General features: G+C 50.5%; 4 protein-coding genes and 1 non-coding gene across 15 annotated transcripts; 3 read left to right on the forward strand and 2 right to left on the reverse strand.

Moving 5' to 3' along the window:
• Positions 1 to 3,860: 3,860 nt before the first annotated feature.
• Positions 3,861 to 16,062, forward strand: HPD (4-hydroxyphenylpyruvate dioxygenase). 2 transcript variants are annotated; one of them, XR_005722941.1, is made up of 14 exons: positions 3,861 to 3,937; positions 4,290 to 4,316; positions 4,845 to 4,907; positions 5,243 to 5,347; positions 6,102 to 6,144; positions 6,337 to 6,419; positions 7,793 to 7,882; positions 9,664 to 9,767; positions 10,393 to 10,470; positions 11,690 to 11,852; positions 11,983 to 12,406; positions 13,429 to 13,551; positions 15,497 to 15,613; positions 15,689 to 16,062. XR_005722941.1 is itself a non-coding variant. In XM_040250701.1 (14 exons), exons 1-14 carry the CDS (start codon positions 3,935 to 3,937, stop codon positions 15,797 to 15,799), a joined length of 1,182 nt encoding a protein of 393 aa, XP_040106635.1. In that variant the 5' UTR covers positions 3,863 to 3,934; the 3' UTR covers positions 15,800 to 16,062. The 2 variants fall into 2 exon arrangements, 1 of the variants encoding a protein (XP_040106635.1); XM_040250701.1 differs by having other exon boundaries at positions 3,863 to 3,937; positions 11,983 to 12,054.
• Positions 16,063 to 19,408: 3,346 nt separating this feature from the next.
• On the reverse strand, positions 19,409 to 42,766 carry SETD1B (SET domain containing 1B, histone lysine methyltransferase). Its single transcript, XM_040250609.1, has 17 exons — positions 42,666 to 42,766; positions 41,986 to 42,173; positions 41,650 to 41,748; positions 40,726 to 40,996; positions 38,584 to 38,696; positions 36,372 to 37,610; positions 31,923 to 32,750; positions 31,197 to 31,458; positions 30,779 to 31,113; positions 30,582 to 30,687; positions 29,439 to 29,927; positions 26,961 to 28,217; positions 25,960 to 26,126; positions 24,349 to 24,480; positions 24,144 to 24,263; positions 23,901 to 24,038; positions 19,409 to 22,060 (listed from the first exon to the last, which is right to left on the reverse strand). The coding sequence occupies exons 2-17, from the start codon at positions 42,157 to 42,159 to the stop codon at positions 21,887 to 21,889; spliced, it is 5,904 nt and encodes a 1,967-aa protein (XP_040106543.1). The 5' UTR covers positions 42,160 to 42,173; positions 42,666 to 42,766; the 3' UTR covers positions 19,409 to 21,886.
• Positions 42,767 to 43,842: 1,076 nt separating this feature from the next.
• Positions 43,843 to 67,330, forward strand: RHOF (ras homolog family member F, filopodia associated). 10 transcript variants are annotated; one of them, XM_040250761.1, is made up of 10 exons: positions 43,843 to 44,053; positions 45,118 to 45,222; positions 45,332 to 45,367; positions 47,121 to 47,220; positions 50,894 to 50,943; positions 51,419 to 53,680; positions 53,989 to 54,076; positions 64,168 to 64,277; positions 64,383 to 64,517; positions 65,794 to 67,330. In XM_040250761.1, the coding sequence occupies exons 6-10, from the start codon at positions 53,537 to 53,539 to the stop codon at positions 65,956 to 65,958; spliced, it is 642 nt and encodes a 213-aa protein (XP_040106695.1). In that variant the 5' UTR covers positions 43,843 to 44,053; positions 45,118 to 45,222; positions 45,332 to 45,367; positions 47,121 to 47,220; positions 50,894 to 50,943; positions 51,419 to 53,536; the 3' UTR covers positions 65,959 to 67,330. The 10 variants fall into 10 exon arrangements, with proteins under 10 accessions (XP_040106695.1, XP_040106694.1, XP_040106696.1 ...); XM_040250760.1 differs by lacking the exon at positions 45,332 to 45,367 and having other exon boundaries at positions 43,843 to 44,301; XM_040250762.1 differs by lacking the exon at positions 45,332 to 45,367.
• TMEM120B (transmembrane protein 120B) lies at positions 65,362 to 108,698 on the reverse strand. Its single transcript, XM_040250713.1, has 12 exons — positions 108,490 to 108,698; positions 89,993 to 90,111; positions 87,897 to 88,013; positions 84,752 to 84,811; positions 84,075 to 84,170; positions 80,935 to 81,024; positions 72,496 to 72,561; positions 71,941 to 72,002; positions 70,748 to 70,840; positions 69,888 to 69,952; positions 69,478 to 69,546; positions 65,362 to 68,971 (listed from the first exon to the last, which is right to left on the reverse strand). Exons 1-12 carry the CDS (start codon positions 108,556 to 108,558, stop codon positions 68,858 to 68,860), a joined length of 1,020 nt encoding a protein of 339 aa, XP_040106647.1. The 5' UTR covers positions 108,559 to 108,698; the 3' UTR covers positions 65,362 to 68,857.
• Positions 78,407 to 78,479, forward strand: TRNAG-UCC. Its single transcript has one exon. It is a non-coding gene; the product is annotated as a tRNA-Gly (tRNA).
• Positions 108,699 to 128,342: the final 19,644 nt, after the last annotated feature.

Below are 128,342 nucleotides of genomic sequence, written 5' to 3' on the forward strand. Positions count from 1 at the left end.
ACAGTGTCAGACTTTATTTTGGGGGGCTCCAAAAATCACTGCAGATGGTGACTGCAGCCATGAAATGAAAAGACGCTTACTCCTTGGAAGAAAAGTTATGACCAACCTAGATAGTATATTCAAAAGCAGAGACATTACTTTACTGACTAAGGTCCGTCTAGTCAAGGCTATGGTTTTTCCTGTAGCCATGTATGGATGTGAGAGTTGGACTGTGAAGAAGGCTGAGCGCCGAAGAACTGATGCATCTGAACTGTGGTGTTGGAGAAGACTCTTGAGGGTCCCTTGGACTGCAAGGAGATCCAACCAGTCCATTCTGAAGGAGATCAACCCTGGGATTTCTTTGGAAGGAATGATGCTAAAGCTGAAGCTCCAGTACTTTGGCCACCTCATGTGAAGAGTTGACTCATTGGAAAAGACTCTGATGCTGGGAGAGATTGGGGGCAGGAGGAGAAGGGGACGACCCAGGATGAGATGGCTGGATGGCATCACTGACTCGATGGACGTGAGTCTGAGTGAACTCCGGGAGATGGTGATGGACAGGGAGGCCTGGCGTGCTGCGATTCGTGGGGTCGCAAAGAGTCGGACACGACTGAGCGACTGAACTGAACTGAACTGAACATCTGTGACCGGTGATTTGCTATGTAAGTGATACTTCTAGGTCTCCGGTCAATAATGTTCAGATAACAAAAGATGTATTAATACACCTCTGGTCAATAATGTGTTAAAAAAACAAAACAGAGAAAAACAAACAAAGAAAGCAAAACACACCGTACACCAGGTTCACAGAGACCTGCCTGTGACTCTCAGAGGTGGGGTGGGGGATGGGGCCGGGAGTGGGAGACATTAGTGAGCTCTTCTTTTAATTTAAATAAATTGGAAAAAACTGTGAATGATTTGCCACTGGGGCAAAATAAACATTACTTTCAAAAGACAACAACAAAGGCTAATGCAGGACATTTGGAGAGCCAAAATGCAAGACAGTGGGTGAGGGGTATAGTCACAAGCTGAGACTGCCAGTATCAGGGACTGGAAATAACTTTTTTTCAGGCAATGAGGATAGCTGATGAAGTCAGTTCCCTAGGAAGACAGCTCAGCAATGGGGTTTCTGGGGACCGAGGTGGAGTTAGAGGAGGGTTGGGGGGCTGTCCCGGAGCCCTCAGGTAAAAGCCACAGCTGGCCAGCAGTCACCACACCATGTTCCAGGAAACTGAGCCTTGACGATTCAGGTGTGGGGGGATTCTGGGAAAGAACCCAGGCCTTCCTCCCCCCAGGGCGATAGCTCCCACATCCCACCCACTCCGGGCCAGGGTAGGGCCACAACCTCTTCCGCAATACCCAAGCTGGGACTTCTCTGTTGGTCCAGTGCAAGGGACACAGGTTCAATCCCTGGTGCAGAAAGATTCCACATGCTGAAGAGCAATGAAAGCCCATGAGCAGCAACTACTGAGCCCCAGTGCTGCAACCACTGCAGCCCGTGTGCCTAGAGCCTGTGCTCTGCGGCAGGAGAAGCCACTGCCGTGGGAAGCCCGCGCACCGCAACTAGAGAGGGCCCACGCGCAGTGACAAAGACCCAGTGCAACCAAAAATGAGTAAATAAATAAACTGAGTTAAGAAAAAGGAGAGAGAAGCCAAGCACCACAACCAGGAGTAGCCCCTGCTTGCCACAACTACAGAAAAGCCCATGCAGCAATGAAAACCTAGTGCAGCCAATAAATAAATAAACATTAATAAATAATACTTTAAAAAAAACAGGCTGGGGCAACATCGGTTCAGTTCAGTCACTCATTCGTGTCCGACTCTTTGCGACCCCATGAATCGCAGCACGCCAGGCCTCCCTGTTCATCACCAACTCCCGGAGTTTACCCAAATTCATGTCCATCGAGTCAGTGATGCCATCCAGCCATCTCATCCTCGGTCGTCCCCTTCTCCCCCTGCCCCCAATCCCTCCCAGCATCAGAGTCTTTTCCAATGAGTCAGCTCTTCGCATGAGGTGGCCAAAGTACTAGAGTTTTGGCTTCAGCATCAGTCCTTCCAATGAACACCCAGGACTGATCTCCTTTAGGATGGACTGCCTGGATCTCCTTGCAGTCCAAGGGACTCTCAAGAGACTTTCCAACACCACAATGCAAAAGCATCAATTCTTCAGCGCTCAGCTTTCTTCACAGCCCAACTCTCACATCCATACATTACCACAGGAAAAACTATAGCCTTGACTAGATGGACCTTTGTTGGCAAAGTAATGTCTATGCTTTTTAATATGCTATCTAGGTTGGTCATAACTTTCCTTCTAAGGAGTAAGCATTTTTTTAATTTCATGGCTGCAATCACAATCTGCAGTGATTTTGGAGTTCAAAAAAATAAACTGTTTCCACTGTTTCCCCATCTATTTTCCCATGAAGTGATGGGACCAGATGCCATGATCTTAGTTTTTTGAATGTTGAGCTTTAAGCCAACTTTTTCACTCTCCTCTTTCACTTTCATCAAGAGGCTTTTTAGTTTCTCTTCACTTTCTGCCATAAGGGTGGTGTCATCTGCATATCTGAGGTTATTGATATTTCTCCCGGCAATCTTGATTCCAGCTTGTGCTTCTTCCAGCCCAGCGTTTCTCATGATGTACTCTGCATAGAAGTTAAATAAGCAGAGTGATAATATACAGCCTTGACGTACTCCTTTTCCTATTTGGAATCAGTCTGTTGTTCCATGTCCAGTTCTAACTGTTGCTTCCTGACTTGCATATAGGTCTCAAGAGGCAGGTCAGGGGGTCTGGTATTCCCATCTCTTTCAGAATCTTCCACAGTTTATTGTGATCCATGCAGTCAAAGGCTTTGGCATAGTCAATAAAGCAGAAATAGATGTTTTTCTGGAACTCTCTTGCTTTTTCGATGATCCAGCGGATGTGGGCAATTTGATCTCTGGTTCCTCTGCCTTTTCTAAAACCAGCTTGAACATCAGGGAGTTCACAGTTCACGTATTGCTGAAGCCTGGCTTGGAGAATTTTGAGCATTACTTTACTAGCGTGTGAGATGAGTGCAATTGTGTGGTAGTTTGAGCATTCTTCGGCATTGCTTTTCTTTGGGATTGGAATGAAAACTGACCTTTTCCAGTCCTGTGGCCACTGCTGAGTTTTCCAAACTTGCTGGAATATTGAGTGCAGCACTTTCACAGCATCATCTTTCAGGATTTGAAATAGCTCAACTGGAATTCCAACATCAAGGTCCCCTTATTCTCCATTAGTTCCTCCAACCCCAGAGAAACATAACCAATTATAACCATCATTAACAGAGATCTTACTGTGTGTTATGTTTATCTCATTTAATGCCCTGCCACACTACCATTGCTCTCATCTTCAGATGGAGAGAATGAGGCTTAGAGGAGTTTGGTAACTTCCCCAGTCACATAGTATATACTAACAGCAGCTCCAGGATTCAAACCTCCATACCCATGCCTCTAACCACTATGGAATGCAACCTTTTTACCTAAATATAAAATGCACACTTGCTATACAAACAGGGCTTCAGGACCAGTCCCTAATGCCCCTCAAATTCCCCTTAATTATGAATTCTGGAGTCACTTCTGCATGCAAGCTGGCCTTGGCTTCTGGGCTTTGAATTCTGGAGGGCAAAAATCGAAATCCCAGCGCAGGGTCCTGGAAAGAACGTCATGCTGTTGGCATCTGGGCCTGGCTCTGTGTCCCACTGGCTAGTGGCCTTGGGCGTGTCACTTCCCCTTTCCAGGCCTCGCAGCGTCACCCTGTCCAATGAGGCTGTGGCTGGATTAGAGGTCTCCAGGCCCAGGAGCCTCCAGGATCAGCTCCCACCCCCAGGAAGGCCAGGAGGCCAGGGGCGGGGCAAGCTACATGTTAAATATTTCTGTCCAGTACTCCACTGGCCTCTAGTCCCAGTCTTCTCAGCAGGAAGTGTGACCACGATCAGTCATGGTAAGAGCCTGCCTGGGGTGACAACCTAGAGGGGTGGAACGGGGTGGGAGGTGAGAGGTGGGAGGGAGGCTCAAGAGGGGGGGGACATATGTGTACCTATGGCTGATCCATGGCGATGTATGGCAGAAACCAACACAAGATTGTAATTATCCTTCGATTAAAAATACATGAATCAAAAAAAAAAAATACATGAATCAAGAAAGAAAAACAAAAAGCCTAAGCTTAAAAAAAAAAAAAAGAGCCTGTCTGGGGCCATGGCGGTCTTACCTGATGGTAGGGATCTGTGGCGAGATTTCCATAAGCACATTGTGTCCGAGTGTCTGTGTCTTACTGTTCTTTTCTTTCTTCCTAGACGACTTACAGCGACAAAGGAGAGAAGGTAAGCAGGAGGGGAAATGTGGGGTCAGGGCCCTGGGAGCCTGGGATGTCAGCAAAGAGCAGAAGAGGAATAGCTTCAGTGGGTACGTGACATTCTGGATACAGGCTGAGGTTCATCTCTGCACTCCCCTGACCTCATCGCAACTGAACTCACCTCAACCTTGCCTTCCTAAGAAAAACTTTTACCTCTTTTTAAATTCCTGCCAATCGCTTAATCGTGCCTGGAAGTTTTCTAAGGTCTAATTGAAATCCTTGCTGCTGTAACATAAGACTGTTCACCCGGTGAAACCTGGGCAGGCCTCCTCAGTGGGTGGGGCATACCAATCCTAAGCCCACAGGAACTCAGTTTCTACATGAGCACCCTCTTTCGAGGCTTGGCAAGGCTTCAGGGCAGAGGGGTGGGGTGAGGCGACTTGTCCTCACTTCTGGGATTGAGGGTGGCACAAGGGAGGGGGTTAGGGGACCCCTCTCCACTGACACTTTTCTAGACCCACTTCTAGGGACTCAGTCTCGCCCCTTCTCCCTGCAGCCTGAAAGAGGCCGATTCCTCCACTTTCACTCTGTGACCTTCTGGGTTGGCAATGCCAAGCAGGTAGAAGCTGGGGCGAGGTGTTGGGATTGGGCAGAGGGCAGGCAAGGGAGCCTCAGGACAGGGGCAGGCCTCTGGCCGGGTCTGTGATTGGCCCCTGGGAGGGAGGATCCTGGCCAGTGTCGAGAGTGTCCTGGAAGGACAGTCACTCTTTGGATCCTAATTACACAATCCAGGCTGCAGACCCCAGTGGGGAACTTAAGGGAGATCAGCATGGGCCAGGGAGCCAGGCTTTTTTCCCAGGAGGAACAGTACCTGGGGCAACGGGGCAGACACGTTGTGGGGGTGCGGGCCAGCGCCTCACCCCTCACAGGCCTGCCTGCAACTCTGTGATTCAGGCTGCATCGTATTACTGCAGTAAGCTGGGCTTTGAGCCCCTAGCCTACAAGGGCCTGGAGACCGGTTCCCGGGAAGTGGTGAGCCATGTGGTCAAGCAAGGGCAGGTGAGTCTCCGCTCCGGGCCCCCACTGCTCCAGGAGGCCCGTCTCTCCCCCTGCTTGTCTCTGAGCTCCCTTGTGGCTCTGGCACCTCTGGGTGCAGCAGACCATGAAGCCCTTCCTCCAGGCGGCTGGGTGCTGTTCCAGGCTGCCTGGTGTGGTTAGCAGAGCCTGTGCTGAGGTCAGCCCCCATGGGCACCTTTGTACAACGTGCAACAGGGACCTTTTTGGTTTGGTCTCCTTCTCAGCCTGGCCCAATGCTGGTTTATTGGATGTTCAGGAAAAGTGGGCAAAGGCCTCCAGCATCAGAGCTTTAACTCTGAGCCGTGCCCTGGTCTGTAGGTCCCTGGAGCTCTCCCCATAGGCAGGCCTGACCACCAGCTCATCCCGGGACCCCAGGCGGCTCTGACATGGGGGAAGCCCCCATCCCTCAGGACCAGAGGGGAAACTAAGGCAGAGAAGGGGCAGGAACCCAGGATCAAGAGTCCTTGGGAATTCCCTGGCAGTCCAGTGGTTAAGATTCTGTGCTTCCATTGCAGAGGGCATGGGTTAGAACCCTGGTCAGGGTACTAAGATCCCATATGCTGCATGGTATAGCCAAAAAAAAAAAAAAAAAAAAGAGTCCTGCCTGGCAGGGAGGAGGTGGTCCTAATGCCCCACCAGGGGTATCTTGCTGGTGGGCAGGGAGAGGGGCTGGGGGTACACCTCCACAAGTTCACCTGACCCACCAGCCACATCCCCCTTCTCTTCTACATCTTAGATCGTGTTCGTCTTCTCCTCTGCCCTCAACCCCTGGAACAAAGGTGAGGGGGCCTTAGAGGGTTCAAGGTGCCAAGGAGTGGAGACATGGTATTGTGGGTGGGGGCCAGGGACACAGAAGCGGGTTAGGGTTGAGGGAGGGGGCCTGAGCCCAGAAGGAGATGGAGCCCAGAAGGCTGAGAGCACGGGGGAGGGGCTGTGACTCCAGCGTCACCTGCCTCCCCTGCTGACCACAGAGATGGGCGATCACCTGGTGAAACATGGCGATGGCGTGAAGGACATTGCATTCGAGGTGGAGGATTGTGACTACATTGTGCAGGTGAGACGGCACCTGGGCTGGCGTGGAGACAAAGCAGGGAGCCTCAGCCTGCCCTCTGTCTGCCAGAGGGACCTCCCATCGGTCAGGGCTGGAGGGCACTGCCACACTGGAGTGATGTGCCCAGATGATGGCTGACACATTACCTGAGTTCCAGTGACATCTGCCCCTTGATAGCCAAGCAATCTCTCTCCAGGCCTCAGTTTCTGCAACTGTAAAATGGGAATAATCTCCCATCTCACTGAGTTGTTACAAAGAGGAAATGAGATCATAATTATCATTTCATGAGCATGATTCTGTACCAAGCACTGTGTTCAAGAGGCAGTTTAGGGACTTCCCTGGTGTTCCAGTGGCTAAGATTCTGAGCTCCCAACGCAGGGGGCCTGGGTTCGATCCCTGGTCAAGGAACTAGCTCCCATATGCCACAAGTAAGACCCAGTGTAGTCAAAGTAATTAATTCTTTTTTTAAAAGAGGCAGTTTAGAGGTTTAAAGTGTGTAGATTCCAGAGGCAGACTACTGCGTCTGAATCTTAATTGCTGTGTGACTTTAGGTGAATGACTTACTTTCTTTGTGTTTCAGTGTCCTCATCTTTTGGTGAATGACTCCATTCATAAAAGAGACAATAATAGTGCCTTTCATGTAATGCTGCTGTGAGGATTTAAGAGGTTAATACTTACAACAATGCCTGACATGTGATAAGCATAGACATCCAGTAATGAGGTTTTGCTAAATAAATATACGAATCATGCATGTAAGGCAAATGGCAGAGGGTCTGACACATAGTAGGTGCTCAATAAGTGCCAGCATGGGGACTTCCTTGGTGGTACAGGGGTTAAGAATCTGCCTTCTAATGCAGCAGACATGGGTTCAATCCCTGGTCTGGAAACTCAGATCCCACATGTTATGGGGCAACCTATATGCTCCAGAACCCGCCTATTACAAAGAAGAGCCTGTATATTGCAACTAAGACCCAATGCAGCCAAATAAATAAATGTTTTTACAAATAAATAAATAAATGCCAGCTGGTATTCAACTTATCCAACCATCCTTTTTCACTAATGAAGAAACTGAGGACTAGAGCAGGGGCAGGGCCACAGAGTGAGTGAGCACAGGACAGGCAGGACAGACCTCCACTCTTGCCTGGTTTCTCCCCCACAGCCCCGGGCCTCAGTTTTCCAATCTGCCAAATGGGCATGAGGCATGAGTGTCAAGGGCAACAGCTAAAGTTGGTTGGAGTTCCTGCCTGGGGCTGGAAACACTGGAAGAGGCCATGAGGACCACAGAGAGGACCACACAGATAGGATTCAGCAGGGACAGCCAAAGGGCAACCTGAGGATCCAGCACTGACCGCCTCCCCACCCCGTCTCCTCTGCAGAAAGCCCAGGAACGAGGCGCCAAGATTGTGCGGGAGCCCTGGGTAGAGCAAGACAAGCTTGGGAAGGTGAAGTTTGCTGTGCTACAGACGGTGAGTTAACTTTGGAGCCTCTACCTCGCCTGCACCCACAGAGATGCCAGGACCCTCCTTTCCTAACCCCTGACTCCATCACACCATCCCACTCTTGTGCCTCAAAGCACAAACATTCTCCCTTGACCCAGATCTCCTGTATTCTTGGCTGGTGTCCAGAGGGTGAGGAGGGCTCCCAGTCACCCCTCTCTGGGCTTCCCTTCCTCCCCAGTCAGGGTGAGAGCATGGGACTACAACAGCAGGCAGGGGCTCCGAAGGAAGGAGATAGGTGGGTGTGGGGAAGGAGATGGGATGGAAGCCCCTCCCCACGCAAGCTGTGTGGCTTTGGACAAATCACTTCACCTCTCTGCGAGTCAATTTAAATGAGCAAGGACCACCTGTGTGACCTGCCAAACACTACTTAACAGTTCTGGGCCTGTTCCTTTAGCTGTGATCCCTCCCTCCGGTCATTTTAAGGATCAAATGAGATGATTCATACATAGTACTTAGAACAATAGCACTGACATACCATAGATAACAACAAAGCCTGTTTAGCACCTGAGACCATCATAGGTCCTTCCTCCTCATGATTTATATTTAAAAAAAAAAAAAAGGTTTTTTTTGATGTGGAACATTGTTTAAGTCTATCGAATTTGTTACAATATTGCTTCTGTTTTATATTTTGGCTTTTGGCTGCAAGGTATAGGGGATCTTAGCTCCCCAACCAGGGATCCAACCCACACCCCCTGCATTGGAAGGTGAAGTCTTAATCACTGGACCACCAGGGAAGTCCCCCTCCTCAAGATTTACTACAACTTGGAGAAGGCAATGGCACCCTACTCCAGTACTCCTGCTTGGAAAATCCCATGGGCAGAGGAGCCTGATAGGCTGCGGTCCCTGGGGTCGCTAAGAGTCAAATATGACTGAGCAACTTCACTTTCACTTTCAAGGATTGTTAGGCCGGTGTTGGTGAGCGGAGGTCAGAGGTCAGCAGGAAGTCGATACGTGCCCGCCGCCTGTCCCCGCCGAGGAGGCGCAGCAGGCGGAGATAGCGGCGGTGTTAAGCGCAGAGCGACTCGAGGTCTCTGTTGACGGTCTCACGCTAAGCCCGGACCCGGAGGAACGACCCGGCGCGGAGGGCGCCCCGCTGCTGCCGCCGCCGCTGCCGCCGCCCTCGCCTCCGGGGTCCGGCAAAAAAGTTTAAAAAAAAAAAAAAAAAAGGATTGTTAGGGTCTTCCCAGGTGGTGCTAGTGGTAAAGAATCTGCCTGCCAATGCAGGAGATTTAAGTGATGCAGGTTTGATCCCTGGATGGGGAAGATTCCCTGGAGGACGGCATGGCAACCCACTCCAGTATTCTTGCCTGGAGAATCCCATGGACAGAAGAGCCTGGGAGGCTACAGTCCATAGGGTCGTGAAGAGTCGGACACAACTAAAGCGACGCAGGACACACACACATGCAAAGATTGTTAGAGTGATTGAAAGGATCCTTCCATATAATTAGATCCAATGCCCTCATCATTCTTCATGCAGACAACATATTTGTATTGAGCACCTATGATGAACTAGGACAGTATCATGAGCAAGACGCCATCCCAACCCCCACAGAGCTTCTGGTCCTGTGGGGAGACTGTCAAATTCCCAAATGTCAAATTGCAGTTCATTTTGGAAGGGGAAGTGACTTGCTCAAGATCACACTTGGAGTTAGGGCCAGGACTGGGCTGGAACCCAGGGCTGTGTTGGCGCCATGCAGTGTGGCCTGGGTTCAGCAGGGATGGGACCTCAGGCTGTTTGCCACCCACAGTATGGGGACACGACACATACCCTGGTGGAGAAGATGAACTATACTGGCCGGTTCCTGCCTGGATTCGAGGCACCAGCATTCATGGACCCCCAACTTTCCAAGCTGTGAGTGCCCCTTGGAACAGGGGAGGGTGGAAAGCAAGGCCCTTTCGTCCATGCAGGGCAGGCAGAGCATCTCGGGACCTGCTGGGGGAGCCCCTGAAGGTCCCCCAGGATTGGCTTGAAGAGGCAGCATAGAGGCGAAGAGCATAGGCTCTAAGGCAGGAACACAAGTGCCTTAGTTCAAATCTCAGCTCTGTTACTTCCCAGCTATTTAACCTTGGCAAGTCACTTTTCTCTTTTTGGCTGTGCTGGGTCTTCCCTGCAGCACGTGGGCCTCTCTAGTTGTGGCTCGCAGGCTCCAGAGCACACAGGCTCAGTAGATGTGGCACACAGGCTTAGCTGCCCGGCTGCATGTGGGATCGTAGTTCCCCAACAGGGATCAAATCGGCATCCCTTTCATTGGCAGGCGAATTCTTAACCACTGGACCACCAGGAGTCCCAACAAGTTATTTTTCTAAGCCTCAGTCTCTTTATCTGTAAAATGGGGCTAGTAATAGTATGTGAGTGGTTGCAAATAAAGTGTCTATAGTAAGTGCTATGGATTGGTGAGCAGTTATTGTTATGGAGGGGTAGGGAGAAGGAGATTTAGGGAGTAGCCTTCTCCTCACCCCACTGTTTCCCTCTCCAGGCCCAATTGCAGTCTCGAGATAATCGATCACATTGTGGGAAACCAGCCTGATCAAGAGATGGAGTCTGCCTCTGAATGGTGAGCTCCTGGCCCAAGCCCTTCCCACGCCTGTGACAGGACCACTCCCCAGTCTTATCAGGAAATAGAGCACAAGGCTGGGGAGGTTAGCCTGAGGTCACCAGTTCATCTGTTCTCTGTAAAACTGTCACCATGGAGATCTGATGATTTAAGGCCCAAACTGACCCACCAACCCTCCCTCCAGGAACCCTTGGAGAATCAGCACTGTGGGTGTCACAGCTCAGGGAGGCTTGAAGGAAGGTTTTGTTGTTGCTCAGTCACCAAGTCGTGTCCAACTCTTCCCAACCCCATGGACTGCAGCACACCAGGCTTCTCTGTCCCTTACCATCCCCTGAAGCTTGCACAATTTCATGTCCAATGAATCCGTGATGCCATCCAAACATCTCATCCTTTGTTGCCCTCTTCTCCATCTGCCTTCAATCTTTCCCAGCATTAGCGTCTTTTCCAATAAGTCAGTGGAGGAAGGCTACCACTACCCAAAGAGCTCGTGGGTGCAAATCAGAAGCAAGCAGCCCTTCTCAAAAGCACCTCCAGGGACTTCCCTGGTGGTTCAGTGCTTAAGATTCCACGCTTCCACTGCACAAGTGGGCACAGGTTTGACAGACAGGAAACTAAGGGGCTTCCCTAATGGCTCAGCAGTAAAGAATCCACCTGTAAGGCAGGAGCTACAGGAGATAGGGGCTTGATCCCTAGGTCAGGAAGATCCCCTGAAGGAGGGCATGGCAACTCACTCCAGTATTCTTGCCTGGGAAATCCCATGGACAGAGGAGCCTGGCGGGCTACAGTCCACACGGTCACAAAGAGTCAGACACAACTGAAGCAACTGAGCACACACACACGCGCAGAGAACTAAGATCCCACATGTGCACAAAGTAGCCTAAAAAATAAGAATTATTTTTAAAAATTAAAATTATTTAAAAAATCATTTTCTAAAAATAAAAATCATTTCTTTTTAAAACATAAAAATTATTTTTTAAATAAATAGATGATGCTTAAAAAAAAAAAAGTTTCTCCATCTGTTGGTGTGTCATCATGTATACAGGTCTTGTTACCAGATACTTTACTTCCACTGTCCTAAAATCCATGATGTGTGTGATGTGAAAGGCAGTTCCCTTTTTGATGTCTGCTCAGGGAGAAAATTCTGGAAGGTGGAGTAGGGGCAGAGGGCCAGTCCTAGGCTGGCACTCAGAGCCGGCGGGCCCTTCCGGCAACCCTGTAGGTACCTGAAGAACTTGCAGTTCCACCGTTTCTGGTCTGTGGACGACACGCAGGTGCACACAGAGTACAGCTCTCTGCGGTCCATCGTGGTGGCCAATTATGAGGAATCCATCAAGATGCCCATTAATGAGCCAGCACCAGGCAAGAAGAAGTCCCAGATCCAGGTAAGTTCTGTCTCCCGCCCCGGGGACCCTGGCTGGGAAAGAGGGAAGCGGGGAAGAGGCGTGAGGGCTCTCGCAGCTGAGGCTCTCAGCTGGAGCCACTGACAATGGTTTCCTTGCTTCACTCCTGCAGGAATATGTGGACTATAATGGAGGTGCTGGGGTCCAGCACATTGCTCTCAAGACCAAAGACATCATCACAGCAGTGAGAAGCCCATTCCTGGTCCTAATTCAACTCCCATTCAGCTCCAGAGCTCTGCAAACTGAGTCAGGGGCCAGGGGGTGGGGGTGGCAAGTGGCAGTCCTGGGTCCCCTTCACCAGCGCAGACAGCTGATGAGGTTCCCTTGCAGGATCTTGCCACTCATGTGTAGGCACACTGCCACCCCCAGAGAGTTCTGTCTCTCTGCTACAGAAGAAGCAAGGGCCAGAGTAACAGGAAGCCTGGATCTAGACCCGGTTCTACTTGTGACTTGCTGTGTGTCTCCAGGGATTCAGCTTCCTCTCTGGGCTTCAGTTGTCTCAACTTGAAAATGAGGATATTAAGTCACAGAATCCAGTAGGTCCTTTCAGTCAAATTAAGTGTCCTGAGTCCATGGCTCCAGCCTCTGGGGAGGTTGGGTGACCAAGTGGACAAGAGCCTGGCCTGTACCATTCAGTCCCAGCGCGACCAAGAATTCACTGCATGACCATGGCAACTTCATTTCATTCATTTTTTCATTTGCTCAATAGATGCTTATTGAGGGAACTCCCTAGTGATCCAGTGGTTAAGACTCTGCTGCCAACACAGAGGGCATGGGTTCGATTCTAAGATCCCACATGCCATTTGGTGTGACATAAAGATTAAAAAGAAAAAAGGAACAGCTGGCACAGAATGAACAAAGGAGAGAGGGGTCAGGAATGAGGTCACAAGGTAGGAGTCAGGGCAGATGGTGAGAACTTTGAATTTGACTCTGAGACACCATGGTGGGGTAAGAATACGAGTGACATAATTTGACTAGTATTTTAATAACCCCCCCTGGCTACTATGTTGAGAATAGATACTTAATCTTTCAAGGCCTCAGTTTTCCCAGCTATGAAATGGGGAGAATAATCAGCCAAATGTCTCAGAAGATCACTGCATCAGCGTAAGGAGACAGTACATAGAAAGTGCTTGAGACAGGCACATGCATGTGTGTGTGCGCAGTCGCTTTAGTCATGTCTGACTCTTTGTGACCCATGGGCTTTAGCCCACAAGGCTCCTCTGTCCACGGGATTCTCCAGGCAAGAATACTGGAGTGGGTTGCTGTGCCCTCCTCCAGGGTATCTTCCCAACCCAGGGATCAAATCCAGGTCTCCTGCATTGCAGGCGGATTCCGTGTCACTGAGCCACCGGGGAAGCCGAGACAGGCACATCGTGAGGTTCCATTAAGTGTTAGTGATTCTCATGAGACGCACAAGGCCCAGAGGTAGAAGGGGATGAGGTCACATTGCATCGTAGCAGTTGATGGGGCTGAGAAAGGGACCCCGACTCAGCACTTCTACCTGACTGGGGGTGTTGAGCATGGAGAGAGGACTGACCTTGACCCTGCTCTGAGACAGATTCGTCACTTGAGAGAGAGAGGTGTGGAGTTTTTGGCTGTTCCATCCACATACTACAAACAACTGCGGGAGAAGCTCAAGTCGGCCAAGATCCAGGTGAAGGAGAATATTGATATCCTAGAGGTAAGGTTTGTTCTTCCCTGGAAAATCCCAGGGATGGCAGAGCCTGGTGGGCTGCCATCTGTGGGGTCGCACAGAGTCAGACACGACTGAAGCGACTTAGCAGTAGCAGCAGCAGAGGTGAGGTTTAGAGCCCGATCCTGGGTCAGCCAAGGAGAACAAGCCCTGAGTTCCATCTTACCTCACAAATGTCGTCTAACCCTGGCACTAGGCTCTGCGATGTGGGGGAGAGGGAGGAGAGCAGACCAGGGCCCTGCCATCATGAACTTGCATTCTAGTGAGGAGACAGACAACAAACAAAGAAGTAATGCAAACACCATTAGAAAGAGAGAGAGTTGGTGCTTAAACTGACTATGACAGAGAGTGACCTGGGGCTACTACATAGGAGGCAGTCAGGGAAGGCCTCTCTGAGGAGGTGACATTTCAGTGAAATCTAATTCAATGGCCCCCAACCTTTTTGGCACCAGAGACTAGTTTCATGGAAGACAATCATTCCACAGAGCAGGGATGGGAGGAGATGATTTGGGAATGATTCAAGCACATCATATTTATTGTGCACTTTTTTTCTATTATCATTATATCACCTCCATCTCAGATCATCAGGCATAGATCCCAGTGGTTGGGGAATACTGATCTAGATGATGAGAGGCAGTTGGCTGCATGAAGGTCTAAAGAAAGAACAATCCTGGCAGAGGAGATAGCAAGTGCAAAGGCCCTGAGGCAGCAGCAAGCTCTGAGTATCTAAGAACAGAAAGAGGGCCAGAGTGGATGAAAGGAAATGTTTGAGGAGTGGCCCAGGTCACAGAGGTAGACAGGAGCCAATTCCTCTGGTAGGCTATTTAGGAGTCTGGATTTTTTTCTTCTGTGGTCAGAAACCACTGGAGGTTTGGGTTTGTTTTTTTTTTTTTTTTTTCTTTTTTTTTGGAGGTTTTCTTGGCTTTATTTTTAACAACTTTACTGATATATAAGTCACAGAACATGTCATTTTAAAAAAAAACACAATTCAGTGGGTTTTGGCTATTCACTATATTATACAACAATCATCAAAATCAGTTTTGGAACATTTTCATCACTTTCAAAAGAGACCTCAGACTTCTTAGCCACCACCTCCCAATCTCTCCATCTACCTTCTCCTCACCCCTAGCCCTAGGCAATCACTGACTTCTGTCTCTATAGAGTTGCTTTCTTCTAAACATGTATATAAATAGAGTCATATACTATGTAACCTTTTGTGACTGACTTCTTTCACACAACACAAAGTTTTCAAGGTTCATCCATGACACCTGTGTCAGTACTGTGTTCCTTTTTATAAAACTGAATAATATTCCATTGGATGAAGAGACCACATTTTGCTTATCCATTCATCCACTGACAGATGTTTGTTTCTACTTTTTGGCTCTTAGGAATAATGTTGCTATGATCCTTTGGGTATGAGTTTTTGTGTGGACAAGTTTTAATTCTCTTGGGTAGATACCCAGGAGTCAAATTGCTGGGTCATATGGTAACTCGACTATTAACTTTCCGAAGAACTCTCAGACTGTTTTCCACAGCAGCTGTACCATTTTACATTCCCAGCAGCCACATAGGAGAGTTCTAGTTTCCATTGCCAAATGGAAACAGGGAATGACATGATGTGATTTCTAAAACATTTCTGTCTGTGTGGAAGATGGATTGTAAGGAGACAAAAGCAGAAGCACTGGAGAACTGTGTGGGTGGTTCTTGGGTGGTCCACACCAGCCTTAGGTGGCTGACACAGGGGCTGAAGTGGGGAGGTGCTAAGAGGACAATTGGGGGATCTATTTGGAAGTGTCTGGAACTGCTGCAGAAAATGGTCTTTTCTTGGCTTTGGGGGTGCAGGAACCCCCATGGCCTTTCTAAGAATCCCACCATTTCAGGCTGGGGGGGCGGGCCAGACTGCCCCTTACCTAGTCCCCTGCCTCCTACCTAGGAGCTGAAGATCCTGGTGGACTACGACGAGAAAGGCTACCTCCTGCAGATTTTCACCAAACCCATGCAGGACCGGCCCACGCTCTTCCTGGAAGTCATTCAGCGCCACAATCACCAGGTACCACTAAGGACCGCCTGTCCTCGGCGGGTGGCTTTCTGGACCCCGCAGCTCATCTCCTTTCTCCCTCCCCAGGGTTTTGGAGCCGGCAACTTCAACTCACTGTTCAAGGCCTTCGAGGAGGAGCAGGACCTGCGAGGCAACCTCACCGACATGGAGCCCAACGGAGTTGTGTCCAGCATGTAGGCGCCGCAGGTCCCGCAAGAGCCACTGAGGCCCCGCCCACCTTCGGGAGCAGGGCGCAGGGGACCACGCCCCCTCGCCCTGTGACCCGCCCACTCCACTGGAGCTGAAGGGAGCCCTCCTTAGAGACCACGCCCTTTTAGGCCCCGCCCACTACCCGACTCCTGGACCCCTCCCACACACGCTAAAGGTTCCGCCCACTACTTACCATGCCCCATCTTTGGGGCCTCTGCCTCTCCTGTCCTCGGGTATAAAGCAGAGTCCAAGGCAGCCTCCACGCGTTTGTGTCGGGCTGGAGCAGTGACGTCCTTCGGCCGCCAGGGGGAGCTCAAGGCGGCAGCGCTGTAGGAGCGTCCGCTTCTCGGGTTCGGAGGTTGGGGAAGCTTCGGAGGCGCCTGGTGCAACCCTGTGCTAAGTAGGACCAAGTAGATTGGAGGAGAGTTATGGAACCAAAGAGTGAAGAGGGCTTACACTCTAAAGGAAAACACAGACAATATCTTTTTGTGGTAAATGCTATTAAGAAAATAAAGCGAGTGATGAGCTTGTGTAGAGGTAAGGGTCGGAGGGAAGGCCAATTTCGATCGAGGGAAGGGCTCTCTGGGAGGTGATATTTGGGAAGCAGCCATGGGAAAATCTGGGGAGAGCATCGTAGGAGAAAGGTACGGCAAGGGTAAAGACCTTAAGGTTCGACATCGCTTGGCAGCATCCTGTCCGATGGCGTTATGATCTCTAAGAATGAACTGTCTTCAAATTTGCTGCCCTAAACCCAAACTTCTAGACAGAGAGGACCTGGGGGCATCATACTTGCTCAACCACGGGACTTGGCTCCTCATGTGAGAGCCAGTAGGAGGGATCTGAGCCCTTCAGCTTCTGCCCTCTACCCTCAGTGATAAAGAATCCACCTGCTGATGCAAGAGACGAGGGTTTGATCCCTGGGTCAGGAGGATCCCCTGGAGGAGGAAATGGCAACCCACTCCAGTTTTCTTGCCAGGAAAATCCCATGGACAGAGAAGCTTGGCCGACTACAGTCCATGGGATCTCAAAGAGTCAGACACAACACAGCAACTGAGCACACACTCAGAAAGGCAGACCCTAGTGCCCCCAACCCCACTCCCAAATGCAGCCCCATTCCCCCGAGCCCTGCTCCTAGTGTGCATTCCATTTGGAAAGAGGCTGGTTCATACTCAGGTGTGAATGAATGGCCCTTGCAAAATAATAATACATTTGGGAAAGGAGCTACTGGTCCTAAAACACTTGGAAGGAAATTTTTCTTCAAAACCAGAGAAGAGGAGATGGGGGCAAATAGGATCTCTTCTGCTTCTGATGCTTGACAGCCCCCCTGAGGAGGAGTCAGATCAAAACTATAAGCCGGTGTAAGAAAAAACATTGGAGTTGATATAATGAAGGAGTTGGGATGACTTTTTTTGGGGGGGGGTAGGTTATAGAAAATCGGGCTTCTAGGATTATGAATTCAGAAATGAAAAGAACGGCAGTGAGAAACCCGAGGAACAATGGCAGCCCCCAGGCCCGTGCTGCTGGTTAAAAATACACTCCCTGTTTCCCCGTGGTTTATGCAAAGAAGGAAAATTCTGTGACACAGGAGGTTGCCAACTGGTGGCTCATGGGCCAAAGCTGGCTCACAGATGTATTTTATATCATCTGCCTGGTTTCAACAAATTCAAGTCAACATTTATCCAGATCGGGATATTTCACATACAAATTCTAAGATTCTGGTTCTACTTGGACAACCAGGCGGGTTTTTTCTTTTTGGCTGTACTGGGTCTTTGTTACTTTGTGAGGGTCTTCTCTAGTTGCAGCGAGCAGGGGCGACTCTTCATTGCAGCGGGTGGGCTTCTCACTTCGGTGGCTTCTCTTGTTGCGGAGCCCAGGCTGTAGGTGTGCTCGGCTTTCAGTAGTTGCAGCACTTGGACTCAGTAATGCGGTGCACGAGCTTAATTGCTCTGAGGTGGTTAGATTCTTGAACCAGGGATGGAACCCACGTGCCCTACATTGGCAGGCAGGTTTTTTTTTTTTTTTTAATACAGTTGTATTTATCCATTTGAAAAAATCCAATTAAGTTGAAATTTTTAAAACTTTTTATTTTGTATTGGGGTAAGGCCAGTTAACAAATAATGTGATAGTTTCAGGTGGGTAGGCGGATTCTTATTCACTGCACCATCAGTGAAGTCCAGTCAGGCAGTTCTGAACTTGCCTTCTTATGCAGCAACAATCAGCTGGTCCAAAGCAGTTGTTGCCTCTTTAGATGGGATGTGGGCAGAGCAGACCCACAGGAACGAGCATAGACTAGGGGAGCCTGACTACCTGGGTTCATATCTACATCAGCTGCTTGCTAGCTGTGTGACCTTGGGCAAGCTACTTGGTCCCTCAGTGCCTCAGTTTCCCTCACTTGTTAAATGGGGATAATACCTCCTAGCGCTTGCACTACTGTGAGTTTAATGTCAAAGATGTTTCACACTGTGGCTGGCACAACATCAGTGCTATGTGCTTGCTCTTTTTATTTTTAGAGAGGGGTGAGGGGCTCTCGCCTGAGTCTACCTGGCACTTCCTCCCCTCTAGCACAGCCCCACGTGCCCTGTGCATGCAGATGTATGGAGGTGAGCCTCCATTTTCAGCCTCCACAGCAAATGAAGTGAAGAGAGGACTCTGCCTGTGGGACTAAGGGGCAGAGGGAGGGGTGGGTGAATTTGAAGAAGACAGTAGAAGGAGAGCCATCAGCCTTGGGAGCTGAGGGAAAAGAAGTCTAGGATTTCCAGCCTTTGAGCTTAGGTAACCAGCGGCAGCAGTGGTGGGTGGGTGGAGGCATGGAATAGAAGTGCCGTTGATCAAGGTGGAAAATATAGCAGCAGGCTGAAGAGGGAACATGAAGGAAAATGAGATTTGGAAGTGTCTTTTGTTGAGCCTTGAACTGGACACCCTGGCACGTTCCTGTGCTGCCCTGCAAGGCCTTACAGCATCTGCCTCCCCCATGAGATACCTTTCAGACCTCATTTCCTTGCCTCACCCTTCCTGTCACTCAGCTGCAGCTATGCAAGCCTCCTTGCTGATGCTCAAACATACCAGGCAGGCTCCTGCCGCAGGACCTTTGCACTCACTGTTCCTTCTGCCTCAAACAACTTTCCCCGAGATCTCCACAGGGCTGACTCCCTAATCTCCTTTGTGCTTTGTTCACATGTCAGGTAAGGGGGCTTCCCTGACCATCCTATTTAAAAGTTAATTCCCTTCCCCCTGACACCCCCTTCTGCTAGCTATTTTTTATCATAACATTTATTCTTTTATTAAGGAAGTTGTTTTGGGGGGGTATGCTTAGGAAGATCCCCTGGAGAAGGGAAAGGCTACCCACTCCAGTATTCTGGACTGGAGAATTCCATGGACCCTGGGGTCACAGAGTTGGACATGACTGAGCGACTTTCTTGCTGGGTGTTAGTTTTGGCACGTGGACTCTTAGCTGTAACGTGCAAACTTTGGTTCCCCGGACCAGGGATCAAACCCCAAACCCCTAGCCCCTAAGCACCCACTCCTTGTGAGCATGGTATGCCCCTACAGAGAGAGAGGAGGAAGAGAGACAGACAGGAGAGCAAGAGAGACGGCGTATCTGTAAGAAACGTCAGTATATTTATGGTTTGCTTTATAAAAGTTACTATAATACAATGGTACATAGTATTGAATTCACAAAAATATGAACAAATATTTACAGCAAGACACACCCACAACGGAAACACTTCTCTTCAAAACAAGTTACATACGATGAGAGTCTATATGCACAAACATCCCTAAAACTTATGGATTCTCTTCTTGGCTGGAGGAAGGAGGGAGGGAGGGACAAGAAAAAGAAAAAACAGAAACCCCCAACTCTTGAAAAGCAAGTTTGTTCAGTGAAAATGAAGGCATTGAAAGAAAAATGACTTGACACATTTCTGGCTATCGCAAGCCATGTCAGGGGTGGGACAGGGGTTCCTGCGGACAGGGAGGGCCCAGGCCCTTACTTGCCCTTAGGGAAGGCTGGTTGGGCAAGGTGAGGCCAGGGTGAGGGGTGAGGCAGGACCCCGGACCCTGGTTTCCTCACATCCCCCACCTCCACTTCTTTTATGGGAGGAGGGGATAGACTGAAGCCAGCCCCTTGGGGACTGCAGAAGTAACTTAAATCAGCCATCTCTACAAACTACACATTTCCTTATGTGAAAAATAAATATTTCCTCAGTTGCACAATGAGGCAGAAAACCGCAAAAGGAAGAGAAGGTTGCCGCTGTACCCAGGTCCCTCTCTGTGTCTTCATGCCACCGATTTCATCAACCTTGAAACCAGTGGGCATAGTCTCAGAGAGGGGTTGGGGTGAAGAAATTAAAAAAAAAAAAAAACAACACACAACAAAACCACCAACGACAAAAAAAAAAAAAAAAGAGAGAGAGAGAGAGAAAAATAACAATTCTTTGTACAGAATTTACATGATAACAAGCTTGACACAAGCTGAGATACCAGAGGCTCCGGGCCTGCATCCGCAGGGTGGCGCGGCCCCACCGGGAGCGCTCCCGTCTTGCTGAGGATGACTCTTGGTCACAGCAGTCACTTTCCATAAATTATTTACACGCCTGCTTTGCTTTCTGGGGTGCGGGGGACTTGTTTTGTGTGTGTGTGTGTGTGGTTTTTTTTGGAAGTACAAAGAAATAAGCAAAAAAGTCTTCCCACGTGTTTCTACAAGAAACAATGTTCCCGAGAAAAAGTCCTTTATGGCAGCCTATGTACAGAAGTCGGTTCTGAACTTCAAAAACCTATTTTTTTTCCCCTTCGTTTTGATTTTATACACGCACACAAAAAAAAAAAAAAATCCATGGAAAGGAACTTGGAAGAGGATGATGTAAAGGGTTAAAAAAAAAAAACAAACCTGTCAGACTTAGTTGTGAGTTTTTAAATCTTTTCCAAGATTTTCCTTTCTCTGGGAGAAATACATCTTCTCACTCTGAAAATAAATATGCTCTTGACTTCCTGGGGTGAGGGCTTGCTGGCAGGGTGAGTCAGGCTCTATGGGCTGGGGGCAAGCAGGTGAAGCTTATAAGCAAATTAAAAAAAAATGCCACACGCATTCGGTCAGACACCCGTAGTGGTGGGACTGGGGGACCCGCCTTCCCTGGGAGGTGTATCTCTCCCCCTGGGTGAAGGTGAGGGCCGGAGAGAGTGAATAACCCCCTTCCAGTGGCCCCTGCCCACACTGGGGCCTCCTGGAGGCTCCCTCGTTGCTGGCATTCGAATGAGAAAGTAAACATTGAACCCAAAATTTTGGGGATGGCGGGTGTGGGGTAGCACGGAGAGCCCTGGAGGGGAAACTCCTGCCTGGGGCCAGCTTGGCTCCACCAGGGTCTGCTGGAGGGCGTGTGTGGCAGGGGGAAGGCACCCCCAGGCTGCTGGGGAAGGAACAGACTGAGGAGGGGCTGGGAAAGAGGGGGGGTCTTCTCACTGAGTCCGCCAGCAGAGAGGGGGTCTTCCGTAGTGTTCTGAGGTCAGAGCCGCCTGGCCTGACCCCCTCCTCTGCAGCACCTGGCCTGGCGCCCAGGCCTGGAGGGTTCCAGTACATGGGCCTGGGCCTGATGCACAATCAAACGAGGCCTCTGCAGCCCCCACCGGGGGTCCCCACTCTCTGATTCTGCTTTCACATTTCAACGGTTAAAACGTCTTTTCTCATGAAGAGGAAGAAAAGGAAAGGAGAAGACAGAACAACGTAGCAGCATTCATGGGAAGAGGCTGACGGGGCAGGACAGGACGAGAAAACACAGAGGGAAAGAGGTGGATGAAGGGGAGAAGGTGGGGGAAGACATTTACACCGGAGCTAAACCAAAGTCCCAAAAGGAGCATTTAAAAAAAAATGAAGGAGACATGGGCTGAGACAGAGAAGCCCTTTCCCACTGAGGGGCCGGAGCTGCGGTGGGACCTGGGGGGTAGTGTTGGGGGCGCCAGGCCCTGGCACGGCCACTGGGTAGAGGGACAGCACCTGAAATGGGGGTGGGAGGTGGGACCCGGCCCCAGAGAGCCAGGGTCCACGCTTGGGAGCCGGGGTGGCTGACAACCCCGGGTGCCGGCCTAGTTGAGGGTCCCCCGGCAGTTCTCAGAGCCACAGAGGCAGGGGATCTTGACGTCCTCGATGGGGAACTTGTAGTCATAGGTGATCTCCTCATTGACGTTGATGTGCTGCTTGGAATAGATGACGATCTTTTTCTGCGACTCCACCGTGATCACCTTGGCGTAGCAGTTGGGCTGTGGGTGGGATGGGAGTGGGGGAGGGTGAGCTGACCTACCTGGGCCCCCAACCAGGCCCTCACGGACTGGATTCACTCAACTGAACCCCGTGCTCAAGGCCTGACGCCCTGGCCCCACAACCCCAGTGCCCACTGGTCACCTGCTCTCAGCCTCGGCTCTTGCATCGGGCAGAGAAAGGCCCCTAGCTTCTGATGTTAAGTGAGAATGATGATTGTAATAATAACAAATTATTTCCTAGGGAAATATTCAATTTTCTTTTACACCGTAGATGACCCCAAATTTATATTTCTAGCCCAGGCCCTACTTCACAGCTCTAGAGAAGGGATCAGCAAAACTCCGCCCCCCAGCTGGCTGCTCTTGCAAATAAAGTTTTATTGGCACACAGTTACCCTCATTTATTATACACTGCCTGTGGCTGCCTTTGTTACAATGATAGTTTAGCAGCTGTGAGATGGTCTGGGTCATAAAGCCAAAAACATTTACTACCTGGCTCTTTACAAAAAGGTTGGCCTGTGCTCCAGACCCCCAGATCCAACTACCTGCTTGATAACCTACCTTTGGCAGCTCAAGGAGACATCTTTGGCTCAGTGAACTCAAACTGAGGGAGTAACCATTCCACTCACCCAGTGGCCCAAGCATCCCTCCCCTGCCTCGCCTCCGTTCCAGCAGCGCTGGATCTGGCCTACCACACTCAGCAGGTTCCATCTACAGGGCCTCTCACTTCTGCCACCATGGGCCTGGACTCCAGTGAGTCCCCGCTGCCTGTCTCTGCTCTGAATAACTCCACTCCTGCCCCAACTGCCAGGGAAGTCTTTCCAAAGGGACAGCAAATCCTGTCACCCCCGATCAGTAGCCTGCCTCAGCTTTTCGAGAAAGTTCTCAGCTCTGCCTATAAGGTTGAGTGACCCAGCCACCAGCCACCCTGCCAACCTCCCTTTCTCTGCCCCTCGGAGAGGTGTTCTCCCTCCCTCCCTGCCCCAGGCTTCACTTCACTCACTCCTGCACCCAGGAAATTCCCTCTCATCCCTCCGGCTTTCACAGGAGACTCTCAGCGAAGTCCCCACCGGCCCCAGGGAATGACCAAGTCACCATGCTGTGAGCTGGCATGTACCGAGAGCCCACTGTGTCTGCACAGGCCTGTGCTCAGTAACCCGCTTGGTCCTCCCAACAACCTATAAGAAGGGACTGTGATCATCCCGGTTTTATAGCTTGGGAAACTGAAGTAGCAAGACATTAAGTAACCTGTCTATGGTCACTAAGTAGCAATGCCAAGACTTGACCCATAATCAGCAGTACCTGACCTCCCATCTGAAGCTCCCTGTGCTTGTCTCCATGAAAGGACCAGCACTGATATCAACGTCCACGCCAACACCCCAGACTCATGCCATGTCAGCTGTTACTAGCCCTGTGTGTCTCTTTAAGTTAATTTAAGACTCAGTTTCTCAGCCACACTGGCCACATTTCTAGTGCTCAGTACCACACGTGCACAGGAGGGGACAGCAAAGATGCAGAGTACTTCGTTCACAGTAGAAACTCCTACTGGCCAACACTAACCCCAGAGGCATAGGAAAAACCCAGCAGGGAGAAGAACTCTGCAATTATCAACAGTATGGACCATGTCAGGAACACCTCTGGTCTCATTAGGGTCATTTGACAGACGGGAAAACTGAAGGTCAGAGAAGGGCTCCTCAGACAAGGCATCACACCGCCTCCTCCCTGATGAGCCCTGAGTCGTGGGCCCCACGCTTGGAAAGGAGGCCACGCTGGCTCCTGCGCCAGCGGCTTCCAGGTCCTCCCGGCACGTCCCCAGGGGCGTGGCCCCCAGCCGCGCACTCACGTTGCAGCTGTGGTTGATGAAACGCGCGAAGTTGCCACACTTGGTGGCGTCGATGATGGTGTCGTGGTCCACCCGGAACATGTAGCTGCTACCGATGCCCTCGTCCTCGTAACGTTTCTCCCGCATGTCCGCGATCACCTGGCCAGGAAGAGGCCTCAGTCCGGTCAGAGCGGGGGTGGGGGGGCGGGGGGGGGGGCTAGCCGCAGCCCCACCCCCACACCTGTCCTGACCAGCAGTGCTTACCTGGCGGATGTTTTGGCCCACGTACTCGATGACCATCTCGTCGGCCGCGATGGGCTCCATGGCGAACAGGCCCCAGTCGTGAATGTGACTCTTGCAGAATTTGAGCTTTTTCTTCCGGAACTAGGGGAGGACGGAGATGGGGGTGAGAGTCATGGCCTCCGGTCCCAGGGCTACCCTGGCCGCCCCAGGTGGGGTCCAGCCTCACCTTGAGCTGGTTGAACTTGAGCAGGTCACTGTCACAACTGCCAGTGAAGGAGGACAACAGGCGCCGCTGCTCAGATCGCCGCTCTGAGCCTGCCCGTGTGGAGGCGTGCGGCTGCGCCGGAATGCTCATGCCCTGGGAGGGTGGGGCAGCGGGTGACGGATCAGAGAGGAGTGCGGCCGTCTGGGGGACCTGGCCTCACAGACCACAGTACCTGTGTCCCGTTGTCCTTGGCGACCCTACTCTAAGCTCTGTGGCCCCAGCTTCCTTGCTCTGGGCGCACCTATGCCTGTCCTGTCCTAATAGCCACCTCTCCTCCACCTGGGTCCTCCCTGTCACAATCTGAACGTACTCAAGTTCCTCTAATCTTAAATGTAACGAAACAGTATCCGCTTCACTCCTGTCATCTTTTCTCTTCTCAATTAGAGATTTGAAGCATCTCTGCTTCTTGGACAGACGATGGCGATCAGGGACTTCCCTGGTGGCTCAGTGGTAAAGACTTCCCCTGCCAATGCAGGGGACACAACTGCCAGTGAAGGAGGACAACAGGCGCCGCTGCTCAGATGCCATGGAGCATCTAAGCCCTTGTGGCACAGCTGCTGAGCCTGAGCCAAGGATCCGCAACTACTGAGCTCACGTGCCAGTTACTGAAGCCCACATGCCCTAGAGCCTGTGCTCTGCAACGAGCTGCCACCGCAATAAGAAGCCTGAGCATACAACTAGAGCGCTCACCATGCTCACAACTACAGAAAAGCCTTCACAGCAACAAAGCCCAGCACAAACATCACGAATAAATAAATAATTTTTTTAAAAGTAAAGATGTTGAGTATTTACCTACCCTAACAACCCGTGGCTTTCATTTGAAATCACAGCTCCTCCCAACACCCTTGCATCCCTTCCCTCTCTTGGCTTTTCTGGTCCTGTCCCCGCCATTAATACCTGGACTTTCATTCCCCTCCAGGCACTCTCCCTGGGTCAGCTCATCCCTGCTGCAGGCTTTGGTTAACGCTTCCATCCTGATGATGCCTAAATTTAAATCCTCGGACCAGAAGTCACCCTCCCAGGCTCTATACTGTACCCATACATCTAACTGTCTATCGGACCTCACTACCTGGATGTTCCACAAACCCCAGAACTGAAGCTGTCCCAACACAACAGTCCCGCTTTCCCTCTCTCCTCTGTGCTTGGCATCCAGTTACTCAGTGCCCCAGGCCGGACCCAGCAGCGTCATGCCATCCTGCCTCCAGTCAGCCCCCAGTGCCATCCATTAGACTTTCTAATGATCCTGCTAAGTCTTTCAAAGGCATCCACTTTTCCCCACACAGCCCCCCACGCCCAACCTACCCAATTTATTTGCTGAATTTAAAAAAAGATGAAGGTAACTTCTGGAGATGCAATTCAACACTGTTTGCATCCCTGACAAAGACCCTTCAGTCTCTTCCCTTCCCACCGCTCACCTCACCTCTCACACCTGAGCACCCAATGGAGTGGCACCGTGAGCCAGCCCCTCTGGTTCCACAACTGCTTTGGCTGCCTGGCACCCTTTCCAGGAGGGCCCCTACCCATTGCCCAGCCTGGGAGGCTCCTGGGTGGGTGGGCACCTGATGGCCCTACCTGGGTGTCTGTGGGGGGCTCGTCGGTGCTGGCACGACTGCTGTTGAGGTATCTGAGCTTGTCCTTCTTGTCGATGGTATAGAAGCCCTCACTGCGGGCACAGCCTGTCATGTGCTCCCGGATGCCGTCGTCCCGTTTCTTCTTCTTAGCTGAAGAGAGGCTGGTGGGTGGGTGTGGGTCAAGGGCCACATGGACATTCTTGGAGAGCCCCATCTTCCCAGGGCTGGCCTTATCCTCAGACCCATCTCCAGGACACTGATGACACCCAGCTCTACCACCCACACCTAGGCCACCTCCCTGAAGCTGCCCACTGCCCAACTCCTCTGTGGTCAGAACTCTGTCAGGTACCTAGCTGCACGGTCCTGAGTGTGTTTCTTATCCACCTTCTGCCTCAGTTTCCCCATATGCAAATCGGGATAATTATGATGCCCCCTGGAATGATTACAGATGCTTAGTAGAGCTCCTGACACAGAATAAATGTTCAGTGTATTAGTTTGGTACAGCAGGGATAAAGATAGCACCAACTTCATTGGGTTGTGCTAACAACTGACTATGGGGGCATTGTGATTAATAGCCCAGATTCTGGAGCCAGATTTACCTGGGTTCAAATCTCCACTCAGTTACTTTATAGCTGCATGACTTTGGGCAGGTAACTTAACCTCTCTGAATTTCAGTTTCTTCATATGTAAAATACGAGTAATAATAGCCCCCACCTCCCTAGGCTGTTGGAAAGATTAAATTAGCTGATGAGGGGGAGCCAGGAAGAGTGAGCCCTCTGTCAGCCCCCGCTTCTGTTATGTTGTACAATCACGTTGTTACGTTTGGCCCCAAGACCTCTTAATTCTGGCACACAAAGCAGAGATGACTTCATACAGAGCCAGCACACAGACACCATCCACAAGTGGTGGTGACATGTGCCCTCGTAGGAGATGCCGCCCAGAGAGGTGGGGCGGACCCCTGTGTCCTGGGAGGTGTGGCCCCCACCCCACCTGGCAGGATATAGGGATGGTAGACCCAGAGTGTGTCGTTGAGCCAGTCCATGCCGTTGTCCTGCTGCAGCAGCCGCTCGTAGGTAACACACAGGAAGCGGATGTCCTCCTCGTCGATGCCACCATTCCAGATGTCATAGAGGATGGTCATCTCCTCAAACTCTGAGCGGGGCCGGAAGAGAGGCTGCGGTGGTGAGAGCTCGGGCGAGGCTGAGACCACCAGGTCCTCATGGCGCTTCTTCGGTGGCCGGCGCCAGGACCCCCGCACCTTGGCCATGAACTCATCGGAGATCTCGTCACGCCCACGGGGACCCGGAGGTATGGCCTCGGAAGGCCACTGGTTCTCTAGCTCCTTAAAGGGCAGCTTGGTGGGCTCAACAGGTGGTGGAGGTGGGGGTGGAGGGGGCTGAGGGGGCAAGGGTGGTGGGGGGGCTGGGATCCCCGCGTTCCGGAAGTCCAGGGTCACGGTCCGGGGATCATGGGTGCTGGGGAAGACAGGGGTCTGTGGCTGGCCGGGAAGAAGCAGGAGGTCCCTGCCCAGGGCAGCCCCTCCTGGCGGTCGGACCAAAGGCCCATCCAAGGTGAGCACAGCTGGCGGGGATCGCCGGGGCCGGCCCGGCTTCCTCTTGATGGGGGGTGGGCAGGGGGCCAGTGGAGCAGGCAGCAGAGGTGGCAGCTGGGTGGGGGCCCGCGACTGGGCCCGCAGGACGGGTACAGGCAACGCCAGGGGCAGGGGCAAGGGCAAAGGCAAAGGAAGCGGCAGGCCTGTCTCCAGGAGCACCGGGGAGGCCAGGGGGCCAGACCGATCGTCACGCCGGCCAGCTGGGAGGGGGCAGACAGGCAGAAGTAGGGGACCCCCAGGCTCAGGGAAGGTGGGTGTGAAGCTGAAGTCCCGGCCAGGTGTCCTTGGGAGGCCCCCGCTGCTCAAGCTGGGGGATGGAGATGGGTAGGAGAAGGGGCTACCGGGCAGCTGCGGGGAGCTCAGGGCCAGGCCGCCACTGCCCGCCGTCGGCAAGGGCTCCCCGCTCGGCGTGGCCGGCACCGCCTCGGCGCTCTGGGACTTGCCCAGGCTGCCACAGAGGCTCGGAGTACGTGGGGGCTGCTCCTCATGGGGGGGAGGCTCCAGAGGGACGGATGGGACGGGGGGGTCTGGGGTCTCGGGCTCTGGTGGTGGGCTGGGTGGCCGAGGCGGTCGAGGCGGCGGCAATGGTGGCTGCAGTGGTAAAGAGAGCAGCGCCGGGGGCTCAGGCTCCGCTTCCAAGTTGTCCTCTGCAGAGCGGTAGGCAGAAAGCAGACCTTAGTTATTGACTCAAACAGCCCTTGGTGCCCTCCTCATGCTACCCTGCTGTGCCCTGGACATCTCTCTGGGTATCCACTCGCATCCTCTGGATTCCCAGATACACAGTAGGATTTGAGAAATGTTGGTGGGAGTCGATCAAAGATGCAGGAGACACAGCTGGTGCCCTTGACACTGTCTTTAGTAATGGTGTTCAGTGAGCATGGACCAAGAAAATGAGCTCTGCTATTGAATAAAATTAAACAAGTCCCTTTTCTGCATGACTTGTCAGAGCCTTTAAGGTTTTCTCCTAGCATTTCTCTCCACTGTCACCTAATATGTTTTCTAAATTATCAGCTGTCATCTATCAACCTGCCCTGAGCATAAGCTCCAGGAAGGATGATATTTTTGCCCATTTTGGTCTACTATTGTTATTATCAGTTCCTAAAACCATAAAGGAGATACAAATAGGAGAGTAAAGATCTGTGTTTCTTGGTTCTAGAGCCAAATAAAAAACTTAAACAAAATACAACGGGTTGCTCTCCTTAAGGACTATTAGAGGTACAAACTAACCACACGCGGCTATAGTAGTTTATGTTAACTTAATTAATCAACATTACAAATTCTGTCCCACAGCAGCACTCTCCCCCTTTCTCAAGCTCTTAGCGATGCTGTGTTTAGTGGCTATAGGGCTGGACAGGGCAGAGAAAACATGCTGATCACTGTACAAAGTTCTCTTGGACGGCACTGCCAGAGCCTTTCACGTGCTTTGTGCAGCTCCACCAAGATGGTGGAGGGGCAGTGCCCACAGCCCCTTTTAACCCACTCAGCACCCTTCTGGTGATAGGTGCCCAGGGCCTAGAGGCATTCTCTGCCTGCCTATCACTAAAAGACCATGCACATCCACACCTCTTTTGGGAGGATCTCATGGGACTAGCGGTCCAGGGACCAGACCCCAGGGACACACAGTGTGGAACAGTAACAGCAGCAGACCTCCCTTTGGAGTCTAGCAGGCGCCCAGCGTCATACCAGCAAGTCATCTCTCTCTATCCTCCCCTGTGACCTTACGAGTGAAGCACCACCCACTGATCCCATTTTACAGATAAGTTACTTGGTAAGTTTAAGTGATGGCACAATGGAGCCCTGGTTCATTCTGATAGTTAAAGACATCTTGTTTCTATTCCCACCGCCTTCCCATGGGCTGCAAGGGTTACCTGGGGTGGGCTCTGGGGATGGCAGGGGCCGGGCCTCCTTCTCTCCTGCAGGGGGTTCTGGAGACAGCAACCTGGCCCCTTCTTGGTTCAGGCCTGGTTCCCTGGGGGGCTCCTTGCAGCCAGCCAGCTCCTCAACACTCACAGGCAAGGGGGGCTCTTCCAGCATCGGGGTCCGCTCCTTAGGGGCCTCGTCCTCAGCCTCAATGTCTACCTCCTCTTCTGGGCCCTGTGACTCCATTGTGGGTGCTCCTGTGACCACTTCATTCTCAAAGTCCTCGTCAGGAGCAGCGGGAGCCGTGCTCTCGTCTGCAGCTGCCTCCCCTTCCTCCTCCTCCTCCTCCTCTTCCTCCTCCCCAGCTGGCAGCTCTTCTTCATCTTCCGAGGATGATGATGAAGAGGACTCGGAGCTTGATGCGAAGTCAGATGACTCAGAACTCTCACTGGAGGACTCAGCTTCAGGCTTGGAGGTGGTGATGCTCACCGTCTCCTCTGCACAGGGGACATGGGCAGGGGCCCTGTTATTATCTGCTGTGCCCCAGCCAGAGGAGTCACCAAAGGGCTCAAAACAGGAGGCACTGGGGTGAACGTGGCCCTCGGGTAGGTGGAGGGGTGTGTGTGTGTGTGTGTGTGTCCCTAACCATCTTAGGGTAGATGACACAGTGCTATTTAGCACCCTCACAATGTGGACAACTGACATTTCTATCTTGTCCCAAAAGATTTTCACAAGCTCAAGAAGCAGCCCGTTCCTTTCAGCTATCACCCCTCTATCCCCACCACTTGACCTCAGCAACCACTAGTCTACTCTTTGTCTCCATTGTTGTTCAGCCGCTCAGTCGTGTCTGCTCTTTGCGACCCCATGGACTGGAGCACACCAGGCATCCCCGTCCTTCACCATCTCCTGGAGTTTGCTCAAACTCATGTCCATTGAGTCGGTGATGTCACCCAACCATCTCATTCTCTATCCCTGTGGACTCACCTATCCTGGACATCTGATAAAAAGGAAATTACACGACAGGCTGTGTTTGTGTTTTAATGACCTCACACTTCATAGTCAAGAAATCCTAGCCCTTCGGTATTGCTGACTGTTGTGCAGGCTCTGCTTTCTGCAGAGGGACCCTGGGCTGGGCCAGAAGCCACACTCACCTCCATCTGAGTCCCCTTCTTCCTTCTCACTCGCCTCTGACAGGGCTGTGTCCTCGTCGTCATTCTCAGACTCATCCCGGTCGTCGCTGTCTTCATCATCATCATCCTAGGGGAGAGGGATGCTGGACAGGTGAGCCGAAGGGCTGCCTCGCCTGGCCCAGCTCCCCAGGCCTCCCCAAGCCTGCACAATACCATACCTTATCTGACATGGATGAGGTTGAGGAGGAGGAGATCTGGCTCCTGGGGTCCTCCTCCCCCTCGTCCTCGCCCTCCCCTTCCTCTTCCTCCTCCGTGCTTTCTCGCTCCTCCTTGTCAGAGGCGGAGGACGAGGGCGAGGTGGTCGAGGAGCCGGAGGACGAGGATGCTGATGAGGACGACGACACTGACAGCGACTCCTTCTCATCCTCCTCCCCGCCGCTGTCCAGCTCCAGGGGCCGGGCCGGCCGCCGCCGCACGCCCACGCCCTTGGGGTCCCGCTTGGCGAGCTCACAGGGGGCATCGGCCATGTCCCGGTCCCGCTCGCGCTCAGACTCTGCGGGGAGGGAGGGAGGGTGATCAGAGCCGGGTTGGGGCACGCAGGGAAGGAGGCAGTCCCAGCACCTGGCAAGGCCCCACCTTCGTCCTCCTCATCCACAGAGGTGGAGGGTCGCAACCGCTTCTGGTCACCAGACGAGGCTGTGTCCGGCGGTTCCTTCCTCTTGACCTTGAAGGAGGGCAGGCGGATGGCCCCACGCAGCCCAATGCCGAGGCCCAGCCCCTCGTAGCTCAGGCCCTCACCCTTGCCCCAGGACTCCAGCAGGCAGGAGGCGATGCGGTCCTTGGGCTTCGGCCTGTCCTCATCTTTGTGCTCACCCGACTTCACCGGGGTCAGCGAGGCCTGGGGTGCGAGAGAGGAGGGGGAGGTCTGTGTGGTTAGAGTACGGCCACCAACCCTGTCCCCCAAGTAGCCTGCCATCCTTTCCACAGTGACAGCCATGCCCGAACTGGGCACTTCCTTTTCTGGAACCTACTGCGTTTCATGTCACTCCTCAGGACACCCCCAGCACCACCCCCCGCTTCCCTGACCCTCAGCTTCCTCACCTGAGAAGCTGTTACTATGGCTGCCCACACGTGGCAGGGGCTCTGGAGTTTTGGAGATTGGAATCCAAGAGAAACACATAGTAAGTACACACCCGTGTCATCGACACACTGGTTTCACAAAATAACACACACACTATTCTGTTTGGAGGGTCTACGTGGTGGTGTTTCCACTAAGGTGCCTGGGGACGACAGAGGCTGCCTGGCCAGGTCCCTGCCTCTGGTCTGCCCGCCCCCGACCCAGGGGACGTGCTGCCCACTCACCTTAGCCATCCGTTCCTTCTTGTCCCACCACTCATCGAAGGCCCTGAAGGCCACCACCTCCACCATCTTGCGGTTCAGGTCCCGCTTCATGATGGCCTTGAGCTCTTTGAGCACCACCAGCAGGACGCCGTCCACAGTGGCCTTGTGCGGGTCCTCCTGGCGCGGCACATAGCCTGGTGGCGGCACTGATGGGTCAAACTTGGGCAGGGGTGGCCAGGGCTGCCCGCGGCCTGGGCCAGTGTTACCAAGGGAGAAGGGGCCCCGGTAGGGCGGCAGGTTGACAAACTGCAGTCCGGCGGAGGCAGCTGCAGCTGCGGCAGCCATGAATGGGGGGTAGGGGCACGTGCCCTGGCCTGTCATCAGACGGCTCAGCATCTGCGTTTGCATCTGGAAGGACATGGGCATGCTGCCCCACTGGCCCCCCAGCACGTGGCTCATGTCCACTTGCATCACGGGAAACAGCCCTGGTGGAAAGGGCGGCAGTGGTGGCAGAATGGGCGGGGGTGGGACACCAGGCGGCGGGGCTGGCAGGGGCGGAGGGGGCACCGTCACAGCTGGATGGGCCGGGGGTGGCGGGGGCGGTGGTGGCGGCAGAGGGGGGGGCATGGGGAAGCCGGGCTGGGGTGGGGGCGGGGGGGGGGGCGGTGGCAGTGGAGGGACGCCAGGGGGCGGGGGCAGTGGCAAGGTTGGGGCCAGCACGGAGGGAGCTGCCACGGCCCCGGCCCCTGGGGTCACCACCATGGGCTTGGGGCAGTCAGCACTGGTGATGGGGGCCGAGGGCATCTCGTCGTCTGAGATTTCCATGTCCTCCCCTGAGGACTGCTGCCCCTGCAGGGAGAGCAAGGGGAGAGGAGTGAGGGGGAGCCTGGGAAGCCAGGCCCCCAGATTCCTCTTCCCAACACCAGAAGGTCAGAGAGGCAGCCTTCTGCAAGACTCATGAGCAACGTGGCCTCTGCAGTCCTGATCCTGGTCCCTTCCCGTCCCAGCCGGGTGGCCTTGAGCAAGTCCTTTAACCTCTTTAAGCCTCAGTCTTCCCATCTGTGTGTTGGGCATCATAGTACTTGCCTCATAGGGTTATCATTCATTCGTGCACTCAACAAATATTTGCTCAGCACCTGCTGTATACCAGGTATTGTCCCAGGTGCTGAGGACACAGTGGTGAACAAGACAGACAAACTTGCTCTCTTGGAGCTGAACTTCTAGAGGGATAAGGCAAAGGTTGACTAGGATGAATGCGAAATATATAGTCCTTTGCAGCGAAAACAAAAGCACAGAAGGGGGCAGTGAGGCATGAAGAAGGAAAAAGTTCTGTTTCAATTTGAAAAATTGTTTCAATTTGTATTCAGAGAAGATAATACAATAACATTTCTATAGCCCCTCCCTGCTGGAGGAGGAAATGGCAACCTGCTCCAATATTCTTGCTGGGAGAATCCCATAGACAGAGGAGTCTGGTGGGCTACAGTCTATGGGGCTATAAAAAGTCAGACATGCCTGAAGCAACTTAGCACATAGCCCTTCCTATTGGCAGGCACCTTTCTAAGCATTTTATGTATGTTCATTCAGCTAACCCTCAGAAAACCTGCAACGCAGGTGTTTATCACCAGTTTTACTGATGAGAAAATTGGAACACTGAGAGCTTAAGTAACTTGCCCAAGGCTACACAGCCACTGAGATTCCAACCAGGAAGTGGCTCACCAGCCTTTATTCCCAGTTGGCCTGCAGTCTGCACTGTGGCAGAGAGGGCCTGGCAGAGGTGACAGAAGCAAGGGAGAGAGAAGCTTTAGCAGGAGTCAGGGTGCATGAAAAGGAGATAAGGCTGTATGTTTTCCTTAATTACTCCTTTCACATAGTTTTTGTACAGGCTGCGGTGGGGTTGAGCGCTGTGAGCACACAATGTCTCCTGTTCCTTATCTGTACCATAATCTCATGAGGAAGAGCTCTATTCCAATCTCTTGACAGGTGAGAAAACACCTTCAGAGAGATACAAGTAAGTCACCGGCCCAAGAGGCGCTGGTCAGAAAAAGGGCTGAGATTGGAGCCCAGGATGCCTGCTGAGTGAGGGGTTGGGGCTGCCATGGGAATCCAGGACAGTGGTACCAGGTCAATGGGGGAGCCAAGCGTGACTTGGCTTTACATTCAGACCTGGGGCTGTGGGGAGCTGGGTGCACAGGCCTGGAACTGGAGCAGAGCATGGTGTCCACAGGGTAGAGGTAGAGCAAGAAGGTAGAACAGGGGTTGGGAGAGGAGGAATGGACTGCCCCCAAGCTCCTGTGTCAGGACCAGAGGCGAAAAGGTAGCTCAGGTGCCATCTGGGGAGACAGAGCCTTTGTAGGTTGCCAGAGACAGGGAGTGCATTTGAAGGTTGAGGAGGTGGGGGTCTGTGCAGGCTAGAAGGTCAAAGATCAGACCTACAGGCAAGGTGGCGTTCAAAGGGATATGGAGGGGCGGGGAGAAAAGGAAAACTAAATCTCCGGAAGCAGAAGGAAGCTCGGGCTGTTACTCTGTCCCCTCTACAGACACACACACTCTCACTGCCTCTCAGGGTCCCACATTCGTGCTGAGAGGGAGGCACTGGCAGGCTCGCAGCCTGATACTCAGGGACAGCGCCAGATCAGTCCTGGACAGCGCCTTGCGAGGCAGGCGCAGCACACAGAGGGTTAACCCCAGCCCGGCTGCCAGCCAATCACAAGGAGACCTGGGTCCGCGCTCCAGCTCGAGGCCCTGCCCCTCCCTCCGCCCCTCCCACGTCCGGGGTGGGGGCGAGAACCTGCGGGAACTGAGCGTAGGGCATTAGTTCGAGCTGTTCCTGGAGTTTCTCGTGCAGCACCTCACTTAAGCCGAGACGGCGTGAGGCGGATACTCTCACTATCCCACCATTTCACAGATGATGAAACTGAGACTCAGAGAGGGAAAGTGACTTCCCTAAGGTCACATAACCAGTAAGTGACAGAGGTGGGACTCGAGGCTCAAGGCTTAAGGCCTGGAACCGGAACTTCTAACCACCAGCTTCTGTGAAGATAGAGAGTGCCCCCTCGCGCTGCTCTCCCGCCTGGTCAGCCTAGGCTGGGATTCCCTTAGGTTTGGTCCGGAGGGGCCCGGAAGCCATTCTCCCGACTGCCGGCAGGGGGCTCCCGAGGGCCACCTTGGAGGTTGTCTGTACTCCCGGGCTTCCCTGGACTGATGTCCCCAGGCTTCCCGGACCACAGCTCCCTGGGCCTCAGTCTCTCCTTTCCTCCAGTGACCCGGTGGGAGAGCCCATTCCCTCCAGCTACTCTGGGCTTCCTAGCCCTGGATCAGCAAGTGAGCATGGTAAACAAACATCCCCTAACCTCGGGAAGGAGGATGGCAGAGCCAGTAGCCCCCCCCCTACCTCTGCACACCTGTCAACTCTCCCTGCCTGAACCCCTTAGCGCCAGAAACCACTTGCCAGATCAGCCTGGAGGCCCCCAGGAGCCCTGGCCACCTGCAGTCCCCTCCCAGGCAAGCCAAGTTTCTCTCTGTTCCTCCCTGAGGCAGCCAAATCGGCCTAATCAAAGGACCTGGGAAGGAGGGAGGGCCCCTCCTCCCGCCACCCACAGGGGCACAGAGCTCCGTCTATGCTCCTGGCTGCTCATGCCTTTCAGGCTCACAAGTTCCAAAGCAGGTCTCCAGGAGGGCCAGGGCAGGTGCCTGGACCAGGAGGGGGTAGGAACAGAGCCAAGGAAGATGACTTAATCCTCCCCACAAGAGAATGTGGCAGGCAGCATCCCTCATGCTAATCCTGAGGATGGAGCTTGGGCAGAGAGACCCCAGATGAAGATCTGCGGGTAGGCAGAGGGTGAGTGGGTGGGTGGGGTCAGCTTCGCCTGCTTCTGGCTGTGGCCCTCCCCCTGAAACTCTTGGAGTCAGGGGAGAGGGAAAAGGTAAATTTCAATGCCCTCCTTGCCCCATGTGGTTTCCAGTCTCTTCAGAGGGCACCAGGTACTAGGAGACAGAGCTCCAGAGTTGCCACCTGGCCCAGCTCAGCAGAACACTCTGGCTACTCCCTTTCCCCATAACTGCCTGAGTGTCAGGACTAGTCTTGACCAGGCCCTAGCCACCCAACAGAGGAGGGGACCCAAAACCATCACTTGTCCACACACTCTGGGATCTCAGCAGACTTCAACCAAAGAAGCTCAATTCAGACTTTATCCCCCGGAAAAGTCCCAACTTCCCATAACCTAACATGGACAGCAATAAATCTAGGTCAAGTTTCCCTTTTTGCCAAAGCTGCCAGGGAGCTCAGAGCCAAATCAACTGCTCAGTCATGGCCCCTGATGCTTTCTGCACGTTCTTTTTATTTTTGACCTGTCATTTTGGCTGTCCTAGCCCTGTTGCTTCTGTGTCGTAGTTATCCTCAGGGAGGAAAGAGGGTGCCACAAGACAGACAAAACCAAGCCCAGACAGAAGCGGACAGACATAATGTGGTACCTCATCCATCTTCTCTGAGGTTGGGGTCCTGTCTCCAGCCAGGTCCAAGGCCGCCTCACTTGTCTGACCCAGAAGACCGGTAGGGTCTGGCGGACCCGGCTCCGGTGGGGGCCGAGGCCCCAGGCCCAGATCAAGTTCACCATCCTCATCTGAGTCAGGCAGTGGCGTGGGGCTGATATCTTCCAGGCCAGTGCTGGAGGGGCGCGAGGAGGGTGGTGTAGGGCCTCGAAAGCCTGGCTGAGAGTTAGCGCCAAAGGAGGCCAGTGGGGAGAGCTGGGAGGAGGAGGAGGAGATGGGGCTGCCCTCCATCTGCAGCTCTGTGTCTGAGTCCTGTTCTCGAAGGAAGGGCAGCTTGGTGCGCTGCTCCTTCAGCAGCATCTCGATCCGAGAGTCCAGGCTGTCATGGGGCTTCTCCGGCCCTGCGGGCGATGATTCCAGCGTAGGTGTGCCGGGACTGTCGCAGGGCTCAGGACTCCAGCCAAAGGTTGGCCGACCACCCAGCTCTATGCTGTTGGCCTCAGGGGGCGGGGGTCCCGGCGGTGTGCCAGGCTTCTCCTTTGTCAGGGGCTCGGCGGGTGGCAGGGGTGGGGGCACAGGTGCTCTTCGGAACTCGCTGCTGTCACGGGCCCCAAAGGGGGCTGTGGTGGTGGGCTCCTCGGGGGGCGGGGGAAAAGGGGGCACAGGAGTCTGATATGGAGAGAAAGCTGACTTGAAGGCGACTCCGGGTGCAGGGGTTGCTTGGGTGGGTGGAGGAGTGTGGGCAAACGTGGCAGAATCCTGTGGTTGGGCCTTGAATGGGGGCCCACTGCTGCCCCCACTGCCGCCAACTGCCCCAAATGGGAGGTCCACCGCGCCCCGGAAGGCGGCTGTGGCCCCTGCCACCGCAGTGACAGCAGATGAGTTGTGGACATAATGGTGCTCGTGGCGGCGGTTGTAGGCATCTGTGAACTTGCTCTCGTGGCGCCGAGCCTTGAAGGTCGTTGTGGGGTCCTGGCTGAAGAGGTAGGAGGGCGTGGGCTGGCGGCTGGAATAGCTCGAGTCCTGCGAGAAGGGGGTGCCCAGGCGTGGCGTGAGCGGCGTGCCCTGGCTGTAGGAGTTGGGTGTGTCCAAGCGGCAGCTGGAATAAGCTGTGTCCTGGGAGAAGGGTGTCCCACCACTATTGGGGGTGACAGAGGACGAGCCGGAGCCACAGCCTGCAGACAGGCCACCATCTTTGAGGCGCTTCAGGGCATCTGACAGCTGGAAAGAGAGAAAGAGGGAGAAAGGTCTGAGATCGCTGGGGGGGAAAACATGCACTAGAATGGGACTGTTTTCCCCTCTCACTCCATCTTCCTGGGAGCTCGGAGCCAAACTGGTCACTCAGCATGGTGAATGGAGAGGGGAGGGGAGATTAAAGAATATCTGGATGGGCCTCACCTACTCTAATCTTGGGGTAGCCAATTATCCTCAGAGAACCTTGAGGGTTTTTCCTAATCCCTGAAACAGGGTAAAGATAAGACCCTGATGTCTTGGTTTGCACTGGGATTTCCTTCCTGCCTCAGGCCGTCAGAAATCAAAGACCTTCCAGGCAGAGGTAGCCGAGGCAGCGATGGTTTTGGAAGTGAGTGGGTGGCCACCTTGTTCCCCCAGCCTCTTGATATTTTAGGCTTTAAATAGTGTAACATGGTAAAGTGCCTGATAGACATCCCAGCTGATCAGCAAGTAAGCAAAGACTCTTCACTTGGGAAAAGCTACTCCTGAGAGTGGTCCACTTGCGAGAGGGTGGTCCAGGTGGGTGTTCTGGGGGGCAGTGGTTGGGGAAGGAGGGAGGAGTCATTCTTGCTCTGGAAAGAGAGACCTGAACCAGGATTTTGTTGGCGGGGGTGGGGTGGGGTGTGGGACGGAGGGGTCCATGGGACACCAGACAACAGGATCCTGAACACAGCAGTGTTTCAGGATCAGCGTGGAAAGTACACGGGCTCTGATTAGTGGGAATCCCAGCATGTGCAGGGGAAGGGTGGGGGGCCAGGCCAGAGGGGCGCTTCAGCAGACAGGGCTTTCAGGACCCTCCCCTGCACCCCACTGGAAGCTGTGGTGGGCACAGCCAGGCTCCTTTCCCTCCTGGGTCCTGGTGTCCCATGCTGGAGCTGGTGAAGTGGGGTGGGTGGGGGCACACTGGGGAACTGGTGATGGGGTGGGGAGGTGGGGGAAGGACTGACAGTCACACACCCACCTGCAGGGTCTCATTCACGATTGGAGAGACAGCGTCCAGCTCACCCACTGGCAGGGTTTGGGGTGTGTATCGGCCCGTGACCAATAGTTCGTAGAACCGCATGCGGGTTTCCCCTGTGGAAAAGGCAAGGGAGGGAAGCCTCAGTGAGGCTCCAGGATGGGGCAGCCCCCACAGCTGGGCATCCTTGTGGGTCCCCTTGTGCCTGGGACCCCATGCCTTGGGAAGCTGAGTGACCCTGACCAAGTTCCCACTTCTCTCTTTGTACCTCATTCGGGAGGTACAACTTGTTCAATGAAGCGGCTAAACTGTGTAATTCTCTCATCCTGAGATTCAAGAGTTTAATGTCTCATGACACTGGGACTCCCCCAAATATAGACATGCCACCCCCACCACAAAGCCCCTTCCTGTCACCTGGGCCATGCCAGCCATTACCAGTCAGGTAATCCCCATCCTCTGCCCTCCCATCTAACAGCCAGGGCCCAGTAGCAAGTGAAAAGGAGACCCAGTGACACAGAAGTGACAGTTTGTCGTGAACCCTCTCAGGTGACTGACAGAGTCTGTAAAAGCACTCTATGACTGACTGACTGTGAACCCCACAGGCCGCCTCCCAGTCCCCCTGTTGGATAACCCTCCACCCTAGATTCTCCCCATTCCCAGCCCCCTCCAGTTGAGAGAAGCCTCAGACAGACCAGGACAGACCAGGGGGCCAGATTATCGATATTTATAGAGCCCTCTGAGGCAGCTGCTTACATATGCAAAGGAGACACATTCCTTGAGCTACTCTTTACCGGTCTCTTTCTTGAAATACAAACTTAGTGGCAGTCTCTAAGGGCCTTTTTTTAAAACAATTTTTGTGAGGGCTGACTGCTCCTTAAGATAAGTCTGCCACCACCCAAGGGGTCTCTCTTGACAGAGACAAAAGAAGGAGGGGAGGTGAAGGGGGCTGTGGCCTGTGCCCTGAGGAGGCTCAGACCTGGGACAGGTTTGCCAACAGTTTGTAGGGTAACTGTGCCCAACCAGGAGCAGCGTCCCTCCACACCCCCCAGCAAAGACTAAGAGACTCAGTCGACATGTATTCAGTATTAAAGGCAAAAAAGAAGATTTAGATTTTCAGGTCTTAGGTTTGGTATGCCCCAGTTGCTCCTAAACCCCATGCTCACAGAACCCCTGGAAGTTACCCACCTAAACCCGGCCAGGCAGGGTCCCCCGGAATGCCCCCCACAGCGGGGGACAGTGGGAAAGACCCCAACAGTGTCTGCCCAGTCACCTCTGGTTGGACCTTAGAGCACCTGGCACTTTCTTCTATATTCTATAGGAACTCTAAGCGGCCACAGACAAACTTTAGGGGATGCCCCGGAGGTCCAGAAGCCCCCCAGTCAGAACGGAGGAGAAGCCTCCCAGGACCCTGAGGGTGGGAGGTATGGCTTCCCCAGCCCAGCTCTCCCAGCAGCCGCTCAGAGGCTCAGAGCGAGCGCAGAGCGGGATTCCGCTGCCTGGGAGGTGATGCTGTCTCTTTAAGAGAGAGGAGGGAAGACACAGTGTCAACCCTTGAACACCCAGAGCAGCCCGCCCAGCTCTATCGGGAACATTATCAATGAAACCACACTCCAGGCCCAGATTGGTTCCCACTTCCAGGGGGAGGGGGCGGCAAGAGGGGGAGGGGCACTCCCCAACCCCTTAGGAGGACTTTTTTAGTGGAGAGATCTACTCTTTGCACATTTAAAGGCGGCTTCGTGGCTCTCCTCAGCATCCCCCTCCACCCTAATAAACAAACCCTGTCTCCTCTCCTAACAGACAGCAACACTGGGGACTGCCTAAACCCAGGCCACCAGGGCTCCGAGAGGGGCCCACGGGGGTGTCAGCAGTAAGGAAGCCTCCAGGTGGTCCCTAGGGGTGCAGTGGCCAAGGACCGGCACATTTGGTAAATTACAGTTCCGTCTCCTAGCAACAGACAACACATTTAGCTCCACGTGACTCTACCCTCAAGAGGGGGGCAAAAGAAAAATAAGGTTTTAGGGGGGTACCCAAGGAAAACTGAGGGGCTCCCCAACACTGCAAGACGGGCCCTGGGAGAGAAGGCGGTCACACTGACAGGTCTTGGGGCTCCTTGGCGGTGGCTGTCCTGAGCGGGCCTCCACTCACCTTTGGTGTCCAGCTCCACGTGGATGATATTACCCATGACCGAAGTGCTATGCAAGTGCTGAACGGCCTCCTTGGCTCCCCTGACCGTGGCAAAGACCACTTTGGCAATGCCCAAGTGCTTCTTGGTCTTGGGGTTGTACAAAATCTCCACCTCCTCCACCTCCCCATACTTCTTGCACATGTCCCTTAGGAAGTTTTCACGGATGTTATCATTCAGCTTGGCAAATGTCACCTGCTTCGGAGGCACCGGGCCCACATAGAACTCATCGATCTGGTAGGGGACGAGGGGGAAGGGAGTTTGGAGAACATTGAAACCGAAGGGAAAACAGAACATTTCCCACTCGCCCGCTCTTTGAAAACAATGAAGGGTAAAAAATTTTTTTTAAAAATTGGTGGGGGGGGCCGGGGGGGAAAAGCACGCGGGCGGGCCCGGGAAGCGGAGGATTAAATCGTTTGGAACGTGGAAGTTCTCTGGGTTCGACAGGAAAGGGGAAAAAGAAACAGTTTCTCTTTCCCCACACCCCCCCACCCCCAACTCTGGCCTCCTCTCCCTGCTGCCTGGGCGGGGACGACCCCTCCGGCTAGGAAGCTGTCCCCCTAAAGCCCCAAAGCCGGGAAGGGGGGCGGGTCCCAGGGCCGAGCTCCTGGGCTGGCAGGAGCCAGGTGGGTACTCGGAGCCCTCAGCTGGGCGGGCAGGACACTGTATCAGCTCCTTGATTACAGTTTCACCGAGTGTTAGTCTGTTTACAGTAGCCGAGAGGGGACATCCCCTCTCTCTGCAACCTCCCCCTCCCCGCCAAAAGTTCCCCAGCCCCTGGACGGCGGGAACTCAGAATGCGGCTGGGCTTGGTCAGGACTGGCGTTATTTTCGAACTCGGGGAGTAGGGGGGGGAGGGGCGCGGGATACGAGGGAAGAGGTCCTACCTTGAATTTGGGGACCGACAGCTCCAGCTCCTTGTTTTTTGTCCAGATGCCGACCACCCGGGGATCTTCGACAATTTCCACCGGGCGGTTGCTGGACATCTGTGGAGAGGAAAGGGGGGCGGAGTGGGTGGGCTGGTCTCACTCCCCAGGGTCAGGGACAGGAACCCCCCCTTCTCCAGGCACTTGTCAAACTCCAGGACTGGGGACCTGGCTGACAGTTGGCCGGGTGGTCAGGAAGGGGGGTCCCCGGGCCGCTTGGACCACTCAGCCCCCACCCTCTTCGGCATGGCATGGGGGGTGCGGGGGGGCCGACAGGGAGGCGCGCCGGCTACTCACCGCAAGGCTGAAATGCTGCCCATCGTAGCGGTACAGTTTATGATGCCCCTTTTTCAAAGCCGGGTCAATCATCAACTTGTAACTTCTCCAATGGTGGTTCCTCCTCTCGCCCGAAGGGCCGGGCTGCGGCGGGGGCTGCTGGTGGTGGTGGTGGGGGGGGTGACTGTTCTCCATGCCGTTAACCCAACCTGAAAACGAGCAAGTTGTTGTCGTCTCCGCCGCGGCGGCGGCGGCGGCGGCCGCTTCTACACACACGCTAAAGAATCAAATCGTCCAGCCCCCCACCCCCTCCCACCTTACCAGCGCGCCCCAAAAGGAGCTGGCTCCCCCCAAAAATAAGAATGGAGCGAAAGAATAACCCTTCCGGAGAATTAGGCGCCCGCCCGCTCGGCCACCGTCTCGGAGCGGCTGCGAGGGGCTCCCGGGGGCCCCTGGTGCGGACTGGCGGGGCCCGGGGCACCCGGAGGACGCGGGCTCCGGCCCATGGTGCCCGCCCGGCCGCCCGGCCGCCCGGCGTGGCGCTAGCTCGCTCGCTCGCTCGGCCCGGCTCGGGCGCGGGGCTCGCGGCAGGCCTGGCGCCGCCCGCCCGCTCGCTCGGTCGGCCGGAGCGGGGGCCGGGGCTGGGGGCTCGGGACGCCCGGCTGCCGGCCGCGGCCTCTCCCTCCCCGAGCCGCGCTTACATCCCCGCCGGGCGCCGGCCTCCCTGCGCCGCCAGCCAGTACATGGTGTCCCCCGCGGGAGCCGAGGCCAGAGCGGCCGGACTGGGGGCCGGGAGGGGGGAGCGCCGCCGCAGCCGCGGCTGCCGGGCCCGGAGCTGCTGCCGCCGCCGCCGCTGCTGCTGCTGCTGCTGCTGCTGCTGCCCGGGAGGCGGCTGGCGGCGGAGGCTCGGCTCCCAGTAGCCGCACATCCCACAATACACCGCTAAGGAGCCCGACCCGAGCGCTCACCCTCCTCCTCTTCCTCCTCCTCTTCCTCCTCCCCTCTCCTTCCTCGCCGCTTCCCCAGGCACTCTCCCGGCGGCGGCAGCTGCGCCGCCAAAGCCCCGGGCCCCAGCGGCCCCCCACCCCTCACTCGCGCGCTCCCACACTGCCTCCCCCCTCCCCAGGGGAAGGCCTTTTAATTTATTTATTCTGCTGGGACTTAGGTTGGGGGCTTGGCGGCGGGGGAGGGGGGGGTCTCCCCGGGCTCTACCTCCCGCGGCTGGGGCTACCCTCCGAGCCGCGGCCGCCGCGGCTTGCGCCTCGGGCCTCCAAAACTGTTTCCAAACTGCCAAGACCGGAGGTGGGCGCGTGGGGGCCCAAGGGAAAGGGCTGGTTTTGGGGTGTGTGTATGATTGTGTGTCTGGACGCCTGGAGCCGTGAGGGGCGGCAAGGCGGTCCCCAGACGAGTTGCAATCGAGGTATCTCGGCTACGGCTTCCTCTTCTGTCCCGCGACCCCCTCCCCCCGGAGCTGAGCTGGGGAGGGGAAACCAGGATTTTAACCAAATTAGCATTTACATTCCTGGGAGGAAGCAGCCCTGGCCTGGACCTGGGTGATAGAAGCTTCTTTCTGTTTTTATTTTTGGAGAGGAGTGCCCTTGTAATTGTCGTGAACACATGCTTCTCCCTCCGCACCCCCCTCCTTTCCTCCAGCCACCGGCGGAGGAACGATTCCCCCTTTTTTGCATTTATCTTTCCTTCCCCTTTCTTTATTAAAGGTCCGGGAGTGGCGGCGGCCAATCAGCGCGCGGCTTCCATTTTGTGAGTTCAACTCCGAGGCTCTCGGGCTTCGCGAGGACGCGTTTGCAGCCCCCTCTGCCTCTCCTGTCTGGCGGCCAAGGAGAGGGAGCCGCCTCGCTGGGGTTTCGTGGTAGTGTATTTCATATTGGGGCTCTTTTCGGGGTTTGTAATTTGGCCGTGGGTAGGTAATTGGCTGGAGCAGGGCGGCCGGGCGCGGCAGCCAATCAGCGCGCGGCTTCTATAGGGCTTGAGTTATTAGACGCTGATCTCAAAACATCCTTCATCAGACACCAAGGAGAGGCCAACAGATGAGGGGAGCCATTTTTCTGCAATGGAATTAAATGGCCAAGTGGGTTTTTCCTTTGTTGCAAATGGGGAATGTTTTTCCTTTGACTCCACCATCCCGTTCAGGACGCCTCAGTGTTGTGTTTAACATTTGTCAACAAGCTAAAGGACTCAAAATTGGAAGAATGAAGAAGACTTTAAAAAGATCTGGATTTTTCCTTATGACTTGGAATCCATCTTTGTCTTGTATAACTAGGTCATAGCACACCATTAATGTCAGCAGTTAACAATTTTGAATTCCAAAAAACCTAAGTAAATGACATATTTAATTTTTTTCCTCTTTTTTTTTTCTTGGGTGGGTGGGGGGAGCTTGGAGCTGTCTTAATCTGTATTCTCTTAACTGAACAATAAATTTTTATATATATAGTTTCCTCTATTAAACACTTAAAACTGGCCATCTTATTAACTCCTTCTGCTCTCTTTTTAACAAGGTAATGTTTTAAATGTATAGTTTTAGGATTAGCGAAATGGCAGCAACAAAAAACTGTAAGCAGTCGTTACTGTTAAGTTTTTAAAAACCTTTTACATTGTAAGTACCCAATCCATTCTGTCCTTACGCAGCGCAGTTTTCATGTTAATGTTGCTGAGATGTCCTTAATTTTCTGAACCTTCATCTGCATGTGTGTCTTTGTCGCTCTTGTCTAGCATAAGCCAGTTAAAATGCTTTTAGACGATTTTGCTTTTATAAAGCTAGGTTTTAGAGTTAAGCTTTTGAAAATGTTTACAGCAATAAATGCTAGTTAGCTTTCTTCCCCGTAACAGGTACACTTTCTTTGAAAATCGATCTATTTGAAGAAAAACAGACTCTGTTTTTCTCGTCTTTGTTGGGGAAGGGGGGTTGTGAGGGAAAGGAAGACCTCTTTGTGTAAAGAAACTAAAGCCGTCACAGGAAACTAGATTAAAACTGGAAAACAAGTCCTAGCTGGTTCGAGCCAAACACCATCGTTAACTCGGGGGTAGTTTCTATGGTGGTTGGGATGGCCGGTGCGTCTTTTGCCTTTTGTTTGATTTGACTGTGTATTTTCGCCTTTTGTCTCTTAATGACGGTCACACCATTGCTATATCCAGAGCAGTAAACAGTCCTCAGCGAAGCCGCCTTTTGCCAACCCAACCCTGGAAAGTTTGCAGAAGTGGAAGGAGCAGAAAATGCCATGAGAGTGTAACTTTTAAAAGGTAACAACAAAAAAGACACTACCATTACCCCAAATATTTCCAACTAAACAATCTCCCTAAAAGATTTTTTTTTTCCCCCACAAATAACACCTCCAAAACCTCCGCCCAGGTTGATCTTCCAGACTCCATGGCACCGGGCTGAGCGGTAAGTAAAAAAAAAAAAAAAAGTGTCTTTGCCCCTTCGAGGAAATGTTTTTTCGAGAAGGCCAAGCGCTGCAAATGTTTAGGAGCTGAGGGGAGAAGGAGGTTTCTGGAGTTCCACGTTTGGCAGCCGGATCGGGGAGGGTGGGGGCCCGAGGAGGGCTCTTCAGACCCTTTGCCCCTTTTGCCCAGGAGGCAAGAGGAAGGCCTCCCCAGCGACTTGGGGCATCCATGGAGCCGCCTGCGCTAGTTCCCCTCGCTTTTCTAGGTTTGAGCCTTGATAGAAGAAATTGAAGTGCTTTGGGAAGGGGGTCACAAAAGCTGAGGAAGCCTGTCTTTCCGGGCCTGAGGCCTCTTTTCCTTTTGATGGTGGGGGTCTCGCCCTCCGAAGCCGGCTTTTCGGGGCTCCTGGGCGCGCCTGCGCTTCCTAAGCAAAAAAGGACAAAAGGCCGGCGTCCATGTTGGCACCATGACGCAGCATCTCTCCCGCTTTGCAGCCCGAGCGCTGCCTGTGCTCCCGTCCGCGCTCGCTCCTCCCTCGCAAACACGAGTTTTATTTTCAGGTTCAGAGCAGAGCCGCCGGCTGGGCTGGGGCCGAGGCTGGGGCCGGAGCCAGGGCCGGGCTGCGCGGTGGCTAATGGCGGCCGCTCTCTTCCTTCCTCCCTCCTTCCCCGGTTGTCGTTTGGAGCCCGGAGTAGGCGGCAGTCCGTCGGCCGGGCCGAGCCTTGAGAGTCTGCGGGGCACAGTGCCCCAGGTCGGGGATTGGTCTCCGAGGCCGTTTCGGGGACCGCCGGCCTTGGAGGGCGTCGCGCGCCGAGGCTCCCGCGCTCGCATTCGCGGGGCGAGGGGGGCAGACGGGCGCCATTTCGCGCGCGCCGCCCGCGGCTCGGGCGGTGGCGGCCGCCGCGCGCCAGGCGGGAGGAGGGAAGGAGGCGGCGGAGCCGGAGCAGGGGGAGGGGAGGGGAGGGGAGGCCGCCGCCCGCGTTCCAGGCCGCCGCCTGGGGGTATGCCCCCGGCCCGGGGAAGCTTAGACGTAGAGAGCGGGCTCTGCAGCCTCCCTAAACCCCGCGCCCTACTCAGGAGCCCCCGCGGGCACGAGGCCTCGCTCCCGGGCGGGGCCTTTCTTCTTTCCTCCCATCCGGGAGCCAGTAGCAAAGGGCCACGGGGCCGCTCGAGGCCGCCCCCTGACCCCGAAGGGCTGCTCTAGAGGCTGCGGCGTTTTTTCCCCCCGCGGCCCTGCTCTGACCCCAGGCCCTCCCTGCTGCCCACTCGAGCCTCGGCGCCCACGTTTGGCCCCCTAACCGAGGGGCGGGTGGGCCCCTTTTGTCCCCTGCTTGGGGCATGAGGCCCTCACGCAGGCCCCCGATGTCCCGACGTGGCCATGAAGGCAGTGCTGGCCACCGGCGCTCGGGAGGGTAGGGTGGGGGGTTGGGGCCTGGGAGAGCCGAGCGGGCCTTCCCCGGGATCCCCCGAGGCGGAGGGCTGTGGGGTAAACCCTCGCACCTCCGGCCATTCCTGGGGGAGGGGATGCCGACTGGGCGGGCCTTTGGAAATGCAGATGAGTCCTGCAGCTCCGCGCTCCGGCTGAACCTTCGTGACTCATCCGTCCCCCGCCCCCCATCCATTTTAGAGTGAGGGCCGCCTTGGCAGCTGGGAGGGGGGTTCGGCATTTGTAAGGCTCTTCTTCCCTCAAGGAGATCCTGTCCGGTTTGTGGCCATCGACGCCCTAAAAGAAACCCTCCCATTTTTCCCCTTAGGCTCGTGACCGGAGAAGGGGCCCGGTATCCCCAGAGTGGACCGCCCTCCTTTGGACAGCAGAAGCAGGTCTAGTCTGACTCTGCCAGTCCTCACATTAAGGTAGGTGTGAGCCCTTTCCCAGCCTGCGAGGGCGATTTGGGGGGCTTTGGCCTGGCGCCCAGGGAGGGCGGGCACCCCAAACCCGCTAGTCTGGTTCTGCGGCCCCTCCCCCACACAGATGTGTGGGACTGTGTGAAATCGGCTGCCTGCTGGGCCTGCTTGGTCCATCCATCCCCGCCTGTCAGCTTCTGTTGTCAGGCGTTTGGGGCGTGCAATTCTCTGCCGTATTTAGCAGCATAGGAGAGGCTGCACTTAGAGTATTTCCCAGTCGTGTGTTTTGTGGTGGGGGAGGGCCCTGGATGCCTCTTCTGAAAGGTACAGACGGCTGCCAGGAAACCGGACCCAGCGCTGGCCCTCCCTTCCGGCCCGCATCGGGGGTGTGTGGGGTGATTGTATGAAACTGGCCTCTTCCTTTCTAATGTCTGGCTGCTAGGGAGGTGAAGAACAGAAGGACCTGAGATCTGGGCCAGTTTTCTTTAAGAAAGAGGTTTCTTGACTCCTCTCCTTCCAGGAAATTCCCACGATTCCATCTCACCCAGTCCCCTCCCCCTCAAAGCCCTGTCTAGAATTGAACAAACCCGAATTTGAAACCTGGCTAGCCGTTTTACCTGCTGTGACCCTTGCGTAAGCAGCGCAGTCTCTCAGCCCCAGTTTCCCCATCCGAACAGATGGGTCAGTGATTGTCAAAGTGTGCATCCGATCACAGGGGTGGCTGGTTAAAATACTCCAAGGCCCCATCCTTGAGTTTCTGATTCAGTTGGTGGGGCCTGGGAACTCGCATTTCTAATAAATTTCTAAGGTGATGCTCATGGCTGCCTAGTGGAGACACATTTTGAGAACCTTTGTGCTGGGTAACACCTTGGGGTGTTGAAAGGACCTGAACTTGTGCACTTGAAGCCCCGACCACATTTCTTGTTGCAGAGTCATGGGCTTCGTAGTAATGGCAACTCTTATTTTCCTAACACACAATGATTGAGAGGGCTCTCCTGTTCTCTTGATCTCCAGGAGGCTCCACAGCTGGAGATAGCGTGGCCCTTGATCTCTGACCCCTCCCCCATGTGAGCTCTAGTTTGTGATTACTTTGATGAACCATTTGGGTCCCTGCTGATTGCACAGCCTCCCCCCTTTTGGGTTCAGGCTTCCCAGTCTGATCGGCTCTGTTCACTTTTATCCCATCCCTCAGTGTGGGGGCTGAATTGAGGATTGAGGGAGCCTTAGAGCCTGACCCAGAAATTTTGTTGGGGCAGTGTTGGTGCTTCACCAAGGGAAGCTGTAGGTCAGGCAGCTGTGGGCTTGACTCTCCAGGGCACTGGTGACCTTGGGTGAGTCTCCTGTGTAAAGTGATGATAATGAAGCCTGCTGTAAAGGGTGGAGGGCAGATTAAGTGCGATTAAGGGATGCCGGCCTCACGTTCTGGCTTCACATTAGTTGGCCTTCATTCCTAGGTGGCTGGGCTATCTGTAGGCTCCTCCCCCACTAGCCCACCCCATAGCACGTGGCCAAGTCTCTGGGCACAGGGGAAGACTGACTTTCCGCCGGCTGGGGGCCAGCAGTGTTTTTCCTCCAGTGTGTGAGTTGGGGTGGTGGCCCTTCCTCAAGTCCACAGGCTGTTCCATAATGGGTCCTGATTTAGGGGTTTCCCCCCCTCGGCAACTGGGAGAGTAGAAGTGACTCACTCAAGGTCAGGAGGCCACCACGGGCAGTCAGAATGAGGTTCCAGGTGTCTTGACTTCCAGCCCAGCGCCTGTGTCCGTGGCACCCCCTCGCCCCAGCTGTCTGGGTTATTTTGGTCTCCTGCCCGTGCCAGCTGTCTGCTGGCATCACTGCCCGGGAGCCGGCAAAGCTGTCTGGTTGAAAGTAGCCAGCGTGGTACTCGTAGATCCTTCTGGCTGCCGAGTCTTGACCACATGAGGGTCTTATCCCAGATAAGCTGGATTTGGTCCATCCTGTCCTTTGCTCGGGTGAAGGGGGTGCAGCTGCCTACACTGGGCACTAGACTCCCTTTCCCCTACGCAGAGTGAGCACTTTGTAAAAGCTGGTGAGGCTCAGATTATTAATATCCTATACTATGAGCCTCTTCCCGCGTTCCACACTTGTCTCAGTCCTAAGGTTTAGATTCTGCTCTGCCATTGATGTGTTCATTCAACTCCCTTCCATCCTCAGGTGACGTTTCTGCCACCTGAGGGTGTCCTCCATCCTTTCTGATCGAGTCCTTGGGGCTCCACGGAGCAGGGGTCTTTACCTCCCGTGGACACTGGATGGTTAAATAATTGAAATCTCCCTCTCAGCAGCAGCCTGAAGGGCTACAGCCAGTTCCAGTTCCTCCACACCCGCCCTCGGACCAATGAGGGAACAATGAGGCCCTCCCCTGGGGTCGGGGTGTGATTCTTGGAGGGGTGTCCGGAAGACCTGGAAGGATTGTACCCCCTTTCTCGATTCTTTTTCCTTTTTTCTCCCTCTTGAATTTCTTTGTCCGCATGCTGGTTTCATCTCCTAGGTGAAGGGAGGGGCGAGGCAGCTTATCGGTCCTCAGACGGAGGTTCCTGCGCGAGGGTGGCCCCGCCCACCGGTCACCCAGCGAGCTCGGGGCGGGGCGTTCCTGGCGCCCAGCCGGTGGAGCCTGCCTGGAGAGGGCCACGCCAGCGGAAGGGCGGCTGGGAGGTGACCGGACCTGCCTTACTACTGGACGCCAGGGCCCCGCCCCTTCCGGCCCGTCGGCCTGTTGTCGGCCAACAGGCGCGGCGTGAGTACGACCTTTCGGACCCTCTGGGTGGAAACTCGGCGTCTGCCTGGACTGTGGAGGGCACCCGGCCATCTCAGAGGCCGCCTGGGTCCAGTGCTGTGTTGTCCCCTTTTGCCCAGTGACCTCGACAAGATCCCGCCCCTCCAGGACTCGTGGTCTCCCCTTGTGAACCAGGAGGAGGAAGTTGGCGGATAACCTCTTGAGCTGTTTCTGAGTCTGGCTTTATGAAGGCCGCATTTTCACTCTGGCAGTCACTCCCCCAACCCTGTTACCAAATGTCGAGCCTGGAGGAGAGCCCTAGCACAGGAAGAGACAGCTTTGATCCCCCAGGCCACCTGGGCCACCTCCCATCTCTGGGACCTGAGGATGGCTCCATTAACTTCCATCCCACGTGGGGTGCATGACCCCTCAGGTGTGCAGTGACCTCCGACAGTGTTCCGGAGGCACTAGGGAAGTGGAAGCCATAGCATTGCTGTTCACTTCCCTGTCCTGATCTGTGCTGGCCAGACCTTGACCTCATAAGACAGAAGTGTATCTGGCCCTACTTCTCTCCTGGGGTCAGTTGGCCTCACTAGACACCCAGGGCTTCCCAGGTGGCTCAGACGGTAAAGAATCTGCCTGCAATGCAGGAGACCCGGGTTCAGTCTTTGGGTTGGAAAGATCTTCTGGAGTAGGGAATGGCTACCCACTCCAGTATTCTTGCCTGGAGAATCCCATGGATAAAGGAGCCTAGCAGGCTACAGTCCATAGGGTTACAAAGTCAGACATGGCTGAACGACTTAACACTGGGAGAGCCCCTAGGCCTAAGTGTGAACACAAGTTGTTTCACCCCCACAAGTCACCTGCCAGCTCCTCTAGGTTTCTGTGTCCCAGCAGTTCTGTGGCAAGAACCAGGTTAAAGAATTTTTTTCTTCTCCCAAATCTCTCCAGGAATTCCTGGTGAAGAGAAGAATGGCCTGGGTCCTCAGATTGTCTTGCAGGTAAGGGAGTAGGGCTCCGTGGGCCTGTGGGCGTTTGCAGTGCCTCAGCTGGCCTGCCCTGGCCCAGTGCCTCTGAGGAAGCTCTGAGCAGCTGGCCTGGCCACTGGGTATTTTTAGCTACAAAGCCAGCCCCTGCACCACCACTGGAGCCAGGTCCAAATCAAACACGCTCCCTGCAGGGTGGGGTTGGGGCTCCGCCAACCTCTTGGCCAGGCAGGGTGGGTGGGCAGGCTGGGGCGTGTCAGCTGTCTTGCCTGGGCCCAGGCCAGGCTGGGAAGACCCACTTTCCCTCCTCTTGGCTCTGTGTTATATTATTTGTTATAAGTTGAAATTCATTTCATAGAAAAGGTAGAAACTCGGGTCTGAGGACTTTGAGGAAAGTCAAGTGGACTCCCCCTCCAGGCTGGAGCAGTTATCACAGTTTGCTCAGAGTAGGATGACCCTTCTAAGTGAATTCTCCCAATGACCCTCCTAGATGAGGCAGTCTTACTCTCCCAGTCACTCCCTGAGCTTCAGGATCCCTGATAAAAGGTCAAGCCTGCAGTTGGCTCAAAGGTAAGTGGTACCTCCCCTCTCGCTGAAAACCTTCCATCCTGCCTCTCCCTGAGTGATGCTCTTCCCCTTCTCTCCTGCCAGCGCCAGGCTGCCCCTCTGCAGAGATGGCCCCAGCCATGGCCTCACCAGCCAATCACAGCTCCTCCTCAGTCACTGGAGAGAGCTTTGGCTTGGCTCTTCTGTTCAGAGCCTGTGTCTGACTCCTGTCTTGAGCCTGGCAGCCAGGCCTCCATGGTCTATGCCTTGGTTTCCTTGACAGCCATGTCTTGCTTCTCTCACGCCCCAGCCATTGCCAAACTTGATGGGGTTTTCCAGCCACCATGCATTTACTCAAGATGGGCGCCCATCCTACTTCCATTGGCCCTTCTGCCAGCACTGCCAAGCTTGGTTCATGTACTAACTACCCAGCTCTCTGAATCCCACAGGGGCTCTGGTCTAAATAGATCACATCCTGCAGACTCCTTTAGACTGCTTCCCCCAAGACTGAGTTCCTCAAAAGCAGGGACACAGTTGCCTCTCAATAAACTTGTGCTGCAAAAAATGAATGAATTGCTGTAAATTTTTCTAGGGGTTCTTGAGGGCTCTCTTAACAACCTGGAGCTGGGCTTCTCTCTTCCCAGGTCTGTGCTCTTTGAAAGCTTCCAGGGGCAGTCTCTGCTGCCATCTGGTGGTCAGATTATGCCTTGCAGCCGCTGAAAACGTTGACCTGGCATTTATGGAACTGCCAGGCTGGCAACTTCCTCTGGAAATAAAAGTTTACCTGATCCTTGCTGAGTGCTTGAAAATGGGGAGCCTTCGGGGTGGGGGCAAGAAGATCCTGAGTCCTGCCAGCCCTTCTCTGAGGAAATTATCAGAGATCCTATCCTAGCTGGGAAAGACCCTGCTTTCTCACCTAACCATGCCCTGGTGCCTGCCTGATACACACCTGCTCCTCGGGATCCCTCTGCAACTCCGGACCACTGGCCTAATTTGTGCAAAGCACAGCCCAAAGTGCAGGGAGGGATGGGGGCAGGGTGGTTTCAGCCAGCCCCCCTGGTGGTACTCATCCAGAGTAAATGCTCAGCAAATAGCCATTTTGGTCATGGGGTAGGAGGGTTAGGGAGACAGCTTGAGAAGGATAGGTATTTTTGCTGTCTGGAGAATGCAAATTGTCTTGCTGGAGGTGGGGGTAATCAGCCTGAAGTGGACCAAAGGGGGCCCAGCTGATCGCAGCTCCATCTACCCTGGCCTTCCCTGTCCCCTCCTCGACGGAGTCTTTCTCTGCTCACGCCTCTGGGCCTTGCTAGAAAGAGGCTCCCGCCCGCGTGGTTTGGGGCCAACCCTCGAAAGGGCATTGTTCTGGGTCTGCTCACCTGTTCCCAAAGTCGCCGCGTCGATGCCATCGCCCGGCAGAGGGCGCCAGACCTCCACCTTTGGGAGGTGGGGTGATAGGTAAGCAGGACTGCTATTTCCCAGCCCACACACAGACTCCCAGACCGCCCGATCGATCAGGTGGGCCGACTTGACCCTCATGCTAGGATCTTGGGCACCACCGATGCTACCTTCTGGGGGAAATTGCAGTCAGAGCGGACTTCCCCAAGGCCATATAATTGGGGCGAGGCGCAGGTGGGGGCTTTTTCCTAGCGATTGAGACCAAGGCTCCTCAAACCGGCGTGTTGGGGACATCCTGCCAATCAAAAGGATGCGATCCGATGGGGAGGTCAAATCGGCCAATCAAAGGGTCTCTGCCCGAAGACAGCCTGCCAATCAAGGATGCCGGGCGGGAAGAGGCGGAAACGATCAGATCTTGCCGGTGAGGGGCGCGCAGTGATGCGCACGGGAGATGGGAGCTGCCATTGCCGCCGAGCTCTCCATTTCTAAGTTGCCTCAGTTTCCCTGGAAATGAGACAAGTCAGCCCGGTTGGCTGCCTGGTGGAGGAGGTGCCGCGGGCGGGGCTAAGAGAAGCCTCGCCCCTGGGCCAGTTCCCGCCCTGCCTCCGATCGCTCAACCCCAGCGCTCTACCCAGCGAGCGGCTGCTAGTGCTGCCGGCTCTTAGCTATGGACGCTGCTGGGGCCTCGGCCCCGGCCCCAACCGCCGCCCCGGGCTCCGGCCGGAAGGAGCTGAAGATTGTGATCGTAGGCGACGGCGGCTGCGGCAAGACTTCGCTGCTCATGGTGTACAGCCAGGGCTCTTTCCCCGAGGTGAGGCTCGCAGGGGGGCTGCAGGCAGGTAGGCTGGGGGCGGGATTGGGGGAAGGACTTGGGACCACGAGGGGCGACGGGCGGACCTCAGCCTGCGCCCCGAGCCCGGACCCCAGGTCCCTGGCATCCTGATCACGAAGAGGTGGCCGTCACCCCGGGGCGCCCCCTCGGGAATTCCAGAGCCCAGCAGAGTGGGAGTGTGGGGCTGAACCAGATGGGCTGAAGATGGAAGGTAGGGGTGGGGGTCCAGCTGGAACCTGGGCACCCGCTGCACCCCTTAAAAACCGACATGACCCCTTCTCCGACAGCACTACGCCCCATCCGTGTTCGAGAAGTACACAGCCAGCGTGACCGTGGGCAGCAAGGAGGTGACCCTGAACCTCTACGACACCGCCGGTGAGTGCGTCTGGGCGGCGAGGGTCCTAGGGTCCGCCTTCAGGGTTTCCCCTTGAGGGGAATCCCCTCTCCGGGCCATCCCGCCCGCCTTCCTGCCTCTCCGGACCTCGACATCCCGTCACTCCTCGAGAGGAGCTGGCTGGGAGCCCGTTCACCACCGCCTGGCTGGGTGGTGCTGGAAGCCCGACAGAGTCACCCCATCTGTAAAAGGAGGGTGTGTGGAAGAGGTGAGCTTCTGCGCTGCCCTCCTAGTGCTGATGTTCTAAGGGCTCACAGCTTCGTTCCTCTCCTGTGGTTCTAGAAAACCGTGGGTTTTGTTTCTGTTTACCATGGTTCCAGGATGTCGTGTGTTACATGCTGTGGTCTCTTAAGATTTCGTGGGCTGCTGATCTGAGTCCCCTGCTGCTAAGGATTCGTAGGCTGCATTTCTGGGTCCTATTTTGCAGAATACTCTGGGCTTCAGATCAGAGCCTGTGAATGCCGGGGTTCTGTGGCTGACAGTCCTGAGACTCTAGGGCCCTGTAGCTATAAATTCCGAGTCCCATGTTTCTGGGATTCCATGGACTGTGGGGCCTGGCTCTGGAATTCTGTGGTCTGTCATTCTGAGCCTGTGGTTCTCGGATTCTGTGGCTACACTTCTGTTTCTTCTTGGCACTGAAGAAGGAGCAGAGCTCTAGGGGATGTAGGTCCAAAATAAGGTTCTTTCTGCTACCCGCAGCTCCCAAGGCAAGTGTATTGGTGCAGATTCCCTGGCAGTCTTCAGCGTTCCTATTGTTGGGGGACGGTAGGAGGAGCACAGCCAATGGGAAGATTCCAGTAACACTGCTGCTGCTTGTACCCTCGAGCTTACCTCATGCCCCGACTCCCCTCTGGGCTGAATCAACATTGGGGAGCAAAGGTTAGGATCCCCAGTTGGGGCCTCACCCAGCCTCTGTGACGGTTTAATGACTTGTGTGGAACCATGTCATCAGGTGCCCTTGTCAGCCAAGCCTTGTCTGTATAGTGAAGTCTTCCAACTGCCCTTGGACGAGACCAAAATCCCCCACCCCACTGTGCACCTCTCCATAAGGCAACCAGTAGCATCTGTCATTCCACCCTGGAAAAGTTCGGGAATGGGGCTCTCCCAGACCCAGGTCCTTCTGTATTCCTGACTTGTCGGTGTGTCCCACCTCGAGTGGCCCCTAAAGACCCTCTCTTGTTGGATGAACACCGTGTAGGGCCGCCCCCAGAACAGGGCCAGCCCCTTGACCTGGCAAAGCCAAAGGCGTCTGAGTAATTCCCAAAGGCGTGGCCCCAAGAGCAGTGCTGTGTCTGGGGCACTTTCAGTTTCACAGGGACCCAGGTAGGGGTCCGCTCCGGGTGGAGGGCTAGCGGAGCAGGGAGGGTCAGAGCAAGGATTGAACCAGCTCCTCCTTCCTCTCCCCTCAGGCCTTCTCCACTTAGATCCCTGGGGCTCACTGTTCACCACAGCCTCCCCCAGCAGACCCAGTGCTGGGACCACTTCTGGTCTTTCTCGCTTAACCCAGAAGAAGATGCTCAAAGACTTATCAGGGTACATTGTCATGAAGAGGTTCTGGCAAGCTTCTGCTTGGTATAAGGCAGGGTTTTCACTAAGAGCTCGTGCCAGAGGGATGGGGAGAGCGCCTTCTCAATCGTCAGAAGCAGTGACCACCCAGGGCAATGATGACCTGCCCACAGCTTCCTGCCACATGCTCTGGAGTCTGACCTGGGCTTTGATGCCAGCTCTCATGGCTGTATGTCCCTGGGGACACCTGAGCCTCAGTTTCCTCTTCTGTGTGTGTGTGCGTGCTCATTTGTGTCTGACTTTGCGACCCCATGGTCTGTAGCCTGCCAGGCTCCTCTATTCATGGGATTTCCGAGGCAAGAATACTGGAGTGGGTTGCCATACCCTTCTCCAGGGGATCTTCTTAACACAGGATCGAACATGTCTTTGCGTCTTCTGCATTGGCAGGTGAATTCTTTATCACTGCACCACCTGGGAAGCCCCTTCCTCCTCTGTAAACAGGGCTAAAATAGCTGTGAGGATGGTGACAAAGTCATGTGATGTACAGTGCTTAGCACAGGGCCTGCCTCTTCCAAAGAGCTCACTGAGTGTTATTGGGAGTTTTTTATCCTCCTGCCATTCAGGCCCAGGCCCGACCCCAAGCCTGTTCTTTTGAACCAGTGGCCTGCAGAGCTCTGTGCCAGCCCCGGCCCATGCTTTCCCAGCAGGACTGTTCCAGGCAGCAGAAAAGAAGACCTGGGCTTTGAACCTCTCATTAGTGTTCTGGGGAAGTAGGCTGGCCTTACAATCAGTGGGACAGCCTAGGAGAGAGATTCTGGTGGGGAGAGATGTGGCTACTCCCTCAAGAGTGTCCTGCTGTGTCTTGGAAAGCCCCGTTATCTAGAGGAGCGTGAAAGAAAGGGTGGGTCATTCCTCTTCCACATGCCAGTGCTCAGCACAGCACTTGTCCCAGAGCAAGGCTTGTGGAACAAATAAATGAAGAAGAATCCTGGGTGCATAGAGATCTCTGGAGAAGGTCCTTTGTGATAAAGATGGTGAGATTGGTCTCTGCCTTTGGGGTCGACAGATATCAGGAGAAAGTGGCAGAAAAGACAGGCAGGTGACCAACTAGAGGAAGATAGAGACTGAGAGGGTGAAGGGAGTGGCCAAGGTGGAGATGAGTCCTGTAAAGGTTGTTGTAGAAGGTTCTAGAACCTGACAGGCAGACCCCAAGGTGAGGGGTGGAGGACAGGAGAAAGCATCTTTCCAACCAACCAGTGGTACCCAGAGCTGTGGGATGGGGTGGCCCCTGGGAGGCAAAATTTCTCCAAAATTTCTCCAAAATTTCTCCACTGCCCACAGGGGTCTGTGTGGGAGGACAGTCTGGTTGCTTGTCTCTATCCGGCGGAAGCAGTTACAGACTCCGCTGTAGAGAGGTAGTGAGGGGGACAGAGCTCTCAGTGCTCAGAGGTGAAGGGGGCGGGAGCTTTTGAGCACCCATCGCTTTAGCTGCTCATCTGCCGCCTCAGAGGCCGGAAACTGCGGTGAAGTCTGAAGTTTCCTGGGCAGAGAGAGGGGAGATGTGGGGCGAGGTGGGATGTTAAGACACCAGCCAGAGACAGAGTTATCTGGGCTTTGGGGTGGGGCCCAGGGGTGGGGCCCAGGGGTGGGGCAGGGTGGAGTGGCCCTGGGAGGTGGGGAGCTGCAGGCCCCTTCCCAACCTGAGACAGGAACGGTAGGACAAGTGGGGGGCAAAGCAAGTTGCTAAGACAGGAATCACAGACCCCTCGGGTGTCTCAGAGCCAGGAGCCCCAGAGGCAGGGGAGCTGACCCTGCAGATCGTCAGAGCAGCGTGGTCTGAGTTCCAGGCCCGGGCCACCCGAGCACCAGCCGCTGCTTTCTCTGGGGGAGGAAACACAGGTTGGGGAGGCCCAGCAGCGCTAATACAGAAGTGGGTTCCTCTTCTGGCAGCTTCCGCTTCTCACACTGCCTGCACCCTACCCTGACCAACACCCTGGCCAGAGCTGGGAATTATTTGCCCAGTCGGTATCCTCTGGCACATTTGGGGACTGGTGTGGCTCCAAGGACACCCTCTCCTCAATGCAGCACCAGACCTTAGAGACCATGGCCCCTACACGATACCTGCCACGGCCGAGCTTCTCACAAAGGAAATGCCCTGCGTGAGGCAAGAGTTTCGCCTCACTTCCTCTGCCCCACAGCACACCAGCTTCAGGAAGATAGGCAGCTTCAAGGGGCACTGTGGCCCAAAAAACCTTTTCTCGCCAGAAGCAAATGCATCCTTTTGCACATAACTCGGGGCTTTTTGTTTGTTTCTCAAATTTATATAGCTGTGCTGGGTCTTAGTTGTAGCATGAGAACTCTTAGTTGTGGTATGTGGGATCCAGTTCCCTGACCAGGGATCAAACCCAGGGCCCCTGCCTTGGGAGCACAAAGTCTTAGCTACTGGACCACCAGGGAAGGCCTTTGGGCGCTTTTTTTAACCACGAAAGCCCATCTGCAGAGGCCAGAGTGGAACCCTGTTCATCTCTTCTGGACAGATGACTTGCCCCTTTAAGCCTGTGAATCACTGTGGGTAAATGGGAAAGGTCATTGTATCACCTGTGGCTGGGAGGCCCCCTAGAGTTTGTGGGTCCAACGATCTGGGGTTAGAATCCTCTACCCAGGCCTCTGTCCCTTGTGAGTTTCTGTTTCAATAGTAACCACACCTTTGGCCAGCATTGCTCAGCCTACAAGTCCTTTACTTCCAAGATCAAGGACAGGGTTATCACCCCCTTTTCCAGATAAGGAAACTGAGGCCCAGGCAGGGAAGGTGCCAAGATAGTGGAACATGAGTCACGTGGAACATGATGGATATTGGTTCCCCTGACTCATAGGGGAGTGGTGTCTAGGATACTCCACTCCCAAAGAAACAACGTCAGCAGCACCTGCAAGTCCATCCTCTGCAGTCCTGATCCCTTCATACTGACCCCTGGGGAAGCTGAGCCAGACACGGTCAAGCCAAGAAGGCAACCCAGAGGAGGTACTAGGATCTGGGCTGGCTACCCATCCTCTCCCAGAGTTCCTCCCTTGTTGGCAGCCTTTTCCTCACCTGGTCAGGGCTGGGGCTTGTAGAATAAGGACAGCTTCCTAACCTCTGGAGTGCCCTGAGAGAAAAGCAACCTAGTAGCCCTTCCTATGGTCCTCTATCCTTTATGAACCTTCCTTTTGGCTGTGTGATGTTGGGCAAGTCACTTCACCTCTCTCTGCTTCAGTTTCTGCATTTGTAAATTGAGGGTAACAATAGCCAGTAGTGGAAATTCCCTGTCGGTCCATTGGTTGGGACTCCGAGCTTTCACTTGCCAATGGCCTGCGTTCGATTCCTGGTTGGGGGACCAAGATCCCACAAAGCCATGTGATGAGACCAAAAAAAAAAAAAGAAAAGAAAAAAAAAACCCAAAAACCCAATAGCTGATAGTGAGGAATCATAGTGAAGATTGATGAGTCTATGCATACAAAAGGCTTTGAATGGGGCCTGGCATGTGATGAGTGAGCATTGCCGATAAATACTGTTGACACTAACCATTTTCACTATTATTATCACAGGCCCACCTACTCCTCACATGTCCATTTCACAGATGAGAAAACTGAGGTCCAGAGGTGAATTCCCAATTGAAAGGCTTCCTGGGAGGATTGGAGTTTTTAGAGTGGCTGGGCTGGCAGCTGACCGTAGAACTGGGGACTGAGTTGGTGCTTCAGTTCACAGGAAACCTGTCTATGACCTTGAAATCACCCCCAGCCACATGGGCTCCTAACAGGAAGAATTTGCCCCACGCAGCTTCCCTCCTGGGGTGACTGCTTAAATTAACACAGGTGGGACTTCCCTGACGGTTTAGTGATTAAAAATCCATCCTTCCACTGAAGCGGGATGGGGTGGGGGGGCACAAGTTTGATCCCTGGTTGGGGAACTAAGATCCTGCAAGCTGAGCAACGCAGCGAAAAAAAAATTTTAACACAGGTGATAGAAATGAAATGCCCTTGCAAGCCTGAAAGCTACAGAAATTATCATTACACTTTATTCACCCGCTCATTTGTTTGTTCTTTCATTCCCCCAAATGTTTACTGAGCTTGTGTGTGTACCCATTGATGTTGATGTGACAGTGACGTGTACAGAGATGGCCGGCATCTCAGGGTCTTATGTACTCATGGGGAACACCTCCCCCCTCAAAAAAAAATCATGATGTTGGGTAGTGATGTCCTCTCTAGGAAGAAAATTAAAGCCATAGTTGGTCATGGGACAGATGGCAAAGGACGCTCTTATTTCAAAGCAGTCTGGAAAGTTCTCTAGGAATAGGTGACATCTCTGCAGAAGCCTGAAGGAAAGGAGGGAGTGAGCCATGCTGTTACCTGGGAGGAGCATTCTAGAAGAGGGAACAGCAAGGGAGAGGCCCTCGCCAGGAGCAGGCTTGGTCTGACTTCCTCTTTCTACCAGCCTGACTTTGGCCCCCATCGAGCCTGCTGCAGTCAGCTCAGGCCCCAGTTTGCTCAGCCCAGGGGGACCCTCTCACCTCCCTGGTCCCTGCCGCATCTGACAAGAGTTGAATGACTTCGAGACAGCCCACCAGCCAATAGTGACTGGACACCTACCCGGTGCCAGGAATGATGTTTAGGGACAGACATGGTCCTGCCCTCTGGCTGCCTACAGTCCACCAGGGGACAGGCAGTAAACGAATAAGCATGTGAATACAGACTGTGGCCAGACAGGGTGGGGATGGACTCGGCGTGGTGAGGGAGGGCCTCTCTGAGGAGTCAGCCAGGCAAGGTGGGGAGGACGTCGGCACAGACATCGGCACGCAGTGGTCCCGTCTCATAACTGCTTGTCTCCTGCCGTGTTTCTAAGGGGAATCAGAGTGTGTGTTAGGCCTCGAATTGGTTTGTGCGCACTACCGAGCAGAAGAGAGCACTGCTGTGTATCAGCAGAAGGAATGCTGGCCTTGGAACTGAATGAACCTGGAGTCAGGCCTGGCTCTGATTCGGTAACCTCAGGGGTGGGGGTGGGGTCACTTCATGGCTCATGTTTCTTTATATGCAAATAGGAGGATTCAGGAGTTCCCTGATTAGCACATCAGGTGTTTGTTGTAAAGATCTCTTAAAAAAAATTTTTTTTTTAATTTAATTAATTTTCTGGCTGCGCTGGGTCTTCATCGCTGGCACAGACTTTCTCTAGGTGTGGCGAGCATGGGCTACTTGCTAGTTGGGGTGTGCAGGCTTCTTGTGGCTCATTATGGAGCACAGGTTCTAGGCGCTCTGGTTCAGTAGGTGTGGCACACCGGCTTAGTCGCCCCGAGGCACGTGGAATCTTCCTGGACCAGGGGTTGAACCTGTGTCCCCTACATTGGCAGGCAGATTCTTAACCACTGGACCACCAGGGAAGTCCATGGTGTAAAGATTTCTTAATCATTGAGAGGCAGAGGCCCTGTAAGAAGTATGTGAGGGGACGTCCTCAGTGGCCTAGTGGTTAGGATTCTGGGCTTTCACTGCCATGACCCAGATTCAATTTCTGGTCTGGGAACTGAGACTCCACAAGCCATGGGTTGTGGACAAAAAAAAAAAACAAAAAACTATAATGCATAACGTGGCATTATCAATAAGTAGAGGTACAGAGAAGACGATTATCGTGATAAAGGAAATAACTATGGATGGTGAGTCTGAATGTTTAAAATGTTTGGAAGCAAATGATGGGGAAATGAGGAAAAAGGATTCCAGGTGTGACATGAGAGCTTGATGAGTTCAAGAAACAGCACGACTGGACTGCAGTGAATGGGGGTTAGGGGCACAGGTGGGAGGAGGGTGAAGCCAAGGTTGGTAGGCATGGAAGTCATGTCAATAACCGGGAGAGTCTTGGATTTTCCACAAAGACCAATAAAGAGCCATTGAAGGTGTTTCAGATGAGGGGAGGGGCATGATTTTACTTTTGTTACCATCCATTCAGGGGCTTCCCAAGTGGCGCGGTGGTAAAGAATGCATCTGCCAGTGCAGAAGGTGGGAAGAGACTTGGGTTCGATCCCTGGGTTGAGAAGATCCCCTAGAATAGAAAATGGCAACCCACTCCAGTATTCTTGCCTGGAAAATTCCATGGACAGAGGAATCTGGCAGGCTACAGTCCATGAGGTTGAAAAGAGTTGGACACGACTGAGCGATTTAGTGCGTGCGCATACACACAGACAGACACACACACACACCACACCACCCCCTCCATTCAGCCGCCGGGTGGAGAGTGGGTTGAGGCGGCGGCACGGGAGGAGGCGACGCAGGAGACTGTCGGTGGCTTGGATGAGTTAATCACTTGAAATGTAGCCAGTGCTACATTTGGAGAACCTGAATTTTTAATGTTAATTAATTAAAGTAGCCAGGTGGGGCTGGTGGCTACCCTATCGGACAGTGCAGGTCTAGAAAGATGGTCACAGAGGTCAGGAGAGGGGATAGTTTGGGGATGTGTGTGGAAAGGGGAGGAGATTGGCTAGAGCAGCATGTTGGCCCGTTTTCCACCATCTTACAAGGATTTCTCCTGCTTTCTGGCGATGAGGGCAGGAGGGCCCGAGTTTGCCAGGCGCAGACTATCCCTAATCCTTTCTCTGGTGTTGAGGGGACGTGGGCTGAAGGACAGCCTAGACAGTCCTCCCAGACCAGCCATCGTTAGAGCTGGGTTCTCGGCCACTGCACACTGTCAGGGGTCCCTGGGTTGATGGGGAGCCAGTGGGAAAGATGGCAGCCGTGCCATCACCAGCAGGACATGGCCTGTCCGTGCTCTCCGGAGAGGCCACTTGTCCTGAGAGGCCTTGGGCAGGCAGGGGTCAGAGGGCAGGCTGGTGTCACCCTGGCACCCACAGGCTAAAGGACAGGGTGGGGATTCCTGGGCTGGGTGTTCTGTGCTCCCTGGAAGGAAGTCACTGCCTGAGTCTTTCTGCAGAGGTGGCCGGGGGTCGCCCCTGGGCCTCAAAGACTCTCACTTCTCACTCTGGGAGTTTTTGAAAATTCCTGAGCCAGGGAGGGAGGTTCAAGAGGGAGGGGATATATGTATACCTATGGCTGGTTCATGTTGATGTTTGGCAGAAACCAACACAGTTCTGTAAAGCTATTATCCTTCAATTAAAAATAAAATTTTTTAAAAAAACTACTGAGCCATGGGGACCACATGCAGTGTGTAATCCCAGGCCTGCTTCTGAAACAGAAAAAAATTCTGCAGGACGTTATTGGTGAAATCTGAACACAGCTAGTAGATTGGGTTAGAAGAATACAGTCTCAGTGTTGGCTTTTGAGTTTCATACTTGTACTGAGGTAAGTGAGAAGACGTCCTTGTTCTTAGAAAAACCACACGGGAAATCTCTAGGAGTTTGGGGCGGGGGTGGGGAGAAGCAGCAGCCAGCCAAAGGTCTGCAATTACTTCTCACGTGGTTTAAAGTGTTTATATACAGATAAAGCAAGTGGACAAAACGTGAGGCCCCAGTGAATAAAGGATTAAGGGAATTCTTTGCACTCTTGCAATTTTTCTGTAAGCTTGAAACTGTCAATAAAAAATTACTAAATGAGGTTTTTTTTTGAAAAAATCCAAGCCCACTGTTGCCCAAGCCCAAGCTTGGGTCCTGATTCACTTGGTGCTGGGTGGGGCTGATATATCAGAAGCCATCAGTTCTCCTGGTCAGTCTCTGTGGTGCAGGGTTGACAACCAGTGCTGGGTGGGCCCAGGCAGGCAAATGCCCGTCACCTCCCGCAGTCCCCTCACCCTCCTATTAGCATGGGCCAGAATGGCAACAGGAGTATAACCAGAGGCCATGCCCCTCTCAGCTTGCAGGGGGCAGGGGCACCCTCCACGGTTAACTGCAGTGTTCTGGGCCCACCCAACCCCACTGGTCTGAAACCTTAGGAGGGGAAGGGTTCGGTTTCTTCAGAGTCTGAGTCTTAAACCTGAGCATCAGGGATGAAGATGGAAGTGAGGGGTGGTGATCATTACCGACATGAGTGCTAGCTATTTCCCAGCACTGACCCTTCAGCCAGGCCCATCTCTGAGCACCACAAGAGCACCGCACGGCTTTTATTTTTGACTGTGTTTTTGTTGCTGCACGGGCTTTTTCTTCTAGCCGGGGCCACTCTCTGTTCCAGCGCGTGGCCTTCTCACTGTGGTGGCGTCTGTTGTTGGGGAGCACAGGTCTAGGCCACGTGGGCTTCAGTAGGTGCAGCTGCCAAGCTTGGGAGCACAGGCTCAATAGTCGCGGTGCACGGGCTCAGTTGCTCTGAGGCATGTGGGATCTTCCCAGATCAGGTATCAAACCTGTGTCTCCCGCATTAGCAGGCGGATTCTTTACCACTGAGCCACCAGGGAAGCCCCGCTGCTTTTATCTCGTGTAATCTTCCCTAAGGTCCAGGAGTGTGGGCTGTCTCCTCTGTTTTACAGTTGAAGAAATCGAGGCCCAGAGACACAGAGTCAATTGCCCAGGAGACCCCAACCCCTATCCCATCTGAGCCCAGGCAGGGGACTCGGGTGGAGAAGTAAGGGGCACTTCCCTGACCCCCACCTGCTGTCTGGTTTCAGGGCAGGAAGATTACGACCGGCTGCGGCCCCTGTCCTACCAGAACACCCACCTCGTGCTCATTTGCTATGATGTCATGAACCCCACCAGCTACGACAACGTTCTCATCAAGGTGAGGCCCCTCTCCCAGCCCCGGGCCCCTCTCCCAGCCCCGCCTGCCTCTGCAAGTGGGGCCAGATGGGGCCCTAGCCCTGATGCCTGCCCTCCCCTTCCACAGTGGTTCCCTGAGGTCACACATTTCTGTCGTGGGATCCCCATGGTGCTCATCGGCTGCAAGACAGACCTGAGGAAAGACAAGGAGCAGCTGCGCAAGCTCCGGGCAGCCCAGCTGGAGCCCATCACTTACACACAGGTGACCAGGGGCCCTCCCCCACCCCACTCGGAGGAGCCCAGGTCCGCGTGCACAACCATGGCCCAAAGCCTCCCAGGCCTTTGGCCTCTGCATCTGCTGTGCCTCAGTGACCTTTCGGAAGCTGAAGGCAGCAGGATTCTAAGAATCATATACCCAAGTGGTGCTAGTGGTAAAGAACCTGCCTGCCAGTGCAGGAGACATAAGCGATTCAGATGTTCAATCCCTGGGTAGGGAAGATCCCCTGGAGAAGGAAATGGCAACCCACTCCAGGATTCTTGCCTGGAGAATCCCATAGACAGAGGAGCCTGGCGGGCTACAGTCCATGGATTCACAGAGTCGGACACGACCGAAGTGAGTTGGCGCGCACACGTGTATTTGCCATCCCAGCAGCTTGTGGGCTCTTAGCTCCCCAACCAGGGATTGGACCTGGGGCCACAGCAGTGAAAGCACTGAGTTCTAACTGGACCACCAGGGAATTCCCTAAGAATAATAATTTTTAGATATTAATAGACCATTTATCTGAGCACATTACTTACCTTATTTAATCCTTATTACCTTGAGGCAGGCACTGTTACTGCACACCCACCCCCCCTTTTAGAAAGTAGAGATTGAGACTCAGAGAGGTTAAGTAGCTTGCCCAGGGTCACACAGCTAACCTGAATTAGAGCCAAGATCCCACCCTAGTCACTCTGGCCCCAGAGCCTAAGCCTTTGACCACCATCCTGTCCCATCGCCCAGAGGCCTGAAGGGGCAGGCCTGTGTTGGAAAGCAGGGCTCCTTTCAGGAACGTGACCAAACCCTGCAGCCTTCTGGGTGAGGCGTGCAGAAGAAAAGGAACACAAAGGAAAATGAAAAAAGTTTAATCAAAAGGAATAGGCATTAATAAATTTGTGTTAGAAGTATTTTTCTTTCTACTCTAATAGCCAGCTCAGTTGCCTAAATTGTGCTTCTGAGATGAGCAGGGAGAGAGGCATGTAGGAAGCCCTTATGCCTTGAGGCCTTCAACGCTTCTCACAGGCCTGGCAGACACAACAGACCACCCCAGTTCCTGGCTGAAGTCAGCCTGTCTCTGCCTGAGTTTGGGGAGAGCGTGGGGTGGAGGCCAAGACGGAGTTCCCAGCAGTTACAGCCTGTGGGCCACACCAAACCAGCCCTTATGGCCCATCTGCACACCCTGGGGAGGACCGTGGCCCCAGGAAGCCCCCAAATGCATGAGTGGGGTCGCAAAGGAGGCACCTGAGGCCCCCGGTCTAATCCCAGCCCCTCTCCCGACCAGGGCCAAAGCGCCTGCGAGCAGATCCGGGCCGCCCTCTACCTGGAATGTTCTGCCAAGTTTCGGGAGAATGTGGAGGACGTCTTCCGGGAGGCCGCCAAGGTTGCCCTCAGCTCTCTGAAGAAAGCACAGCGGCAGAAACAACACCGGCTTTGCTTGCTGCTCTGACAGCTCCCGGCAGGGCATGTGGCCCTCACGACAGAACTGACAGGGCCCAGGCCCCCAAGCCCAAGCTGCTACCCGGACCCCACCCCTGCCCCAGCTCTCGAAGGGCACTTGGTGTCGGGCACCTCCAGGACCTAGTGTCTGGAGCCTGTGGCCAGGCTCTTGGAACATTCTGGAACTCTCTCCTTTCCCAGCTGGAGCTCTGACCACACACTCCCCTCCAGACTGTGTGGTCATAGTGGTGGTGAGGGTAGGGGTGCTGCCCTTGGTCCCTCTGTATCCTGGAACCAGCACTTGTCCCCGGCCCTCAGGGCCCTTGTCACAAGCAGCCCCCAGCTGTGTGTCCCCCCTCTGTACACCCAACAGGTCCTCCAAGCCCATGCCTGAAACGAGAAACAGCGTCTGGTACGTGGATAAATGTGGACTCGGCAGCCTTCCACAGGGCCCCCAAGCCTGCTCTCCCAAGTCACCCACCTCCCTGGGCCCCGAAAATAGGCATGGTCATAACCTCCAGCTTCTCGCTTCCTCCGCCCAGGAACTCGGGCACCACGGTGGGCCTGGAGCCTATCAGAAGAACATAGGCCTCAGCCTTGGACATGGGGGCCCTCCCTCCTCTGCCTCATACAGAGGACTTCAGTCTCAGCCTTCAGCTTGGCCACCATCTTTTCAGAGCTGGACGTATAGGGGGCAGACAGGAACCTCTCTCTAAAAGCAAGAAGTATTCCCTGGACCATCTATTTGATCCCTGCTCAGTGTCTGTGACCCTACCCTGGCCATGACTTGCCAGAAACCCAAGATGAAAACTAACAGCGGCTCTTGAGTGATCTTGGGCAAGTCAGGTCTCTCTACAGATTTCTTTTACTTGCAGAAGGATGGCAATGGCTCCCCTCTGCCTCAAACAGCACCCCCGGCTGCCAAGGTGTGGAGACCACACACCAAGGCCATCCTGGCCTCCTGGGAGACTTCCTGATTAACCCCCAGTACAGCTTCACTGAACCTCCTGAAAGGTCTGGGGTTGGTGCCCCAGAGATTGTGAGCTGGTGGTTCCTGAATAAGCCGGGGAATCAGCTTTACCTAATATGAGATCATGGCGTTAGGTGGTTCCTGCCCTCCCTCGTATCTTCTGCCTCTGCCCCGTCCCTTGCCTAGTGTTCCGGCCTCCACTGGGCCTGAGAAAGAGACTTATAAAACCTACCCTACCCTACCTAGGTTCCCCAAGGCCCTGCCATGCCTAGGGGGAGTCAACAGAGCGTTCAGTCCAGAGCTTCGTGGACAAAAAAAGGATGGTCTAGGACAGAGGAGGTCCACAAACTACAGTCTATGGGCCAAATCTGGCCACTGCCTATTTTTGTAAATAAACTTTTATTGAAACACAGCCACTCCCATTCATTTATCCATTGGCTGGCTGCCTTTGCCCTCCAACAGCAGACTCGTGTGACACAGACCATCTGGCCCTCAAAGCCTAAAATATTTGCCATCTGGCTCTTTACAGAAAAAGTTTGCCAACTCCTAGTCTGGGGCAAACCCAAGTTCCTAAAGGGCCAGATGGGAGACCCAAATGAGTGAAGTAGGGTAGGGATGAAAGGAAGTGGTGGGGCAAACTAGAAAGCAAGCCCCTACCCTAGACAAGGCAGCTCAGCCCAGCCAAATGCTGCTCTATGGGAATGTTTCTAGGTCTTTCCATCTCTCTAAGGAAAGTAGAAATCTAGATTTTTCATGTGGGATCTTACTGGAGGGAGGGGAAATACCATATTTTGAAAACTTAAACTCCTTCGAGGGCCAGAGCATGACTCCAGACACCATCTATGAATTCTGGCCAACAGATTTCTAGGTAAGTTGTTAAGAGTGGCTGAAGGCCATACGAGAAGACGCAGAAAATGCAACCAAACCTTTTGGCTTCTTCACAGATAGAAAACCTGACCAGCAGACCTGCCATGACCTCCAGAGGGTGACCTCCACAAAGCGAGCCTGCTCAGACTTGCCCCTCCTCCCCCCCACATTCCAGAACCTCTGAGGTGAAGGGGGAGGCCTGAAGCACAGGTGACCTCCATGCTGGCTGAAGTCCCAACCAGAGCTGAGAATCTTGTCCCCACTCCCTGAGTCACTGCATGAATTTGGGAAGGTGGGCTGAGGAGTCGGGGTCAAGAAGCACCCCTCCCACAAGAGTGGACCCAAACTTTGTGGGGGGTGGGTGGGAGGGAAACACACCCTCAAACCAACCAAACAGTGCAGGGGTGCCCTCTGGTGGTGACCCTCAGAAAACTCCCCTGCCTCAGGCCAAGCCCTGGCAGGCAGCGAGCGAGGAGACTCAGGAAGCACTAGGAGGAGGCACAGATGGACAGTGGTTCTCTGAGAGCTGAAACACCCCGGAGGCCGCCAGGGGCTTACAGCAGAAGCAGCGCCCGGGGAGAGAGGCTCCGCAGGACACCGAGAGGCTTCTTTCCACCCACCTGGGACTCAGTAACTAGCAGATCAGCGCAAACCCAGCCCCAGCGAGGCACATCCGAAGCCCAAACCTGACGGGCTCAGTGACAGGAAGGGGAACAGAGGGGGTCCCTGAGGCTTAGTTCCCCCCACCCCCTCCCAGGAAGACTGACCCAGTCTCAAGAGAGCAGCGGGGGAAGGAAGGCAGCAGATTCTAGGGAAGGGGGCAGGCAATATTAAATATGTCATAAATAGAAGGCTGGGGCCGGCTAATACTGCGCCGACAGGCTGGGGCCACATTCCTCTTGTCCAGCGGGGGACCGGGCCTTGGCCCTGCTCCCAGCGAAGCACTGGCCCCTGAGGTCACCGCTGCCAGTGGTCACTGGTGCTGTTGGGGAGGAGACGGGCAGCAAGGACGCCGCCTGGCATCTCCTGCAGTCTCAAAGTCCAGGGTCTCGAGGGGCGCTAGCCCCGTGGCTCACGGCTTCTTGGCCTTGCTTCTGTTCTGCTGAAGTTTGGTGTGCACGACTTTGAGTGTGGTCAGGAAGTTGCCGAGGAAGAGGACGAGGAACGTCAGCGCCAACACGAACACCTGGGGGGGTGCATAGGAGGGGGTGCCCCGGGGTGGTGGAGGCGGGCCGAGAACAGAAGGGAGAAAAGGCAGAGGCCCACTCAGGTCAGCTCTCCTTGTTGAAATGACTGCTCCCCCCACACCCCACACACACACCAGTGCCCCCTGGGACCTCAGAACCACTAAGGACAAGTTCCCTAAGAACTTCAAGGATTGCCAGCAGAAGGCAGGGATCTGAGCCAGCTGGGTGAGAGGTGTGAGTCCTCTGGGTCAGGCAGTGTCCTAGGGGGTTCCCCCTTTGCCTCCTATCCCCAGTGCCCTCCTTGGTGTTTCTCAGACCTCTGAGGGGCTCCCAGGGACCCCCAGATTTCCTGCCCCAGTCTCCTAGGCCCCCAGAGCAGTGAGCTCTCTACTACAGATCCCCACAGAGCGGAAGGGTGGGGAGGGGAGCCGGGGAAGGAATTCTCCCCAGGTGGCCCCAGGACACACATACACACACACAACACACACACGTGCGAGCACCATACCTGCCATTCTCTGCATTCCTCATGGCTGGAGAGCTCAAACAATGTGATGGCATTGTAGAGCTGCCAGAACTAGAGAGGGGAAGCAGGCACTGCTCAGCTCACCTGAGTCCCCTTGAGACCCAGGTGGGAAAGCCCAGGGGGCAGGGGCAAGCCCCCCCAGCTTCTGCTGTTAACTGCCCTTGAGACACTGACAACTCCCTTCAAATGAAACTGGGGCACCCAGCCTGGGGTGGGGCGTGCAGGTGCCCAGGGCCAATTCCTGCTCCTGCCTTTGGCCTCCCTGGACCCAGGGGCCGGCCCAGCCACAGGACCCCGAGGGCCCCAGCTCAAGGATGGTTGGTGAGAGAGGGAGAGGCCTTAGGACCTTCTGTTCCTGGGAGGGGGTACCCACAAACTTCAGGGGGACTCACATGGCCACAGAACAGGAAGGGCAGAAGGAAGGTGAGGCCTCGCCACATCCAGGACTGAAATCCTTCTGTGGAGAGGAAGGAGGGAGTGAAGGGCCTGGGTGAGGTGGCTCGGCCCTGCCAGTCACTCTGCGATCAGGAGGGTTCACCTCCTCCAGGTGGGTGAGTGCTCACTTGGAAAATAACCCAGGGAACAGACGGAATACCTGCCACCAGGCCTGGTGGCCCTCATGCCTCACGTCCCTGTGACCCAAGTGGGCTGACCACTCTTACAGGACGCTGATATGCCAGCACTGGGTTTTTCATAATTTGCACAAGGTTTTACATTTCGTAACTGGCTTTGGCATGCTTCATTTCAATCGAGTCTTGACAAAATAGGGCCTACTGTGCAGAGTAACTTGATGGAAATGACCGCTTCAAAAAACAGAAGATTTTTATTAACAACACTTTCCCCTGGAAGTTTAAAGGAAGAGTCTCTGAGTTTTCCTGATGCAGCACCCACCCCGATGAGTTAAAGTTAAAAACACATAAATTGCACAAGTGTAAAAACACTAGACTAGACTAATATTATGCATGTCATAAAACACAGGAAAAAGAAACTGAAATTTAAAAAGGATAAGCTACAGGTGCTTAGCCTCCAGGGCCTGGCACACAGCTGGCCTTGTGTTTTTGTCAACTGCAATGAAATCCACCAAGAATTACAAAAAGCAATTAGAATGAGGCCAGCAAGCCCTGGATTTGCATGTGGCAGGTCCTCTCAGGTTCTTACCGGCACCTGGTCCCCATGACGGACGCGGGGCAAAGTCTGGGGGAACAGAGAGGGCCAGTGCTTGTCACCCCGCTGACCAGGCCGGGCTACTCACCCACAGTGAGGTCCAGGTGATTCCTCTCCCCCAGTGCCCGCAGTCGGTAGAGGCAGCCTCTCTGGTAATAATATTGCAGGAACTGGACACAGCCTGTAGGGGGAGCACAGCGCCCAGCTCAGGGACTAGGGGACCCAGCAACACCTCCGCAGCAGGTGGGCAGGTCTCCACTGCTCAGAGAGCAGGGGCGCCTGGGTACAACCTCCTCTCACCCCCAACACACACTGCACCGTAGCACACCACACCACACCACACACACACCCACACACACGTCTGAACCTAGAAACGAGGAGGCAGACCACGCCACGCCATGCCATGCCACACCACACCACACCCCACCACACCACACCCATGTCTGAACCCAAAACACGAGGAGGCAGAATTCTGTGTGTCGACATGGAAAAATACCATCATAACTGTTAAAAGAATAGAAACTAGGTTATAAAAAAAAGCTGTGTAGAAGAATCCTATGTTTGTAGATTATACGTAATACAGTATTATAGGTGTGTATATGTGTGAAAATATTTTCAACATATTTTCCTTTCAAATATTTTTCCAACATATATCTATTAACACCCTAAGGACAGAATTATACATAATTTTCCTTCTTGGCTTATGTTTGTACATAGGGTTTTATTTAAAAATTAAATTGTATTTTTTTTTTTGAATAGGTAAGATGCATTCAGCATAAAATTCAAGGGGAACAAACAGGTACTTGGTGAAAAGTAAAACTCTCTCCCTGTCTTTAACCATCCAATTTCTGTTCCTCAGAGGTAACCCCTCATTGTGTACAAATCCGGAGCTATTCGCTATTCTTAAATAAGAAAAAGAACATAAATGTCCATTTTAAGGGAAACAGAGTTGATGCTTCCAACACCACCCAGTTCCTAAAGGGCACAACTGGTCAGATTCTGAACCAGGGAAGAAAAAGGTAGCAACTGGAGCTCCAGGGGATGGTCATTCCTCTCCAGGGGCTGGGGGCTGGACGGCAGGATGGAGCTGATGGAGTGGTGGGGAGAGATGGCGGACAGCTCCTTCTGGATTTCCGGGACCCTTCCCTGCCCGACCAGGGACCTCCCCCAGTCCTTTCACTCATTTCACACAAGAAAAACACAACCTCCACCCTTCACACAACCTCCACCAGTGAAAGCCACACCGTGCCCCTCCCCAGAAACTGAGCAAGAGACACTCACTCTGAAAAATGGAGAATGCTAAAAACTGATTGCGAAACTTCTGGTAAATTAGTCCGTTAGGCCTGCAGAGAAATGGAGGAAAAGCAAAGATGAAGCCCCAATCTGAAATCATTTGTTCATCCCCATCCTATCTCTGTTCCAACCAAAAGAGAGAGAGAGAGATTTTAAACCCAGTTTCTACCTTATCACCATGTCCCTGGGGCTGGACCAGGTAATTTCCACCATTGCTTTAACACATTCTAGAACCAAGGGAGCTGGGGTAGGCATCTCGAAGACCAAATGCCCATGCATTCCTCCTCCCTCCATCAATCACAGTCTTGTCCCTGTGCTTGTTCTGTCCAGGCTTGCTCCCTGTCACCGCAGTCAGCGGCCCTTGGAAAAGTCCCCAGTTGGCTTGGGCTGGCCCTGAAGCCCCTTCCTAAGCTCACACTTTTACTTCTCGGCCCAAAAGTCAGCCCCCGAATCCTCTGCATCTTGGGCCCACCGCCGGTCCCCATCCACCGGCTCTCTGCGGAGAGTGAGCAGAGGTCCTGGGCTCAAGCAGGAGACACTCACCAGGTCAGCATCACTCCAGACAGGAACGTGGACACGTAGTGGTGAGACACCCACCAGCCTTTAATTCTTGAGAGAAGAGAAGGAAAAGAGCTCAGGAGGGGAGAGAAAGGCAAGCTTCCCAGCCCATGTTGAGGGAGAAGAGTGATCTGCAACCCAGAGACAGCTTCTTGGAGCAAGAAATGAACCCAAGCCTGGACTTTTGCCTTCTGTCCTATGAGATATATAATCGCACAGAGACCCAGAGAAGCACTCAGGCCCCAGCAGCTTCCCACTACCCTCAGAACACCTCCCTAACCTCCCCAGCACTCCAAGACCCGCCTCTCTGCCCCTCCTCACCCCCACTCTCAGGAGCTCCAGGTAGCCTTCTCTTTGAACCCACCAAGCCCATGGCTACCTCAGGGCCTGTGACGGGCTGAATGATGCTCCCCTCAAATTCCTATGTTGAAGACCTCTAACCCCAGTACCTTAAAATGTGACTATATTTGGAGAGAGGACTTTTAAAGAGACAATTAAGGTTAAATTAGGTCATAAGGGTGGGGCCCTAATGCGATAGGCTTGGTGTCCTTAGAAGCAAAGGAAGAGACTGGAGCAGAGTGCGTGCACACAGAGAAAAGGCCCTGTGAGGATGCAGTGGCCATCTGCAAGCCAGGTGCGGTCTCAGGGGAAACCTGCCAGCACCCTGATCTTGAACTTCTAGCCTCCAGAACCAAGACAATACATTTCTGTTGTTTAGGTCCCCTAGCTTGTGATATTTTGTCATGGCAGCCTGAGCAGACTAACGGGGTCTTCAAACTTGCCGTTCTCTCTGCTACAAGATCTTGGCCGGCCTGGCTCCTGATCAAAATTCAAGTTTGTGGGCCAACTGTCACCTCTTCCAAGAGGCCTTCCCTAACCCCCTTATCTGCAACAGCTAGACAGCCCCGCTCTGGATCACGTTACCCTGCTTCATTTTCTTCACGGTGCTTATCACTATCTAAAATTATCATTCTTTCCTCATTTGTTTCTGAACCCCCTTTCCCACTCAAAAGAGCAGAGATACTGTCTGTTCATCTGTATCGTGACACCTGGCTTAGAGCAGGTGCTCAACAAGCATGCTGAATAAACATAGAACACTCGCGCACGTTTACACAGAGTTGCAGCTATCTATGTTAACCCACACAGACACAGAGGAACAACAGATTCTACACAAAGTGCCTTGCTCCATCCCAGACACAGCTGCTCTCTGGGGGCCCCAGGCCCTAGGCTCATCTGCTCTTCTGTCTACAGCAGGCCCTCACCCAGCCCTGGACTTCACTCATCCAGTCCACAAGCTGCCGGGACCCTGCGGTCAGAATCCAGCTCTGGGACCTCCCTAGTGGTCCCATGGCCAATTCCTCGATCCCAAAGTTGGGGGCTCCTGTTGGATCCTTGGTCGGGAAACTAGATCCCACGTGGCGCAGCTAAGAGTTTTCCTGCTGCAACTAAAGATGCCCCATGGCAAAATGAATACTGAAGATCCCACGTGCTGCAACTAAGACCCAGGGCAGCCAAATAAATAAGAACCCAGCGCTCCCCTGGCTCAGGGCTATCACTCCAAAGAGGGGCAGGGAGCCTTGCTGTCACCCCCTCTCCACTGTCACAGACAGTCTTTATTCTTCAAGGTCCCAGAGTGTGTCTCAGGCCTCTGCTGGCCTCGCCAGGCCTCCTCCAGGAGCTCAGTGATCAGAACATGAGGAGGCAGCAATCTGCTTTGCCAAATGCACCCTGGGATACCAGGGACTGGGACACAGGAAGCATCCATGTGGGAGAAGCAGTCAACCTTCGTCTTTCCAGAACACTCTCTCGGGAGACAACTGGAGTAGGGGCCAACTGGGGAGATGGGCTCCAAATGGAGGCATCTGAGGATCTGCTGGTTTGGGGGATGAGCTGATGGATTAGATGTTTTTCTTTCTTTCTTTAAATTGTTTTGGGCTGAGCCATGCAGCATGTGGGACCTTAGTTCCCCGACCAGGGATCAAATCCCTGTTCCCTTACATTGCATGCTCAGAGCCTTAACCACTGGACCACAAGGAAGTCCCCCCTTTTAAAATTTATGTATTTATTCCGCTGCATCGGACCTTAGCTGTGGCATGTGGGATCTAGTTCCCTGACTAGGACTGAACCTGGGCCCCCTGCATTGGGAGTATGGCGTTTTTGTCAGGGAAGTTCCAAGAAATCCTTTTTATTAAATTAAAAAAAAAAATTTTTTTTTTTTTTAGACTATAACTAAAATCATCCTGCGACTTGCTTCCTTGTCTTGACTCCGGGCCTGTATCTACAGACCTGCCACCAACATCTTAAATGTGACACGACATTTCAGGATATGTCTGCTCTGCTGTAGTCTACTCAGCCACCCTGAACTGTCACTGTCATCCTTCATGTTGCCATACATCCCGTGGAAGTCCCCTGTGTCATGACACCGTTTCTCCATGGCGGCTACCAGGAAGTAAGCATGCAGGATGGCTGGCTCAGAGGGCACGTGCATGGTTATTTCTCAAATTACCTTCCAAAACAGCAATCCCCAATTTACACTCCCATCGGCAGTAGAGAGTATCGAGTTCCCCAAACCCTCACCAACACGGAATACCTAATTTTAAAATTTCTCCTGATCTTGTGTGAAAATTGGTGTGTCATTGAGGTTTTCGTTTGCACTGTCCTAATAAGTGGATTTGAGTTATCTTAAAACCTTCCAACCTGGACATAAACATTGTAAGGGTAGGGACAGCATCTCACTCTTCTCTTCTCTTCGCAGCCCTTCAATGACTGTGTGTGTGCTTAGTCACTTGGTCCTGTCTGACTCTCTGCAACCCCATGAACTGTAGCCCACCAGGCTCCTCTGTCCATGGGATTTCCCAGGCAAGAGTACTGGAGTGGGTTGCCAATTCCTTCTCCAGGGGGTCTTCCCAACCCAGGGACTGAATCCTATCTCTTGTGTGTCCTGCACTGGCAGGCAGATTCTTTACCACTAAGCCATCTGGGAAGCCCTTCAATAGTTCTGGGAAGGAAGGAAGGAAGGGAAGGAGAAAGGAAGGAAGAGAAAGAAAGAAGAAAATAAATGAAAGAGACTTCCCTGGCAGCCTAGGGGTTAAGACTCCACACTTTCAACGCAGGGACTGTGGGTTTAATCCCTGGTCAGGAACTAAGATCCCACGTGCCACACGATACAGCCACAAAAAATGTCTGGTCATAAATTAGGTGTTTGGGCAACAGCCTGTGGATGCTTGAGTGGTTATGAGGAGAAACAAGGTTTTAGGAGGCTTTTTATTCCTAGCACTAACAGCACCTGGTAAACAGTAGGTACTCAATAAATGCTGAAATGAAAAAAGTGATGTCTAGGAAGTGCAGCTGGTATAGATGCCACCAGGACAGACTGGACGGGAGACTGATGCAGGTGCCAAGTGAGTTCACGGGACAGGATGGGACACCTGTCCACTTCCTGGTTCCCAATCTCCCTTCCCCGTGTCCCTGCCCTGCCTGTCAGGGTCTCTGAGGAACCTTGGTTTCTAACCGAAAAGATAACTGGCCGCATCCTTAGACCTTCATCTTGAAGAGCAACCAACAAGTCTCTGCAAGCCCTTGGAGGCCTGGAAAGCCCCCGTTCTCTGTCCTACCTGCCAAAGGTCCCCAGAGAAATACTCGCTCCCTGTCCAGGAAGGGCCGGAGCCAGACACAGGCTCTCAGCAGCAACCCTGGCTGAGCAGCAGCTTCTAATTTCACAGTTCACTGTGCCCACAGCCCAGCGCTGACAGACGCCACCAATAAACACAGCTCAGTGGCACTGGGAGAGGCTAAAAATGTCCTCTTTCCCAGCGTGCATTCACCAGCCCCACCATCCATCTGCATACCCCAGGGCTCTGGACTGGTGCTCCGCACGTACGAGTGTGTGTCTGTGTGTGTGTGTATTAATATAACAGTTTTATTGTGCTGTCAGTCAGACACCATACAATTCACCCACTTAAAGCATGCAAGTCAGTGTACTCACAGAGTTGTGCAAACATGACCATAGTCAGTTTTAGGACATTTGTACCGCTCCAGAAAGAGACCTTCACCCTTCAGCAGTCTATCTCTAGGGTCCGTTTTACCCCAGAAACGAAGCCTGCAGGAGTTTGTTGCCTTTTAAATGAGCAGACAGTGGGTACGCCAGGAAGGCCGGCACATTGCATAGCCTGAATGTAGTATGAACCGCATGTTCTGATATCTGGGGATTGTGCCTGGAGAGCTCGCTTCAGGACACCTTAGCATAAGATCCAGGCACCAGTCACTAGTCAACCCCTGGCACTCTCTGGCTTTGAGCTTCGGGTCATCTGGATAGCTTGGGGAATGGCTTCTACACCAAGGCTCCCTCTCTCCTCTGCGACCCCACCCCTCTGTATCTTAAGAAAGGCCCTTACAAAAACCCATTCGTTATGGGCACTGGTGGGCTGGCTTGCCAGAAAAGGCAACGTGATCTCTGATTCATTATTCATTCTATCCCGGAACTACTGCAGAGGACATCTGCTGTTTTGTCTGTCTGTTAATCACTCCCTGTTCTGCTTCTCCCCTTTGTCTTTCCTTGGGGGAACTACCTCACCCCCAGTCAGTCTGGGTGGTGGAGCTAAGATAACTGGGCACATGACCCAGAGTGAGCCAATGGAGATGCTAAATCACTCCAGCACAGTGACTGGTTCAGGGATGAGCATGTGACCTGAGCCCGGCCAATTAGAAGTCTGTCTCAAGTACTGCCCCTGGACTAGTAGAGGAAAGATGCTTTTTCCTCTGGGATTGCTGATCCCTGTGGGGTGCCGGCCTGGGCTGCTGGGAGCCAGGGCAGGAGGTAGCAAGAAAGGAAAAAGGGAGGAGGAGGAGGAGGCTGGTTAAATTAACACTGAGCACTCTGGACCTCCCTGAAATATTTATATGCTCCAATAAATACCCTTTCATGTTTACTCCTATCAGGTGGTTTTCCATCATTTGCAAAATCTGGAAGGGAAGTTGACTTACTTATGGCTCTAATTGAGCTAAGGAGCTACATCTCACATGGGAAACACCAGACACAAACCACGGGCGGCTCCATCCCAGGATGCCAGTGTTCCCCCTACATACCCACCTCTCAAAGCCTGCTTCCCCCCTACACACCCCTAATTCAGGTCTTGGATGCAACTAGAAACAGGATAAAAGAGGTTCAATCAGACCAAAACTGGGCAGCAAGCCTCCAGGAAGTCTATCTGGCTCAGGTTCAGCTGTCTCTCCAACACCAAGATGACCCCAGTGAACTTCCTTCACTACAGAGCTTGGGTTCAGTTCATTTCTACACAGACTCTGGGGCATTCACTGGGTACCCACTGTGAGCTCCAGAGCTGGCTGTGGGACACTTCAGAGAAAGGCAGCCTTCGTCCCAAACTGGACCCCTGACTGTTTTCTTAGCTATTCCCTAATAAGGGCCAAGTGTGAGGGGAAACCTCACAGGCATCTCCTGTGCCCACCCTCAGGAGAAAAATCAGCTCTGAGAAGGAGTGGGGGAGGATGGAGGCTAACTATTCAACAGATGTTGAGGACGAGTCACAAGTTTTAATCACCCAGCTTTGGTCCACCTGCCAGGCCTCCCTCTCCCACAAGTTGACCACAACTCCCGTAGTCATTCCAGAAAATAAGACATCCGTGCAGGCCCACCCCACTCATCCCAGGGTCCCCACCATCCACACATCCAAATCTGTGCCGAAGGCCAGACTGGGGAGGCAGGCCCGGGGGAGTGTGATTCCTGAAGCAACTTGACCTTCCTGAAGCATACTTGCCATGAATGGTCTTTTAAAGAACCTCTATGAGTGCTCCCAAAAGGCTCCACGTGGGAGCTATCTTGGAGTCCCTATTCAGTGTCTGGTACTTAGAAGTTGCTCAATAAAAGTGTAATGCGGACTTCCTGGTGGTCCAGTGGTTAGGACTCTGCACTTCCACTGCAGAGGGCCCAGGTTTGATCCCCGGTCAAGGAACTAAGATCCTGCATGCTTTGTGGCACAGCAAAATAAAATAAAATGTAAAATACATAAGATAAATGTGTAATAAATGGCAGGTCGGGGACAGATTGGACCACACACAAAGCTTTGCATTACCAGCTCAGTGACAGCCCTTCCTGTTGTCCCATCAGAGCACAAGCCCTAGGGAGGCCCCAGAGAAGGCCTCACTAAGGTATCAGGCAAGTGAGGTGGCTCTGGAATCCTACTGCCCCCTTTAGTCCTCCTCCCTGTTTTCTGGGTGTGCTCCACACTTACAGGGACCTCGACTCACCTGTTCCCTTCTCTCAGGGAACCCCCCACACCCACAGTTTGTCATACAAGAAAAAAGGGACAAGAGTAACTCTTATTCAAGTGTTAGTGACTGTTAAAAACGTAGCATGCCCCCACACATTCTTAATATGAGTTCATCAGGAGGAGGAAACTCCCAACACCAAGCCCAGGGGAGCATGAAGGGAATTAGTAACAAGAAAGCTTGGCCCATTGCCCTGGGCCCATCTCCCCACTATGTACTACCCTGGGTCCCCTCCAACCATGCCCCAAAGCAGGAAAATACAATCACTAAAATTAAGGAAAACTACAAATGTTATTGATTTGGTAGGATTTTCGACTTCAGTGTTTCCCAAAGCATGGGGCCTGTACCACCAAGTTTTAGATGGTATCTGAGTGTAACGCTAGATGATACTGAATCACGTGGTGAGAAGTCATCAGGCCTGTTCTTTCCATTCTCCTGATTAAGTCAGGGAGACAATACTAGGACATCTTTAATATACAAAATCCCCTGCTCTTGGGCTTCCCAGGTGGCTCAGGTGGTAAAGAGTCTACCTGCAATGCAAGAGTCCCAGGTTCAATCCCTGGATTGGGAAGATTCCCTGGAGAAGGGAATGGCAACCCACTCCAGTATTCTTGCCTGGAGAATGCCATGACAGAGGAGTCTGGTGGGCTGCAATCCATGGGGTCACAAAGAGTTGGACACAACTGAGCAATTAACACATACATACATACATACATATATATATACATAGAGATCTGCTCATCTCCCTTTTAACACATGTACACACACATAAGAGAGATAGCAAGCCTCAGGCTCAGAGCCTTCAGGAAGCAGGAATCATTGACTTCAATAAATTAGACAATGAAAATGAAATTCTATTTTTACACTATTTCCTCTTTCCTGCAATTGATGCTGGTTTTCCACGTATGGTGGTAAAATAAAAGTTTCCTTTTAAAATAAATTCACATTTATTTAATTAAAAATTAAAACAAAAAGAGGGTGGATTTAAATTGTGAAAAAACTATCATCCAGGTGACGCTGGACATGGTAAAGGATGAGTGCAGTTTGAGAAACACTGATCTTTTCTAAAGGGCTACATGCTACAGGGCTGCATACCTAAGAATAGCTGTTTTCCCCTGGTCCTTACCTCTCAGCTCTATGTTCAGGGTAAGGCCTGGCGGGGCAGGGATATGCCATGAGTGACCACTGGCAGAGAAGTGAGAAGGTAGCAAATTATTTGGGGGTTTGGCAAACACCCCAATCTTAAATACACAGCTCCTGGCCGTTCCTTACCAGCTTCCAGGAAGAAGGAAATGAAGAGGGTCGAGAGGTTGTTACTTTTTGTTTCAGGACAAACAGGGCCAAGAATGGTATGCAGGGGTTCAAATGGACACCCTCAAAAGGCATCAGACCTACGGGAAATGGGTCCTACAAGTGGCAAGTCGTGGGTCTTAATTCAGTCCTGATATTCGAATCTCTCTGTCGGGGACCTTCCACTTTTCTCACCAGAGTCCATTCAAGCTTCTGGTGACAGTAGCCTCACTTTCCTCCGAGGAACCATTCCTCTCCTGACACTCAGCTTTGAGGTGCTGGTTGACAGCCCTGGGGGTGGGCACAAGGCTCACAACCAGCCAATCACAGCAGTGCGACTGGCTCAGAGATCATCAGTGAGTGCCAACAGGACCCAGGGAGACTCCAGGGAGACAGGAATGTGCCTTATTTTGCTGGGAATGCTAGAAATGAAGATGTGAGCCTAGAGCTGCTGGGTGCTCCTCCCTGGAACCTGAGACCAAAAGAACACAGTAGAAGGAATGGTTGAGAGATAGAAACTGGGTCCTGATGACACCGTCTGAATGCCTAGATTAAGCCTTCCCTGAACTCAGAGCTAATGGACCCATTTCTTGATGTGAGAAAATAAATTTCCTATTGTGCTAAACTCATTTATTTGAGTTAGGGTTTCTTTGTAAGCAAGAGACTGACCATTGCACGTGAAGCTGCAGCAGCAGACACCGTTTTCCTCCTCTCTGGTTCTCAACAGTCATGAATACCCCCACCCCACACGGAGGAAGGGGGTGCAAGGCCAGGGTGAGAGCTCTCACCTCCACGACAGATTTCCCTCTGGCTCCCCCGCACCACCCCGCAAAGCTGGGCCCCCGTTACCTTGAGCCATTGCTGATAAGAATGCTCTCCCGAATTGTCAGGGTGCAGTAATACCATACGAGCAGGAAGTTAAAGACTTCATCTGTCACCCTGGCATAGAGAAACAGCCCCGGGGAGGGGTACAGATATGAGAAACCAGGGACAGCTGTCCCCCTGTTCCACCTCCACCCCTGGCACACACACAACTGAACAGCAATCCAGGACAAGAAAGTCCCCAAAGAAGGGATGGCATTTGAGTAGGGCCTTGAAGTTCAATACGTGGAAATGTGCCTTCCTGAGTGTTGGTAATAACTAAATTTGGCTGTGGAAATGGATAATTGTATCTATTATGCTCACTTACATTGTTCCATTTTTTATTTTGTAGACAATTATAGCGTAAATGCTACAGGTTGCAATACTCTGTGAGAGTCAAGCCTCCCTTAACTGACAGCAGTTGGAGGATAAATACTACCCACTCCCTCACCCCTGAGGGGGAATAACTGAGGCCTGTCCTTTGCTGTCCCCTATTCCCCAGCAGCACTGAACTCCAGGTGCCCACAGGATAACCCTACTTGTCTCACTTCCATTCCCCTACCAGTGTTTCCTGGGATCACCTCCTAAATAAATTATTGCACTCACATGCTTTTCTTGGGGGATTTCTTCTGAGGAAACCCAAACAAAGACAGTATTAGTTCCCATTTCTGAAATTCAAAGACGCTCGCTCCTTGGAAGAAAAGCTATGACAGACCTAGACAGTGTATTAAAAAGCAGAAATGTCACTTTGCCAACAAAGGTCCATCTAGTCAAAGCTATGGTTTTTCCAGTAGTCATGTTCAGATGTGAGAGTTGGACCATAAAGAAGGCTGAACACTGAAGAACTGATGCTTTCGAATTTTGGTGCTGGTTAAGACTCTTGAGAATCCCTTGAGACCAAACCACTCACTCCTAAAGGAAACCAACCCTGATTATTCATTGGAAGGATTGATGCTGAAGCTCCAATACTTTGGCCACCTGATGTGAAGAGCTGACTCACTGGAAAACATCCTGATGCTGGGAAAGACTGAGGGCAAGAGGAAAAGGGGGTGTCAGAGGATGAGATGGTTGGATGGCATCACTGACGCAATGGACATGAGTTTGAGCAAATCCCAGGAGATAGTAAAGGACAAGGAAGCCTGGTGTGCTGCAGTCCACAGGGTCTCAAAAGGTTGGACACGACTTAGTGACTGAACAACAACTTCCCATTTTACAGATGAGCAAAGTGAGGTTCAGGTGATGTGCTGCCCATCCAGCTCCCCACCCTTGCCCTTTTTTAAGCCATTGAAGGTATAGTCAGCTAAACAGTGTTCCCCCCTGCTCAAATTCTAATTAACCCAGAACCTCAGAATATGACTTGATTTGGAAACAGGGTCTTTGTAAATATAATTAGTGAAGATGAGGAGATAATGGGTTAGGGTGGACCCTAAACCCACAGACTGTGTCCCTATAAGAAGACCAGGAGAGAGATATAGGGCCGCAGGGCAGATGGCCATATAACGACAGACTAGAGTGAAACAGCCTTAAGCCAAGGGAATGCCAAGGATGGCCAGCCACTACCAGCGGCTGGGAGAGGCAAGGAAGGCTCCTCCTCTAGTCTTTAGAGTGAGTGTAGTCCTGCCAACCATGATTCCAACCTTGATTTCAGATTTCTGGCCTCCACAACTATGAGAAAATACACTTCTATTGTTCTAAGCCACCCAGCTTGTGGTGCCTTGTTACGACAGCCCCAGGAAATGAATATAGAAAGGGATGGGAGACACGGTGATGCCAGGCCCTAAGGGAGCGTGAGCACTCAACCGCACACCACAGGTTTGTCCTCTGAGGGCCCCAGAAGTCCGAGCACCAGGAAATCTGGTTGCACGTCAAGAACTTCTACCCCCTTTCTGGGGGCACGTGAGTGGGCATGACTGACATCAGCAGCCTCTGCCCTCCAGGGAAGCGGCCCCGGCCCAAGGCAGCAGGTAGGCACGGGCTCAGGGCCTGAAAGAACCTTTGTTTGGACACTCAAGTGGGCAGCCCAGCAACTGGACTCCCAGCCAAGCGCCTGCCAGGAAATAAACTCTTGACACGTGGGCCAAATGCCCAAGCCACACTTGGCTGCCTCCCCTCAGGGCAGGAAACCTGGGGCCAGGGCAGGGGGAAACAAAACCCCCTGGGGGATCGTGGCTTTGGCTCACTGACGGCTTCGGCTCACCTCCCTTGTCCCATGCAAATGGAGCAGCTGACCCTCTTGACTGTGCCACTGGGTGCCAAGCGCTGGGCACAGCCACGTGCAGTGTTAATGCACTCAACTGTCACTACAACCCAGTGAGGCAGGGTCTGGTGTCACCCTCATTTTACAGCGAGGGAGACTGAGGCACCCAGAGGCAACCTGCTCATCTGACAGACAGTAGGTCTCGAAGGCAGGATTCAAACCCAGGAATTCTGTGGTCTATCTCTTTCTTTCCTCCCTTCCTTCCTCTTTTTTGCTCCCCATTCTACCCCCTACCACCTCTATTTTTGTAACTGAGATACAATTCACATACCATACAATTCACCCTTTTCAAGGATGCAAGTCAGTGTGTTTTCAGTATAGTCACCAAGTGGCGCATCCATCATCTCCATCTAATTCCAGAAAATTCTCACCACTCCAAAAAAACAAAAAATCCTGTGGCCCTTAGCAGTCACTCCCTATTTGCCTCCCCACCACCCTCTGGCAACCACTAATCTGTTTTCTGTCTCTATAGTCTTTGCCTATTCTGGACATTTCATACGAATGGGAGCATACAGTGAGTGACCTTTTGCCTCTGGGTGCTTTCACTCAGCACAATGTTTTCAGGCTTCATCCATGTTATAGCACATGTCAGTACTTCAGTCCTTTTTGTGGCCAAATAATATTCCATTGTATGGATGGACCACAGTGGGCTCTTTCTTAACTACTATGTTATAAGGCCTCTTTAGCAACCATTTAGTAGATATTTGTTGGATGGCTGTAAGGCAGACAGAACTCCTATTTCCCATAATAAATGGTCATTCTCTACCCTATACCTTATCACACCAAATGCTGGAGATGCAAGAGAAACCCTGGATCCTTCTCTCATGGCCCACCTCCCTCACCCCTGCACACATACCAACACACCCATCACCTGTAGTGAAGGAAAAATCGACACGCCACAGCACCCAGGAGCAGGATGATGGTCAGGTAGAGCTTGAACTTCTCATACTCATCCTTGTAGGCAAATCTGCAGCGACAGACACCCCCAGGAAAGGTCACATCACTATAACCCATCACCCCACCGGATCCCTGACCTGTTCGATCAAACTAAGGGAGGGATTTCGAAATAATGGTGATGATCGATAGGGAAAGAGGGTCAGTGTGCAAAGCTTCCTTTGTCCCGGGACTCCTGGGTTTAACGTTTTGAGGCCATGATGGGCAAGGAGCTGAGACAGGGTCTCCTCCTCAACCACCTACAGTAGTGGAAAAGCCGCAGCTCCATTTTCCCTGGAAATGGGATACATTTGGGGTGGCCAGGACTGCCTACGCCCCAGGAGGCATGGCATGCGACAGGGGGCCATTTCTCATGGGAAACTGGCAGTCCAGTCCACATCATGTACTAACTCTGTGAAAGGAAGGAAGGAAACCTCCCCCAGGTGGTCTACATACTAAGGAAGAGACCGTCAGAAAGACCAAAAGCCAGAGTCCCAGCTGTGAACATTTTTTTTTTTTAATGCAAAAACTAGCTTGGTCCCATCGCTCTTGAGCTGAAAGAGCAAAATGCCCAGATTCCATAAAGTCAGGTGGAGGGGTGCCTGGGATACTCACTTGGCCTGGTTGCTGAGAAGGGTCACATTCACATTACCAAGAACCAGATTCAAGTAGAGCCTGAAAGGAAAGACCTGTGAGGGCCACCGAGCCAACAACCCCAGGAGTGGGCCCCAACCAAAAAGATTCAAACTTAATAAGCATGGCCAGGGCTTCCCAGGTGGCCCAGCGGTGAAGAACCCGCTGCCGATACAGGAAATGTGGGCTTAATCCCTGGGTCAGGAAGATCCCCTGGAAGAGGAAATGGCCACCCACTCCAGTATTCTTGCCTCGGAAATCCCACGGACAGAGGAGCCTGGTGGGCTACAGAGTACGCACGCACAATCAGCATGGCACTGAGCACCAGATATTAGAAAACGAGATGCTAAGCTCAACGGTAAAGTTCTCACATCATATGAGAATGAAAATGATTAACTAGAGAACATGGCAACTGTCAGGCCCAGCATGATTAACCCATTTCTCCCCATTTTAGCTGGCTTACAGACCATGTTTCCCAGCCTCCCTTGCAGCTAAATATTTTAAAAAATAAAATAAAAAATAAAGTATACAGCTTAGTGATTATTTTGTACTGTACAGAAATATCAAATTGCTATGTCTACCTCAATCTAAAAAATAAATAATAAGGTGAGCTCATAAAACATGTTTACATTAAAAACAAATTATACAATTTAATGGTTTCAAGTATATTTACAACATTGTGCAAACATCAGTGTCACCTAATCCCAGAACAGGAAATTTCAACACCCCAAGAAGAAAGTCCTTACCCACTAGCAGTCAGTCCTTCAGCCCCTGGCAACCACTAATCTACCTTCTGTTTCTGTGGATTTGTCTATTCTTGACATTTCGTGTAAACAGGCTCATGTGATACGTGGCCTTTTATGTCTGGCTTCCTTGTTGTGAACGTTCAGCACTCATTTTCACTGAGTGTATATACACCCAGGAGTGGAATTTCTGGGTCGTATGGTATGTATGTGTTCGGCTTCACTAGCAAATGGCAAACATTTTTGTAAAAAGGGATCTGCTTGCCCTCCACAGCCTGACTCTTTCCTGCTTGTTGAGAGTGTGATGGTGTGACCCAGCTTTGGCCATGCAGATAAGAACTCCTAAAGAAGTGGTGAGTAGTAAGTAAGCTGCAAGAACCAAGTACCTAGGTGACCTCAGGAGCCCACATTCTTGGCCCACTCACCTCTGAACTGTTACGTGTGAGAGACAAAAGCCTCGTGTGTTTGAGCCACTGCGCCACAATGCTTCTGTTACAACAGCCTGTACTCTAACACGCCACGTGCATGCATGCTCAGTGACGTCCGACTCTTTGCAACTCCATGGACTGCAGCCCCCCAAGACTTCTCTGCCCATGGGATTTCCCAGGCAAGAATACTGGAGGAGGGAGCCATGTCCTTTTCCAGGGGATCCTTCCAACCCAGGGTCTCCTGCCGGCCCTGCACCGGCAGGATTCTTTACCACTCACTGAGCAGGTGGATTCTTTACCACTGAGCCACCTGGGAAGCCCCTAAAATGCTAATTAATAAAGGTGAAAATAAAGGGTTAGGAGATCTCAGGGGAAGACAAGTTAATTCCACAGAAGGAGAGAGGGGTTTAGAAAGACTTCACTGAGGTAGTAACATGTGAACTTGGCTTTGAAGGATGCATAGAAGTTAGAGAGGAGAAAAGGGAACAGAAAAGCCCTCTTCCAGCTATGGGTAAAATCAAGGTAGATTTCCAGTCTTGTGCCTCTAGAGCAGAGGTGTCAGAGAACCATCTATTTTTCTCACCTAGCATACAGTCCCTACCTCCTGGAAGGGCAGTATAATTTCCTTCAGAGAATCACTTTTCCCCCTAGGCTCTAGGGTAAGGCACATGACCCAGGTTCCCCCAATCGAAGCGGTGCAACCTCCTGATTGGGTCAATCATGATCATGGAACACAATCTAGGCCAATGAGAATCAATAAGAGGACTTTTTTCCCAGAACTCCTACAGAACAAAGAGGCTTTCTGTACCGGATTTGCTAGGCAGGTAGGATGCAAACCCAGAGCTGCTGGGGCCAGCTTGTGGAGGAAGCCTGCCTGTGAATAAAATTCACACACTGCAAAACAGAGTAAAAATAAATAAATAAATAGGGACACAGTTGACCAGTATCCAGTCCTACCTAGAGCTGCAACTGGACTTTTTAGTTGCATGTGTCAATAAATGTCCTGTTATTAATTAAGCAACTTTGAGTTGGGTTTTCTGTCATTTGTATTCCAAGGACTCCTAACTAATGTAAGCTGGACAGAGGACAAGGGAGACTGGAGCTGGGAGAGTGAATCTGACTTTAAAAGAAGGCCATGCTGTTTCATTCTGCAGAAAGTTATCACCACCCAAAGCATGGAATTTTTAACCAAACACGGCCAAAAAGGAGAAGACAAGAGGAAGGCCTCTGGTAGAAGGCTCTGACTCAGGGCTGGGTCAAACCAGGAAGAAAGTCAGGGTGCTTCCTGGAACATGCATTTAGCCACCCATGTCAAGTCATGATACAACGCTATAAGGATCCCTCTTTAAGAGGTGGCAGAGATGTCACTTGAGGAAGAAGATGGGACTTCTCTGAAGAAGGAAAACAGAAAGAACACAAGCACTAGAGTCAGAATGTCCAGTGTTCACATCCTGGTTCAACCTAACCCAGTCTGAGCCCGCTGGGCAAGATACTTCCTAAAGCCACTTCTCTGAACCTTTAGAACAGGGATTCCTGGATCTCACTCACCAGGCTGTAGAGGTGAGTATACCTCTGAGCATGCATGAAATGACTGACGTCAAGAGAGCCCCCCTGCACAATGCCAAGCATACAGGGGCCCTCAATGGATGTTTGTTCTCTTGAATGAGAACACGTTTCCTCTTGACCCCAGGTGACATCGGGCAGATGGCAGAGGCTGGGAACCAGATCCTTTGTCTGGTTCCTTGAAAAAGCCCTTCCAGGAATGTCACTGCCACACAGAGGGGCTGAGGTCCCCTCCTGGGTTCATGGAGGGTCATGTAAGAAAGCTTCCTTCTCTTTCCTGCCCTGGTTTCCTCCTCAACCCCAGCAGGGAGGTCAGAGGCACGCAGACCAGGTGCTCCAGGCCTGGGCATCTGTACAGTGTTGGGGGTGTGAGGGCAGGTCCCCAGCTCCTACCCATTCTTCTTGGGCAAGTAGGCCTCCATGTCAAAGAAGACGTTCTGCCGCTCCTTGATGTTGGCGCCCATCTGCTGAACGAGCTCTGCCTCCTCCTGACTGGCATGGCGCTTGTACCTGAGGTCAGAGGTGTGGGGGTGAGACAAGCGTTACACAGACTGGATGAAGAAACCAGAAGCTCTAGGCACTACCCCGCATCCTTCCATCTCAATGCTTCTGGCAACCTCAGCTCTCCAGCTGTACTCTCTGGGTTTGATGCTGGCTCCCTGCCAGCCTTGGGAAACATCCTTTAACCTCTCTGCTTTTTTTCCCATACCTCAAAAACAGGGATAACATCAGACCTACCTTGTAAACGATATCATTGTGAGGACACAGTGAGTAAATGCAGTGTAAAACATTTAGAACACTCGACACATGGAACGAGCTCCAGGGATACTGGCTGGCAATACCACCCTCCACGCTATTCTACAGGAATAACCTGAAGGTTATGAAGAGTGCAGACAGGAAAAGAGTTTTGAAAGTACTAGCAGTCAACCAACCAAGGTCTGATTGTTGTTCTTTGGTGAGATTTAATTTCAAAACTAGAAAAACAAGTCATAGATACTCAGAACAATAGCAGGGGTCCTGGGGAACCTAACTCACGAGTCAACCTTCCAACCCAGCGGTTCTCAACTGGGGAAACTTGGGATGGGAGCTCTCCCAAACCATGAAGACACGGTCTGGGAACATTCTGGGTTCTCAAGACAGGAGTCGAGAGTTCTACTTGCATCCAGCGGGTAGAGGCCAGGGATGCTGCTCGACATCCGACAATGCGCAGGACAGCCCCCGGGAACAAAGAAGTGTCAACAGTGCCAGGAATGAAAAACCCTAGACAGATAAAAGACTGGAGTCCTACCACCAGTGAGATATGTTTTTCCAAGAGTGGTGATGTCATTATGTGGAACCATCCACACTCTTCACAGGACTAATGGGCCTCCATATCCAAAATGGTCAGTCAAGGTTAGGGGTATAATCAGTAACCATCTCCCAAATTTTCCATTGGGAAGGGAAGAATCACCCAGGAATCATAAACTGGAATGAAGGCCCAACTAAGCAGCCAGGGACAAGGCACTCAGAGCCTGTTTTCCTGTCTCCCTAGGGGGTCACAGCATCACTGGACTCCTTCACTTGCAGGGAAGGACAGCACTTTCCAAAGCATAAAGACATGGGACTAGGAAGTGAACAGGTGATCCTGGCCTTAGGAAACGAACTAGGGCGTAAGCTCAAGTATATCCCCACCAGGCATGCCGGACCTCTCAGCCCCTACACCAGAGACCTGGTGGGGTGAACTCCCTTTGCCTGAGACAAGGATACTTGCTATCTGCCTGCCCAACAGGACTTCTCATAACAACTGTCCTGTGGGAACTATGCCTCATCCTCTTCCCCCTCCCAAGTAGTTCAAGTAGAGACATCCCATCCCCCAGGCCCATAAACTGAGCATAGGACCAAGTCTCATATAAGTGTTACCACGCAGTCATGTCCGACTCTTTGCAACCCCATGGGCTTGCCTGCCAGGCTCGGATGTCCATGAAATTCTCCAGGCAAGAATACTGGAATGGGTTGCCATTTCCTCTTCCAGGAGATTTTCCCAACCCAGGTTTCCTGAACTACAGGAAGATTCTTTACCTTTGTTTGCGTCACCGGGGAAGCCCCCAAGTCTTATATAAACTGAGTCTCAATGACTGGGTCACAGATGGTCACATGACCAGTTCCAGCCAATGAGACTCACACCCAGCACTTGTGCTGAAAAACGAGTTCTCATTCTGCTGGGGTGGCCAAGCCAGTAGGAAGAAAGGCTAAGAAGATAACAGCCTGGCACTGCTGGTGGCTATCTTAGTGACCATCTCAGCCAGAGAGTGAAGCCAGTCTAGAGGAAGGCAAAATTGAGAGGAAAAAAAACAAATTCCTAAAAACACCCTTTGACCCTGTGGATCCAGTGATGCTTGACGCCACTTCTGTTTTTTTCCATTAAAATTTCCATTCTTGGCTCAAGCCAGTTTTGAGTTGAGATTCTGTCCCTAAAAGCCAGGGGAGCCTCTGAGTTGCAGCCCACCTACCTCTGGAGTGTGAGTTTCAGGTCCTTCAGTCGCGTCTTCTGCTTGTTGATGGAGCTGCTACACGAAGTCTGGAGTGCATTCAGTTCCTCCAGCTTCTGCTTGTAGATCCTGTGAGTTTCCTGAGGGATAGAAGAGCCCAGGCAGTGTGTGCAGGAGAACATAAAGGGGTTATTTTTCAGTCTGCTTGTGTCAGAGTATATTATTGTTCAGTCGCTAAGTCGTGTCCGACTTGACTTTTTTCGACCCCATGAACTGTAGCACGCCAGGCTTCCCTGTCCTTCACGACCTCCCAGGGTTTGCTCAAATTCATTCAGTGATGCTACCATCTCATCCTCTGCTGCCCTCTTCTCCTTTTGCCTTCAGTGTTTCCCAGGATCAAGGTCTTTTCCAATGAGTCAGCTCTTTGTGACTACAGAATCCAGTTTGACAGTTAAGATGATACAAGTACACCTATTAAAGATCTAACTTATAAAGCTGGGGCTGGATTTGGGGAAGGCAGCACTAGTGTAATAAGGAACTGCTGTCTTTTCCTGTGCAGGTTCTGTGTTTTCTGATGGGAACAGAAACCAAATATGCCTCTGAGGGACCAGCCACCTCTTGCCAATTCTTGGTCCAGGTGGTTTGAGTAGAGCTAACAGTGCCCATACCAAGCATGGTCATGTGACCCAGGCCCGGCTAATCAGTATTCTCCAATCCCCCCAGCAACTGATTGGTTCATAGGTGGATGCATGGCTCAAACTGAGCCAATAAGAGTCAGCTCTGGGACTTCACCTACAAGTATTGATTTAGAGATGCCCTCTTTCTCCTGGGTTTGTTAATCTGGTAGAAGGCACACCTGGGGGTGTTGAGTGTGGAGAGCCTGCCAAGAATGAAGCTGGGAACTTCCCTGGGAGTCCATTGGCTAAGACTTCAGACTCCCAATGCAGGGGGCCAGGGTTCAATCCCTAGTCAGGAAACTAGATCCCATATGCTCCAACTGCCACAACTAAAGATCCCCAGGTCACAACGAAGACTGAAGATCTCATGTGCCACAACTAAGACCTGATGCAGCCAAATAAATAATTTTTTAAAAAGAAGAATGAAGCCAAACAGGAAAACAGAATTGGGACACAGTAAGAGACAGCATTCTTATAGCGTCATTTCAGCGCTTGAATCTAACCAAGTCTGAATGCAACACTGATACTCTTAGTTATATGAATTAATAAATTTCTTTCTGGTTAGTCCAGTTTGAGTTGGATTTCTGATCTTGGCAATGAAGACAGTTCTTGGTAAGACAATTAAGAAAAAGACATACCTCCTCCCTTTAAGTCAACTCTCCTTATCCCAGGCACAGCCACTCCAATACACTCAATATCTTACCCCTGGAAATAACCATTTGGGACCACAAGGCCAGAGGAAATACAAGACAGTGGTCCCCACGGCAGGGAGAATGGAACAGAGGATCTTCTCAACATTACTGCCAGAAACACCTCCCCCTGGGTACTGCCCTATGCAGGGAAACAACCAGTCTCCTCCAGAGTCCTGATAATCTAAGACAAATACCAACAATCTGGAGAGAACAATATGAGGGTACGGGGACCATAAAATTAGAAACAATAATCCAATGGCCATATTTAAGGTGGCTGTCTGCTAGGGTGGCAGAGAACTGTATTAGCAGAGAGGAAAAAGGGATGGGCAGTGGGGCCCATAGCCTAAACCTTCATGTCCGCCAGGCAGGTTCCTAGATATGAAAGTTAAGCCCGAAAATAAGAAAAAAATGAAGGCAATGAAGTGAATAGCTAACACTTAGGGGGAACATGGAAGAATGCTCTGAGCATATCTCCTTTGGCCCTCAGTTGAGAGGGCTCGGTCCCCTGGATTTATACAGTTTCCTCATTCTCTCCTTCCTCAGCCCTCAGAGAGGAAAACCGTGTCTCATTTTTTTTAATTTAGCTTTTTAATTTTTAAGTAATCTCACACTTCTGAAAGAATTCTAAGAGTGCAAAGAATTCCTCTACACCTTTCGCCCAGATTCACCAACTATTAACATTATCATATATTTGCTTTCTTCCCATGTGTGTGTTTGTGTGTGCGTATGTTGCGTGTGTTCTTTATCTGTGTCAGGCATCAGTAAACCCACTGGCCAAATCTGGCCACCTGATTTTGTACAGGCAGTAAGCTAGAAATGATTTTTGTCTCACTGCAAAAGATCAAAAGAAGAATATTTCATGACATGTAAAACGCATACGAAATTGAAGCTCTGGAATCCATGAATAAACATCCATTTCACTGGAGCACAGCCACGCCCATTCATTTACATATCGTCTGCAGCACCACAACGGAACAAGAGTAGCTGTGAGAGAGACCACATGGCCTGCAAAGCCCAGAATCCTCACTACTTTACCTTTTTGTCAAGAGTCTGACCATTTCTGTTCTAAATCATTTAGGAGTTACTTGTAGACAATAGGCTTTTTTACTCCTAAATACTTCAATACGTATTTCCTAAGGACATGGCATTCTCTTATACATCTAACTATCAAATACAGAAAATGTTATTTTGATACAATACACTACTGTGGCCTCAAATACCATCCAAATTCAAGTTTGGATGTGAACGCTTTCTTTTTTTAATTATTATTATTATTTATCTATGGCTGTGTGGGGTCTTGTGGCTGCATGCAGGCTTTTTCTAGTTGCTACAAGCAGGAGCTACTCTCTAGCTGCAGTGTTTGCGTTTCTCACTGCAGTGGCTTCTCTTGTTGTGGAGCCTGGGTTCTAAAGCACGGGCTCAACAGTTACGGCATGCGGGCTTAGATGCTCCTTGGCATGTGGGATCTTCCCCTGCACTGGCAGGCAGATTCTTAACCACTGGCCCACCAGGGAAGTCCTGCGAACTATCTCTGGATGGCAATTTCTCCCCAGACCTGGGCCCAATTCCGTCTTATGCCTTGTACTGTTGTTCGTATCTCTTTGGTCTCCTTTAGTCTAGACCAGCTCCTCAACTTCTGTCTTGGGAATATCAGCATTTCTAAAGTGTTCAGTTGTTTAGGAGAATGTCCCTCTGCCTTGGTTTGTCTGATATTTCCTCATGATTGAATTTTGAATATGCATCTGAGACAGACACGCCACTCAAGTGACACTGGGTCCTCAGTGTCTCCCATGAGAAGGGACGTGGAGTCTGTGATGTTAACTCTGATTGCTTGGGAGAGATGGTGGCCATCTGTCTTCTCCACTGTACAGTGACCAGCTTCCTACCTGTAATGAATGAATAATCTGTACAGAAAGAGGCTTCAGCGCCAAAACAGTCCTCAATGTTCAACCAGTGTCTGCAGGTAAGAAAGGCAACTCTCCAGAACCAGACGTGGAGGATGGGTGCAGAGAGATCCCCAACTACACAGCCTTTGAGAAAGTGAAGTCTTTGGATTTGGAGTCCCCAGCAACGGAAGGTAAAACACCACACCACCTCCTGGCACTCTTGGGTGTCGGGCCCCCGTACAGTGAGATAAGACCCAGACTGCAACATCAACAGACAGATGCTCACCAGGCCCTCTTCAGTTTGAATTAATATTTAATTTCACAAGTAAACAGAAGGACATTATCCTCGTTAAAAATTAAAACACTATAGCTACAGCTAGAGTTGACTTTGAATAGACCGCTATCCTGTCTTCTCCCCCTTCTCCAGAAGTAACCACTGTTACGTTTCTTCTGGACTGTATTCTCTGTATCTATGTATTTCTATGTTCCACATAGACCTATTTCTATATATATATATATATATACATTTAACATATATACAAAAAATGCTCACTGCTGCAAAAACTAACTGTCCCTAATACTTACTCTCCTTTGTTTCCTTTTTTTAATTAATGAGTTTGAGTATTTATTACATCTCAGTTTTTTGTTTTTTAGCCCCACACCATGCGGCACATGAGGCACATAGGATCTTAGTTCCCCATTCAGGGATCAAACCTGTATCCCCTACACTGGGAGCAGAGAGTCAACCACTGGACCCCAAGACATAGCCAGCACATGGCTGTCCAGCTACAGACATTTCCCAGCCTCCTTAGCAGCTAAGTGTAGGAATACAACCAAGTGTTAGCCAATGGGTTGCAAGCAGAAGGGATGTAAGTTCTGAACTAGATTTTTTTTTTTAACCACTACACCTGCTCTTTCTAGCTATTCAGTTTTCACATGTCAAGGCAACATTTTCTGCCAAGAGTAACTGAACCACATTTTTCTAAGTAACGGCTTGCCCTCTACTCTTTTTTTCCCTGGCCGGCATATGGCAACAATGGATCCAGTTACCTTGAAACCGGAAATGGAAGCTACATGGTACAAATGACAAAGCCCACAATGTCCTCCTCAGCCACACCAACCTGGATCTTGTTTTAAAACATGACCACCAGTCCTTTAGCACTCCTCACATAGACAAGTGGTATCTCTTTTCAGTCTCCTTAAATACAAGTAGGCTTGTGGCTGGTCTGACCAATAAAACAGTCAGAAGTACCCCCCAGAACAAACAGCCCAATTAAAAAATGGACAGAAGATCTGAATAGACATTTTTCTAAAGAAGCCATACAGATGGCCAACAGGCACACAAAAAGATGCTCAACATCACTAATTATCAAGGAAATGCAAATTAAAACCACAGGGAGATACCACCTCACACCTGTCAGAATGGCTATCATTGAAAAGACCTCAAATAACAAATGCTGGCAAGGATATGGAGGAAAGGGAACCTTTGCACACTGTCGGTGGGAACGTAAATTGGTGCAGCCACTGTGGAAACAGTATGGAGGTTCCTCAAAAAAACTAAAAATAGACCTCCCATCTGATCCAGCACTTCCACTCCTGGGTCTTATCGAAGGAAATGAAAACACTAATTCAAAAAGAGACATGCACCTCAATGTTCATAGCAGCGTTATTTATAACAGCCAAGATACGGAAGTAACCTAAATGTCCATCAGCAGACGAATGGATAAAGAAGATGTGGTATACACACACACACACACACACACACAGGAACACCCATAAAAAAGAATGACATTTTTGCCATGGATGGACTTGGAGGGCATTATGTTTAATAATATGTCAGACAGAGAAAGAGAAATGCTATATATCACTTATATGTGGAATATAAAAAATACAACAAACTAGTGAATATAACAAAAAAGAAACAGACTCACAGAGAACAAACTAGTAGTTACCGGTGGGGAGAGAAAAGGGGAGGGGGGCAATACATGGGTAGGGGGATTGAGATACAAACTACTATGTATAAAATAAACAAGCTATAGGATACACTGTACGGCACAGGGAATACAGCCAACATTTTATCATAAGTAAAGTATAACCTTTAAAAATTGTGAATCACTGTATTATACACCTAAAACATATGTCTACTTTATATCAATTTTTTAAAGACGGCAGAACTGACACTATACCATTTCTGAGAAAAACTCACAGAGGGCCATTGGGTTTGCACCTTCTTTGCTGGAACACTAGCTTCTGGGACAAAAAGTTCCATGACTCTGAGGCCACCATGCTGCATGGAAACCCTAACCACATAGAGAAGCCACATGACGGCAGTCTGATCTGGTCAACAGCCACAACTAGAATAAATCTTCTTGTCATTCAGTTCAGGCAGATATGAGGGTCAAGAAACCTCTAGATAATTCCAGCTCCAACCATTTGCATCTTCCCAGGTAAGGCCTCTGACCTCATGGAACATAGTCAAGCCATCCCCACCATGCCCTGCTTAAATTCCTGACTCCCAGAATCCATGAGCAAAATGCAATTACTGTTGCTTTATGCCAATGGATAACTGGAACACTCAGCACCCATCTGAACCACTATATGAGAAAGGAAGAAGCTATCTCATTGAAACCGTTTTATTAGGGGATCTCTTTGCTACAGCAGTATAGCTTATACCCTAAAGCACATACTTTTAATTTTTTTAATATATTAACAGTATCAGAATATAGATACAATTTCACAACTTTCTTTTCTCACTCAATAATATGTCTTATAGACCCACCCACATAAGAATACATAGATAGGGATTTCTTTGGTGGTCCAGTGGCTAAGACTCCACACCCTCAACACAGAGGGCCCAGGTTTGATACGGGGTCAGGGAACTAGATCCCACATGCCACAACTAAGAGTGTACATGCCACAACGATGATCAAAGATCCCACGTGCCACAACTAAGACTGGCAGAGCCAAATTAATTAATAAAAAGAAGAATATATAGATGTGCTTCATTTTTAGTCCTGTTCAGTCCTTCATACTATGAACATACAACAGTTTATTTAGCCATTTTCCTGTCACTGGATACTTAGGTTGTCTCTAGTCTCTGACAATAACCAACAATGCAACAATGATTAATATCCTTGTACTGTCTCCTTGGGCACACACACAAGTGTCTCTGGGGAAGAGAAGTGGAATTGCTGGGTCATAGGCTACAGGCTTGTTTTTACTTTTAACCTACCTTGGCAAACTGCCCACAGAGTGGCTGTGCCAATTTATGCTCTCACCCACAGCATATGACAGCTGCCCACACTTCACCAACACTCGGCGCTATCCCCACTGACTTTCTTAAAGGCTCATGCCTCCATGGGTTTCCCAGTGGTGTAATGGTAAAAGAACCCACCTGCCAATGCAGGTAGACGTAAGAGATGCAGCTTCGATCCCTGGGTCGGGAAGATCCCCTGAAGAAGGAAATGGCAACCCATTCCAGTATTCTTGCCTGGAGAATCCCATGGACAAAGGAGCCTGGCAGGCTACAGTCCATAGGGTTGCACAGAGTCAGACACGGCTGAAGCTACTTGGCACACACGCGTGCAGTGCTCCATACTCCACCTAATGCTGAAGCTCCAATACTTTGGCCACCTGATGTGAAGAGCCGTCGCACTGGAAAAGTCCCTGATGCTGGGAAAGACTGAAGGCAGGAGGAGAAGGGGGCAACAGAGGATAAGATGATCGGATGGCATCACCGACTCAATGAATGAGTTTGAGCAAACTCTGGGAGACAGTGAAGGACAGGGAAGCCTGGCGTACTGTAGTCCATGGGGTTGCAAAGAGTCAGACATGACTCAGCGACTAAACAACAATAACGCCCCACTGGTGGTATTTTCTGCTCACTCTTAAAACATCAGACTGAAGTCCATGGCCCTTCTCATAATTGTGTCCCCAGGCACATACAGTCATTCCTGACTCCTAACAGTTCTCTGTCTTTCTGTCTGCCATTGGCTAGGGCCACTTCCTAAGGGAGATCTGATACTGGAGACTACACCTCCTGTCCACCCTGTCCTCGGCTCCAGGCTCAGGATTTGTCAGCCTCAAGGACAATGTGAAGTGGAAACAAGGCCCTTAGTGTGACACGCTCTCTGTTCCCAGGGCATTCCTCACCCACGCCCAGCCTCTGCTGATTCCACCTTGTGCCAGTCACATAAGCAGCAGGAAAGATCATCAACTCATTTCTTGGATTCTGTCCTTTTTCCAGACAGTTGTCTCTCAGTCTTTTTTCAACTGCAGTAAAAATATATATAAAACATACCATGTTAATCATTAAAATTTTTCTAATTGCAATAAAATACACATAAAACTTACCATCTTAACCATTTTATGTGCACAACTCAGTGACATCAAATATGTTCACATTATTTGCCATCCATCTCCAGAACTTTTTCATCAGCTCAACTGAAACTCTGAACCCATCACCCAAGAACTCAGTTTCCTGTTCCCCTCGGCCCCTGACAACCTCCACTCTGTTTTCTTATTTATTTCTTGTTGGCTACGCTGGGTCTTCACTGTTTTGAACGGGCTTTCTCTAATTGTGGCAAGCAGGGGCTACTCTTTGCTGCAGTGCTCAGGCTCCTCATTGCAATGGCCTCTCATTATGGAGCGCAGGTTCTAGGCAAGCGGGCTTCAGTCGTTGCAGCTCGTGGGCTCAACAGTTACAACTCCAGGGCTTAGTTGCTCTGAGGCATGTGGGATCTTCCCAGAACAGAGATCAAACCCGTGTCTCCGGCACTGGCAAGTGGGGGCGTACCCATTGTGCCACCTGGGAAGTCCTCTACCACTCTCTACTTCTATGAATTTGACTCCTCTAAGTACCTCATATAAGTTGACTCATACAGTATATTTTTGTGCCTGACATTTAAACACAGCATAACGTCTTCAAGGTCCATCCACGCTGCAGAACGTATCAGAAGTTCCTTCCTCTTTAAGGCTGAACAATACCCCACAGTATATACCGCATTTTATCCACCCATCTGTCAATGCACACCTGGGCTGCTTCCATCTTTTGGGTATTGTGCATAATGTTACTATGAACATGGATGTATATATAGTTGTTTGAGTCCCTGCTTTTAATTCTTTGAGGTGTGTGTGTGTGTGTGTGTGTACTCACAAGCAGAATTTCTGGATCATATGATAATTAATCACACAGCTTAATTTTTTTTTTTAAAGAACTGCCATATCATTTTCCAGAGAGGCGGAATCATTTCACGACAGCTGTCTCTTGATGGGACTGTCTTTGTGGTGTTTCTAGGAAGGGGCGGGAGGGGGAGGAACACAATTCCTGTCTTCCCTCAGAGACCCTGCCCTCCACTCCTGAGGATGTCTCCAGAAGACCCTCAACTGGACCTGTGCTTTGAGACGCTTTTTCCAGGAGTGAGCCACACGGAGGCAAGCCAATCCTGCCTTTCAACCAACCAGCCCCTATGGTCTTGAACACAACTAGTCGCCAGATGGAAGCCTTCTGTTGTTTTTGCCAGCTCGGCAGCTACTCCCTTTCTGGTTAATTCCCTGTAATTTCTTTGGAGATCCTCCCTCCCTGACACTGAGTCCATGAGATCTGGCTAGGGACAGAGTGGACCTTGCCCCAGGTTCCAGGGAAAAATGACCCAGGCCTGGCCAATTAGAACATCACCCTCCTGACCCAGCTGGTTGACTCAGTGACAAGCATTCAAAACCAGTCACACTCAGTTGTGGGACTTTTTATCAGAACTGTTGAAAAAATGGGGAAAAAAAGAAACTTTTTTGCCACTTGTTTTGAAGGCAGCAGGATATGAGCCCAGAGCTAATGGGGCTGCCGTTAGCTGCCTGGGAATGAACCCAACTGAGAGGAAAACAGGATGGAGGGGTAAACTGAGCCTTGATGGCTTCATTTAAGCTCCTGGATCAGCTTATATCTGCAGGTGGTACACCTCTGAGGTCCTAATGAACATAAGTGAACAAATGCCATTTTACTGTTTGGCTTTGCCAATTTGGGTTGAGTATCTCCATTTAAGAGGCCAGTGCCAGGGACTTCCGTGGTGGTCCAGTGACTAAGACTTTGCACTCCCAATGCAGGGGGTCCAGGTTCGGTCCCCAGGCAGGGAACTAGACCCCATTTGCTGCAATTAAGAGTTCACATGCCACAACTAAAGACCCCGTGTGCAGAAAGGAAGACAATATCCCACATGCCACAACAAAGACCCAGTACAGTCAAATTAATTAGCTAATTTAAAAACGAGGCAAGGGTCAGAATCTAGATTAATACGCCAAAGAACAGAGCCTCTCTTCTGGGAAAAGTTAACCATACCAGGTAAGAAGAGAAGCCATAAATCTTGGACCCATTACCAGGCTCTTGCCCTGGGCACTGTCATTGTAAAGGTGCCAAAAACTTGGAGCCTGATGAATAAATCCTTCATCAAGCCAGTAACTAAACAGGCACTTTAAAATGCAGATCTCTGAACAACCATACTGGGTGTTTTTCTGCCAAAGCAAGAACCTAAACCATTATTTTTTAACAACTTTATTGGGGTATAACTTACATGTCATAAAATTCTCACTTTAAGTGTACAATTAAGTGATTTTTATACATTTATCAAGTTGTGCAACTATTTCCAAGTCCAGTTTCAGAACTTTCCGTCACCCAATAAGATCTCTAGTGTTTATCCACACTCACTCCCCACTCTTCCTTCCTCCCAGCTCCTGGCAACCACGAACCCACCTTCTGACTCTATAGATTTGTCTTTTCTAGGTATTTCATATCAATGGAATCATATAATATGCAGTTTTGTGTCTGGTTCTTTCACATAGAATAGTGTTTTTGAGGTGTACTTCTGTTTTTTATTGCACCGCAGTATTTATACCATATTTTGTTTATTCATCTACCAGTTTTTGGACATTTAAGGTATTTCCAGTCTTTGGCTATTACGAATAAGGCTGCCATGCACATTCGTGCACAAGTCTTGGTAGTAGATATATATTTCAACTTCTCTTGGTTAGATACCTAGGAATGAAACTTCTGGGTCATATGGTACATGTATGTTTGCCAACTTTCAAAGAAAATGCCAAAATAACAAACCACTATTTTTATTTCTAAACTTGGCAGCAGTGGGACTTTCCTGGTGGTCTAGTGGCTAAGACTCTGCACTCCCAATGCAAGGGGCCCACGGTTCAATCCCTGCTCGGGGAATTAGATACCACATGCTACAATGGAAAGACCCTGCATGCTGCAAGGAAGACAGCGCAGCCAAATAAATAAATAAAAAGAAATACAATTTAAAGTAAATAAAATAAAATAAACTTGGCAGCAGTGGACTGAAGCAAAGGAGCACACTCACCAAAACTGGGAGTCAGGTGTCTGCACACAATGCAGGGAGTACCAGCTTATAAAACACATGACTGACTCCCACTTCAAGTTGCTACCTCCAAAAATAACCCAGAGTGCTGGGGGCACCGGAGCAGACAGGCAGCTGGGAAAGAAAGGACTCTGCTCTGCTGCTCAGAGCAAGTCCCAACCCCCAGCTGTCCAACTCAAGACCAAGCAAAGGAAAGAAAGACCCACTGATAAAGTACCTAAAGATAGAGCTTTGGGGTAGGGGGCGGGGAAGGATAGTTCCAAGGCACACACTGCCAGGAAACAATCAAATGCTGACTATATAAATGTAATAAAAATTCCCAAGAGAAAGTACAAGCATTGTACACTGCTCAGTTCTTCAGTAAATGAAATTTGCATGGTCATAATCACATAAATGACTGAGTCTTTTTGTTTGTTTGTTTTAGCCACACCTCTCGGCATGTGGGATCTTAGTTCCCCAACCAGATGTTGAACCCGGGCCCCTGAAGTGGAAGCGCTGAGTCTTAACCACTGGACCATCAGGGAAGTCCCATTGAGCCTATTTTTATGAACAAGCCTTTTGGTACTGTTAGGTGACTTTTTGGTCTCCTGCTCATTTGACTATGAAATATTTCAGGCATATTGAAAAGGACAGAAAATCCTATAATTAATAGAAAATAAACAACATTAATGCCCACATTTCTCACCCTCAGTTTAAGAACTAATAGTACACAAATTGTTGAAAGCCCCTACATATTCTATCTACATAGCATTCCCATCCTTTGCCCCCAACGAGAGGAAGCCCTAGGCTGGTTATTTCCACCCCCAAGCCCACCCCAGATCAATCCTGTCTTCCTCTGTGCCCTGAGAGGTTGGCTCTTACGGACTGCATCTCCTGGGCTCCCTTGCCCTGCCTCCTACTTAGCCAATGGGATGCAAGGACAGAAGACGGGGTGCAGGAGGAGAGGCAGACTTGGGTATTGGTTTCCCCTGCCTCCTCCTCACCTTACTAGGCTTTTGATGCTACAGCTCCAGTCCTGCAGCTCTCCTTACCCTGCAACAGGCTCCGGTGACTGCCCCTTCCCTCTGTCCCTTAAGTATTAGGATGGTCCCAACTCCAGGGGCCTCGTATCCAACTCTTGATGACCCCATGGACTGTAGCCCGCCAGGCTCCTCTGTCCATGGAATTCTCCAGGCCAGAATACTGGAGTGGGAAGCCATTCCCTTTTCTAGGGGATCTTTCTGACTCAGGGATTGAACCTGCGTCTCTCGCATTGGAGGCAGATTCTTTACTATCTGAGCCACCAGGGAAACCCTTTAAAACGCCACACCTCTATAAATAGCCCCGTCCTTAAACTCTTTTCAGTGAGTTCCATCCAGAAGAGTCATTTGCTGCTTGCTAGGGCCCTGCCCAAATCTCCATTCTACTGAATCTGACCCATATCACTCCCTTGCAAAAGTCTGTATTTGTACTGTATAGACACATATCAGTAAGCAGAACATAAGTGCTGTTTTGAATGCTTTAAACTATAATATACATGTCATACTATATATAACCGCTTAGCAACTTTTCACTCAATGTTGCTTTTCTCTTTAAAACATTTACCCATGTTGATACATATGGTTCTAGTTTATTCATTCTGATCTTCATACCACACTCTACAGACGTTCAAAGGAATTATCCACCCTGATGGACAGTTAGGTTTCCAGATTTTAGTTGTTATAGAATGCTTATACACATTTCCTATTTGACTTTTTAACTATGTGGCTACGCATTACTTATAAAAATAAAGGATAGATCAGAGACAGAGAGAGACAGACACTAACATTGGCCCTGTTAGCTGGGATGCCCATAGCTCCTTTCCCACATATCTGATTGCCATTCCTCTTATGACATGTACAGGAGACACAAACACAATCCTTCAGTTTCCATTGAAGGATTTGGAGATCTGCCACCTCTCCTGTCCTCTGAGGCCACAAACTCTGCCCCAGAGGGAAGATGAGGTTAATGATTCCAGGTCCCAGCACGGCTGTGACACATCTGGAGATGCCCTCTTAACATAACTTGACTGAGTCACAACACCTGAGCCAATATTTATTGCAGGAATTGATGGCAATGAGACTGCCCTGGCGGTCCAGTGGTTAAGACTCTGTACTGCCACTACAGTGGGAATGGGTTTAATACCTGGTTGGGGAACTAAGCTCCCATATAGCATGGCCAAAAAAAAAAAAAATTTTGCCAGAATGGAATCATGCGCCATTTTCAGACAGGGCTCTGGTCTAGGAGCTCTGCAAGCTGGTGGACAGCCCAGAAGACTGCCAGACTCATGGCCACCACAAAAACACGGTGGCTGATAGTTGGGGCTGGTGCTAAGTTTTCAACAGACTGCATTTATATAGTTCTGTTTCTAAGGAACTGACTTCAAACACAGATTTCTGAATGCTGAATATACTGAACTAAGACTCACTGCCAGTGGAAACACTACAAAGACGACAAGTTGACTTCACCTAAACTGTATCAGTTCTATCCTGGGAAAGATTCTGAGTCATGTGCCAGGATCAATTAGTAATGTCTGTTATAGGAACAGTAAGTGGAGGTATAGGCAAGCATGTCAGGCATTTGGGAGGCAGGTAACATAAAACTTAAGTGATTAGGCTTGAGGCTCAGACTGACTTCACATCTAGAATCTGCGACTTCTTCATTTTCTCAGTTGTGAAAGAGTTAGGGCATGAGATATAGGTAACAGGTATTTTTAAAATCAGCTTTATAGGTATAATTTACATACCAATTCACCAATTTTCAGGTGTACAATTCAATGAATTTTGGCAAATATATACAGTTGTGTAACCACCACCACAATGAGGATATAAAACAAAGGTTCCCTAACTTTGTTGGTTTACCACACCCTTAGTGTCTCAATGAACTTTTCACAGGATCCTTAGGCCAAATAATTGGAAGAAAAAGTGAAAGTGAAGTCATTCAGTTGTGTCCAACTCTTTGTGACCCTATGGACTGTGTAGCCTGCCAGGCTCCTCTGCCCATGGGGATTCTCCAGGCAAGAATACTGGAGTGGGTTGCCATTTCCTTCTCCAGGGGATCTTCCCGACCTAGGCATCGAACCTGGGTCTCCTGCATTGCAGGCAGAATCTTTACCCTCTGAGCCACTAAGGAAGCCAAATAATTGAAAAGTATCTATGTCCTAACAACTCAGTAGCCTCTTGGAGAAAAAAAAAAAAGAATATGCAGAAATTGACAAGGGTATTTTTATTTCATTTTGAAGTAACCAAAAGTATTTATGGGTGTGTATGCCTGTCAGGCTCTGCACAAATTCACAAACCTTAGAAATAGAGTAGACACTGTCACCCTCATTTCTTGTTCTACATTGATTTTCACATAGTACTTGATTTTAATCAGCACCAAAAACCCAACTTCACAAAGATATGACATCATTTAAAAGAATGTAGCATAATCTAATGTGCAGCTGTGAACTACTCCATTAGCAGTTTAAGTGGTATGTGAGAGATGTCATTGTCTTTCTCTTGAAAATTTAAATTATCCCATAGTGCCCCTGTGAGCTTGCTGCAGCTCCTTGGAGGTGCCTGAACACAGTTGGTGAAACACAGATATAGACTGTTTCTACAATATTACTCCTAAAAAGATAGCTGTCTGGCATCCTTCTCTGTTTTTGTTTTTTTTTTAACTAGCAGTACTTTGATTTTCCTTCATGGGACCACCCCTCTCCCACTGTTATTTCATGTGGTTTGAGCAGCAGTCATCCCAGTCCTGGGCAACAGGGGAGACATATTAACCAAGACCCAGCCAATCAGTGCCACAGGATCTGGATAAGGGATAACCACATGACCCAGGTAGGGCCAATGAGAGTCAGCCCCGGGACTCCAGCCAGAATTACAGGGGAAAAGATGGCTCGTTTCTGAGGTTTGCTAAGCTGGTAGATGTCAGCCTGGGGCTGTCTAAGCTCATCTTGGCCACAACATGGGAGAGAGCATTGAGAACGAAGCTGACAGAGGACACAGACACACGTGCACACGTAAACATCACTGGAGAACCTGGATCCAGCCCTGCCTGAAGCCATTTGCCACTGGATTTTCCAGTACAGAAGCCAATAAACTATTTTGATTTTTTGGCTTACAACTGGTTGAATTGGATTTCTGCCACTTACAACTAAGAACCCTTACTAATGCTTCATGTTAAAGCACCATAGAAATAAAATTAGTCCCCACAAGTCCAAAAGTTTCCTTCTAAAGCCAAGGGTCTCAGGATACTTTTGGAGCTCAACCCCAAAAATGCCTGATGGAAACAGCTGGCCTGGGGTCAAATTCTGGCTCCACGAATTTCAAGTTACGTAACATCTCTCAGCCTCAGTCTCATCAATAAAGCCAGGTTGTTGTTTAGATTAAATGGAATAATCCATGTATCATACAGTTAGTTCTTATTGTTGCTGCTATTACTGTCAGCCTTTGTTTGGTAGATAAAGCAACTCAAGTTCAGAGAGGCAGCTTGCTAAAGGTCAGATGCTAGACAGCAGCAGAATTCAGTCCTGAACCCAAGAATTCTGACTCCCTTGTCCAGAGTTCTTTCCACACAACCCACTTCTAGAGGAAGAGAGGCCTAGAAAGTAATGCAAGAAGGGAGAGAAACAAGAGTACCAAGGGCACAGACCTACCTTGGGCAGTGGTTAAGAGTACAGACTCTGGGGACTTCCCCAGCAGTCCAGTGATTAAGACTCCACACTCCCAATGCAGGGGGCACCAGTTCAATATCTAGTGTGGGACTACGATCCTGTGTGATGCAAGGCATGGCCTAAATAAATAAATAAAATTTTTAAAGAGTATAGACGTTGATGTTCACCTGCCTGGATTTGAATCCTGACTCTAGTACTTATACTTTGGGGTGTATTTTTCACTCTGTAAGATGGGTATATCAGGCTCTATTTCAGAGGGTTTTAATTAAATAATACTGATCTTCCTGCTTCCAGCCTGTCCCCTCATATCTATTCTATACACAGCAGCCAAAGGAATACCCGTTTCATTGGTAATAAAAGCCAAAAATCTCTGTAATGTCCCACCACGCCCCTGCATTTCTGCGAGGTCAGGATAAGGGAAAGGCCTCTTCAGGCTACCTCCTTCCTGGGTGCAGAGGGATGAGGTCAGGTTTTCAGAGAGGCAAGACAAGAAATGCTCATTAAATCACCTGCCACCGCATCTGTAAGTGACCTTCTGTGGTCACACCACAGGCCACAGGGCCAAACATGCACCAGTCTCAGACTAATGGTCAATCAGCCAGCACACCCAAAACCCCAACCAGCCAAAACCAAAGTCCTCACAGCAACTCAGCCTTGCCCCTGAGTCCACGGAGGCCCTGGCAGATGTACATCACAGACAAAAGAACAAAGATCCTTTCCTCTAGAAAGTCCCAGAGATTTTCACATTTTAGGGGTTGGGGAGTGGGGGAATTCCAGAAATCTCTCAAATCCTCTTGGGTCTGAAATTAGATTTCCTCTTTCCTCCCTCCACTGGCAAAAGGGAAGGAGAGGTAAAACACAGAGATATTATACATCATCCCAAGAAAGACAGAATCAGAGAGATACGAACATGAAACCCACAAATCCCAGATTCTGAAGCAGATACAGGTGAAGGAAGATAGACTGGGATTTTCTGGTGGGAGAAAAAGACCCTTCCTACCATTAACCTTTCTAGTTCCAGTCAGCACCCCCCCACCCCATATACCTGTTGTGACCTCCTTGCTCCCCGACAAATGTCTCATATTTGAAAGTTCACCCAACACATACATAATGACAACGTACACTTTACTTATTACATGCCTATTTCCAGAAGTTCATCTCAGGAGTTCAGAGTTCTCACGTGTATTATGGAGGGTGGGAGGAGGGATAAGAAATCGGACCTAGTCCATCCCACTTGGCCCAATGCTGAAGACCTGAGTAAGGGACATCATGGTTTCGACCCAGTCAGTCCTTTTACAACCCTTGCTGTGCACCAGGGGACACAATCCAGGATTCATCTCCAATTCCTCTCTGTCCCCCACACACTTGATCCCCAGAGACGCCAAGTAAAAACAACAAATCAAACGTCTCCTTTGCAACCTCTGCCTGCCAAGACTAGCTATCTAATTGCTGTTAATTGCATTAATTGTATAGCTCTGAAGAGTTAAGACTCTTCCTTCTAGCCGAAAGCAGGGTCAGGGAAAGGAATTATGAACAACAAAAGCTCCACACAGCAAAACTCTTCTCTCACGCCCAACCCTAATACCGTCCATGGGTCCACAGTTGGACATAACCAAGAGCCCAGCAGGACAAAGCAGCGAGAAGCAGCTGAGTGGGGACTTCCCTGGTGGTCCAGTGGTTAAGACTCCTCGCTCCCAATGCAAGAGTCCCAGGTTCAGTCCCTGATCGGGGAACTAGATCCCACGAGCCACAACTAAAGATCCCCTACATACTACAATGAAGACTGAAGATCCTGAGTGCCACAACTAAGACTTGGCACAGCCAAAATAAAGATAAATACTGAGAAAAGAAAAAAGTAGCTGACTCTTCTCCACAGCAGGAGAGCCAGAAAAGTCCCCTGGGAACCAGCTCTGGTACCTTACTCTCTGCTCACACCTAAAACAGCACCCCTCTCCCTGCGTGGTCTCTCTAGCACCCCTTCTCTATTCTTCGGGATCTATGACCCAATGACCCATCTTCCCTCTAGATGGGTCTGGAAAAACCCATCACAGACACCCTTCCCCATCTCCCCTCCCTCCCCTACTCTGGCCACAGTAAGAGGCTAACCAAACCGCAGACAAGAGCTCCATGGACAAGCAAAATGTCCCTGCTCCCAGCTGAGACTAGGCAGAAGTTGGCGGGGGGCGGGGGGGGGGGCGGGGGGTGTTCCATGTGATTTCAGGCAAACAGAGCCCAACTCTGGAGAAAACAAACACAATCCGGCAGCTGGGGAGGGAACAGCCCCATCTCCCAAAAAAAGGTCCAGGCATCTCTCTTAGCCAAACCCAAGATTTCCAGAGACCTCTCTAGTCACCAGGATAGGCAGCTGAGGCCTCTGGGAACCTCCTATCAGGAACAACTCCTGCCAGGGACCCTGCAGCGGCAATGCCGATGCTGTTCTTTCAAGGGGCCTCTCTTACACCCGACCTCGCCCCACCCAGCATAAGGCTCTGGGCCAAAGGGTGAGGGCTGAGAGCAGCCTCTATCACTGGGAGGCAACCCAGCTGTCAGAAGTGACAGATGTCATCCACGACGCCAAACTCGGCCTGCAGCAACGTCAGAGGCGGGACACAGGAGCCTCAAAGGCTGAGGCCAGGGCTCTCTAACCCCTAAGCAAAGCCTGCGGGTTCAAGATGAAGGGCTCCCAAGCACATCTCCCAAAACGGAGCGTCAGAGGAGAGCGCTGACCTGCCACAGCAAACGGGGAGTGGAGCCGCCAAAACCTGGTGGGCGGCGGTGGGGTTAGGGGAGACCCCTGAGGAGGTAGGGGCTGGGCTTTCTCTTTTGAGTCCCAGAGCATACCTGGTCCCTCCGGCCTCCCCCACATGGACATGCCTGGAACTTCCCCTCAGAGGTCACAGATCAACTTTCTGCAGCGAAGGAGGCGCGCAAGGCAAAGAGCCGGTGAGAAGGCGGGCGGGGGGGGGGGCGGGGGCGGGTTTCCACCCGGCGCCCTAAGTGGATGAAAAAGTGAAGTCCTGGGAGATGGGAGGGGGCTGGCCCACGCAGACCACCGGCAACACCCCCCCGCCCTCCGCCGCAGGGCCTGGCACGGGGCAACCTCTGGGCCTTGATGGTTCCCACGGCCGGAGCTGGGAGAAGCAGGAAAGGAAAAATACCGGGCACTTCAGGTAGCAGAGTTTCGGGACCAGGTGGCCCGGTCCTACCTGCAGTTCCTGAAATTCTCCCTCCAGCTCGTGCCACTCGCGCTCGCAACGCTCCAGCTGGCCGGACATGGTGCAGTGGTGCTAGGCGGCGGCTGCTCCCGCAGCGTGGCGCGGCAAGCCACCCGCACCCCACGCGTGTCCGCCGGCCAGCCGCCTTCCCAGGCACCAGCTGTTCCTGCGCAGCCCGAGCCACGCGCGCACCTGACGTCACAGCCCCTGCCCAGGCGCCCGCCCCACCCCCTCGCCGGGAGGCAGCCCCTGCGCACGCGCACGCGCCTCCCCGGTCCCGCCCCCGCGCGCCAGGCGCCCGCGGCGGGCGATTGTTGTACCTTTGCGGGACTTGGCTGGGTCTCTCAGTGTTTCTTTAGAAATGCTTCGGCCCGTACGGAATCTCTCATGCCTAGCTGGGATGGGAAAGTTGTCCGCAAACTTCATTTGTAAAGCTTATTTTACCTAGACTGTGGGTATTTGAGGTGTCTGGGGTTGGAGGGAGGAAGGAGTTTGCGGGGAGGGAGCGTTGCCTTAACGGAGCCGAAGCCAGCCACGGCCTGAAATGCTAGAACTGACATTGACCATCCAGCAAGGTCGCCGGGCAGGGCAGGGAAGCTCAGAGAGGGCCCTGTCATCTCATATTGTCAGTATTTATTGCAACTAAAATATCCTAGATCCTGCCCTCTAAGACTCTGGGTGACTCGCTTGACAGCTGTTTCTGTCATTCAAATGACATAATCACCTCATTGCTAATTGAATCCCCTCTCCCTCCTGGTCCTACAAGCTCTATCCCTGCTAGCTTTCCAGGCATAGCTCCTACTCACCCCTCTTCAGCCACTGTTTTTTAATTCCTGCTTTTGTATGAAATATTCGTCCTTGTAACTCTTCACTTGGTTTCCTCTTTCTAATCATTCTCTACTTAGTTCAAATGACACCTGTATTAGTTTCCTAGGGCTGCCCTAACTATAAACTGGGTTAAATACCACAAACTGGGTGACTTAAACAACAGAAATGTGTTCTCTCATGGCTCTGGAGGCTAGACGTGAGAAATCAAGGGGACAACAAATCCATACTCCTTGGAATCTTGCTTCTTCATAGCTTATGGTGGTGGTCACCAACCAGCATTCCTTGGCTTGCAGCTTCACCCCTCCAGCCTCTGCATTCTGTTGTTATATAGTTCTCCTTCCCTGCATGCTTGTCTCTGTGTGTCCTCTCCTCTTACAAGGACACCGGCCTCCTTGGATTAAGGGCCCACATGCCTCATGGCCAAAAAAAAAACAGAACATAAACAAAAGTAATAACAAATTCAATAAAGACTTTAAAAATGGTCCACATGAAAAAAGAAAAAAATGGGGGGTGGGTGGGAGGGAGGTTGAAGAGGGAAGGGACATATGTATACTTATGGCTGATTCACGTTGTTATACAGCAAAAACCAACATTTTTAAGCAATTATCCTCCAGTTAAAATAATTTTTTTAAAGTGGGAGGCTCTGGGTACACTGGACTCATGTTCATACTTGGCCATGGGCTGGAACAGATGAACAGATGTCCCCTTCACAAAGGGCTTGCCAGTCACCACAGTCCCCACCATGCTCAATTGTACTGCCCCAGCTTATTTCTTGTGGACTGGAGACTGCTGAGTTTGAGAATTCTGAGATAAAGTGTCATGAAGCTTGGAAACCTGTATAAATCACACACATGGTGAAAAAAAAAACCCAGAAAACAGTTTAATTGGGGTTAGTAGACATAAAAGGAAACCCAGGGCCTTGAAGGATGAATTAAATGTCACCAAGCAGGAGGAGAAGGGGACAACAGAGGATGAAACGGCTGGATGGCATCATTGACTCAAGGGACATGAGTCTGAGCAAACTCCGGGAGATAGTGAAGGACAGGGAAGCCTGGCATGCTGTAGTCCATGGGATCGCAGAGTTGGACAAGACTGAGTGACAGAACAATGACAACAAGCAGAGGATTTTGGAAGAAGATCCTGCTTTACCTATGCTTGCAGTCATTCAGTTCTGGGTGGAAGAGGCTGGGCCTGCCCCCCGCCCCCCCCCAGGTAGAGTGGGGCAAGTACACCTTCTCCACTAGCTGGCCAGGGTCAGGTTGCAAATCTTAGGAACTGTTCTCCATGGGGTCAGGACTCCAGGTGATTATTCACAAGCCCTTCTGTAGATGGTGCAGACTGTTCACCCCCATCAGTGTAGCCGCTTAGGTACCAGAAGTATCGGATCTTACCTGGCTGCCCCCACCATCACCACCCTCCCACCTTGCCCTCAACCCCCAGTCCCAGTTTCTGCCCAAAGAGCTTTCAGACTCACTCATCAGCTTCCTGGGGCTGGATCTGCCTCTTCTTAGGACTTTGAGCATGATAGATGAAAACATGTGTTGCAAGAGTATCCTCCCCACTTCTTCCCCACATCATCAGGGGGAAATATCTTCTATTTGTTCATTTTAAGGCCCTCTACTTAGAGACCTACCCACTGGAGAATGTGCTCAGTTAGCTGGGAAGAGTCATAAAAGTAGCAAAACAGAAGGAATTCCCTGGCAGTCCAGTGGTTAGGGCTCTGTGCTTTCACTGCTGAGGGCTCAAGTTCAATCTCTGGTCGGGAAACTAGGATCCTATAATCCTCATGGCACAACCCTAGAAAATAAGTAGCACACACATAGCACTCACTATGTGCTCGGAGTTCTAAGCACTGTATGTATATGTATTAACACATTAAGTCCTCACAATGACCTGATGAGGAAGGAATTTTATTATCCCTATTTGATACATAAGTATGGTTTCTCCAACTTTTCAGGGTGCTTATGAACCACCTCCTGGAGCTCTTATTAAAATGCAAATTCTAATTCAGTAGGTTCTAGGATGTGAGTTGGACTGTGAAGAAAGCTGAGCGCTGAAGAATTGATGCTTTTGAACTGTGGTGTTGGAGAAGACTCTCGAGAGTCCCTTGGGTTGCAAGGAGACCCAACCAGTCCATTCTAAAGGAGATCAGTCCTGGGTGTTCTTTGGAAGGAATGATGCTAAAGCTGAAACTCCAGTACTTTGGCCACCTCATGTGAAGAGTTGACTCATTGGAAAAGACTCTGATGCTGGGAGGGATTGGGGGCAGGAGAAGAAGGGGACGACAGAGGATGAGATGGCTGGATGGCATCACCGACTCAATGGACGTGAGTTTGAGTGAACTCCGGGAGTTGGTGATGGACAGGGAGGCCTGGTGTGCTGCAATTCATGGGGTCACAAAGAGTTGAACATGACTGACTGACTGAACTGAACTGAACTGAACTGAGGAAGGACCCAAGATTCTGCAATTCTACAAGCTCCCAGCCAATACTACTGGTCCAAGGACCTCACTTGGCAATAGCAAGAGTCCAAGGTATATAGAGGTGAAAAGACTTTCCCCGAATCATCCAGCTACTGGTAGTGGTGTTACTTATGCATTGCAGGATGCCAAGAGACTATTCTACAGAAATAGCAGCTGCCCAATGAGAAGTGAAAATTCTAGGGACTTTTCCTTCATCTGCTTCCCACAAATGCCCTTGCTCAAAATAGTCCCTGAGATTGTAACAAGTAATTTGTGCAAAGATGGTTATAGCAGCATTTTTCAAATCAGTCACACACTGGAAGCATCCCAAGTGCCCCACAACAGGGAAATGGTTAAGTAAGCTACAGTCTGCAGTGGTTAGGACTGAGTACTTTCACTGTGGTGGCCGGGGTCCAATTCCTGCCTGGGGAACGAAGATCCCACAAGGCGGGCAGTGCCACAAAAAATAAAAAAGTGCAAAAACAAAACAAAAAAGATATAGGCTTTCTATTTCATGTAATATTACATGGCTGTTAAAAACTGCTATGGGAACTAAATGAATACCTTTAAACAGGTATATTAAATCATGTGAAGTAAGAAAGTGGAGCCCCAAAATAATGTGTATATACTGATTAAAGTTATATGATCACTCATGTATGCTAAAAAAGACTGGGTGAATTTAGTATAACAGAAATAGCCCATAAAATAAACTGATGGCATCTTTTCTTCCTGAAATGTTCAGGTGTTGGATAGAAATTTTACACCCCTATCTTTATGTTCATGGGTTTATAATGTAAGCAGTATTATCTATTAAAATTCATTTGTTTAATATTTTCTCTCCAGGTAGCAAAATGCCGTTCATGACTTTATTCAGTTATTTGCATTTCTGCGCCTACCTGGGACTGTAAAGTCCTGGTTGGCTGGGGCTGTGTGGTTTACTAGTCAACCTGAGTTCAAATCTCTTGCCATTTGCCAGATAGGTGGCCCCGAGTATATAACTGGCCTTCTAGATAAACTGAAGTTTGCTCTCATAGGATTGTTGTGAGGACTAAATGCAATATGTAGATGAAGTGCCTGATATTAAGCACCCAAAAGCACTAACTTTATAAAGCTGGGTCTTAAAAAACTAACAGGACTTCCCTGGTGGTCCCGTGGTTAAGACTCTGCGCTTCTACTGCAGGGGGCACGTGTTCCATCCTTGGCGGGAGAGCTAAAGATCACATGCCTTGAGATGCAGCCAAAAAAAAAAAAAAATTGGGGGATACTTTAAGATTTACCAACAGAGCTGCAAAGATAATTTCCATTTACTCTTCTTCACTCCTTTTCCCCTTATGTTGACAATTTACATAACCATGACATCTTTATCAAAACTAAGAAATGAACGTAGGTATATGACAATGAACTAAATTCCAAAATTTATTCAGGTTTTACCAGTCTTTCCAGTGATGTCCGTTTTCTGTTCTGCAATTCAATCTGATACTACATTTAAGTATCTGTGATGGTATCTCAGTCTCTCCTTGTTTTATCATGATCTTGACAGTTTTGAAGAGTAAACTATATATTTTTAGTAATAGTTTTATTGAGCTGTCATGATGATTAATTTTATGTGTCAACTGACTGAGCCAGATAGGCTGATATCCAGCTAAACATCAAGAAGTTCTCTCCAGAAAAGATTATTTGGATCAGTAAACTGAGTGAAGCAGATTGTCTTCCCCAATATAAGAGCGCCCTAGCCAATCAACTGAGGGTCTGAATAGAACAAAAAGGTAGGGGAAGAAAGCATTCTCTCTCCCTCTGCATGACCCATTAAGTCTCCTGCCCTGGGACTAGGATTTTACATTTCTCTTGGTTCTAAAGCCTTCAGCTCAAGGGACTTACCTGGTGGTCTGGTGATTAAGAATCCACCTGCCAGTTCAGGACACCTGGGTTTGATCCCTGGTGAATGAACTAAGATCCCAGATACTGATGAGCAGCTAAACCCATGTGCTTCAATAACATTGAAGCCCAAGTGCCACAACTAGAGAGTCCACGAGCTGTAACTAAGATCCGACACAGCCAAATAACAATAAAATAAATAAATACTTTAAAAAAGAAATAAATTCTTTAGTTCAAACTCAGTGCAATTCAGTTAAGTTGCTCAGTCGTGTCTGACTCTTTGTGACCTCATGGACCACAGCACACCAGGCCTCCCTGTCCATAACCAACTCCCGGAGTTTACTCAAACTCATGTCCGTTGAATCAGTGATACCATCCAGCCATCTCATCCTCTGTCATCCCCTTTTCCTCCCGCCTTCAATCTTTCCCAGCATCAGGTTCTTTTCCAATGAGTCAGTTCTTTGCATCAGGTGGCCAAAGTATTGGAGTTTCAGCTTCAGCATCATTCTTTCCAATGAATATTCAGGACTGATTTCCTTTAGGATGGACTGGTTGGATCTCCTTGCAGTCCAAGGGACTCTCAAAAGAGTTTTCTCCAACACCACAGTTCAAAAGCATCAATTCTTAGGCACTCAGCTTTCTTTATAGTCCAACTCTCACATCCATACATGACTACTGAAAAAACCATAGCTTTGGCTAGACAGACCTTTGTTGGCAAAGTAATGCCTCTGCTTTTTAAGATGCTGTCTAGGTTGGTCATAACTTTTCTTCCACGGAGCAAGCGTCTTTTAATTTCATGGCTGCAGTCACCATTTGCAGTTCAGACTGGAATTATACATTTTGTGTGTCCATTCACCTGTTGATGGAAATTTGATTTCCTCCCCACTTTTTGATTATTATGAATAATGCTCCTATAAACATTCCTGCACAAGGTTTTGTGTGGACTTTCTGTTTTCTCTTTGTATTCCACTTAGGCGTGGGATAGCTGGGTCAGATGGTTACTTTGTTTAACATTTTGAGGAAGCAACAAACTGTTTTCCCCAGTGGCTGCATTTTACAGCCTCACCAGCAAAGTATTTGTTGTTTAGTCACTCAGGCATGTCTGACTCTTTGTGACCCTATGGGCTATGTAGCCCACCAGGCTCCTCTGTCCATGGGATTTTCCAGGCAAGAATATTGGAGTGGGTTGCCATGTCTTTCTCCAAGCAAACTATTAGGGTTTGGATTTCTCCACATCCTGGTCCACAATTGTTACTGTCTGTGTTTTTCATTTTAGCCATCCTGGTGATTTTGTGTGAAGTGTATCTCACTGTGGCTTTAATTTTGCATTTACCTAGATAGCATATTAAAAAGCAGAGACATTACTTTGCCAACAAAGGTCCGTCTAGTCAAGCCTATGGTTTTTCCAGTGGTCATGTATGGATGTGAGAGTTGGACTGTGAAGAAAGCTGAGCGCCTAAGAATAGATGCTTTTGAACTGTGGTGTCGGAGAAGACTCTTGAGAGTCCCTCACAGCAAGGAGATCCAACCAGTCCATCCTAAAGGAAATCAGTCCTGAATATTCATTGGAAGGAATGCTGCTGAAACTGAAACTCCAATACTCTGGCCACTTGATGCAAAGAACTCATTGGAAAAGACCCTGATGCTGGGAAAGATTGAAGGTGAGAGGAGAAGGGGACGACAGAGGATGAGATGGCTGGATGAGATGGCTTGATGGACATGAGTTTGGGTGAACTCTGGGAGTTAGTGATGGATAGGGAGGCTGGGGTCGCAAAGAGTCAGAAACGACTGAATTGAACTGAACTGAATGGCTAAGAATGTTGAGTGTCTTTTCATGTGCTCATTGCCATTGGCATATCTTCTTTCAGAGAAATGCCTATTTTAATCCTTTGTTTATTTTTTGCAAAGAAGGAATGGGATCCTCAAGACAAGTGGAAGAGTTGTCTTTACATTTTATTTTTACTTTTAGGCTAAACTGTGCCCCATTCGGGGATCTTAGTTCCCCAACCAGGGATTGAACACAGGCATTTTGCAGTGAAAGGATGGAATCATAACCACTGGACCTCCAGGAAATTCCCTAGAAACCAAGTTCTGGGTACTAGTATGTGTTCATCACTATGGAATGTCACTCCTCTCCTCTCTCAGCTGAAAGATCTGGGGACTGACTGCACTTATATATTGTAACTCTGTAAGTATTGAAAGGGCTTCCCTGGTGGCTCAGTGGTAAAGAATCTGCTGGCAATGCAGAGGCCCGGGTTTGATCCCTGGGTTGGGAAGATCCCCTGAAGGAGGGCATGGCAACCCACTACTCCAGTATTCTTGCATGGAGAATTCCATAGACAGAGGATCCTGGCGGATTATGGTCCATAGGGTTGCAAAGAGTGGGACATGACTGAAGCGACTAAGCAGCAACAGCAAGTATTGAACACCATGACTCCACATCAATATCCACTTCTAATCCACAGGGTTCATTCTAGTTTTTCTCTTTTCCAGATCTGCTATTCCCCTCACCAACAGTGGGAAATTCACCTCCTGCCATTTTTAGTATATTTACTTATCCGATCATTTCTCCTCATATGTAACCAATCTCCCATCTCCACACCTATCCTCTCCCATCTTGAAGCCAACCTTACCCCAAATAAGTGGTTTTGCGCCTTTTTTTTTTTTTTTTGGCTGCACCGCACAGCACATGGGATCCTAGGTTCCCCGACCAGGGGTGGAATCCATGTCCCTTGCATTGGAGGTGCAGAGTCCTAACCACCAGGCCACTATGGAAGTCCCAATAAGTGTGTCATTTTTAGAAATACTCTCTTTATTTATTTACTTATTTGGCTCCACCAGGTCTTATTTGTGGCATGTGGGATCTAGTTCCCTGACCAGGGGTAGAACCCGGGTCCCCTGCATTCGGAGTGCAGAGTCTTAACCACTGGACCAATAAGTGTATCTTAATGAGAGAGATGATGAGCACGTCAATCTTCTTTCTCTGACTTGGTGTCCAGATTAAAATGTCTTTTTTTTTTTTTGGTACAGAAACTCCAAAGGCTATTACCAACAAGATGGGTGTCGAAGGAAGTGCTTGGTAAAGATTTAGAAACTGAACACTTCCTAATTCACCTCAAAAGCCACCTAAGAATATTTGAGACGTGTATTTACTATTAGACATCTTGGTTGTCCTCATTTGGTGCAGACACGGAAAGCCCTACATCCTAGGGCCCAGCCAAGTCTGTTATTTTGAGGGCCCTTCATCAAACAACAGGGAGAAAACATCCACTGTCTTTGACATATTTGAAGAGTCTGACAGTCCCCCAGTGAAAGCATATCTACCATGTTCTTTTGTGTAATGGTGGATATTGGAGGAAGATTGAAGGTAGTGGGAAATTCAACAGAATATTTTCCCATCATCAAGGGAAGTGTTGGCTGCTTTTTGTTTTCCCTTTTGGCTTGCCATTGAGCCAAGAAGATTAAATCTTATTTAATTGCGCCACCTGCTGACAACGTTCCAGAATTTCTTCTTCTTTCAACAAAAGGCAAAAATCAGCAAAGATTTATTCAGTCTTTCTCTCTTCCCTCTGGAAAACTACTACTCACAGAGCTGGGGTGGTAGAAATATATCAGCGTTGTTCTTTAATGAAACAAACTTTTGCTTTCCACAGTTTCAACAATGAGACTACATTACGTTTTTATTGTGACATATGACATATACAGAAACGTGCATAAAATGTATATGTATGGTTTAAATAATAATCATAAAGAGAATCTGCATAAGATCCAGGTCAAGAATAAGATGTTTTCAACAACAATAACAATAAAAACGAATAAGGAGGACTTCCCTGGCGGACCAGTGGCTAAGACTTCATCATCCCAACACAGAGGGCTGGGGTTCTATTCTTGGTCAGGGAACTAGATCCCACATGCAGCAACTAAAGATCCTGCATGCCGCAATGAAGAGCAAATATCCTGGGTGCTGCAACTAAGACCCGGTGCAGCCAAATAAATAAAAAATGATAAAATGTGATATGCTCTACAACGGAATATTATTCAGCCGTAAAATGGAATGAAAGGAGTCAGTACAAAACACCACAACTATGTGATTCCATTTATATGAAATGTCCAGAATAGGCAAATCCACAGCAACAGAAAGTAGGTTAGTGGTTTCCAAGGAAGGGGGGTAGAGGAAAGAGAGATGGACTGCTAATAGGGACAAGGTTTCTTTTTGGAGTGATGAAAATGTTCTGGACACATTACAAACCAATAAATTTCATAAAGAGTGAATTTTATGGCAGGTGATACACCTTAATTGTCACAAATAACATATATTTTATTAGAAAGGGTTGTTTGTTTGTTTGACCACACCTTGCGGCATGACGGATTTTAGATCAAAACCCATGCCCCCTGCAGTGGAAGCCCAAAGTCTAAATTTTTGAGTACCCACTGTATATCAAACGCCATGCTAGGTACTGGGGTGACAATAATGAGCAACGCTAGATAGGGCTCCTATTCATATGTGGTACACATAGTGTTAAATATTACATCACATGAAAGATATTCAAAGATCTTCAAAAGGAGGGCAATAGCCAATTCATAGCACAAGACTTCAAATTATTTCTGCCTAGTAGAATTTTGTTATGATTAAGAAAACCTCTACATCTCATTTCTCCGTTGAAGGAATCTGATGCCTGCCCCCTCTGCACCACCATAAGGGTAACAAACAAGTGAAAAGAGACCTCAAATATGGAATGGAAAATACGAAAGCATCAAGGTACATATATGCTTAATTCTTTCCTGCTTTTTATTTGGGGAAATTTTTTCGGAAGAAGGAAGGAAAGAAAATTTCATTTTCTGTGAAATATGCATACAGAAAAGAGCAGGGACTTCTCGGGTGGTCCATCAGTCGAGAACCCACCATCAATGCAGGGGACATGGGTTCCATCCCTGGTGGGGGAACTAAGATTTCACTGGGGGGCAGCTAAGCCTGTAGCCACTAGAGAAGGCTGCACACTGCAATGAAGACCCAGCACAGCCAAAATTTTTTTTAAAAAAGAAAAGAGTAAAAAACATTTTGCAAAAAAAAAAAAAAAACTTTTTGCATAGTTTAACAAAGAATTATGAGGTGAACATCTATGTAACTACCACCCAAGTCAAGAAATAGATTATCACCAGCTCTCGGGTGTTAATTTCCAATTGCAATATCCTTCTTTTCCACAGAAGGAGAAGGTTCCACTTCTAACCACAGTCCTAATTTTTTGTGGTAATTTCTTTACCTTTCCTTGTGGTTTTACCATATATCTTTGCCTCCCTACATAACATAGATTGTTTTTCCTAGTTTGGAACTTTTATAAGTGAAATTATATTGGTTTGTTTCTGATTCATTTTTATGCCTCTTGTGCTCAGTATGATGTTTTTAAGAGTCAGCTGTATTACACGGACTATAATTTATTTTCACTGCTGTGACATTCTATAAGTGACATTCTAATAAGTAGTACACAAGTGATATACCCGTGCTATCATGGATAAACATTCAGATCATTTCCTGTTTTGGGTTTGAAGAACAACGCTGGAAAGGGCATTCGAGTACATTTATCCTGGTACCTAGCCAGGAGTTAATTGCTAGAAGCAAGGTTACTCATGACTTTAGATCTCAGCCAACATAGTTCACACTCTCTAAAAGTGTTTGGACTCTCCTGCTTTTTTTGAAATACCTTTGAAAAGTGTATTTCATATGGCTGGTAGCTTAAAAAGATTCTAAGTGGGCTTTCATGAAAGCTGCTATTGGGCTGTTTGAAATGGGGAGACAAGTGCCACTTGCCAGAAAAAGCACTTCAAAGAATTTAACATCTGCTCAGCGCCTCTCAGCTCTCAGCTCTGTTTGACAACAGTGCAAACATCACCATTCATACATCTTCCACACACCTTCCATGGGAACAGTTGTTACCTGTGATAGCAGTTATGCTTTCACAAACAGTATTTCAAGTAATCCTTATAAAATCCTGAGAGAGAGGTGCTCTTAACTGTGTATTTTAGAGATGAGGCAACTGAGAGCCAGAGTTATAGCTGTTCAGAGTGTCCAGTAAATTCCAGTGCAGGGGCTGTAGCTCAGGTTCTTTCTTTTCATCACACCTTAGCATGGGAATCTGAGTGTGCACATTGGAGAGAAGATTTTGTTGTAAAGAACTCACTGTAACGAGATCCACTGAGCACTGCATACTCCATAGGCAAAGCATATGTCCTACTTCTTCCTTTGGGATTGGATCATGTAGCTTATTTTGATCAACATGATTAAAGGTTTATAAAGCACTTGAATAAGGGAATTCCCTGGCAGTCCAGTGGTTACGACTCCATGCTTCCATTGCCAGGGGGCTCAGATTTCATCCCTGGTCAGGGAACTAAGATCCCGCATGCTGCATGGCGCAGCCAAAAGTAAATGAACTGAGCTTATGTTTTAAAAAGTGCAGTACATATATGTATGAAGGTGTGTGTGAGTCACTTAGTCGTGTCTGACTCTTCGCAACCTGATAGGCTGTAGCCCACCAGGCTCCTCTGTTCATGGAATTCTCCAGGCAAGAATACTGGAATGGGTTGCCATTCCCTTCTCCAGGGAATTTCCGAGACCCATGGATCTAACCTGGGTCTCCTGAGTTGCAGGCAGATTTTTTTACCATCTCAGCCACCAGGGAAGCCCCCACATATATGTATACATACATATATATCATATATACAGATATACATTACATATATATAATATATATATATATATATATCTGTAGGATGTTTGGACTCCAAAGCCAAAAAATATTAACTAGCTTTACAGAAAAGGTTTGCCCAATTCACCCCCTGGCTCTGGGGAAGAGGGTTCACTTTCCCTAGACAAAAGAGAAGCTAACATACTTGGAGATCTGCCATCAAGAAGGAAAGCAGGGGGTGGCAGGGTGTTGAATTTCAGTAGCAACCAGTAGTGTGTCAACCAGGGAACCACAGCCCCCATTCTACCTGTCCCTATTATCACAGCCCAGGACTTGTCTGAGGCTCAGGACAAAGACAGTATCAACCAAACACAATGAAAGTATCACCACAGAAAATGAAGTAGGTTGGGGAAAGGGACGGGTTTTCAACCATTCACCAGACTTGAAAGGCTGGATAAAGGTATTTTCTTGATACCTCTTTTATCATCTTCTGAAGAGCCAGGAATGATATAAATTGTCCTTTATTCAGCCATTCATTTATTCAACGAGTATTTATTAAGGACCTCCTGGGAACTGTATTCATTTGCTAGGGCTGCTGCCATCACAAAGTAACCACCAACAGAGGTAGCTTATCTGACAGAAGTTGATTGTCTCACAGTTTTGGAGGCTAGATGTTTGAAATCAAGGTGTCAGCAGGGCTGGTTCCTCCTGGAGGCTCTGAGGGAAGGTCTGTCCCATGACCTTATCCCACCTTCTGCTGGTTTGTCTTTTGTTGTTGTTGTTGTTGTGCCAGGTCTTAGTTGCAACACTCTGCATCTGATTCCATCAGGACCTTTAGTTACTGCATGTGAAATCTTAGTTGCGGTATGCAGATCTAGCTCCCTGACCGGTGATCAAACCCGGATTAGGAGCTCCAAGTCTTAGCTACTGGACCACGAGGGAAGTCCCTGCCTGCATCTGTAGTGTTCCCTGGCTTGTGGACAGGGTTTCCCCAGTGGCTCAGCGGTAAACAATCTGCCTGCAATGCAGGAGACACAGGAGATTTGGGTTCAATCCCGGTCAGGAAGATTCCCCTGGAGAAGGAAACGGCAACCCACTCCAGTATTCTTGCCTGGAAAATACCATAGACAGAGGAGCCTGGTGGGCTACAGTCCATGGGGTCCCAAAGAATTCTCCCTGTTCAGTCAATTGCTGTGGTCTAAAAGTCACCTTCTAGATATCCCTGGTGGTCCAGTGGTTAAGACTCTACGCTTCCACCGCCAGGGTCGAGGGCTGGATCCCTGATCAGGGAACTAAGATCTCACATGCCTTGGCTCAGCCAGAAGATTAAAAAATGAAAAACAAAAACAAAAAACATAGTTAAGTTTAATTAAAAAAAAAAGTCACCTTCTGCCTCATCCCATGCCAACAGAGCAAATTCACGAAAACACAATGGTTCCTGGTCACTGGATTTGGATCCAACCTCCCTGGCCTTGGCATCTAGACTTCGTCACTCCCAATCTACCCTATTCTGTTCAAAGGACACAACCTCCCATGTCATTTCCGCCCTTCTACTTTAGTCAAGACAGTGTCTGGAATCATCTTACACTGTCATGCTTACCGCCAAGATTTTGCCTAGGCTATTTCTATAGCTTAACCCCACCTGGTCTTTCCGAGTGTGAATTCATCAAGGACAGGGGTTGAATTATATTCACCTTTTAATCTCCAGGATCCACCACAACGTATATATAAAAAAGATAACACGTTTTCCACAAACATCTATGGAATCAAGCTGATGAACTGACACTGGGGACTTCCAAAACATTTATAACTTTCATGACACAAAAGCACACTTACTTCTGTGCAGATGTTTCTTCTTTCCTGGTTTCTATTCAGCATATCTTCCTGACAATTAATTTCCTGACTGGGATTCCTGACTAGGAACTTTAAGTGGGTGAGAATACGTGCTCTTCATTTTTTAAACACTCATTTTCAACCTGGGCACACAGGAGCCACTAAAATGTGCCTTTTTTTCTTTTTTAAATTTATTTGGCTGCGCCTGGTCTCAGTTGTGGTATGTAGGCTCTAGTTCTCCGACTAGGGGTCGAACCTGGGGCTCTTGCACTGAGAGTGCGAAATCTTAGCCACTGGTCCACCAGGGAAGTCCTGCAAATGTGTCCTTAGTGAGTCCTTAAGTCTTTCAGAATATAAGAATTGATGGGGGGTGGGGAAGGGTGGGGTGGGGTGGGAAGATTCCCTGGCGGTCCAGTGGTTAGAGCTTCCTGTTTCCACTGCAGGGTACCTGGGTTTGACCCCTGGTGGAGAAAGATCCCGCAAGCCCCGCGGCGGGGCTGAGGAAAACAAAATTCTTGGGGAAAAAGAAAACAGGGAAAATCCTCTTTCCCTCTAAAACTTTTCTTAAATATACCTGCAAAAAATAATAAAACCTTTTTAAAAATCGAAAATTATTAAGTTCCCTGTGATCACATTCTGGCCTTTACATTTCTGCAGCCGAGCATTTGGGACAGCCCCTAAATTCAGCTTTCCGTTCAAACACACTCATCTTTGTCGCTTTCTCCCACCTCCTTTCAGGCTTCGGAACACGATCCCGCCCACTTCCGGCAGAGGCGTACACAGCGCAGGCGCAACTCTTGGACCTTTTAACCGACCTCCGGGTCTAGTGCTGAAGTATACGCATGTGCAAGGGTGGGGGCGGGCCTGCTTAATTGGGCGGGAGAATATAGGTCCGCGGAACTCACGCGACTGTCTCCGCCCACCTAAGTAGGCGGGAGGAGCCGAGAGCCTCCTCAAGGTTCAGGCAGCGCACGCGCACCGAGTGCTGGGACGCGGCAAGGTACAAGGGAGCCTTTACGCATGCTTATTTAAATAAGGCAAGGAGCTTCTCTAGTCAGCTCCTTAACCCGCCTCCTTTCGTTTCTTTGTACCCGCCTCTGACTTTTAAAGGGCTAGAGCTCTTTTTCACCGCATTGCTTTTTTTTTCAATTAAGCGTTTAGGTGGGCTTTCCTGATGGCTCAGTGGTAAAGAATCGTCCTGCCAATACCAGGAGAAACGAGTTCTATCCCTGATGTGGGAAGATTCCACACCTAAATTAATTAATCAGTCATTTATTGAGAGCCTTCTGTGTGCTGGGCCCAACTTACATTTTCTTCTGTGTGCATATTCCAATTTTTCCTTTGGAATACTTGTAAAAATTACATTATTATGTATATTTTTGGTAATACCATTCCCTTGGAGGCAATTTTCAGAAATGGGAGGCAATGTGGTGTTCTGGGCAGGTCTTAGGTCAAAAGATCTGATTGAATCTTGGCTCAGCCACTTATTTGCTCTTTTACTCTGGGTATCATCCTTAACTTTTGTGAACTTAAGCATTTGCAGATTTTAAAAAGTGAGGTTAAAGCTACCTACCTCATAGGATGGTTGTGAAAACATGAGTACATTTTTTAAAAACTCAACAAAGTACCAAGTACTGTGGCTCATACCAGCTATCTATTAAATAAATAGTAGTTAAGTGGAATTAAGCCAGAAAATAGTTTTATAGTTTCTGTAACATGGTTCCATATGATTCTTCAAGAGGATTTAACTAATTACCAGGATGGTTAGCAGTAGGTAAAGGAGTCTTTTTCCCCACAATGTTATCAATATCACAGTCCATCATTTTTTACACATTTTTCTAGTCTAGACAGTATGTAATGGTATGGCAGGCTTATTTTAACGTTCATTTCTTTAATTGCTAGGGAGGTTGCAGATTTTTCCTTTGGATGATTTATTAGCTGTATTTCTTTGCCTAACAACTATTTTCAAACACCATAATTTCCACTGGCTTATCCTTACAGACATTATGTTAGGTTCTGACAGCATTTTGCTGACCAACTGAAAAAAAAAAAAAAAAGAGGGATAGGGAGCTGTGGTCAGTAAAAAGAAATTTTTCAAGGAGGGGGCAGAGCGAGAGATGAGAGCTCATCCCTGCACACAGCACTGTTCAGACCTTTCTCTGGTAAAGGAAATGTCCTGTATCTACACTGTCCCCTGGGGTAGTCAGTTGCCACATGTACTTACTGGATACTTGGAATGTGTCTAGTACAACTGAAGAATTGAATTTTTATTTTTATAAAATTCTTTGGGACTTATCTGGTGGTTCAGTGATTGACTCTGCATTTCCAATGCAGGAGGCGGCTTGGGTTTTATCCCTGGATGGGGAACTAAGAACCTGCATGGTGGGGCGTGGCCAAAATATAATAAAATTCTTTGATGGCATAACTCTAGAGATTAAGAAAGAAGGAGAGAAAGGAGAATAAAAGAGCTGTCCTGCAGAGTCACTCAAAAGTGACCTCATATTATTTTGGGAAGGAAAACATCTCTTACTGAGGAGGCCGTAAAACATTTAGGGTCTTGTCTTTTATGGTCTTCTGTTGTGACCTTAGGATTGATTTCCAGTACTACTATAGTGCAGATAAGTGGCCTAGTTGAGCACATCTGTATTTTAACAGCTTTGTTCCCCTACTGTGATAAATGGACCCAGAGGTGAACATTTGTAAAATATTTGAATTTTTTTCATTGTTCCACTTTCAAAAGTATTGCTCTTGTTAAAGACAATGTTTAGTTTCTCTTGTAATACGTTTTGTTAACCTGTGTAAAAGGATTAAATTTCATTATGGTTTTAAAAATGCTATTTTTATGTGAATTTAAATGCAGCCACATATTGTTTTTTAAAACCATATGGTTTACCACTAATTTCCCAAAGTTGCCATAAACTCTCAAAAGTTAAAAAAAAAATGGCATCATATATATCAAGAGACTCAAGTTTAGACTTTTGGCATTGTTTCCAAGAGACAGTCCCATAGGATCAGTGGTAACAAGAATGGTGTGTTCAATTTGCAAAAGTCTATCAGGCTATACACCGAAGATATTTCCATTTTTTCTATAGAATTATACTTCAGTAAAAATTTAAACAACATTTCTGCATTTTGTGTTACCCTCTTTAGGTATTTCTCTGATTTGTAATTTAGTAGAAGTCAAAAAAAAAAAAAGGCCTGTGACTTGCTCTGGACATCTGAGAGCCCCTAGAGGGCGCTCATTCTGCACTGGAGACTTTAAAACATCTTTATTGAGAGAGAATGCACACACTGTACAATTTACCCATTTAAAACGTGCGATTTGATGGTTCTTAGTATATTCACAGAGTTATACATCCATTATCACAGTCAGTTTTAGAGTATTTTTATCACCACAAAAAAACAAAAACCTTGCCCTTTAACTGTCGCCTCCCTATCTTCCCATCCTCCCCTTCCCCAAGTAACCAGTAATCTAAATTCTTTCTGTCTTATAATTTTGCCTGTCCTGGACACCTCATATCAATGGAAACAACCTTTTGTGTCTGGCTTCTCTCAGCACAGTGTTTTCAAGGTTCATTCTTGTTGTAGCCTGAGTCAGTACTTCATTCCTTTTTATGCCTGAATAATATTCCATTATTATTATGTATGGATAGATGACATTTTGTTCATTCATTCATCTTTTTTTATTTTTTTAAGCTGTGAAACTCAGCTTGTGCCTTAGTTCCCCAATCAGAGCTCAAACCTAGGCCCTCTGCCATGGAAGCATGAAGTCATAACCACTAGACCGCCAGAGAATTCCCCTATCCATTCATCTTTTGATGGTCATTTGAGTTGTCTCCAGGCGGGTCTTTCCTGGCACTTCTGGGAAGGTTTAGACCCAGATTATTCAGCTCCAGAAGGCCCCATTTGCATTTTATTTAGACAGTGTTCTCAAGAATGGACTACAGTGTGAATGTCAGGTCCTGGAGCTGATAACTCAGCAAGCATTGGACAAAAACTTGGGATTTCTTGCCAGGGTGGAGCATCCCGGCTTCCAGCCAAAGCTCTTTGCCCAGGAAAGTATATCCCCCCAAGGGAATATTTATCTGTGGGTGTGGGGAGGAGTCCCTCTCACCTCTAACTACACAGGAGAACTCCCTTCACCTCAAGCTGTAAACAAGGCCCTTAAGAGGAGCCCAAGCTATTCAAGACTGACTACCTTTTTTCGTTTGTTTTGGCCATGCCACATGTAGCATGTGGGATCTTATTTCCCTCAATAGGGATGGTACATGCGCCCTCTGCAGCGGAAGCACAGAGTCTGAACCACTGCACGGCCAGGGAAGTACCAGTTCTAGCCATTCAAACCTGGCAGGTAATTATCAGAAGGGTGTATGAGACAGAAGCCCTCATGCTTGACGTTCCTGGCACTTCAGTATTGAGTGGCCAGTCTGTAGCATCCACTTAGGAGTTTTTGAATAATGCTACCAAATTCTGACTCCACAAGGAGAAAAATGTTATAGATTTGTAACCTGCCGATCCAGATTGCCTTCAGAGGCAGATAAATGTCAACCTACAGGGCTTCTCTAGTGGTACAGTGGATAAGAATCCACCTGCCAATGCAGGGGACACAGGTTTGATCCCTGGCCCAGGAAGATGCCACATACCATGGAGCAACTAAGCCTGTGCCCCACAACTATTGAGCCCACTGTCTAGAGCCCAAAGCTGCAACTACTGAGTCTGCGTGCTGCAGCTACTGAGCCCATACTCTAGAGCCCATGAGTCATAAGTACTGAGCCTGTGTGCTCCAACTACTGAAGCCCGTGCACCTAGAGCCTGTGCTCCGCAATAAGAGAAACCACTGCAGTGAGAAGCCCTAGTACATCAAAGAGTGGCCCCTGCTTGCTGCAACTAGAGTAAAGCCCCAGTGCAGCTACGAAAACCTGGTGCAACCAAAACCAACCAAACAAATAAATAAATGATTGAAAGAAACAACATTAACCTACTCCAGTTTCTTCTCTAGGGGACAGTCCTGCTTCCCCTGAGCCAGAGTGTGATTAGCAGTTGTGAAAGGGCTTCTTGCAGGGATGGCCCTGAGGCTTGAAGCTGTGTCTTAGCCTGACCTTGGGAGAGAGAAAACGAGACCATAGAGGAACCGCTCAGCTGATGGCGGGGCAGCCCTGGACAAAGCCACAGCACAGGGGTTGTTTGCATCAGGAGAGAACCTCTGGGACAGCTGGCCAAGTACCTGAGGAGGAGAAGAGAATGTCTTAAGGAGAACTACAGCATCTACACCTACAGCCTGACTGGCCCTGGGTAGAGTCTGGATCTTAGATGAGCCAATCATGAATTTGGGATGGGAATTTGGAAAGAGCCAATTAATTTCTGTGAGTGATTGGAACTAAGGTGGAACCATGAAATGGAACCATTCTCTTTTTAAAAAAAATTTTTTAAGCTTTCCTTTCATTATTTACAAAATTTTTTAAATTTGTTTTTAATTGGAGGATAATTACTTTACAATGTTGTGTTGGTTTCTGCCATGTCAACATGAATCAGCCATTGGTATACCTATGTCCAGGCTTCCCAGTGGGTAAAGAATCCGCCTGGAGTGCAGAAGACGCAGTAGACAAGGGTTTGATCCCTGGGTCGGGAAGATCCCCTGGAGCAGGGACAAGCATATTCTTGAGCAGGATGCTACTTCCCCAACACTGCATGCAGTTTCTGTTTCCTCTTGAGTAGGAATCTTCAACCTGAGGACCAAGGACTCCCAGAGCAGGAGTCCCTGAAAGCACATCATTCATTCATTCGACAAATTATTAAGCAACTACTAGGTGCCTGGAATTTCTTCTAGGTCCTAGGAAGACCAGAGAAGAAATACAAAAACTTCTCTGCCTGCACATATTGTTACCCAGCATGGGCACAGCAAACCAACTCACAGTGGGAATTTGCAGCAAAGTAAGAGTTTATTTGCAGGGGTGAAAGTGAAAGTTGTTCGGTCATGTTCAACACTTTGCGACCCCATGGATTATACAGTCCATGAAATTCTTCAGGCCAGAATACTGGAGTGGGTAGCCTATCCCTTCTCCAGCGGATCTTCCCAACCCAGGAATCGAACTGGGGTCTCCTGCATTGCAGGTGGATTCTTTACCAACTGAGCTATCAGGGAACTCAATGGTAAAGAATCCACCTGC

The sequence above is a fragment of the Oryx dammah genome, unplaced genomic scaffold (genome assembly GCF_014754425.2).
Source record: "Oryx dammah isolate SB20612 unplaced genomic scaffold, SCBI_Odam_1.1 HiC_scaffold_12, whole genome shotgun sequence".
NCBI classification, from domain to species: domain Eukaryota; kingdom Metazoa; phylum Chordata; class Mammalia; order Artiodactyla; family Bovidae; genus Oryx; species Oryx dammah.

What these genes read in the sequence shown, in the direction of transcription:
- HPD (XM_040250701.1), top strand. An exon ending in GACCCCCAACTTTCCAAGCT is followed by an intron (nt 9,768 to 10,392) that starts GTGAGTGCCCCT and finishes TTCCCTCTCCAG; the next exon opens with GCCCAATTGCAGTCTCGAGA. An exon ending in CCAAAGACATCATCACAGCA is followed by an intron (nt 12,055 to 13,428) that starts GTGAGAAGCCCA and finishes GCTCTGAGACAG; the next exon opens with ATTCGTCACTTGAGAGAGAG.
- SETD1B (XM_040250609.1), bottom strand. Translation starts at nt 42,159, where the DNA reads ATGGAGAACAGTCACCCCCCCCACCACCACCACCAGCAGCCCCCGCCG. An exon ending in GGCAGCATTTCAGCCTTGCG is followed by an intron (nt 41,749 to 41,985) that starts GTGAGTAGCCGG and finishes TCCTCTCCACAG; the next exon opens with ATGTCCAGCAACCGCCCGGT. An exon ending in TGTGGATGAGGAGGACGAAG is followed by an intron (nt 31,114 to 31,196) that starts GTGGGGCCTTGC and finishes CCCTCCCCGCAG; the next exon opens with AGTCTGAGCGCGAGCGGGAC.
- RHOF (XM_040250756.1), top strand. Translation starts at nt 53,537, where the DNA reads ATGGACGCTGCTGGGGCCTCGGCCCCGGCCCCAACCGCCGCCCCGGGC. An exon ending in GAACCTCTACGACACCGCCG is followed by an intron (nt 54,077 to 64,167) that starts GTGAGTGCGTCT and finishes GTCTGGTTTCAG; the next exon opens with GGCAGGAAGATTACGACCGG. An exon ending in AGCCCATCACTTACACACAG is followed by an intron (nt 64,518 to 65,793) that starts GTGACCAGGGGC and finishes TCTCCCGACCAG; the next exon opens with GGCCAAAGCGCCTGCGAGCA.
- TMEM120B (XM_040250713.1), bottom strand. Translation starts at nt 108,558, where the DNA reads ATGTCCGGCCAGCTGGAGCGTTGCGAGCGCGAGTGGCACGAGCTGGAG. An exon ending in GAGAATTTCAGGAACTGCAG is followed by an intron (nt 90,112 to 108,489) that starts GTAGGACCGGGC and finishes TCTATCCCTCAG; the next exon opens with GAAACTCACAGGATCTACAA. An exon ending in CCTTCCTGTTCTGTGGCCAT is followed by an intron (nt 69,547 to 69,887) that starts GTGAGTCCCCCT and finishes TCCCCTCTCTAG; the next exon opens with TTCTGGCAGCTCTACAATGC.